General features: G+C 40.2%; 2 protein-coding genes across 10 annotated transcripts; one reads left to right on the top strand and one right to left on the bottom strand.

Annotated features, from left to right (window-relative positions):
• Positions 1-13,573: 13,573 nt before the first annotated feature.
• FAM126A (family with sequence similarity 126 member A) lies at positions 13,574-105,504 on the bottom strand. Of its 9 annotated transcripts, XM_043509188.1 has the most exons (14): positions 105,371-105,476; positions 102,117-104,606; positions 99,132-99,186; positions 64,956-65,043; positions 61,704-61,805; positions 55,497-55,676; positions 44,671-44,751; positions 44,127-44,242; positions 41,153-41,248; positions 31,943-32,059; positions 30,997-31,084; positions 30,278-30,437; positions 19,636-19,650; positions 13,574-18,463 (listed from the first exon to the last, which is right to left on the bottom strand). In XM_043509188.1, exons 4-14 carry the CDS (start codon positions 65,004-65,006, stop codon positions 17,901-17,903), a joined length of 1,569 nt encoding a protein of 522 aa, XP_043365123.1. In that variant the 5' UTR covers positions 65,007-65,043; positions 99,132-99,186; positions 102,117-104,606; positions 105,371-105,476; the 3' UTR covers positions 13,574-17,900. The 9 variants fall into 9 exon arrangements, with proteins under 9 accessions (XP_043365123.1, XP_043365121.1, XP_043365124.1 ...); XM_043509186.1 differs by lacking the exons at positions 99,132-99,186; positions 102,117-104,606 and having other exon boundaries at positions 55,497-55,697; positions 105,371-105,482; XM_043509189.1 differs by lacking the exons at positions 99,132-99,186; positions 102,117-104,606 and having other exon boundaries at positions 105,371-105,482.
• LOC119851074 (translocon-associated protein subunit delta-like) lies at positions 58,079-60,020 on the top strand. Its single transcript, XM_038390307.2, has one exon. The coding sequence runs from the start codon at positions 59,024-59,026 to the stop codon at positions 59,492-59,494; it is 471 nt and encodes a 156-aa protein (XP_038246235.1). The 5' UTR covers positions 58,079-59,023; the 3' UTR covers positions 59,495-60,020.
• Positions 105,505-123,870: the final 18,366 nt, after the last annotated feature.

Genomic DNA, 123,870 nt, shown 5'->3' with positions numbered 1-123,870 from the left:
TCACAAACATGAATGAAATCATCCTGACAACATCCCTTTTACAGGATTGTAATCCCCATTTTAACACATGGGCAACTTTAGTAGAGAGAAATTGAATGACTTACTCAAGATCCTAGAAAGTCTGTGGCAGAGCCAGGAATTGAATCCAGATCTGCTAAATCCAATCCAGTGTTTTAATCACAAGAGCATCCTTTCTTGGCTCTTCACGGATGTTAGACTAATGACAGGAGAATTTCTGAAAACATACAGAGTATTCAAGACCAGAGAACAGGGGCAGGAGCAGCACCCCTGTGCAATTTATCTAAAAACTCAGAGCACTCAGCCACTTATATTAGTGCCCCTACCATTCATAATGCTTGATTCCCCAACATTTTAAATCACTTTTATACATCAGCTACAGAACAGCAAAGTGCCTGGTTTTCCAAGGTATCAGCAAGTCTTGGATGTGAGGCAAAAATTGCAGCTTTGACCAAACAGAAGAGAAGGAAAAGGCAGAGGGAAGATTTTAAGCTTTGTTCCATCATGCACCATTTATTTGAAACAGAATTTCAAGAATAACTAGCTCAATTATTTTAGAGGTTCCTGAAACAGAAAAACTGTTAGAGCAGGATTGTGTTCATGCATATTTTGGGAACACCAGGAACCTAGATGCCTCACACAACTGTTTAATCTACCAAATTCCCACCAAAAAGAACCCCATCTCCACTATTCAGTTTCTGTTATTAAGGGTTTAACGTTAAATTAGACCCTCTCCCAAAACATAAACAAAACATTTAAAGAAATGTTGATTGGTGTTAAAGATGTTCAAAGAACAATTTTGGCTAAGAGTTATTATCTTGGTAGTGTTGCAAAGGTCCTTCCATTTGGTTCTGGTCATAAGTAATACTATTCTTGACACTAAGAGAAAGTCAAGAATATAGTCAATGGATAAATAAGGTTACAATAGACTTAGGCAGCTCACAGAAACCTTTTCTTTCCCAATTAATTTAGTTCTAGATAAGTATCATAATATCCATCACAAATGTACATCTCACAGTGTGTAGGCTGTTCCAATGCGTACAATGCACTCAACAGGGAAAAGAAACCCCGGCCTAAAGAGCTCACAATTTAAAGACATTAACAGGGACAATGTCACGAACAATATACATTGGTTTTACAGCTGGAATGTTTTGTGGAAAGGTGCCTTTTCAGTAGGAGGGAAGGTTTAAGCATTCATTGGAATACTGTTCAAATGTAAAGGTGGCATGAAAGAAGACAGAAAAGATATAATGAGCAAAGTAGAAAAAGAGAGCTGTCAAGAACGCAGTTTGGGCAGAGCGTAAGTTGCTGGAGGTTGTGTAAAAGGAGCTGACACTTTTTGTTGAACCTTGAAACAAACAAGTCTACACGGGGCCAAGCCCAACTGCAAAAGATGTCTTGTACTACTTGACCCATCAAGGACCACTCATGCCTCTGAGAACTGTCTGAGATAATCAGCCAGAATATTGCTCTCCCCTGCTAAATGCTCGGCTGCCAGATAGACCTTGTGAAGGATACATAGTACCATAGACTGGTTGCTTGAGCAGATAACTGGAAGAATGAGCAACCCCATCGTGTTTATTCATGTATTGTCCATTGCTGCCTGAAAAAACTTTCCCCTCTCTATGAGAGCATACCATACTTGTAGCAAGGAATGGCCAAGTCAAACAAATGACTCTCAACTCCAGCATATTTAGATGCAAGCTCTTTTCCTGAAAAGCCCAGTGACCTTGGATTGTAAAATGACCCAAATGTACTCCACATCTGTTATAATGACCAATGATGAAGGGGATTAAAAAGGACACTTCTGAGAACGTTTAATCTGTCCATCCACCGCCTCATATAGAGCTTCCTAAAGAAGTCTATTCTTCCTCTCTTTGCATGCTCTGAGTGTCCAGCAAATGGGATACCCAGAAATTGAATGACCTTCCTCCAGGCACCTAACACAGTTGTCTGATGCCAGGAAGACAGTTGGGCATGAAGCACATCTCTTAAATCCCAGCTTTTTCTTCAGTTCCACCATCCTACCAATTATATTAAACTATCTACACTAATCATTATGCTTAAACTATACTACACACTAAGAACTACAACAACTGAAACTATGAAAGGGACTGTCAATGGAAAACAAAACCTGGATCCAAAGGGACTGGAGTGGTTCACTTCCATATGTTGCAGCAGTTGGAATATATATAAACAAACCTTTTTGATGCCACTGAATAGAAGTGCCTGGTATATGATCTGGAAATAGGGGGAAATCTCACTGATTCCAAAAAGGCCATGAACAGCTGTAGGCTCTCAGTGACCTACTGGCCAACCACTCGATGGTACTTCTGTGACAGAATCCATGGAAGGGTGGAAACACCTAGAAGAGGTGTAGTGAGAGTTGCTCCAACGATGGTAAATTTACGACCCAACCTCTGATATAGAAGAAGCTGACTTTCCTTCTGCTGACCACAGAGGCGCAGTTCTAGAAGGTGCTGGAGATCAGTGCCAAAGTGGAGAGGCCTGCAGAGAAGAGAGCATCATGGGTTATCCCTTTGATGGTACTGAAGGGCATGCCTACGTGAGGCTGGCAAGATACCCAGCACTGTAGCAATTCTGCTGGTTCTCTTGTGTCTGCCGGCATCGATAGTGTCAACTCTTGCACCACCAACGATACCAGCACTGACAGAGTCAGGATGTCCCTGGCAGCTGCAAACGCCTCCAGTGGGGTTGGTACCGAGATAGAGTCATACTGTGTAGTGCTGTGGATGTGGAAGGAGTCCCTTGTGGCTCTAGACTTGACAGAACCTGCCTAGGCACAGGATTCAATGTCGCCATCTTCTGTGGTACCGAACAGACAGTACTGTACTCTTAACACCATGCTTAGCAAACTTTGGAGCCAGGGATTTCCTGCTTTGATCAGATTGCTTCTTGTGCCTCTTGTTAGGGACTGGGGATGGTGAATGCTGGCACTCAGGCATGGCAGGAGGCACACTCCTTACCAATCCTGAGGCACTCAGCGCCAAGTCTGACTGACCTGGCTCAGATGGAGGTCTCAAGGCTGCCTCCACAAGTAGAAATTTTAGGCTGGCTTCTACTCACAATCTTTCTTTGTGTGAGACTTAAAAATCATTGCAAATTTGGCTACACTCCTCTGTATGAGCTTCCCCAAGGCACTTCAAGCAACTTGAGTGTGGGTTGCTTATGGGCATAGCATTACTACAGGAAACACAGGGTCCTGAAGCCGGGTGACTGAGGCATCCCTCGGCACCAGGAATCAACCAAAACCCTCAAATGGTGTAAAAAGCTAACTAACTCAACAAACACTAAACTATTTACAATAAACTACAAGATTCTCAGGGGATTCTGAGAGCACCTGCAAAAGCAAGAGCTTCAGCAAGTCTCACAGGCAGTGAGGCCTTGTCTACACTACGGGGGGAGATCGATCTAAGTTACACAACTTCAGCTATGTTAATAACATAGCTGAAGTCAATGTACTTAGATCTACTTACCTTGGAGTCCACATTATGCTATGTCAATGGGAGACTCTCTCCCGTTGACACCCCTTGCGCTTCTCGTTCAGATGAGTACAGGAATCGACGGCAGAGCAATCTGCGGTCAATTTAGTGGGTCTTCACTAGACCCACTAACTCGACTGCCGATACATCAATTGCCACGTGTCGATCCCCTGGTAAATGTAGATAAGCCCTAAGAAGGCACTGAGGGGGCTCAGGGTCAGACAGGCCTATATATTGATGCCAGTAGCACACAGCAGCAGATAGCGCTTGAGCTGCCCTGATGGGTATCACTGAGGGAAAAATTTCCGCCAACTGTACACAAAGCACATCCACATGCAAGAATGGAATGCACATGTGCAATCACTCAAACAGGAAAACAATACAACATGTATGCAACACTAAAATTCAGGGCTGGCCTTACCATGAGGCGAACTGAGGCAGCTGCCTCAGGTGCCAAACTGGGGGGGAAAGACCAGGGGGCTGCCACTAGGACCCAGAGTGTAGAAAATTGTGTTTGCTGCTGGTGCATATGTATTCTCTCTGCTCTAGATGCACAGAGATGGTGGAGTGCTGTGCTGGAGGAAGGAGGGCACAAGAGACATGACAGGCAGGCAGGAGAAAAGGTGAATATGGGAATAAGAGGGAATAACAGAAAGCAGCAGGAGCTGCAGGGAGAGAGAGGAGGAGGAGCCTCTTATGTACCTTTCTAGCACCCCCAGGAGCCTGGAACGATTAACACCAGCTTCTCAGGGAGCTTTCTGTTTCCTGTTGCTTCCGTGAACCCACTTGAGGAGAACAGGCAGTCAACTGAAGTAGGAGCCAGTCAGGCCCTTAAGACACTGATATCTTCCCTCACTCAGGCCCTGCTACCAGCCTGCTTATTTGTCCTCTTCAACTGAGCGTTGAGAGCCACTATAGCTGGCACAGAATAGCGGTCATGAGTGAAAGAAGAAAATGCCCCTCTGGGGCAGCATTCAGAAAAAGAAAGAAAGCAAAGGAAGCTTTTCTATCTAAGCAGAAAGGAGCTCTCCTGAGATTCATAGATACAAATGTTCACAGTGAGTCTTCCCGCCCCAGTGAGGATGTGAGTGGTGAGGAGATGCCTGATTTATCAGTTAGTCAGAGTACAGGTGACCTGCCAGCTTCTGCAGCATCCATATCTCCATCGCAAATGGATGTAACCATGCATATTCCTGAAGAAAAGTATAGATCAGAGAAACTTGTGATGGAGGCACAAGAAACAGCTGCTGCTGAGTTTAGTTCCTTAAGTCTAGATGATCCAGGACTGTGGACCCACTTGAGCAGTAGCCTGAGGGACTTCCTTGTACTGCCTGGGCCACAGCAAGTGAAAAACTTCATGTTCCCCAAAGACCATGAAAATAGAAGTTTCCATCCAACACATTACTGGCGTGAAATCCCCAATGGTGACAAAATGGAGAGCCCATGGCTTATGTACTCAAAAACCCAGAATGCTGCATACTGTTTTTGTTGCAAACTCTTCCAGCCACATTGGGTTCTACAGGAACAAAGGACTGGAAAAATCTGGCTAGAAATCTGGCATGAGAAGGCAGCAAATCACCAGAGAGCATTCCAGAGGTGGAAAGAGCTTGAGATGAGGCTAAGGTTAAAGTCCACCACAGATGATCTACATCAAGAGAAGATTGCACCAGAGTCTCATTACTGGCAAAATGTTCTGAAAAGGATCATTGCCATTGTGAGAATGCTTGCTACCCAAAACCTAGCACTGTGTGGCACTTCAGATCAGCTATATGTACCGAACAATGGAAACTTCCTTAAAATTGTGGAGTTGATGGCTGAGTTTGATGCTGTACTCCAGGAGCATCTAAGAATCACCACTGAAGAAATTTACACACACCACTACCTTGGAAAAACAATTCAAAATGAGATGATACAGTTACTGGCAACAAAAGTCAAACAGAAGATTATGGCAGATCTGAAGTCACAAGATATTACTTTGTTATTCTGGACTGCACACCTGACATCAGTCATACGGAACAAATGACTTTAATGGTGCGTTTTGTAACAACAACAGAACCTAGTGAAAATGTCCCTGCAATGGTGACTGTCAGAGAGCATTTTCTAGAATTTATTGACATTGATGATACTATAGGAGCTGGTATGACAAATGTGCTTCTTAAAAAGCTGGAAGATATGGGAATTGCGATAACTGACATGAGAGTCAGGGCTATGATTATGGTTCCAACATGAGAGGAAAGAACAGAGGAGTGCAGCCACGGATCCAAGAGTTAAATCCTCGAGCTTTTTTTGGCCCATGCAGTTCTCATTCATTGAACTTGGTGGTCAGTGATGCATCATCAACTTCTAGTGAGGCTGCTGAATTTTTAAATGTAATTCAAAGCATCTATGTATTTTTCTCTGCATCAACTCATCGATGGCAAATTTTGAAGCAACATCTGGGAACATCCTCTCAGACACTGAAAACACTGAGTGCCACACGATGGGAAAGTCGAGTGGAGGTTATAAAGCCTATCAAACACCAAATTGGAAAGATAGATGATGCCATAGTTGCCATTATGGAGGATCATGCTATGACAGGAACTGTTTGTGGGAGAATAAAGGCAGAGGGAAATGGAATTACCAAAAACATACATAACTTCAAATTTCTGTGTGGCTTAGTGTTGTGGTATGACATACTGTTTGAAATAAATGTTGTAAGCAAGAGACTCCAAGGTGTTGACCTTGAAATATCTGGAGCAATGGAACACCTGGACAAAGCAAAGTCATACCTACAATCTTACCGGTCAGATGAGGGATTTCAAAACGTTCTGAAGAGTGCACAGAAGTTGGCACAGGAATTTCACACTGAAGCTATTTTCCCATCCATTCAAGAATACAAGAATCACCAAAGACGACAACATTTTGATTATGAGGCACGAGATAATTCCATAAGAGACCCCAAACAACAATTCAAAGTTGAATTCTTTAACCAGGTGCTAGATTGAGCAATACAGTCAGTTGAAGAATGTTTCATGTAGCCCAAGGAACACAGCAGTATATTTGGGATGTTGTATGATATTCCAAAACTCCTCACTATACCTGAAGAAGACCTACACCAGCAATGCATTGCACTAGAGACAGTGTTGACACATGATGACATGCGCGATATTGATGCGAGTGGTTTAGGTGATGAACTAAAAGCCTTTTCAAAATACATTTCAGCAGGATCAACTCCAAAGGCTGTTCTGAAATATATGTGCACAAATAAGATGACTACCCTCTTTCCAAATGCTTTTGTTGCTCTGGGCATAACTTCTAATACTTCTTGTAACAGTTGCCAGTGGAGAACGCAGCTTCTCCAAGCTGAAGTTAATAAAAACACAGCTACGATCCACAATGACACAGGAGAGGCTGGTCGGCCTTGCACCCATCTCAACAGAGCATGAGCTGGCCCAGACTGTGGACATTCAGCAGTTCAAATCTTTGCAACCAAGAAGACACGGAAAGCATCACTTTGATTATTCAAACAGATAAAAATGCCAGTCTTTACTATGCAGACAAGAAAAGTTACATTTGCTGTTCAGGCATTTGAAAGTTAAGTGTTACTTAAAATTTTTGAACGAGGCATTTTAAGTTGTTAGTTCTTTTTTATTGGGGTAGGTAGCAGAGCAGTACCATGAGAGTAGAACAGGAAGAAGGCAGAATCGAGACCTTTCAATGTTTTGGCCCAAGCGAGGTGGCATGGGGGCGTCATTTGAGCTCCCTGCCCCGGGTGCCAAAATGTTGTGGGCCGGCCCTGCTCAAATTGCATTGAATTGCTCCTTTGCTTAAAGGCCTTATCTATCTACAGCATGAGCAAGATCTGGAAGCAGCTCAGAAAGTTTCTGTTGTAGTGAAGCAGCCTCCAACAAGCTGAGGCTACCTTGAAAATGCAGCAAGTTAAGCAGCTGCAGATTGTGAAAACTCTTGGGAGCTATTTAATCCAAGATCTATTCATAGATTTAATTATGAAAATCAGAGGTTTCTGTCATGTGTGTATACATGAGTAACAGATTGTAATGTAAAAGTATGAATCTGGACTTTAGAAAAGAGCAGTGTGGCTGAATAAATTCACTACATCATAGTAAAGAAGTGAAGGTAACAAAATATTATATGGAATTATTTGTGTTGCAGCAGCACCTAAAGATTCCTCTCAGGATTAGGGCCCTATTGGGATAGGTGCTGTCCATATATGCAGGAAGCCACATCACACAGTCCAACTACACAAAAGACAAACTGTGGCTGGAGGAAAGGGATAAGAATATATAAGGAAAGTGATTGTGGGGGGAATGATAGATATGTGTTTTTGTTTGTCTTTGTTAAAAAACAGCCTAACGTAGGCCAACCACTGCTTGTGTTTGAAGCACAGTATCTTCTAATGCTGCTCAACGCAGAGCTTACCACCAAACCAGCTTATGCTAAAATGTTTAAGAAATATAAGAAAGGATGAACTTAACTAGAAATTCTGTGTGTGATGGTTCTGCTAAGCAGCAGACAACAACTCCCATCAGCCCCCTCCCCACTGCACATCCCCTTCATACAGATCAACATTTTCAAATTAATTTCTACGAGCATCCTGCTCCACCAACATGCCCACTGCTAGCCCCACCTCCCTCCAGCCCCATCAACACTGCCATGCCCTTGACTCCCCCACTAATGCCCCCGTTCAGCCTCCACCTTCACCCCTACCCAGTGCCTTACACACCATAGAACACACAGTGAGGTGAGCAGAGTTGTCGTCCCCTCCCGCCGTGCAGGGCCCCGTCCCAGCAGGGCTATACACTTGGCTATAGGTGGTATTTGGGAAGGGAGGCAGGCAGGGCTGCTGTTACACCTGGGGAAGCAGAGACAATTGCTCTCAGGAGAATGCGTGTAGCAGAAAAGAACCAACCCTGCCCCCTCTATGCTGTAGCAAGTCCCAGGAGAGGAAGGGGCATTATCCCCTCTCCAATCACCCTCCCACTACACCCAAAGATTTTGGGAGAAAAGGGCATGAACCCTTTGCCTGATCCCCAAACCCCCATACTACACTGAGTTCTAGGGTGAGTGGGGCTGTTTTCCCCTCCCTGAACATCCATTCCTCCCCTGCTGCAGCCAAGGCCTGGGCAAGAATAGGGCATGACTCCCCCCAAGCTTTCCCGCACCTGCCCCTCCCCACCCCCTTCCACCTCGTGCTGTGCACCACCATTGCAGCCCCAAACTTCAAATCTACCCTCCTCCACCTGCCATTGGCCACTGAGCCCAGCCAACTATGCCCCTTCTGCACTGGAAGAATCAGCAAAAACAGAGCAGAGATCAACTACATTACCCAGAATCTTGTACCTCTGCCACACGAGTCTCTCTTTATATTCAAAGAGAAGGAAGGGGGCTGATGCACTTGTGTGACTGACATACAATTCTGGGTAATTTAGTTTTTATGCAGGAGATAACATTATTAAATCAGGAGCTGGGAATTTTCTGGTTGCAAATGGGAGTCTCCTTAACATACTCGGAGACTTGGTCAGTCTGATTCCACTTGTGTAGGCCAAAACACTAATGGGAAGAAATTGTCTCAAGTAAAATTGTACTCCATTTTGCTTATTTTACCTTATACTCCATTTTGCTAGCTTTGAATTAGTAAGAAGAAATTGTTCTGAGTTTATTTTTTTCTGATTGTGTTTACATTTGTTCTTCGAAGAAGTTTTATGGCTGTAATTGCCTTATTTACTATTTGATGTGAGTGAAGACTGTATGGTAATTAACTGAGAAAGGACAACTGGGCCAGGTGGTCAAGAAGGGAATGGAAGAGTCAAGAGGCACCAACTTAATTATCAATCACCCAGATGGTAGATTGATGACCCTAAAGCAAAGGCATACACCCCAAGGACGAGATAAGGAGTTGAGCCAAAGAGATGAGATAAGAAACAGCTGCGGATCCTCCTGGTAACAACTCAAAATAATGCTAAGTCAGAGGAACCTTGAATACCTCGTGATTGACAGCTCTGGTGTGATACAGCAAGGTCACATGTATGGGAACTTATCACTTTAAAAGAAGGGTGTATTGCCGTGTGTGTGTGTGTGTGTGTATATGTGTGTGTGTGTGAGAGAGAGAGAGAGAAAGAGAGCGAGTGAGTGTGAGTGAGAGAGAATGGAAGCATATGCTGATTTTAATGCTTCAATTGTACTCTCAATAAACACGGCTTACTGCCTTATCCCCCTTAAAAAGATTCCATTTGCTTCTTATAAGCATAACACTTGCTCCTGGCCAGGTAGGAGCAAGGATGCTGGCCCAGGAAATTACCAGGAACTTTTGGGCAAGGGACTACATTCCCCATCAGACCCCTCCCCACTATGCTTCCTTTTCCCCTGGCCAAGAAGGAGGAAGGACCTTGACTGGGAAGTGACTGGGTGGGAAGCAGCAGCTGTGTGGCTGGGTAGCTCAAGATAAGCTGAATGCTGCTGCAGAGGAATCCCCAGGAACTGTATGCATGTGGAACAGGCTGTGACTGCTGGACATTATAGCTAGGTGCAGGTCACTGGGGGAGCAGTTGTGACTGGGCAGGGAGCCAATGCTGAGGGGTCTCTTTGAGAGAGACACTACTAAAGCCTGGTCTACAGTAGAAAATTAGGTCCTTATAACTACATTGCTCAGGGCTGTGAAGAATCCACACCCTTGAGCCAACTTAATGCTCTGTCTGGACAGCACCACGTCAATGGAAGAATTCTACCGCCAACCAGAATCCCTCCTGTAGACATAGGTAACGTGTACACTGAAGTGCTACATTCCCCTGTAGCATTTTAAGTATAGACAATGTTAGCCTGGCCTGGAAACCGGCAAGCTCCTATTTGCCTGAAATAGAGACTGGACTGGCGAAGCAGCCTAGGCACTAGGTCTGATGAGTCCTAATTTTCAGTTGAACTGCCTCAGGAACTCATAGAACCACTGCTGCTCACTTTGAACTATAACTGTTTAAGCCTCTGTACTGTGGGTATCTGCAACCTTTTCCTGACAATGCTACTAATATAATGTTTCCCTTAGGACTTTGTCTGAGTGGTTATTGGGACCCACCAGCACTAGTGCCTATAAGGCCTAGCTACGGAAGGACCTACAGTACTTGCCTGAGTCACAGTACACCTGGCAAGCTATTGGCATCTTTGAGGTTTGGTTTATTCCAGCACTGAACAGCTAGAATAATGACATATGTTTAATCAGCAAATAGTACCATTGATTCTGGCAAGAAGAAAAGTTACTAAGCCAATTAAAAGTAGCTCCCTTTTTCTCATTTTGTCTTAAAAAAAAAATCACAAAATCCAAGTAGCATGGGGGGGGGGGGGAGTCATGCCTCTACTCTTGATTATGCAGAGGGAAATACAGATACTCTTAGAAGTAGATTACAAACTGGATCTGAAACCAAGAACATCTGGTTTCAAGCTCTTTGCTTTGGGTAATCATCTGCAACTAAGAGAACTAAAGGAATAAGAAGCCACTTACCCCCAGAAAAGAGCATTCCAGCCTGTCTTCATTCACCTACTTGCTTTTTCCAGCACATAATCCTCTCCTTTCAAAAGACAATCTAAGGTCACTTGCTCTCTCACACATGGGTATTCTTTGCTTCAATCACCTTTTGATAACATGTTATATTTTAAACGTTTGCATGAAGCAAATGTCCTACCAGACCACCTCCTCCCCTCACTGTCTTCTGCTTTCCTAATTTGTTCTATTTTGGAACTCCTTATTAGAGTGAAAAGAGGTATCACATTTTTATTTTCCAATTCCTTTTATAAAAGAGAAAACTGCTAGGCCACCCCAAAATTTCCCCTCTTAACAGCAAGCCATACTCTTTTCCTATACAAGTTTATATGTTCAGATATTGTCTGTCTATTGCTCTCTGTTACATCTTCTCATAAAGCAATAATGACCAAGGCAATGTATCTGGACATTGAACGGTTGGTTATTCATTATTTACCATCTTGTTTTGCAGTGTTAAATATGCACATGTATTTATATGTGTAAAATGACATCCTAGAGCATATTAATGAAATAAGACAGTTTTGCGTGCTTGCACAGGATGCATAAACATGGTAAAAGGAACAGGACTTATCTGATCATACAATTTTCCATTTGCCAAATACAAAGTCCATATAAAAAGGTGATGGGCATACTATTAGCTTTGTTCTTTAAAGGCCGTGTGCTTTAAAAGCCATGTGGTTGAGGCATTGTCCAGAACTACTGGTAGCTGTAAGGAATCCCATGTTCCAGTTTCTAGAGTGTCAATGGCACTGCCCACATCTCTGCCCCAACTTTCCCATTTGTGAAATACAAAAACTTAGCCACATTTGAGATCTTTGGGGAAAAAGTGTTCTGTAACAATGCACAGTATATTACAACCCACTAATGACAAATTATTAAAGAGAATCAAGCTTACTTGCTTCTGAAGATTTCAGATTGGTTAAATCCTGCAATCTATGTACATGTTGCATTTAGATAGTTCGTGGTCAGCACTTTTTAGGCACATTTAGGTATCAGTCCATAAAGATTCATAGACTCATAGAATAGGGACCTCAGGAGATCATCTTGTCCAACCCCCTGCTCAAAGCAGGACCTAATCCCCAACTAAATCATCCCAGCCAGGGCTTTGTCAAGCCTAACCTTAAAAACCTTTAAGGAAAGAGATTCCATCACCTCCCTAGGTAATGCATTCTAGTGCTTCACCACCGTCGTAGTGAAAAAGTTTTTCCTAATATCCAACCTAAACCTGTCCTTGTTCTGTCATCTGCTACCACTGAGAACAGTCTAGAGCCATCCTCTTTGGAACCACCTTTCAGGTAGTTTAAAGGACCTATCAAATCCCCCCTCATTCTTTTCTTCTGCAGACTAAATAATCCCTGTTCCCTCAGCCTCTCCTCATAAATCATGTGCTCCAGCCCCCTAATCATTTTTGTTGCCCTCCGCTAGACTCTTTCCAATTTTTCCACATCCTTCTTGTAATGTGGGGTCCAAAACTGGACACACTACTCCAGGTGAGGCCTCACCAATGCCGAATAGAGGGGAATGATCACGTCCCTCCATCTGCTGGCAATGCTCCTACTTATACAACCCAAAATGCCATTAGGTGTCCTGGCAACAAGGGCACACCGTTGACTTCTATCCAGCTTCTCGTCCACCATAACCCCTAGGTCCCTTTCTGCAGAACTGCTGCCTAGCCACTCGGTCCCTAGTCTGTAGCAGTACATGGGAGTCTTCCTTCCTAAGTGCAGGACTCTGCACTTGTCCTTGTTGAACCTCATCAGATTTCTTTTGGCCCAATCCTAATTTGTCTAGGTCCCTCTGTATCCTATCCCTACCCTCCAGCATATCTAACACTCCTCCCAGTTTAGTGTCATCTGCAAACTTGCTGAGGGTGCAATCCACGCCATCCTCCAGATCATTAAGTTTGGTTATAGTATATTATTTACTGTATCGTGAACCAGAGTTGGGAATTATTAACTCAGGACTAAAACTGAACAATTACTGCAAAAAAAGTGCTTACTATGAGCATTCCCTTGAATTTAAAAATGAATGGCTATCAGTTCTGGCAAAATAAGGACCCAAAATTCAGCACGGTTGCAGCTCTACCAGTTGTGACTGTTCTGTAGACAGGACTGATATTTTCGCACATGTTGCCATCAGTGGAGCTGCACTGCTAGTGAAAAATAAAATCTAATTTTCCTAGTGTAGGCCAAGCTTACAAATCTTTGACACTGTTCACATCCTTACAGACATTTGTTGTCCAGCATATTTATTTGCAGTGTAGATGGACAACATGGCCACAGTATATACCATATGTAGAGCCCAGGGTATGCATGTATATACCCCAAGCTACCCCATCGTAGTAGTGTGATCAGTCCTATTGCAATTTTAGATTCTTTGTTTACATACAAACCTGAACAAGTGTTTTGAGAAGTATAATCTCACCACTCAAGATTTATTTCAACAAAACCTGTCAATGAGGGAAAACTCTGCTATGAAAAGTGTGGAGTACTAAAGTACTTATAAATGTATACAACTTGAAAAACAAAATTCCAGTTTGTTTATTCCAATGGCCAAAAATATTAAAGACAAAACAATATAAATTCATGGTTTATACTTTAGACATATTAACTCTAGAGTACAATTTAAAACATATTTTACTATATAGAAAGTGAAACACTACATTACCAAAATAGAAGACAGAAAAATAATCACACAAACTATGCAAAACATGAAAAATATGAGAAAGTGTGGCACTTTCATTTAAACTTAAGCTTCAAGTTAAGACTGAGAACACCTGTGAACTGATGCAGTTATTTCATAGACCCGAGTTACTAAAAATATACATCTAGTCCATTGTTGCAGTCTTTTAGAAATGGAGTTACACAGATACAAAATCCAATATGTTACACATCTATATACACCATTTTAAATCTCAAAAATTAAACTTTGACTAAAGAAATATTTGCCATAATTAATAAACTAAAAACTTGCTTAATCCTTATGCTAATCAAAAGGAGCCTGGTTATCTCTAGAAAGTTTTTTTTTAAGTATTACTTTTTCTAGCAATAGGAACTCCAATAACCTTTCATGAATGTCAACAATTTCTCAACAAAAAAAATTACTACAGAACATAGCTACACAAAGTGGTTAAAATGTCTACAATCTTTGCACAAAAGTGTCCTAGTTTTAGACAACAGGAAATAGTAGTTCACTGTTAATCTTTAGGTAATCAAATACTTTGATGTTAGATTTTGCTGTGTTACTGCAGCACTGGAAACATTTCCATTTGATATAATGAAATGGAGTTCAAACCTAAGTGTAAGCATTAGCTACTTTTTTCTTTAGTACCACTTATTTGAGTTTTTTGTTTTTAAATGAGATCTCTTTTTTACTTCTGCAGAATATTATATTAAATGGTGGTAACTCCTGAAATGTATTCATTCAAAATGAACTACTATTGTACAATATAGATGTAATTTCTTAAGACTACAATAACATTTACTTTAAAAAAAGAAAACTTTTATATTCTCAATGCAAATTTGATTAGTATAAAATTTAAGTTTAAAAACTCTCGAGATTCACTAATTAACACTGTCTCCAAGTAGAAGTCTTGGTGGGTATTTGGACAGTCTCAGACACGAAGCTAAACATACTTATTTGTAAAACTTTCCTGCAGTTGTTTAAATAATACAGTTATAAGTTTAAATACTTATGGTTATAAAAAGGTTGTTAGAGTAAAATTTCAATATTGCCAGGACCTGTGGCAGTTACACAAAATCTACTCAATGAATAAACCATATAGATAGGCTTATAAAGACTTATGTACATAAAGCTGCATGTGTAAGTAGAAGCAGTAGCCCTTTAGCATTAAGAAATCTTCCCTTTAAATCACATTTACTTGAAAACCATAAAACCTCATATAAATTCTATTGTACAAGAGGAATGTGGGTTTTATCATTTTGTTTTAACATTTATTTAAGCCTAGGAAGAAAAAAAAACCCAACAGCCAAAGTTAGAATGATTAAATGTGCAAGATAAAACCAGTTTACCCTTTTAAAAAAAATACCATCTGATCTGTAGTTTGGAGAACAGTCAAGTGACAGCTTTGTAAACATTAAAGTTACTCATTTGTATCCCTGGCATTTCAAATACACTTCTAAAAAAGACAGTTATTTCGGTAACTCTGTCGCTTCAAACTTAAATGGCTGGATCTTCCAGTATAGAAAAATCTTTTCTACCACTATTGAATCAAAAAGGGGTTTAAATACTATGAAGACAATTTTTTTAAAAAAAATCACAATTTCTCTAGATAAGAAACTACTTAAAATATGAATTTGTTCTTAAAACTAATCCATGCTTAATACTGTCATGATAAAAAGTTTACTGGAATTACAGTTTAAATCAATAAGTTATAAGTGGACTTAAAGGTATAGTTCAAGTTAAATTTTAAAATTGTATTACTCTACAGCTAGGAAATCAGAGGAAGGCTGTGTGTTCTGCTTAGTGAGAGCTAGGAAAGGATCTTGTCCAAAACTCTAGTGGACATCCCTTCTTGGTCTCCCAGGAGGAATTTCAAGTTATGTTAAATGCAGAATGTCTATTATGTAGATATTTCCTAGTAATACCTCTTACCAGCTCCCCAATACTCTTCCACTACCTGTGATTTGGATGCTATAAATATGCAATGGCTGGAAATTAACAAAATTTAACACAACATTGTCACCCCACTCTAAAAGGTGCTTAAGAGGCTGCAGACAGTGTACAATGAGAGCTTATTGAAATGTATTTGTGCTTTAGTTTTCAGTCAAATCAAGAATGGATCTCAGGGCAAAACTCAACTAGGGGAAGTCTAAAAAAGCTTTAGTCCTTGCTCTGTGTCATGAGGCCCTTTGACATTTTTGGCCTATAAAGGAACCTCGCCAAAGAAATCTGAATACTCATGCATGGATATACATTAGACCTCCCTTTTATTTTCTCCACTTCCCCTGAGAAAAGACCACATAGTTATACAATGTAAAACACTCACTCACTTTTCGAGGAGTGGTTATTGCCAGCTTCTCTTCTCCCCATTTGTGTGTAGCTTGCAATCAATAAGAATTGTTAAAGCATTGTTAAAGTTATAATCTCAGCTAATAAGATTTTTTTAAAACACTACTATAGTAACCTTAAAGCATGTTGATATTTTGTAGTTTCAAACTAGCAAAATAATGGTGACATGAGTTACATGTTACAACATAAATGAAAGTTACAACATTAAATTACAACATAAATGAAATTAGGCATAAATCAATTACAATTACAGTATCATTTCCATTTGTGCTTGAAAGATTCTTAATTTGTACATGTCCTTTTGTAATATTCTCCTAGTCTCATTCAAGAACAAGCCTGCTCTTTAAACACATTATTCCATTAAAATGATGTGCTTGATTCAATGCAACAGGTGTCAAAATCAGCATAAACATGCTGATATTGTAATTATGAACATTTCCCACAGAGTGATGAAAAATGCTGATAATGTCTTTCTAATTAGTAGCTTTGTGCCTACTCCTGATGACTTAGATAAGAAACCAAAGTCATTGCATGTTCTGACAGAACACAGTGGCTCAGAGTGGGCAGGAGGGAAGTTTGGGAGGACGACTTGCTCCTTTGTAATTCTGCATCCCACCACACCACAGAAGAAATGGAAAGAAAAATCTGTTTACAGTCTTTCTCAGCAGCCTGACTATCCTGGATCTTCAAACATGGTTATGGGTAAAAAATGTGACTAAACAGACTGGTATTGCAGTCAATGCAGCTAGGGGAAACAGCAGGAAGCTCTTCTAGCTCACTCATCAGAATTGATCACAGAGTTCCAGTTGAATAATATCTGTTGCCAGTGAAACTTTGAGCCAGAAATAATAAAAAAAAAAAAAACGTTCCCTCCTAGACTCCACTTTAAGTTAACGGGACTGGTGGGATTTTATTTATTTAGTTTATTTTATTTTTGGCGCTTTTGAACTGAGCACATTTGGTAACTCAGAATCAAACGTGGAACCCACCCAGTGCCATTTTTAGTCACTTTTCTGAGTATTATGGCATTTTCATCACAGAAAACTCCTGTCCCCAGCAAAAGTTTGATCTGCCATTGTATGACTTTAGGAGCCAGGTTTTCAACCAAGTGTTTACAGAGACGTATCATACACAAAACTCAGTTTGCATATACCCATATACTTACAGGAATATGCAACTCAAGTAGTGTGCAAACACATTGGAGTTTGTGAATTAAGTCAGGCACATGCAAAGATCTGGCCCACTGTTATGAAAGTTTCCATTTAACATGGAACACTGAACTGGTGCTTCTAGCTGTAGGCCTATAACAAAGTACATCTCTCACATTAGCACATTTTCTCTGGCATGGTCTGTGATGCTTGATTTTATTGTATGGACCTATTCCAATGTTATCCCAAATTTCATTCCTGAATCACAAACCCCCTGTTAACAGAAAACTTCAGTCACTGATGCAATGTAGTTACTTAACAGCTACATCCTGAGAAAGAGCATCCCTTTGCTCTGCAGTCTATATTTTACAACACACAGACACTCTATACCAGCATGGCTAAACAGAGCCTGCCAATGTTTGTTAAGAATTGGGGGACGTAAATAATAGGAAGTGTAAGCATAAAAAAATGCTGTAGGCTATTAATAACATTTGAAACAATGCAAAATAGTATAAAATTGTAATCTAGACACACTTCAAATGCAAGCCAAGCTCTAACAATATCAAGAATTTGGAGGGTTAGATTTTAAAAGGGGAAGATGGGGAGCACAATGTATAACACTATCAATGGAATCTCCAGATTTCTTTTTCATACTAAGTAATTTGTCAGACATCAATCTGTTGACAGTGTTATGCTGATGCTAGGAGGTCGTTGCTGATTTGACTGTTTGTTTGAAATGGGAAGATCTGTTCTTTCTGCTCCATATATCAATTTTTCCTCTTGAAGACTACATGCTGAAAACCTATTTGCTTCAGTACCATTTCCACCACTACGGTTGTTTGGAACTGTGATACCACTGACCTGCTCAAAGGATTTACTAAAAACAGTAGTGGTAGTTCTAGCCAAACTATGACTACCAGGCTTAGGCAGGGATTGGCTAGTAGTTAATGTCAGTCTCTTTAAAGACAGAAGATCTAAATTCTCACTCGTGGCTCTTTGAGTTTGTTTTCGAGAAATATCTTCTTTGCAGGATTCCCCAGAAGCGTCTTTTTCTTTCCCCCCAGCTTTGTTTCCTCCAGACCTTCGTTGGCTCTTCCCTAAAAGGATCTTGCTGCTGGTGTTGTTGCTGTTTGATAAGGCAGACTGGCTTGTGCTAGAAGTAGCTCTAGAGTAAAACCCTTCATCAACCTCAGATACTTCTATCAGTTCTTCTGGAATTGCTAGATCAGTATTATCTATGCAAAGGAACAAGAAAAGTGTTAATTAAAAGGTGTTATTCATATTGTGATTAATTCAAATATATACAGTTAGACTTTGGCATTTTCAAAAACAAAGCAATTAAGCAATACGGTATGGAGCAAAGTAGAAAAACATAAAACACTTACCTATTACATTAAATTGTAGAAAATGATTCATTATGATTTAAAATTGCATCAAATTGCGTTTACTAAACCACAAGGCATGCCTGTATAATCTCATTTTGTAGTGATTTTGAAAAAAAAAAGCACTATTATTCATGCAAAAGATTAGGAACAGATCAGAAAGATACCACACGGTATAAATCCTATTATGTGCAATTGCTTCTACATACTATTTGCAAAGCAAATTAATCATGAAGGTAGATCAATGCCGCAAAATACTCATTATGGCTCCTGAAAGTTTAGAAAACCCAACAGCGTTTCAGTTTTATGACTGAAAGGTCACCTTCTGCATTATCTGTTTGCTAGTATAACTAGGTTGGAAATTTAACACTGGAGTATGAATGTCTCAACATCATGAAGGTGTTTCAAATAGTATAATGGGGGGGGGGAACCGTAAAGCATACTGAAATGCTTTTTCCATAAGTTTGAAATAGTCCACTTTGTTTCCTTGATAACTTAATTTGTAAATCCAACAAATATGCAAAATAAGCTCAGTGAAAAATGGGAAAGTATTTTTTGTCAGTGTTGAGTTTCACAGTGTGGTTTCCCCAAGTTATGTCATCATTGTATGTGGCACAGACACAACAAGAAATTGTGTGTGCAGTGCATGCATTTGTGTTTTTATTAAATGACAACATGCAAACACAGTAACTGCATACTGCAACTCTCCAAACATGCAGCAGTGACTCTTTCCATCAGTGGTACCTTAGAGTGCAGCTACAAAGTGCTCTGTTAAAACTGCACTCTGCCAGATGAGTTTATTCCATCCTCCATCATTTTTCTTACAGATTTTTGCCTCCTGATTTCTGGCATGCCTTTGCTGTCAGTTCTAGGATCTGTAGCTGTTTCCTGCACACCCTGTATATGCTGAGAATCATTCTCTGTTAGTGCTCTGCTTTTTTCCCCATTCCCGATTCTCTCTCCAGCCACATTTGTGACACTAATCTCAGGTATGACAAAGTTTCCCAATTCAGGAGCATCATTACCATTCTCTGGTTGTTCTAGAAATGAAGATGGATAAGAAAGAAAGAAAGAAAAAAAAAAAGATGTCTGAAACAAAATCATGAAACAACAAAACACAGAATTGGATGGCTGAAGCGTTATGAATTAAGCCAGATCTTTGCATATTAACTTTTTGTTAATGAGCAGTATTCATGAGGATGGGATAGAATTAGTCCATTTTTTTAAAAAAATGGACTTTCTCCCATGCTGTGCTATGCTCCCCTCCAATCTCCTTTGTCTTTCAGTATTAAAGACTTGAAAAATGCTCTTGAAATGTGTTCTTGAAAATTCAAAAATTTCATGTTATTTTAGACATCAAAATTGAGTAACTTTTTTCCCCTCAATTCACTTCTATGGCCAGATCTATAGAACAGACCTATATTGGCATAACTACATCACTCAGAGGTGTGAAAAATTCACACTCTTGAGTGACATGGTTATACCAACTTAACCCCTCTCCCCCGTGTAGACAGCACTATGTCGACAGGAAAGCTCTCCAGGAAAATAAGCCCTATGACAGTATTGTATCAGCTGTACTAAGATGTAAAGAAAACCTTTGTTTTTAAAATTACCTTTATAATTATCTCTATGTTAACTTGAAGTATTACCACATAAGAGCAGAGTTTATACCTTCAGTATGCACTGATATAGTACTATCTCTTGAATGTGGTTGAACTGAAACTCCTACATCTGGAGAGCCAGATCAGCTAAAGTGGCAATCTAATTGTATCTGATCTCTGTGCTCTTTTTAAAGTTATTTTCAACTGGAACAGGTCTGCATACTTAGGAAAACTTTCAAGTACATCAACTTAAAATTCCCTTAACCTTTATATAAAATCTGCAAAGTAACACCTGCCAAAAGCTATGTAGGTGTAACATTGGAATATTTATTCTATAGAACTTCGCATATCACATCCATCTCCATAGCATCTGAGCACTTTCCAGTAGCAATAAACATGTTGACCTCAGCCCTTTTTCTGCTCTTATTTGAGCTTACAGTGAAGCTTGATTTATAGTATCCTTATCACTTCCATGTCAGACTGATCTCAAGTATTAGCCAATTACCTCACTGCAGCATCAAACAGGAGAAGATGGGCTATAAGGGAGAAACCATTTGTTGCAATGTTGGAGAATGATGGAAACAAGTTGAGGCACAAGTGATGATCTTAGCTTCAAAGTACTATAACTTGACTGATGGATGAGGAGGGGAAGAGAGCAAACAATACTAAACCCACAGCAAAAGAAGAGGGAGCCATTTAAAAAGTAGTATGAGCATACTTTGACATTCCTGGATATTTAAAGTAATGGTGGCAAAAATCAGTGATTGCTGCAGTTCTTGATACTATACACATGAATAAAAATAGTACCATTGAACTGGAAAAGTGGTATTTTCCTATAGTAAAAAGGGACAGGAAGATCTTCAAAACCTAAAGTGCAATCGTGCATAAGTAGAGCTGGTCAAGAATTTTGACAAAACAATTTTTCATCAGAAAATGACAATTTGTTAAAACCTAAATTTTTCATAGGAACTCATCACTTTCTGTGTCCATTCATCAGCAAAGGTTTCTTGGGTCCAGGATGGAATTTTTAGGGGGCTTGGGAGGAGGGGAAAGAGAAAGAAACCCTCCCTAGAACAGCCAACAGCCCAGTGGTTAGGGAACTCACCTAGGATGAGGACAGTCCCTGCCTGATTCAGAGCAGGGACTTGAACTTTCATCTTTCACATTCAAGGTGAGTGTCCTAAACAGGCTCACCCTTCCAGTTTTTTGTACAAAATTTTAAAAGGTATTGGTTTCACCTGAATGCAAATATTTTGCAATTATGAAAATTTTTGCAGAATGGAAAAACTATTTCCCACCCACCCTATGCACAAGGTACTTACAGACAAATTCCTTCCCTGAAAAGTTTACTATCTAAAGTTAGATTCCGATAAATGAAGACCCATCAAGAGAGGTTAAGGGTAGAAAGGGAGAGAAATGTGAATGGGGGAGGGGGGGAAGGAGGAAGAGAAAAAAATAAACTTTCAAACTTTACAATATATAATGTAACAAACTACACTCCCAGCAACCTACCAGCATTATAAAAACCTTTAAAGAATTAGACCACAGATTTCCAAACTTTAAGACAATAAAAACATTCAGGAGTCAAATGGCTTTTCATCACTAGATCTACTATGAACTGGATTCTGTGATGGGGGAAGCTACCAGGTCTAAGCAGTCATTGGGTATCCATCATGAAAGTTGATATCATCAGATTTATACCATACAAAAGCAAGCACAGGAAGAGAGAAGAATCACACAAAAGAATACTATTTATGTACATTGAGAGCATATAGTAACAAACTTGACAAGAATGAAAAAAATCCAATGAAAGCATAGCAATAGCCAGAAATGATAGCTCATCCTTACTCTGAAGTGCTTAATTTATTAGTGAAACAGTTCTTTCAAAATCCTCAGGACTAAGTAAAGAATATCAAGATTAAGAGTATTTGAGTTTTTAGAACTGCAGACAACAATTGTCTGTGGTGTAAGTTACTTTCAAACTTGTTGATATGAAGTTTACATATGAATATTGAAGGAACACTAATTTAGGATAAATATCTGAGTAAACACTGAAGTTGAAGGGGCATGACACCTGGCAAACATTCAGCTACTACACAGTCTACTTGACCACCAGAGTCATGCTATCTGCTGGACGGAATGGTTTGAAGGTAAATTAAGTACCTGACAATTTACTATAATGGTGAAATGTTTTCAAGAACAACTTAATTGCAAAAGGCCCCCCCATGCATTGCATGAGCAAACATCCAAAGACCCTTTCTAATGGTTTAGGTTAGGGGTTTTCCTGTATGTCAATGGCCAAAACAAAAACTTTTCCCATACCGCTTAGCACAATTTTCATCAGCTGGCAGGCTGCCACTCTCTAAGTGAAGTGGCTTTAGCACAGTACTGTCGTTTGTGAAGTGTTTTGGAATTCTCAAGGATGCAAGTGTGTGTGGTTTATACTTTTTAGTATCTATATAGATATATATGCATGCCTATTGTTAAAATTTCAGCAGTGAAGACAAGTGTGATTTCAACATTTGTGGAAGGGATTAAGTCAGAAAACTTACTTTTAGGTTTTTAGGAGTCTGAGTGGAGGCACAAAGGTTACCTCCAAAGGGTGTCTATTTGTATTGTGTCTATTTCAGTTAACAGGAACTTTTTTGATTAGAGCTAGTAATAATAAGAGTAGGGAAGAAAGGTAACAAATGAACACTAGCTGGTACTAACTAATAAAGTGAACCAACTGCATTTCAACATGGCTACATACCTCTGTACTTATGTAAAGCAGCAGAGAAGTCAGTTTTTTTGCAGTGGCAATACCTATTTTGGCCACAAAGCTCTTCCATATCCCATCTTTTATAGCTAAAAACACCTTTAACTGTCTCTAATGGACATAAGGAACCTTAAAATTTTGTTTAAAATTGTCTGCATACACATGCCTACGTGTGTAGCCATTATGACAATGCACTGGAAACGCCAATCTCAAAAGTGTTACTAAGTTACATTTAAACACAGCTAGAATTCATTGATTGGTATTTTCATTTATAGCTTCACATTTTTCAGATTTCAGCTGTGATTTAACAACTTGTTTCCTCTCTCCCACCCTGCCCCCAAAAGCCAATTTTTACAGTTTTGTTCAAATGACACTATTTAGGTCTACTCATTTGATGCCAAAGGAATTAATACATCTAATTGCCAAGAACATGGGATGAGACAGAAAAAAACAAAACAAAACAAAAAAACACCCAACTCTGAAGGGTCACTGTAGTTTTTGGCATGCTAGATACCAATTAATATTTGTGAAGTGTTTTGGAATTCTTGAGGATGAAAGGTATGTGTGGGGTTTATATTTTTTAGTATCTATATAGATATATATGCTTGCCTTTTGTCAAAATTTCAGCAGTGAAGACAAAACAAAAATGTTATAAAAACAAATCTGAACAAAAATGTATTTAAAGCTACTATAAATTTGTTATTCTGCATCTAAGACTTTAAGATGCACTAGACAAGTGCTGTCGGAGCTTTTATCCCATTTGCTTTCAATTTTCTTTTCCTTTCTTCCTTAAATAATACATTCCTGTTTAAATAACTTTAAAACCTTATACAAGACATGCAATTTTCCTACATATTTTTCTATTTATGGTTGGAGACAGAACAGCCCCTACATACCTATTTTTAAATAGAACTATAAGGACTGATAATGCAAGAAATTATTTTGCCTTTAGGCTGATTATTTACAGGAAAACCAAGTCAATAGCAACAATAATAAAAAGCCAGCCACAATTTGATAAATAGATGGTGGACTATTTCAGATAAAGATCAAGATATCTGTCTCCCAGAGGAGAGACTGATTAAGAGAGCTTTAAGCTAGGTATTCAGGGAAGATGGTTGGGAGATATAATCTCCATGCCTCATTCTAATATTGAGCTAAAGGAAAATCATGTAAAAGACAATGAACAACAATGGAAGAAAGAACAGAGGGTGGAAGAATAGATAACAAGAAGAAAGATCGTGCCAATACCAGTCAGATAGGCAACAGTGGCAGTAAAATGACTAATCAGGTGAGGAATCTGGGTGAAGGCAAAAAGGAATAACTGAGATGGCTGTACACCACTGCAAGGAAATGGAGGAACTAGAACTAATGGTGCAGGAAGTGAGACCACATATTATAGGGATAATGGAAACAGTGGAATAGTAATAATGACTGGAATACAGGTATTAAAGAGCATTTACTATTCAGGAAAGACAGCTAAGAACAATGATATTTTTCTTCAGTAGAAGTTACATATAAATGTGACAATCGTATTGAAGATTATTCACTAGATTTTCAGTGTCAATCGAGAGATTGGGGTAATATTTCTAAGACTGTTAAACAATATGCAGATCTTTCTCAAAAGACAGATTTTATTTATAGCATAGCAATAAGTTATATTTTACAATGAACTTGGTGTAGACAGGCTTACTTCAATGCAAATTTTCCACATTAGGTAACAATGCATTTTATCAAGAGATTGATTACTCCTGAAAAGCAAATTTTAAAATTAGACTAAAAGATTATAAATTGTAAGAGTCCAGACCATTGAGTTATGATAAAAGTCTAATATTAAATAAGTCCTTATTCTTTCTATCTATACTCTATACAACTGCCATTTACATATGCTTATTTTCTTCTAGTATTGGAAAATTATATTTTAATAATTTTAAAAAACTCTACTGAAACATTAATGATAAACAGTATATTATTTTGTATTTGAATGCATTTTTCTATCAAATCTACAGCCACTGCTCTAGGATGTCTCACTCAACTCCTCCGACCATGCTCCTGCTTTACAGTCTTCCATTTTGTGTGTGTATGATGACGAGGCGGGGACGATGGGTGGGCATACACGTCACAGTATTAGGAAATAAGTCAAATGTCAATACTCGGGTTGGTGGCTCAAATTTAACAATTCCATGTGAGATCAGTACATCAGCCTCATAAAAGGCAGTAACTAGCTGTTGTCAGAATTAACCAAAGAACTTTCCAGTCCTTTATGTCATGAAATCAGAATTTACACAGCAGTATCACCAGATCCATAGGGAGCATATCTAACCCTCAGCCAGTCCACAGATTTTAACTACTGAATAGGCTTTCTGCCATCAACAACCTCTCCAATTGCAAATACTTTCTAAAATTAAATAAGAACTTTTTTGAAATTTCATCCTGAGCCAGCTGAGTTATGTAGCATAATTATTTTAAACTACACAGCTTTTCAGATGCCCTTGTATATCTCCATATGGATTTCCCAGTTTTTGGGATTAAGTGGTTTAACATATTTTTCTCTGCTGTTTTTCTCATCTTAGTTTTGCAGTTGTGTCTAATTCCAGGTTTCAGAGTAGCAGCCGTGTTAGTCCATATCCGCAAAAAGAACAGGAGTACTTGTGGCACCTTAGAGGCTAACAAATTTATTGGGAGCACAAGCTTTCATGGGCTACTTATTCCAATAAGTCATTACATTAAAAAAATCAACCATCTGTTTTGTTTTTTTATCATAAGTCCACACTTCTCCAACTAAACTACTGTACTTGGATGCTCCCAAAAGTTAGTGAAGATTAGGCTGTACTAGAAGATATCATAATACTGTATTTCTGTTCTAAGAGTTCAAATTATTCCAAAATGTCTCCAGAGAACAGATCTTTCAGATTTTAACTGCATTTTCTTTTCAGCTTATATGTTGGCAAGTTTTCCCTTCATCTATTCCAAAAATTGAAAGTTTTCATAAGAGGCTGTTCTATCTCCAGGTACCTAACTATTGGTATTAGGAAGTTTGAGATGTCAGAAGTCACCCTGTTTTCAAAGAATCAAAGCCTGTGCTTTTCTGTGTAAAGTGTTTATTGTGTAATGCATGTGACATCAGCAGCTAATAGCTGTAAATATCAGGAAATCCCCATCCTCTTGGATTTCTGCATAGAGGAAATTTTACTGGATAGTCAAAGCCATTTTCCTCAAACAAATATAAAAGTATTTCACTGAAGCTCTTAGAACTATTTATCAGAATCTATATGTTGCAGCCATCAGCACGAACAAGATTTGGGGTAAATAGCACATTTTTATTAACTTAGTCCACACACCCTGCCCATAAATGGTCTATAGCAAAGAAAGAATTTTCTTGAGATAGCAGTTTGTCAGAGTGTGTGATTTGTATTCCAAATATTTTTATACTGTGCAGTCCATTTAAATCCCCATTTTCTGCACCAAGACATCTAGCTTGTCAGTGTTTCTACTAAACAATAAACTAATCTCAAAACTCCTTTAGTTTTTAAAAACTGATATCAAGTTTCAACTGAGACTAACTTTGTATTCATGTCATGAGCAGGGATTCTCTGCATATCCTAGTAAGAGCCCCCAGACTATTAAACAAGAGATGATGAATTCTAACAATACAGTCAGTAGAGTAGCCATCACAAGCCCTCCCGCTTCTTGCCACCAACTTGGATCTGCAAGTAATTCATAAAACAGCAACCACCGCCTGCTACTCCCATGAGTGGGGCAGGTGGCTGCCTCCTCACATGTTGCTTCCATGGCTGAATATTCCAGGGGCAGTTGGCAGAGTGAGAGAGAGCTGGTAGACAGATGGATAGGCAGTCTCAAAGCAGCTGCTATCCATCCTCCAATCCCCCGCACCACAAGAGAGACACACTTCATGATAACAGGTTTCAGAGTAGCAGCCGTGTTAGTCTGTATTTGCAAAAAGAAAAGGAGTACTTGTGGCACCTTAGAGACTAACAAATTTATTAGAGCATAAGCTTTCGTGAGCTACAGCTCACTTCCTCGGATGCCCGATGAAGTGAGCTGTAGCTCACGAAAGCTTATGCTCTAATAAATTTGTTAGTCTCTAAGGTGCCACAAGTACTCCTTTTCTTTTTACACTTCATGATAGTAAAGGATAAGAGGTAGTAAGTTAGGAGATATAGCACATCCAATCCCTGGCTGCTGTTCTTGTTCTTACCTTCTACCCACAGGCCAGGAAAAAGTGAGGCAGCCCTTAGAGCCCCACTATTTCAAGTGTGATGGCAATATCTTTTTCAGGATTCTCTGGTCTATGAGTGCCTAATCACTGCAGGAGCTGTTGGTTCAAGATTTATGTCCAAAACCCAAATCTTATCCAGCTCCTCAGAAGAAATTCATCAGGAATTAATAGGTTAGTTCCCACTGCAACACAAGAGTTACTTCACAGTATTTTGATCTTTATAATGAATTTGTCTATATCAAATTTGGAGAACGGTTCAAGCAAGTCTTTCCTCCACCCAGAAAAGTATACCCTGATCCCTCAGAAAAAGCAGCAGCTGTAACGTTTGAGGGTCCTTCCCCCCCCAGTCTAAAGATTACATTTAATGGCCTGTTAAGAAAGCCTGTCTGGCCTGGATTTATGATTCAGGAAGAAATTCCTGCTGTCCAATAGTCAGGGTTTTTGCTAGAATTTTTATAAACAACATTTTGGAAGTGAAGTAAACCGAAATTGCTATAATACACAGAGCCTTTTCCATTTATAACCCCCCAAAAGCCTTGTCAGTCATTGAACAGATATTGCAGATTCACTTTTGGCATATTGGAGATGTCTAGTGACAGGATATTAGGGACATCCAATCATTTTTGGCTGAAAAGTTTTGGTTACACAAGTTTATTCCAGGAGTGCAATTTTTCCCGTTAAACCATTTGGTGCCACCATCCAAAGTCTTAGATTGTAGTGTCCTCCCTGAATCAAATGGAACCTTGGCAAGAACTTATTTTTTTGTAAAAGAGCCCTTATTTTTTTCCCAAAGATTACCATCATTCCTTGCTTGGGTCACACTAGTTGCTTAGAATGAGATTCATATTATGCTTCTCTCTATTAACTGTCACACCATCTCTCTTCATAAGTGAATAGCTTTTTCTATGTTTCATGGGAGTTTGTTTCTCTACTAACACTATCAAACCTCTTGCCTTACTGTTATCTGCTGCAGCAAATACTTGTCCCACCCAATGTCTCTTGAACTTCGCCATCTGCATGAAGCATGATCCCTGCAAGAAGGCAATATCAAAGCATGATTTTTGTAAAGACTGCACGACCTTTATCTTTGCTGGATAGTCAGCACCTTTAAAATGCATGAAACAAGACTTGTTAGTATTGGCCCATTATAATCCATGTTTTTATTCTGTATTATCAAAAGCAATAAGTAGAAGACACCAGGAGAGAGTTAAATTTGCCTTCAATTTCTCTCAGAAAGAGGCAACAACAGATCCACTGTCTTTGTTCTATGCTTTCCTGTATCAATGAGTTTGAATTAGCAACACCAAAGTCACACAGGTTTCAGAGTAGCAGCCGTGTTAGTCTGTATTCGCAAAAAGAAAAGGAGTACTTGTGGCACCTTAGAGACTAACAAATTTATCTGAGTACAAATAAAGTCACACAGAAGAGCAAGATTAAAGACAGAGTGACAACTGGCTAAATCATGTGCAGAGATGGTTTCTTGATTAAAACGCTGCACAAACATTTGCTTGAGAGTTGCTGGCCCCTTACTGATTTCAAGGAGATTCTGACAAGTCTAAGGCAGCAGCAGATCCTGCCTTACTTTCTTCCGCTAATTAGAAAGGGCCAGTAGCCATTTCGCACACTGTAGGCTGATATACTTCCTTGCACTCCTATGATTTCAGTTAGTAATAACTATTGGAACTTATCTAAGCACTTGTTTCCTCCAGCACTGGCTCTGACCCATAAATAGCCATCCCTTAGGACCACTGCACTCAGCCTGTTTTCATTGATACTTTTAAATTTTTCATGAAGAGATTGACGTAAATACTACCACAGTGGGCATTATTGTATGTCAAGGTAAATAAGCAAGAGTTTTGTAGATTTAATCTTGCTTTAAAAACATAAACACACCTACAAATTTGGATATTATAATTTTTTAAAAAAATCAGCACTTATCCAAAATCACTAGGTCATATACCATTTTTTAAACAGTCTTGTAGTAATTTAGTTATTATACTGCCTATATAATAATGATGCCTATCATAGTAATACCAACACTGAGCCCATCCCAAAACAGTCAAAACATAAATTAAAGATAAAGAATGACCATATTATATAAGAGCCAATATTAATGATCTTCACTGGCTTTCAACCCAAGGTGGTAGTACAAGGCCTTAGGCACAGCAAGTGATCAAGAGCACTGATCTGTGCTGGATTTGCTCTTCCTTCTCAGACTGGAAAAGTGGAGTGCAGATAATGGACTACTGCAAAAACAGAAGCCTTAACGTGCTGTTTTCTGCCAGCCCAGACTGGGCCTGATTAAAGACCTCTGAATACGTTTTTTTAAGCTTCTGTTCTTTCATAATGATAATAATTATTAATACCATTGTAACATGACCATCTTCTCCCACTCTACACCCTGCCCAGCTTTCTTTGAACATTTTGCACGAAGGTTCTATGGGGAGAACATTACCTGCTTTAAATTAGTTTGGTTATTACAACTAATAATTGATTCATTCTGGACACAAATCTGGGATACACTAACAGATATTTAATATACTAATGCTTCCAGTTAAATAAATGGTATGTGTAATTTCTTTAGCTACAGATTCAAGAATTTTGTACAGTCCTACATTTTAAAATAAAACCAAAAATTTTGAAGAACTGAATAGCTTGAGGAGAGAAACAGAAAATGTTCACTCAGAGCTACGGCAAGGAAATCTGTATTCCCCGGTTAGAAAAAAGGAATCTGTTACTGGCAATTATGTCTCAGTATATAATAGCTAGGAATAAGCTAACTCAATAGCACAATGGCTCAAACATTCAACTGGGCAATACTCAATACCTAGTCAAATTCACAATACAGAACCAAGTGAGCTGCTAAGACTGCTCTGTTCATACTCTTCAAAGATCCATGATATTGGATTTTTAAAGAGAGACTAGTATATAGCAGCTTTCACTCACTAACCAGAGACATTTTGGTTAAGATTAAAATTAAATAGAAGATTACTCTAAGAATTTCAACTTTTTTTTAAAAATAGCTCTAATAAAAAAAGCATAACATTTGATGTGTGCAGTGTGTTTCTTACCATGTCTCTTCCATCTATGCCCCCGGATAGACATGCTAGTCACAGCATTTCTCGATATTCTAGATGAAGTGGGCGTAATTTCAACCTGAATACATCTTGTACCTTCTTTACTAGATTTCATGGCACCTTGAGGCAGTGAGGCCTTTATTGCATTAGCAACCTAGAGAGGAAAAATGTGGGTGAAGTTCTTATCGAGATTTGAATTCTAACAGAAGTACTATTTACAGTAATTAGAATATTTTTACAACTCTGGAAAAAATGTAATACCACATGCAATTTGAGATCAGCTATGATCATATGGTTCAAAGTAATTATCAAAGATTAGACTAAAATCTGTTTGCAATTATGCCTTTATTTCCTGTTGGTTTGGAGTCTTAAATCAAGCAACCAGCACAATGCTTTAAACAGCTGCTTTGATGGTAGTCCCCATTTAAAACAATGACGACTTACCACATCCTTCATGATGCTTTTGTGCCTCCCCCAAGGCTTTAAATTCTACTTTTCCATTGTTTGAGTGCATAAAGTAAAAATACTTTTTGGGGGGGGGCGAAGGGGGAGGAGGATTAAAAATGCATGCTTCCAAACATCTTTAGCATAGGTAGGACACAGATGATTCCTTGTGGGCCTATGGTTCATTATAATGCTGCATCACCAGCATGATTTACAGTTTAGTTACTTTGTATCTAGATTTGTATAAAAAATCCCAACATAATACCTACCAGCAGTGGTTCTGGATACAACTCCAGCTGAGCTCTATATAAAATGTCATCCATTGCTTTACGAGCTAGATCCCATTCTCCATTATAACTAGAAAAAATATAATTAAGTATGATTACCAAGTTTTATAAACTGCACCCTCATTTTTATCTTAAGTAATAGCCGAGTCACATTACCTTCAAACATTAACAATAACCTTATTCAGAAATCAGTTCTGTCATTAAACTTACTATTAATAAGAACAAAACGTACAGGGAGACAATTCTCTTATAAACAGATAGTTTTTACTTTTTAATTAAAGAAAAAGAAATGCAAGTTTAAAAGAAGATTTTTTATAATCAATAACTTACACTCCTGAGTGGTTTAATTTTAGGTAAACGTTCAATAATTTATTGCATTTTAATCATGGAATTTCAATAGAAGTTGCATAGCTAGTATGCTGTCTACTGTTCCACATTTTGAATATTTACTAATGTTGTGAATAAGTCTATGGGATCAGTTATTTCAGTTAATACAACAACATCAAAATTTAGTTAGTTTTATCTGTGAACATTAGTGGATGATAAGAGTGTTGAAGACAAGAGAAGCAATAATGTGGATGTGGCAAGAAAAATTTAAGATTGAAATAAATTTTCCAAAACTTGACCCACATGTGTCACTTCTAAGCATGAACACTTATGTGAGCAAGAATGGATATGGGATGAATAGATACACTAGTTGCAAATGGTTATTAAAAATATTCTGATATTAGTTAAATTTACCAAGTGGAATTTTCCTTCTCAAATTGCATGCTTTCTTGCAGCTTACAGAATTATTTTATTAGGAGAATATTAGGAGAGCATACTCCTAAACAGAATTCTGCCAATCATGAATTAACAGGTACAAAAGAACATCTGTGCTAGAGAGAATTATACAAGTTAAGCTGTCATATGTATACGGTAAACTTACAAGGCATAGTAAATCCCAGTTAGCATTTGCACCATAAATTCAGAAGAAACTGGAATCCTGCTATTTACTCCTTTGTATTTTCTTACTTGTTGCCGAGGATATCCACAGACACAGATTCTAGAGAAACCATGCATTTGGCATTAGTACAGCTGTTAATTTAGATGACTTCTTTTCTAAAATATTACAAAGCTAAGAAGAGTTTACTATATGCCACAGCTAGAAGTGGAAACCACAAAGCGAACCCATCCAGCAATAAATTTTTCTGAACCAGATCACTCTTATGTATCCATTTTGAAAAATATGGGTCAAATAAGTGTTCAAAATGCCCTCTACTGGTAGAGTACGAGTCCTCCATACTTCATTTACACACAAAAGAAATTTAAGTCACTCATCCTACAAGCATATAGCAAACGAAATACAAAAGTATCAGATTACTCGTACTATACTTCTCAAACACGCACACAATAGTGAATCTACCATATGTTGCTCCTCATAAAATGAAAATTACCTTTGCCAGTATTACAGCATATTACATGCTCTACATTTACAAAGTTAATCTAAAAATGGTAAACATCTTTTCTGCTTTGATGCAAGTTTTCAATTAGATTCCATCACAGAATGTAACGTATGTGGCTTCTGTAGATCAAAAATGACAAACTTGACACACATAGTAAATCACCAAATATACACGAATAGACTTTTTTCAAAGACTAAAAAAACATAATGTAATTTAATTGCAGTATTTTAATCAAGTTTTATTATGATGTCTTCCTCAAGGTGGAGACTGGAAGATATTAAAGATCAGAAACTAATTTTGAACTGTTATAATGAAATACTCTCTTAGCAGATACTTTATCCTTGTAACACTCCCCTGGTTTCTGTTTGCAGTTTACAGTAACTACTACATGCATCTGACTTCTTCTGCCATAAACATAAGAAATTAATCTGAGACTGAGTCCAAAGATGTTCTATTGAACAGTGCCTTCAGGTGCCAATAGTTCTTCATAGTTAGGAGGTCCCATGTTTTAATCCTGGTTCTGCCATTGACTTGCTGTGCATTCTTGGACATATCACTTCATCTCTCTGTGCCTCATTCTGCCACCCAGTCTTTGTCATGCCTATTTAAAATTGTAAATTCTTTAGATGAAGAACTTCTCTCTCTGTATGTGTTTGGGTTTCGAGACACTACTGTCATACAACTTTTGACTGAATGTTTCCTCTCAATCCTTTGAATCTTTTTGCTACACCTCCATAATTTCTATCTTATTCTTGTAATGCCATTCCTTCTTTACAAATCTCTATTCCTCAGACATCAATATTTTCCTCCTGTTATAATTTTTTCCATATTTAAATAAAAATAATTCTAGCACCAGCCTCCCAAACATGGTCCATGGATATCTGCTTTATCTGCAGATATCCACAGATTTGCAGGACTCTAGGTATAAAATTTGGATCCACATTCATCCACGATCCACAAACATGGTCCGTGGATATCCACAGATTTGCGGGGCTCTGATTATGTGGTAGGAGTGATGGCATGCTGCATGAATTTTTATAGGCCTCCTACATGTCTGAAGAGGATTTTTGATGGTCTTGTTGGGGAATGAAGCTAATTTTACATTTAGTATCCTTAAATATGTGGTCTCATACCCCAAGTCTGTCTTGACAATGGTGATTACGAGCATTCATTTTGATGTATAAGTGATCTGAGCAGCATCTGGATCCACAGAGTTTATATTTGGATTTTATGTGATTTAACAGATAGTCAATGAAGAGAAACATTCAGAATGTGAACCCATAAAATAAACTGCATTTCTGAGTTCAGCAAATATTCATAAATTTTATTTCATGCTTCACAAAATAACAGAGTCTTCTCATTTAAAGGGTATGTTAGAGAAGATTAGATCCAACTGGCTGTGTTTTTCTGCACATCTTCATCACTAGTAAACTTGACCCACCCAAGGTCCATAATCCAATTACAATTAAACTAGTACACTGTAATACACATACATTGGGTCAACCTTACTGGTGATGATGCTAAGTAGCAAAGCACGCAACTTAGCCTTTAGATTCCAGGTGATTTAGCAAATAGAAAAAAAAACACACAAATATTTTTCCTTAAAGTGCTCAGCCATGGTGAAAAACAGTGCCAGGTTTAGCTATGCAGTTTACTCTTATACATTCTACTTTTGGACAAATGCTGACTAGAAAAATTCCAACAGGTAGTAATACAAATGTTGTTAAAAAGTGTTAATGGATTTCAGAAAAAAATCCCACTTTTATAGTCCTTTCTATTTCCATCTTTGCAAGGCATAAACTAGAGTATTTTTCTGGTAACGAAAAAGTTTTCTTAACCAAGAAAGTCTTGCCTCTGATACTGAACATCTAGATAGATGGCAATAAGGATAAGAGATGTGCAATTAGGAAAACTGAACTTTTCTTGTATATTTAAGGGTGTTTTCCTAGTCTCTATAGTTTATGAAATGGAAGAGGTTGTAGGCTATAAGATAATTGGGGAGTGGAGAAAAGGATTATGGAGTTGTTTTGTGGACTAAGTTATACGAGTATGCTAGCTAGATTTTCCACATTAGCGCTTTCAGTCACTACAGCAGAGGCATTTGTCATTTCTTCTGGATCCATTTTCCATCTCCTCTTTTTTTTCCAGAAACTGAGTTTCCTTGGTTTAAAGAATAGCAGCCGTGTTAGTCTGTATCCGCAAAAAGAAAAGGAGGAATTGTGGCACCTTAGAGACTAACAAATTTATTTGAGCATAAGCTTTTGTGAGCTACAGCTCACTTCGTAGCTCATGAAAGCTTACGCTCAAATAAATTTGTTAGTCTCTAAGGTGCCACAAGTCCTCCTTTTCTTTTTGCGTTTTCTTGGTAACCATGCTTGCTGTATTCTGGATCAGGCACTTCCCCGCATCACTCACTCTGGCTTTCCATGTTCTTTTAAGGTTGCAAAGTCAAGCACTCAGAAGTTAGGAAATGACTGAATTTAGGCTGCCCTGAAACTTGAATTTGGTCCCTCATGTGTATAGATTAAAAACAGTCTAATTACATGATCCTGCTTTATTCAGTGCACAGGGAATGAAGCAACTGTTCAACATTTTTGCCATCATCCAGTCAATGGCCTCCTTCTTACTGCACGCCTGCAAAAGCCTGCAAAGAATGGTGAATACTTGGGAAGATGGGCTACGGAGATCATATGCTGGGCCTGGGAGAGGGGTTTGTCAGAAGAGCCTTACCCAGCTTCTCTCCGCTCCTGCTCCTGGAGTTCCATATGCAATGTGTTTTGCAGCTGCAGGAGAGACATGGGCCTACCCTTAGATGAGAACCTGTTACAAAATTTTGGCACTATGCCAAAATAACTGAACCACAACAAGTGACAGAAAGGGGAAATGAAACCTGAAAGGAATGAAATGGGACAAAGCAGCAGCACTTCCCTGGTCTTGGTTTATCCCTGCCCAATTTCAAAGGCTTGCAGCAAACAATGGTATTTGAGCTTCTCAAACAAATGATGCAACCACTTATGACAGAAAAAGTTAGATACCACCTGGGGGTGGTGCTCCCCCTATAATTAAGGGTCTGATTAAAGTAGCCTTGAGCTGTCAACTCTTGTTTGTTCAACTTATATAAAAATTAGTTCCCAGAGAACTAGATCCTGGTGATGGGTTAAAAAATAACTGCACCACAGAGCACTGCAAAAGCTGTGGAATGTGCTTTAATTAAACTAGCACTCAAACCCAAAGCCAGGAATTCCAGAATGTCTGGAACTCCAGACTGAGAGAGGTCTATTTTCACTCTCTTGCATAAAGAGGAATAAGATCTCTAAATCCTTGAGTAGGTTAGAGAGATAGGTTGTTTTCAGGAGAGTACCCACAATCTGACAGCTCCCTCTTTCTTAAAGTTTGATTGCCTCATGCCCAGAGAAAAGCCTAAAGCAAGAGGGACTCTAAGGAAATCCTCTGACTCACTGTCTGTTCAGTCCATGGTTTAATCATGGACAGCTTTATTAGATATGGGCACAATGGCCTTAGATCAGTCTGGAGCTAGGAGGATTAACTTCCATGCAAACATGGCAATGTTCTGCTAGACTGCCTAGAAAAAACCCACATCAAGTCATCTGTTTGCCCTAGACTTCTTAAACCTTCCTAAACTACCTCCTTGCTTTTATATTTGTTTTGGAGGTCCATACACAGTCAACGTTGTCTCATTTTCTGTATATCTCCTTGTCTACCACAAGATTTCACATTTCCCCAGGCTCACCAGCAAGATACTTTAATCAAACCACTGTACTTTTGATGCTTCCTGATATCCAATCTGTCAGTAAGTAATTCGCAGAAGTTGTTTATTGCTGCCCCTTTATCTAAGCCCACAATGGTTTCACTGTTGAAAAGATTTGGACAATGCAACAAATAAAGTTAGTTAAAAATGAAATCCTCTATCAGATACTTGACTGCCACAGCATACAACCCCCAGTGGTCTACTGCTATAGAGGCTCATGCATAAAATAGATTTAAATGTTCTGCTTCTGACTGCATTCTGTGAATGGTCTGGATCTTCATGTCAACCTTTCTTTGAACAAAAAGTTATTCTAGTCAAGTCTGCTTCTTCTGTTGAGCTCCAATTTTGGTATCTCTGCCTTGTCAACAAGCTCTAGTATTTTTGGATGTTCCTATGTATTGGAATTTGAGGTATATTGAATGTCTCACCCATGAGGAGGATCTTTTTAATCAGTGACAAACTTTTTAAAAGCCAAATACATTTTCTTGAAATGAGAGAGCTGACAGCTTGGTTTTGAAGGACAGTTCTGTGGAATTCTGATTTAGTTGGAAGGGAGGAACAGTGGACACACCTACCTTTCCCCTCCCGTTCACTGATACCATGCTCATCATTATAGCATCTCAATGCTTAATTCACACCCTCTCCTTCTAGCAGAGGCTAATGAGGCTATAGAACATTAAGACATACTGGTAATATTTTACACGGTATCACAGAAGAGGCAGACTAACAAGACAGATTTGCCTAAGATCTTGCTCAAACTACTTGTTTCTGTTGCTGCAGAAACCAAACTAATCTCTGGCTCCCAAATGAAGTCGGCAGAAAAAGCCCCAAAGACTAACATTTATTTCAGAGGAAAAAAAAGTCTCCGTTTTTCTGTGCTAGGGGACTTTCAGTGTTGCCAAAGCTTCTGAGGCATGATAGCTTCATTTCTTTGTTATCTTCCCATAATCTTGCATCTCTGTCAAAAGAACACATCAGGACACTGGCAAGTACTAATTTTCCACCATGACCCACTAACTGCTCAACTCCATGTCTTCTGTATGTTGGTACAGGGACTGGGCTAACACATGTGAGTGAGTGCTGAAGAACCACTAGTCCTTATGATCAGTTTTTACTTCTGAGGAGGATATAGTGGCCCAGTGAAGACACATGAGAGCACCAGAGTGGTATTTTAGGGTCCCTGATGATGCTTTTCTGCAGGGACATGCATAACAGCCGGAGTGGTGCTGGTGCTTCTTGCTGCTGCAGAGGTCCCACTTCAAGGTAATGTGTGGGGAAAGGCAATGCCTTTACATCAGGCTGTATGCATTATGGGCACTATGTAGAAGCAAGAGAAATATGGCTGATTGATTGCTTTACTCAATCAGTCTCCTTATCTGAAGGTACAATCTTTTGGTGGTGGATTTTTTTCTCCCCCACAATCCCTCTTTTCCATCAAAATACATTGGCACCTGTTCCTCCCTTTATAGTTCAGGTAGCAAACACCTTTAATATTTGGCTGCATTAAACACTGGTTGCAGGGGCAAATACAGGCCTGGAGCTCTTGCAGGTGTCAGCCCTGTGATATACCTGGAGAGGCTAGACAGTCGCACATGAGATCGTCAGTCCACAGGCTGGGATTTCAAGAGATGCCGCCAACACTCTGAGGCCCAAGACCTATTTCATCTTTGCTCAGGACTCTCTCTGCCATAAGATATTCCATTTAAAGAGATAGAGTTGAGAGCCAGCAAGTCCCTTATATATAAAGATTATGTCACAAGACTTATACTCTATCTGATCTGGAAACTTATGCTTGTTTGCTTTCCTTCAGTGCTTTTCCTAGATCAAGGTCTAGGGACTTAAGACACACTTTAGCATTCAACTAAAACCCATATTGTCCAATAAATGGTTTTAGGGCACATGTGACTAGGGTCCAGGGCTGTGAAATTAGATCATACTCTCTTTAGGGCAGGAACCACATCCAATTTTATTTATACAGCAGACAAAATGAGGTCATAATCCCACAGGGGCCTCTAAACACCACAGTAGCCTCAGTGTGCATTCTGTAGCCTACCCATAACTAATTTTTTAGTGGATAGATGGTGGATAGATGGTGAGAAAACCACACCAAGACTGATATCCATGGAGAGGACAAAGATGGAAACAATCTCCTGTTCTGAAGCAAACCTATAGGATTGAGGTATATTAGCAGGTTATTGTGGGAAAGTCTGTATTGTCACCATCCATCTTTCACATTTTTCTTGATCTAAAAAAGGCATATTTTGGAGACAAATATAAATGTACAATAACTGCAATGGTTATCACTTGCACTCTGCCTGAAACTTTGCATGTTGATTTCAGTATGCATCCAACAAGAAAGAAACCCAAAAGATTTTATCTTTGGATCATCAGAGCAAAAGACAAAAAAAGAGTCATGCTGAGACTCATGTACTCCTACTTGAACCAGCATCTGAGACAGGGAGTAGAGATTATGAAATAAGCTTCAGTGAACAATATGCTTATCTACCACTCAATAGCAGATGGCTGCTTGATAAGTCTAGTAGCAGTGTGAGTCTAGGCATATAGAAAGCTAACCATCTATGGTTAAAAGCAGAGGTATTTGGCTATAATGATTGGGATCATTAGCTTTATTCCAACATCAACTACTTATATGTTTTAATGGGCACAGCTTCCTTAGTATGCATACATCTATTTTATGGAATGATTACTGGTAATACATGAGTAAGCATAAGGCCCTGCTTATAACCGGAAAATAACCAGAAATTTGTTCTGATTTTCAGCTACACTTATTTTTTTTAAAAGGTGTATTAGATTGAAAATAGAAATCTGTGATGTATTGTAATTGCCAAAATCATGAAAGGCTTCCCAATCTAGCCACCCATCTGATGCCAATGTCACTCAGAACTCTAAATAGGTACCCTAGGCCAAGTTATTTTCTACAAACAAAAATCAGCTAAAATGAAAAGAGGGGAGCGGCACTCCTCTGCTACCCCGTACCAAAGTAGGATAAAGATAATGAAAACAGAGGCATTCCACCAGTATTACTAAAGGTATCTAAACAGAGAATTCTGTATATCTAATAATATCAAAGATTAGGTAAATTCACATAATTGATGTGCTGCCAATATTATCTCTAATCTTGAGTTTGACCTTTGTAAACTGATATTGTTAAAGGTTTGTCATGATGAATAGCAACAGCGTTACATTTCCAAATTTCTGATAAAAATAATTAACCTTTCTAGAAAGGCTGTTCAGTGTAACTCAGACTTTTACCTTTATATGGGCAGATCCTTCATCAGAACCATATGAAACGGAAACCCCCAAGATATCCTGCTGATTCACTTAAAATGAGGCGAAAGGGAAAATTCTTTAGAGGGAATCCTACTACCTGTTCCACAGATCCTCCTCAGACCTAACTCATCACCAGATCCACATCTACAGACTTAAACACACTGAAACATATCCTGGACCTCTTGTGCAAACCTCTTCCATTCCCCTGGTTCCCTAAATTGCTTTCAGCCAGGAGATCTTAGGCAAGACTTACAGACTTGGAAGGCAGACTGTATGAGGGACTAAGGGAATTTACGAAGTTCATCTTTATAGTTTTATAAGCATCAAAATGGACCATCATTCAGTACCCAAACTCATAGTGTTTACTCAAATGAACTTCAGTTTGCACCTCGCAGCTGCAGCCACTCTATTTGGTTAACCTCAAGATAACTATCAAAACTTAATGAAGCAGGAATCAATGCCTCACTTTCCTATGCAACCCTTAACTGCTACACGTTTCTGAAACCTCCTCCTAAGGTCTCCAAGATACCATTACCAAGATGTCAGGTACGCTTCTCCGAGTATAAAGGGATTCTTTATGGTACTTACAAAAAAGAAAAAAGCATCCTACTACTAATCTTATTCCCTCAGGATAAAAACAAAACAAAAAACACACACAAACCCAAACCTGACAGCAATAGCTGCCCTTCTGAAGTTTGTGTGATGGTGCTTGAGATCTTTAAGTTAGTGACTAGTGGAAAGCTGTTGTGTGTTATTGTTTATAGAATTTCAGGATTCTGGGTTCTTGTTTTTATCTGCATAAGAGTGTCATCCCATCCTTAACACCATCTCACTTCAAAGTTAGCCACAAGACACATTTGCAGGATTTGTGACAAGATGTTTGGATTTTAGGAGAGTCATGTTCTTCACTGAATCTTCTTCACTGGGTTTTATATTTCTTGTGGAAAAAATGCAGGGCATTTTTTACACTTGAGCAAATATGTCTGAGTTTTCAGGTGAATGACTGATTTAAGGTAAATATAAGAGTAACAATATATGAAGCAGGTTATCATTAAGCTTAAAAGTAAGATATACTACAAACATTCATAAAATGAGAAACAAGAAATAAAAAATTTCAAAGAACTAATACACATTTGTCACATGTATTGCCACTTTCAATATCATGACAATTATAAGTTTTTTAGACTTCTCAAATCTTAGTAAAATATTAAGTCAGTCAAGTTCCCAGCTGTATAGCAACAAAACTGTAAAGCATCACAACTCAGTTTAACAAACTTTGCAATGGGATACTAGTATTAAAGGAATATCAAAAAATAAATCACTTCTGACAATTTTTACTCAGTGCTTCAACAAAAAGTTACTACTATAACTAAGATTAGAAAAAAAAATTCTACATTGTTTCCCCTACTGATGAGTCTCATACAGTAAGAAGGGAAAGAAAAGCCATTTTAAAGTATAGAAAATGTGACTGTAAACCAAAACAATTTACAGGATGTTTCAGGGACTACAGGTGTTCTACATAACGGTAGTATTTTCAGGTATACTACATTACTGTTTTAACCTCTTGTTTAAAACTGTCTGGACTTCATGTTGCCTGTGTCCCTTTAATATAGTCAGCCTAAAGAAAGTTTACCTTGAGCAAATTTGACACAATGATTGAAGAGAAACTGCAGGCATGTAGCTTAAGGCAGCATTATAACACAGCAGGAGGAATGTCAGCACTTCAAACCTAAAGAAAATTTTTTTCAAAATGATCAAAAATGTAAGTTTAAAATATCAACATATTTTTAGTACTTTTCCCTTTTTAAAAGTGAATATAGAGAATAAGTTAACAAATGATGCCATGCAAAGGAACCATATAAGAGATTCTACTATTAAGTAACACAAATTTACAGCATCGTAGAATCACAGAAACATAAGGTTAGAAGGGACATAAAGAAGTCATCTAGTAGAGCCCCCTGGGCTAAGGCAGAATCAAGTAAAGATAGCGCAATCCTGACAGGTGTTTGTCCAACCTGTTATTAAAAACCTCCAGTGATGGGGATTGCACAACTCCCTTGGAAGCCTGTTCCAGAGCCTCACTATCCTTATAGTTTGACAGTTTTTCCTAATATCTAATTTAAATCTTCCTTGCTGCAGTTTCCATTACTACTTATCTATCTTCAGTGGACATGGAGAACAACTGATCACTGTCCTCTTTATACCAGCCCTAAATATATTTAAAGACTTATCAGGTCCTGCTCCCGTCTTCTATTCTCAAGACTAAACATGACCTTTTTTTTTTAATCTTTCCTCATAGGTCAGGTTTTCTAAACATGTTATAATTTTTGTTGCTCTCCTCCGGACTCTCTCCAGTTTGCCCATATTTTTCCCAAAGGGTGGCACTCAGAATTGGACACTATATTCCAGCTGAGGCCTCACCAGTGCCTCCTGTTTCTTACATACAACACTCCTGTTAATACACCTCAGAATATTAGACTTTTTCACAACTACAACATATGGTTGATTCATTGAATTTGGAACGTACTATAACCCCCAAATCCTTCTCAGCAGTACTATCAGCTAGCCAGTTATTTCCCATTTTGTAGATGTGCATTTGATTTTTCTTTAAGTGCAGTACTTTGCACTTCTATTAACTGAATTTCATCTTGTTAAATTCAGACTACAGTAGAATCTCAGAGTTACAGACACCTTGGGAATGGAGCTTGTCCATAACTCCGAAATGTTTGCAACTCTGAACAAAGCGCAGTTCGGTTTCCAGATCCAGCAGCTGACACTCCAGGCCAGGCTTCAGCAGCAGCTGAGCTCCCTACTCAGTGCCGACAGGAGTTTGCAAGCTTGTCCCTCTCCTCACCGGGTATGTGTGTGAAAACAGTGCATCCCACCCCCAACCAGGGGAGGGAAGTAAAAACAGCACATCCCCTTCCCAGCTGGGGGAGGGGGAATGGGAGAAAACGGCGCAGACCACAGCGCTGCTCCTGCTTTGCTGGCTCCAGCTGCATTTGGCTGGCAACCTATGTCTTGCAGTAAGTGGCTGCCCCGCACATGGGGGTGGGTGTGGGGTGAGGACAGGCAGCCTAGACGTGCTTATCTTTAAGATGCCACACAGACACAATACAGTATTTGTTCCCCTTCCTGCTGCCTAATTGGTTACTTCCGGTTTCACACGGTGTCCAGTTGACCAGTCAGTCCATAACTCTGGTGTTTGTTCTTTGAGGTTCTACTGTAATTCTCCAATTAGTCAAGGTCTTTCTGAATCCTGTTCTCCAAGTGTTTGCAACCCCTCCTTGCTTGGCATCATCTACACGTTTTAGAAACCTACTCACCCCTCCAATATTCAAGTTATTAACAAAAATATTGGGTAGTACCAGACCCAGGACTGACCCTGAAGGACCTCACTAGATACGTCCTTCCAGTTTGAAAGCAAACCACTGATAACTACTCTGAGTACAGTCTTTCAACCATTTATGCACCTACCTATGGTAATTTAATCTAGACCACATTGCTCTAGTTTTCTTATGAGAATGTCATGTTGGACTGTCAAAAGCTTTACTAAAAATCAAAATACATTTTGCTGCTTCCCCCCCCCCCCCATCCATTAGGCCAGGAACCCTGTTAAAGAAGGAAATTAGATTGGTTTGGCATGACTTGTTCATGACAAATCCATGCTGATTCTTTATAACCCTATTATTTCTCCAGGTGGTTACTACCTGGATTTCTTAATAATTTGTTCCAGTATCTTTCCAGGTATCAAAGTCAGGGTGACTGGCCTATAATTCCCTAAGTCCTCTTTACTCCCCTTGTTAAAGATAGGTACTATGTTTGCCCTTCTCTAGACCTCTGGAACCTCACCTGTCCTCCATGAATTTGCAAAGTAATTCTTAACAATTCCGAGATTGCTTCAGCTAGTTTCTTAAGTACCCTAGAAAGAATTTCATCAGGCCCTGCCAACTTGAATACTTCTAATTCATCTAAATATTCTTTAACACGTTCTTTCCCTATTTTGTTTGCGTTCCTTCCTCCTTGTTAATATTAAGTTTTGACTATCTGTTCACCATTAACCTTTTTAGTGAAGACGGAAGCAAAATAAATATCTCAGCTTCTTGATGTGATCAGTTATTAGCTCTCTTTCCCACTAAGTTGAGGACCTAAACTTTACTTCATCTTTCTCCTAAAGTATTTAAAGAATCTCTTCTTATTGCCTTTTTATGTTCCTTGCTAGGTGTAACTCATTTTGTGCCTTACTCTTTTTGATTTTCTCACATAGTGACTTAGTAACCTATATCATTAAAGCTGTAGACAGAAGCAGTTAAATGGTTTAAATCTGCAAGTCAAAGTTCTCTTCATGTAGTGAAATACAACACAAGTAGTTATTTGCAAATCTAGATTAAGATGTAATTTTAAAAATATGTCTCATGAAAGTATTTTTAAAAACACATGTCTAGCAACTAATTCCTAAGATTCTAAATTACCAAGATACCTACGTACAACTGTAAACTTAGAAAATATTAGATGAAAAAGATAGCAGGATAACACACAATCAAAAATAATGAAGCTACTTTAACCATTTTTATGGATTTTTATGCAAGATCTTACTACAGTTTTACCTGTTTTGTGCTGTTAACATCTCTCTTTGAGGATGAGGTCCACTGTACACCACCCTGGACAAACCATGCTGGGATAAAGCTCCCTCTGTAAGAGCCATGGAACCAATGCTGGAAGGCTAAAGTAAACAGGTATTTGAATAAAGGATTCCAAACATTTGTCCTCATAAAGTCTCATTACAAAGTGGAGTAAAAAAAACAATAAAAAAGATGGAAAAGTTGTACCTGTGCATACATTTTGAACCTACATAAATCTATTTGGCTGCTTTCTTATGTAATATAGCAACTGCCCTAAGATTAAGAGAAAAAGTTAGGAAACAAAGCGATGAAAAAGTTGGCACTTAAAATTGTTTTAAAAACAAGTCAAGCTTAAATGGCTTCATTAGAAGACAACAGCCACAAAAGGTATTGTTTGAAAAGTCAAGTGTGTCATTACATGATCATGTATAACAAAATGTTCACATTGCCTTCTTTAACTGGCCTCAACATAAAAGGAAGTTACACAGTCCATCTGGTAACAACCATGCATTTAAGTAATTTCACTCACTTCATGATACACTGAAGGTTTGGACAAGGATGGAATTGTGAAACTCAGCACTTTACTATGCCCCTGTTTGTCAACTATTTCCTGTAAAACACAAAAGACATCAAGGGTTACGATGTTAAAATTTTTATTGTGAAAATCAGAAGAGTTAAGTTAACATGCAAAAAATGTTATATTCTAGGGGAAAACTCTGAATTAGTTAAATATCATTATCTGCTCTAGAATGCAAATAGTCGGCTAGAAGCTTAACATAGCCTTGATAAAAAGAAAAGGAGTACTTGTGGCACCTTAGAGACTAACAAATTTATTAGAGCATAAGCTTTCGTGAGCTACAGCTCACTTCATCGGATGCATTTGGTGGAAAAAACAGAGGAGAGATTTATATACACACACACAGAGAACATGAAACAATGGGTTTATCATACACACTGTAAGGAGAGTGATCATTTAAGATAAGCCATCACCAGCAGCAGGGGGGGAAAAGGAGGAAAACCTTTCATGGTGACAAGCAAGGTAGGCTAATTCCAGCAGTTAACAAGAATATCAGAGGAACAGTGGGGGGTGGGGTGGGAGGGAAAAATACCATGGGGAAATAGTTTTACTTTGTGTAATGACTCATCCATTCCCAGTCTCTATTCAAGCCTAAGTTAATTGTATCCAGTTTGCAAATTAATTCCAATTCAGCAGTCTCTCGTTGGAGTCTGTTTCTGAAGCTTTTTTGTTGAAGGATAGCCACTCTTAGGTCTGTGATCGAGTGACCAGAGAGATTGAAGTGTTCTCCAACTGGTTTTTGAATGTTTTAATTCTTGATGTCTGATTTGTGTCCATTCATTCTTTTACGTAGAGACTGTCCAGTTTGGCCAATGTACATGGCAGAGGGGCATTGCTGGCACATGATGGCATATATCACATTGGTAGATGCGCAGGTGAACGAGCCTCTGATAGTGTGGCTGATGTGATTAGGCCCTATGATGGTATCCCCTGAATAGATACGTGGACAGAGTTGGCAACGGGCTTTGTTGCAAGGATAGGTTCCTGGGTTAGTGGTTCTGTTGTGTGGTTGCTGGTGAGTATTTGCTTCAGATTGGGGGGCTGTCTGTAAGCAAGGACTGGTCTGTCTCCCAAGATCTGTGAGAGTGATGGGTTGTCCTTCAGGATAGGTTGTAGATCCTTGATGATGCGTTGGAGAGGTTTTAGTTGGGGGCTGAAGGTGATGGCTAGTGGCGTTCTGTTGTTTTCTTTGTTGGGCCTGTCCTGCAGTAGGTGACTTCTGGGTACTCTTCTGGCTCTGTCAATCTGTTTCTTCACTTCAGCAGGTGGGTATTGTAGTTGTAGGAATGCATGATAGAGATCTTGTAGGTGTTTGTCTCTGTCTGAGGGGTTGGAGCAAATGCGGTTATATCGTAGCACTTGGCTGTAGACAATGGATCGAGTGGTATGATCTGGATGAAAGCTAGAGGCATGTAGGTAGGAATAGCGGTCAGTAGGTTTCCGATATAGGGTGGTGTTTATGTGACCATCGCTTATTAGCACCGTAGTGTCCAGGAAGTGGATCTCTTGTGTGGACTGGTCCAGGCTGAGGTTGATGGTGGGATAGAAATTGTTGAAATCATGGTGGAATTCCTCAAGAGCTTCTTTTCCATGGGTCCAGATGATGAAGATGTCATCAATGTAGCGCAAGTAGAGTAGGGGCATTAGGAGACGAGAGCTGAGGAAGCGTTGTTCTAAGTCAGCCATAAAAATGTTGGCATACTGTGGGGCCATGCGGGTACCCATCGCAGTGCCGCTGATTTGAAGGTATACATTGTCCCCAAATGTGAAATAGTTATGGGTCAGGACAAAGTCACAAAGTTCAGCCACCGGGTTAGCTGTGACAGTATCGGGGATACTGTTCCTGACAGCTTGTAGTCCATCTTTGTGTGGAATGTTGGTGTAGAGGGCTTCTACATCCATAGTGGCTAGGATGGTGTTTTTAGGAAGATCACCAATGGACTGTTGTTTCCTCAGGAAGTCAGTGGTGTCTCGAAGATAGCTGGGAGTGCTGGTAACGAAGGGCCTGAGGAGGGAGTCTACATAGCCAGACAATCCTGCTGTCAGGGTGCCAATGCCTGAGATGATGGGGCGTCCAGGATTTCCAGGTTTATGGATCTTGGGTAGCAGATAGAATACCCCAGGTCGGGGCTCCAGGGGTGTGTCTGTGCGGATTTGTTCTTGTGCTTTTTCAGGGAGTTTCTTGAGCAAATGCTGTAGTTTCTTTTGGTAACTCTCAGTGGGATCAGAGGGTAATGGCTTGTAGAAAGTGGTGTTGGAGAGCTGCCTAGTAGCCTCTTGTTCATACTCCGACCTATTCATGATGACGACAGCACCTCCTTTGTCAGCCTTTTTGATTATGATGTCAGAGTTGTTTCTGAGGCTGTGGATGGCACTGTGTTCTGCATGGCTGAGGTTATGGGGTAAGCGATGCTGCTTTTCCACAATTTCAGCTCGTGCACGTCGGCGGAAGCAGTCTATGTAGAAATCCAGGCTGCTGTTTCGACCTTCAGGAGGAGTCCACCTAGAATCCTTCTTTTTGTAGTGTTGGCAGGAAGGTCTCTGTGGGTTAATATGTTGGTCAGAGGTGTGTTGGAAATATTCCTTGAGTCTGAGACGTCGAAAATAGGATTCTAGGTCACCACAGAACTGTATCATGTTCGTGGGGGTGGAGGGGCAAAAGGAGAGGCCCCGAGATAGGACAGATTCTTCTGCTGGGCTAAGAGTATAGTTGGATAGATTAACAATATTGCTGGGTGGGTTACGGGAACCATTGTTGTGGCCCCTTGTGGCATATAGTAGTTTAGATAGCTTAGTGTCCTTTTTCTTTTGTAGAGAAGCAAAGTGTGTTTTGTAAATGGCTTGTCTAGTTTTTGTAAAGTCCAGCCATGAGGAAGTTTGTGTGGAAGGTTGGTTCTTTATGAGAGTATCCAGTTTTGAGAGCTCATTCTTAATCTTTCCCTGTTTGCTGTAGAGGATGTTGATCAGGTGGTTCCGCAGTTTCTTTGAGAGTGTGTGGCACAAGCTGTCAGCATAGTCTGTGTGGTATGTAGATTGTAATGGATTTTTTACCTTCAGTCCTTTCGGTATGATGTCCATCTGTTTGCATTTGGAGAGGAAGATGATGTCTGTCTGTATCTGTGCGAGTTTTTTCATGAAGTTGACAGATTTCCACTCTATACGGCTAAATTCAGTGCCTTGCATAATCACAGGTTTCAGAGTAGCAGCCGTGTTAGTCTGTATTCGCAAAAAGAAAAGGAGTACTTGTGGCACCTTAGAGACTAACAAATTTATTAGAGCATAAGCTTTCGTGAGCTACAGCTCACTTCATCGGATGCATTTGGTGGAAAAAACAGAGGAGAGATTTATATACACACACACACACAGAGAACATGGAACAATGGGTTTATCATACACACGGCTAACCTGGTGGCTGAACTTTGTGACTTTGTCCTGACCCATAACTATTTCACATTTGGGGACAATGTATACCTTCAAATCAGCGGCACTGCGATGGGTACCCGCATGGCCCCACAGTATGCCAACATTTTTATGGCTGACTTAGAACAACGCTTCCTCAGCTCTCGTCCCCTAATGCCCCTACTCTACTTGCGCTACATTGATGACATCTTCATCATCTGGACCCATGGAAAAGAAGCTCTTGAGGAATTCCACCATGATTTCAACAATTTCCATCCCACCATCAACCTCAGCCTGGACCAGTCCACACAAGAGATCCACTTCCTGGACACTACGGTGCTAATAAGCGATGGTCACATAAACACCACCCTATATCGGAAACCTACTGACCGCTATTCCTACCTACATGCCTCTAGCTTTCATCCAGATCATACCACTCGATCCATTGTCTACACCCAAGCGCTACGATATAACCGCATTTGCTCCAACCCCTCAGACAGAGACAAACACCTATAAGATCTCTATCATGCATTCCTACAACTACAATACCCACCTGCTGAAGTGAAGAAACAGATTGACAGAGCCAGAAGAGTACCCAGAAGTCCCCTACTACAGGACAGGCCCAACAAAGAAAACAACAGAACGCCACTAGCCATCACCTTCAGCCCCCAACTAAAACCTATCCAACGCATCATCAAGGATCTACAACCTATCCTGAAGGACGACCCATCACTCTCACAGATCTTGGGAGACAGGCCAGTCCTTGCTTACAGACAGCCCCCCAATCTGAAGCAAATACTCACCAGCAACCACACACCACACAACAGAACCACTAACCCAGGAACCTATCCTTGCAACAAAGCCCGTTGCCAACTCTGTCCACGTATCTATTCAGGGGATACCATCATAGGGCCTAATCACATCAGCCACACTATCAGAGGCTCGTTCACCTGCGCATCTACCAATGTGATATATGCCATCATGTGCCAGCAATGCCCCTCTGCCATGTACATTGGCCAAACTGGACAGTCTCTACGTAAAAGAATGAATGGACACAAATCAGACATCAAGAATTAAAACATTCAAAAACCAGTTGGAGAACACTTCAATCTCTCAGGTCACTCGATCACAGACCTAAGAGTGGCTATCCTTCAACAAAAAAGCTTCAGAAACAGACTCCAACGAGAGACTGCTGAATTGGAATTAATTTGCAAACTGGATACAATTAACTTAGGCTTGAATAGAGACTGGGAATGGATGAGTCATTACACAAAGTAAAACTATTTCCCCATGGTATTTCTCCCTCCCACCCCACCCCCCACTGTTCCTCTGATATTCTTGTTAACTGCTGGAATTAGCCTACCTTGCTTGTCACCATGAAAGGTTTTCCTCCTTTCCCCCCCCTGCTGCTGGTGATGGCTTATCTTAAGTGATCACTCTCCTTACAGTGTGTATGATAAACCCATTGTTTCATGTTCTCTGTGTGTGTGTGTATATAAATCTCTCCTCTGTTTTTTCCACCAAATGCATCCGATGAAGTGAGCTGTAGCTCACGAAAGCTTATGCTCCAATAAATTTGTTAGTCTCTAAGGTGCCACAAGTACTCCTTTTCTTTTTGCGAATACAGACTAACACGGCTGCTACTCTGAAACCTGTGATAGCCTTGATACTTTCCCCGAAACTAAGTGTTGTCGGCTATTTTTGAATTCACTTAAATAAAGACATTTGTTGGTATTTGTTAATTGTTACATACTGGACATTGTTAATAGTGTACAAAAGAAATATACATTTCTATAGAATCTGTTGCAAAATATTTGTCTTGCAATAGATATACAATTATTTGATTTAACAGTATTATCCATTAATTTTAAAAGCTATACTGTACCTATTCTTTACTACTACTGAGGAGTAAAGGCTGAAGGTGTCTAAACCTGGTAAGAAAACCTGCTTCTCAATAGCCTAATAATGGCTAACTGGATATTTAAAAAAAACCAAAAACCACAACACTTTTAATTAAAAGTTTTAAATCCAATTCCAGCCTAACACTATGATCTAACACTAAATTATATCTCAGAACATTTGCACAAGAAACCCAAAGTTTATTAGTACATATCTACACATGTGTGAGGGGGAAGGACCCTAATGAAACTATATTCCTGGCTGCAAGGGTTCAAAGAAAGGGAATTACTTTCCTGCAAGATGAGACCTTCAGAGTAACGGGCATTTTATCCCTGCATCTTAGTGCATGATTAACAGAATGATCAAAGAAGATATGCTAACAATACCACAGAAGAGCACTGGTCCACAGCATTTCAAAGCAAAGACTTCAGAAATGGGAAACTGAATCAAACCTGAATGGAAGAGTGGGGGCAGAATCAACAAATGATACCCAATTGTGCTGTTGAAATCCACAGGAAAGAGGGAGCAACAGAGAATGTAGCACAGCCAATATGATCATGAAGGACCCAGGACATTCAGGATATAACATGAATACTCAGCAAGCAGTCATCTGGGACTGCCAGTCAGAGGCAGGCCTGGCTTACATTCTACCCCAACTACTGCTCTCCTTAAGGGTCAAACACATCTAAGAGCTAGGGGATTTCAGTCTCATGTTAAGGTCCTAACATCCAGGAGTTAAAATTTTGCATAGATGGTATACTAAGAAAAAAAAATTTCAGTTATGAATAATTTACCCCATCTTTAGCTTTATATCTATGGATTCAGTCAATAACATGGAATTCAGGACACAGAAGGCTGTGTACTCTAAATATTTGTTGTTTAAAGCATGGAACATTTTCTAGATAATTGAACCCTTCAGCATCAGAATTTATATCTCCAAAGATAGGAGCAGAGAAAAAGTTTAAGGAGAATTGGATTTTAAGATGGACTCTATGATAATATCATCACTATGTTGGAAAGCCAAAAGTATTAAGGTGGAGTGAAGGAGTGGCAAAGCAGGACAGATGGTTAGATTGGAGCAGATGAAACCTCACAGGTACCCTGTTCTTTGGCCAGAACATAGCTACAAGCCCCCATCATTCTCCACGTCACCATGGATCCTTCAGCTGTTGGCATTCCCTCGTTCCCTAGCCAGGAGGAAGGAGTAATTGACTAGGAGTCTGGTCTCCACAAGCTTCCAATGAACCCATAATCTCCAGAAAGAGGCAGTTGATTACGGCGCCCATAATCAAACTGGCCCAAAGATGGAGGAGGGGAGGAAGTCTCTGTGGCCAGAATAAGTAAAGCACCTCCTGACAGACAGGCATCACCAGAATTGTATTTTCCAAGTACCATACTTGGGCCTGTCTGGGAAAGAGATAAGAAAAGAGAACATACAAAAGAAGAACAGACTCTTTGGGGGAATGCCTAGTACTTTACTGTTCTCTCTCTGTCTGTAGAGCATTACAAGACCAAACTGCTTATGCGAAAAGCAGAATTCCGATTGCAGTGTAATGCCTGGCTATGATTACAGGAGCCTTTGGGTGCTAAAACTGTTCTAGTGAGCCGTTTCCATGAGTGCTGGTAGACATGGTTATCCAGTTGTCCACTTCTAGACTGACACTTCTGGTCTGAGAAAAAGTTACCAGAGCCACTGAGATACTCCACTGAAGCATTCATTCCCTCCTTGTTGCTCCAGAGATACAGAACAGATAGACAAAGCCAGAAAGGAATAACCATGAATAGATGCAGTTTGACTATGGGAGCAGCAAAGAATTCATATGAGCCTTCCACAGTAGCAGCTGCTAAATCAGACACCACTGAACTATTCATGACCATGAATCACTTTTATAAACCCAGGGTGCCTCTACTCAACTCCAGTACCTAGCATCTCACATTGAGAAGAACTATCAGTTTCTTTCTCAACTAAAATCACCTACATTTAAGACAATATTTCAGGATACCAAGCACCATACAGACCCTATCTGAACTGGGCCCATTCAAACCAGAAATAGGCCCAGAAGCACAGCAGGAAAACTGAACAATGAACTAAAACTCTGATCTATGCTCTTCGTAACAAAATGAGGCAAGTGCACTAGCTCTTTTAGGGCAGAAATTACTTTCTCTCAACTTCTAAGGCATGCAAGCAGTTGGCCAGGACTTAAACCACTGTTCAGTATAACAGATGGTGCACTTGCCCCTACACAACCAAAACCCTTATCTGTAGAAGTCCCACAGGGATCCATCATCTCCCCACATCCCAGTCCATATATATGAAGCCTTGAGGAGGGATTGTGAAACAGCTTGGTCTAAAATGTCTGCAAAATGCAGATCTTACCCACTTGCAATTCAGAAGCAAACAGCACCATTCTCCAGCTGTCAAAAGGCTTGGCTGAGATCAGCCCCTGAAGGAGGAACAGCTAGATTAAGCTAATTTTGGAAAGACTGAGGTGATTTGGGATAGAGAAACATTTTGAAGAATTTGTTCTCTCTCACATATAACCCTCAGTTTAAGACATTTGTCTGCAGAGTGTTAAACAGTCAACACCTGTTTTGTTCTCTCAGACAATAGGAATTGTAATATGTTGCCCATGGTCTTGCGTGACAGAGGCTAGTATCAAGCACTTTGGAGGAAGGTATATGAAATCCTGGACAATTACAGGGTAACATTTCTATATGGGAAAATTCATCCTACTCCCTGCCCCATCAGTTAGTGGTGGGTTTATGCTCTAAAGCATGAGGGATTATCCCCCAGTTTATTTTATCTAGACGTATACAGATGTTCTCATCCACATAAACATAAAATCTTTCAAACATCTTCCAAGTTTTTGTCTCAATGATATCTTGTGGCAATAAGTTCCACAGGTTCATTATGTATTATGTAAAAATGAATGCCTCCCTTTCTAGAATTTTACGTTTGTTGCCTTTCAATTTCACTAAAAGACTACTTTTCTTTATAATAAAAGGAGTGAATGGATTTCTCTCTTCTCTATACCATTTATCATACCTTCATGTCTTCACTCTAAATTAAAACAGTCCCAGTTTTTTCTAGTCTGAGCCACATGGAAGTCTTTTTATAACTCTCATTTTTGTCATCAGTAGACCCCTTTTATTTCTACTTTATTTGAGATAGGTCAGCCTGACCTCTATAAGGGTATAAAAAGGGATGACAGTTTCAGTATTTTCTATCCTATCCTTTGCACATGTTAAAAATAAGGTTTTTTTGGACTACCACTATATGCATGAGTGGATGTTTCCATTTAAATGACCACATGGATGTCCACATCTCATTCTTGAGTAGTTGCAGCAAGTTTAGAACCCAACATCATGTATGAGTAATTCAAGTAATTCCTTCCAGCATGCATTACCTTTCATTTGTCAACACTTTTATCTGACATTCTGCCATGCATTCACCTAGCTGTTCGGTCTCTATGTTTTGGTTACAGGTATCCAAATGGTCTAGTTATATGAATTTTAATGAAAATGATTCCTCGTATTACAGATAATTCTGTAAATTAAATATAAAACTAAGTTGGAAACCAATAAGAATGGCTCATCTGAGGGGACTGAAATCACTGCTCCTTTGGTGAGGAAATTTTCAAGTGTTTTCAAAAGGCTCATTCCCCCAACCCCAAGAAATGAGAGCATTCAGTACATAGGGATCATCACTGTTTGCATTAGCCTACATGTCTTTTTTGCTAGTATTTTTTGAGAGCTTAAAAAATTAGCTGAAAGGACGAAACAAGTGTCTAACAGCTCATTTCAATTATCTTTTGGACCACAGAATGCAGAGAAATATCCTGTTTGTTTTTAAAACACTACACAGTACTTATGGCTACATGAGTAACTGTGTGGGAGAGGGAGGAATAAGAGGTCAGCATTAGTAGGTTAGTGTTATTTCAGAACGTCTTGGAAAAATATTAGGCAGAGACTCTCTTGGAGATGCAAGTCTACCTTAACCAAATCCTTATTGCACCAAGCAGCTGGAAGATAGATGGAAACAGCAGACAAGGTTATATTAATAATTGAGAAACCTCTCTTAACTAACTATTCTAAAGAGAGAAGGTTGTGGGTACAGCTTCAGGTTTTTCTTTCTGAAATGCAAGTGAGTGACTTTATCCTAACAGGAGAACACAAGGGGTTATCTAGCTATACTCTGACCACCCTGGATACCTGTGTTATCAGGGAATGCTAGTTCAAAATGAATCACAATTCCAGGCATAAACCCAGTGCAAGAGTCAACGGTCCTGTCTGTGCAGGAGATTGTCTAGGAATGCTATCCTCTTTTCAGCTGCAGTTAAATCTGTGGAGAAGCATGCATGCATGGTTGGAGGTATGAATTTAGCCTATTAGAGAGAAAACAAAACTGTTTTGAAGTTTGCATGAAAAAAACTCGAGCTGAACTTGTTTCACTACTTTGCCACAAAATAGGCACATCTATTCTTTCTATTCACCTCTCCTAATTTCTCAGAATTTTAAACAAGCCCCGTTTCACAAAGTTGACCTCTCCCTCATTGCCCTGGTCTCTCTCCTAGAAAGTACAAGGAATTAAATTAGAGAAAATCCTGAAAGAGAAAACACTATGCTTAGACTACACACTCAGTACAAGGCAGAGAAAGACTGGAAATAACAGGATGGGGAAGCAACCAGTGCCTATGCTCCAAGTTTTGGGTGTGATGCAAGCAAACAAACAAACAAACAAAAAATCCATTAGATATAGATGGGAACTGTTCAATGAAAAATAAATTACTATTCTCATATTAGATATGAATAAGATCTTCATGGAAAATTTTACAGCATGAAAGGAGATCAATTTAAGTCCCCAAGTCTCAACAATTTAACAAGTTCCTGGTCCTTTATTTTTAAAAGCAACAGCACATCTCCCCAAAGTAATCCGACAATCCTTAGAAACAAAAAACTGTGTCAAATGCAGTGCCTCTGCTAAAAAGATTTGGCTAAACATGTTCTTTATTTGAACGTAAGAAAATTGGTTCTTTTAGCTTATCCCAACAATGATAGTTTAAAGTGTGAAGAGGAGACTGCTGGCAATTCCAAGACAGATCTTTCCAAAAAAGAGAGAGAGAGAGAAAACTGAAGACAACGATGTGATGACAAAAGGAGAGTTGATATGGAGCAGATTAAACAAGGCATCTTCAGCATGGATTTCAGGCAGACAGCCTTTGCCCTAGGATGTCAAATGGAGAGAGTGCAGCTTATATAATTATAGGACTGGATTTGCTGATAATATATAAAGTTGCATTTTCAGCTGCATATAAGCAACATATATAGGATTCCTAGAATAGAAACACACAGGCTCTTCATTTTTGTCTTGAAAGAAACCTTAGATTATTTACTCTCCACTCCAATAGGAGAGTTTATCTGCTACCAAAAAAAGCCCACTAACATTTTAGGTATTTGAAAAATTATATGCATATACGAACCAAGTTGTAAACTCCTAGGAGAAGAGCCTCTATGCAGCCACTGCTTTGCAGATCTCTGCTGGCTGAGACTGCCAGGTAACACCACATCAATTCTGGCAGAAACTGCAGGGTGAATCGTAGTAGTCGTTCCTCTCCACTGCGATAAAACTCAAAAAGTTGGTGGCAAACTGGCTCTAGCAGCTGGAATAATATAAGACGTGACTGTCAATGGAATAAAACCTGATCACAGGATATTGTCTCCTTCTGCTCAGTAAATATGGAGGCCAAAATGTTAAAAGTTCAGTTACTTCTGCTTTGAAAATTAACAAATTATACATTAATTTCATGCGTTATGAAGTGACAGAGAGGCTTGCTGAATCTCCCCTATACCTGCCTTCACCCTCCAATCTGGCCCAGTGGATAGGACAGAAGATTACACTTTTACCTGCAGAAGAATTCCCGTGGCTCTTTTCCTTCCTCCTTTGTCCCTCTCCAATCCCATAAAGGGGTTGGATGAAGGAGGATCTTGGTGAATATTTCCTATTCATAAGTGAGTAGTAGTAGTAGCAGCAGCACAACGGGTAAAAACTTCCAAAACAATAGAAACCTAAGTATGAATACAGTACAGTATTCTCACTGAGTCAGCATATACAGGTTTACTGCACAATCTAAGGAAAAAGACTACAAAGAACTTCCTCCCCGACCCCAAAATGAATAAAGTTAGCACCATATGAAACAGGCAGGGACTAAATTTTAAGAGGGCTGAGTCCTACACACAAAAAGTACAAGATTCTGAATCTCTTATCTATAAGTAATGAGAGGAGAGGCACTTATCCTGGCTATAAAATAAAGATGTATGTCCATCCTAAGGAAACTGATTAGAAAATAGGTCCTTGATGCACCAAAATTAGCAGGCTTTGCACTACTGAAACTCTCCATGCAATTTATAACTTATTTTAACCAATTCCAGTTAGTACTTATAACTAAACCATGACAATTGCTATGATCACATTTTAGCAAGTTACACATTCCTTAACTCTTGTAGGACAGAACAACCCCTGAGCAAATACTGCTGAGTTACTGAGCACCCACATACTTGGAGGATTAGTGTTTTCCTGGTCTCATCGGACCTTACCTTTGATGTATCTTACTGCAACAGAATGCACAATTCTATATTGTATATAAAACTATACTACACATGCACAATCCAACAGTATAGGATTTAGATAGCCATGTGTTAGGGAAGAGTAGAGCTCAAGTTGTAACATGTTGTAGTCCTCCTTGCCCCGGTGATGCAAATTCTGTCTGTAAATTATTTGACAACTTTTTACTGCATATGATACTATTCCAAGTTCTATCTTCAGAATGTGGTTTCACGTGGAAAGGTTATCTCCCACAGAAAGGAGATTTTTTCACAGTTACTTCCATGGGCTAAGACCAGAACAAAAGTAGCGAGTGTTAATTAGTTGCATTTTTCCTATATCACTATTCCATTCAGTGTTGAACCTGTTAGCCATATCAAGCACTACTTCTGCAATCTTCAACATTTAAATCAAATATATGTTTCCATATCCAGCAGCTGGCAATTATTGCAGGTTTCATTTTTCAGTAAATACATAACACAATATGCAAGCTTCACAGCAGGATCAATTCCTTTAGTGGCAAAGAATTTCAAATCCTCTATTTTTAGAGAGAGACTCACTGCAGAGCACAAAACAACTACTGAAGATGAAAGAATTAATTTACTCAAATCATGCAATGCAAAAAAATTGCAACATACCGCAGTTTTGTTTTACAGGATGAGATTTCCAAAAGCTTAAGGAAGTTAGGCCTCCATTTCCCACTGAAAGTCAATAGAAGCTAAGTACCTAATTCCCGTGGGTGATTTTGAAAACCTCACTACCCATAATAGTTTGACTGATTAACTCCAATGCACAAAGATGGAAGTTTATTGGGATTTCTATTGGAACCAAGCAATCCCACTGCTGATAACAACCAGGTAATTAGGCCATATAATATTCTGAAATGATGACTAATATGCTGGACTCTTGCTCAGTCACCTTTTGGAACCATAAACTGTAACTCATTTGTGTATATAAGTTGCCTGCTTTAACCTGTAAATAACTCTCTTATTTCTTCTTCCTAGTTAATAAATCCTTAGTTTACTATAGGATTGGCTACAAGCATTGTCTTTGGTGTGAGATCTGAAGTACAAATTGACCTGGGGTAAGTGACTGGTCTCTTTGGACTGGAAGCAACCTGAATATTTTGTGATTTGGGGAGTACAGCAACCCTTTATCACCAAGTCCAGACTGCCTGGGTTGCAATATAGACTGGACTGACTGTGACTCCATGGTAAAATGGTCAGAGTGCTTCAGGAGTTCATGTTTGTTACGTTCTATAATTAGATTTCACCAACTCAGTACCACCAGTTTGTGGTGTCTGCCCTGCTTTTTGACAATCTGCCCTGAGGTTGGGTCTCAACATTGCGAATCACTCTAGACAGCTTTCAGAGTAGCAGCTGTGTTAGTCTGTATTTGCAAAAAGAAAAGGAGTATTTGTGGCACCTTAGAGACTAACAAATAAATTTGTTAATCTCTAAGGTGCCACAACTACTCTAGACAGCGTGACAGAGATCTTCTATTAATATTGTTGCACACAACTCAGAACTGAAAATGTTCATCTGACTGACTCTCAGAAACGGATTCCAAGTCATCTAATTTCTGATTCTATACCATATTTGGCCACTACTGCAGCTTTGCTGGCATTCATTCACACACAAAATCCAAAAGTTATAATCCTAGAAAATGATGGGACCAAAATAATGCTGGATATGAGAGAGGGTGGTACTAAATTTCTATTGAGAAAGTAAATTCAGAAGTAAAGTCACCACTGCATTACCCACAAAGTAAGTTTTATAAATTCAAGGAGCTGACTTATGAGGAGACAAAGTATTATTGAACATTTTTTAACTCTCTCAAATACTGTGATGGAGATTCAGGGTTACTGTAACTGTAATTATGATGTGTAAACTGTGTACAGTCAATTGAAAATTATTTCTGATTGCACCACTTAATTCCCATGTGATCTTCCTAATTTATAACTTCAGTTATAAGGGAGTGTGCTTGTAGAAGAGACTGTTGAGGAACCAGGAAGTATTTCTCCCCAATTTAGCTATAACCAAGGAAGGAGATGACACCACTGGACAAGGAATACAAATCACCTCTGGTACAGATGATTTGTCAGAATCTAGAGTAGGGTGAGCACCATCAGATACTAGAAAATGAGGCCAAATTTCCAATCAATTTGGAAGCAGAATATTTATCTGAAGCTCCTGGGAACCTTGTCTTCCTCTCCAGCACATTAGTCCTTGGTAAACCCCATTGTGTTAGGTGAATAATGGAGGGGGAAAGAACTTATCTTACAGTAACTGTCGTTCAAGATGTTCTGCAACACCTGGATCCCTCTCTGTGCACATTCACCCTATGCACAGGAGATCAGAGTTTATTTAGCCAGCAGTATCTGTTAGCGGTGGGTATGCTCCCTGCATGACCTCATGCTACCCCTCCCAAGACCCAGAGCCCATCATCGTCCCGTCCTATTACACCACAGCCGACGCCGTCATCTCCTCCGAAAGCATCTTCATGGTGGAGATTGCACTCCCCTGTCGCAATGGGGCGCAGAATGTGGCCCTGTATGCTGATGTCAATGGCAAACAGTTCTCCGTCACCCGGGGGCAGGACGTGGGGTGCTACCAGGTCTCATGGAGCATGGAGCACAGGAATGCCTGGTCGGGCACCTATGAAGTGAAGTTCTTCAACGAGGAGTCGTACAGCGTCCTGCGCAAGGCCAAGCACAACAACAAGGACGAATCGGCGATCCGAGCCCTATTCACAGTCAGCGTGGATCACCAGGGCACCTGGAGCAGACCCTGGGTCTCCATGAAGGTGCTGGCCATCACCATCAGGCTCCTCGTCTACTACCTGGCCCTGAGCGCCAAGGGGAGCATCCAGACCTGAGGGGGAAGCTGGAGTCTCCCTGTGGGGCCGAACCCTGCCCCGCTGTGTCCCCCACTGGTCCCCAATAAACACTGTCCCCACCCAAAAAACCTGTAAGTCATTTCCTTTGCTGCCCAGAATCCCAATAAGATTCAAGAGCTGCAGGAAAACATAGTAGATATGGAATCCATGCACAGAACAAAGAAGAATCACAGTTATTGCAATGTAAGTAACAGTTCTCTGAGTATCTGTACATGTGGATCCCATCTTGGTGATTACCGAACAATTAACTCCTCCAGGAGGTGGAAGCTAGGCGCTCATATAAAACAATGACAGGCATACTAGAACTACTGAACTACTTAACAATCAAGAGACAATACATCTAAGAAAACACTGAGGTTTTTCCATTTCACTGCCACAGGCAGTAAGAAGGAACTCAGTGACAATTGAGGACGCTTCACTCTTTATGCCTTCAGGAGGGATAGCATGATGGTATGCAGAGATGTTTGACTGGGTCAAAGCACCACAGAGTGCTAAAATTTTAATGTTACATTGTTCTGGGCCAAGGTGCTCGAAGCACCACAGGCCTAGCAGGAATACTCTGAAAAAACGAGGCTTACACACAGCTGTGGGTTATTGGCTTTACTGAAGGTTAGTGACACACCCGCAATGGGGACTCCAAGAGTTGCAGTCACGGAGGCAGGAAACCCAGCACACTGGAGCTCTGTCTGGGACGGAGTCCGACAGAGGGGCAGACGACCAGCATTAATAAGCACTACACAAAAACAGCTCATGAATATAGAATTAGATACTTTCCAAAAGGGGTTTTCCACTACCTGGCAAAGGGCCATGCGAAGCAGTTGTGACCGGCTGACGGCTGGTTCTAGCTGGGTTTCTATGTCCTACAATAACCTATCAGCGCGAGATGATACTATTTGTATCACAAAGTGAGAAAGCGGAATTTCCCTAGCTAGGCCATAACAAAGTCTTCCACAGTCCCCTACATACCTGAACCACAAAGATGTTTGTGTTTCATAGCACAGACCCAAGATATTGACATATTGGTATGCAAGTTGCATGGAAGCCCATGTACACCTAAACACACGGAAGCACAGACTCTCTTGCCTCAAGGAACTGCTTTGCATTAGAGCAGCCCTAAAGATACCAGTTGCAAGCTGGACTAAAATGCAAGTTCAACAACCAGAAAAAAAGGGTCCAAGTGAGTTGATCCCGCATTCTTTCAAATTATATCCAGGGACATGGCTAATGACCCCTCCAACTCCCAGGGAGGTGTCTGTGAATTTGTCTTTGCTTGTGCCACTATCAGCTACAAGCATGTTACTTTTTAGGACTCAGGACTCCTAATGCCCTCAGGCCATTAGTTTCTTTCCAGAAGTCCAATGAGGAGCTTCCATCTGAATTACAAGCTGCTTGAGATCTTCACTCCTATTGGAGTGTCCTTTCCTTTTGCCCCACACCTACTGAGTACCACATATTAATCAACTTTTATAGTAACATGATAAATTAGAATTTTAGAGATTGCTATGCACTTAAATGCATAGCAGTTAGATATATGTCAAGCTCAATATTCAAAAACTCTGGTAACTGAAACTTAAGGTCATAGTTAAAAAAGTGAATCAACCAGAAGGAAGCTACACAATCCTGAATGTAAATAAACATTTTGTTTCTTTTCCAAACACTTCCAATACACATTTTTATTTTTTGTTTAAGTCAATCACTGATGTTCTCACCTAAATTAAAAACTATAAGCAAAGTAATAAAACATTTATAGCAAAAACTGCAAGAGGAAACACTGACCAGGGTCTCCTCTCATGGAACCACCTCAACCAGACACAGGCTTCAATATTCAATTGGCCTTGAATCATAATGTCAGACTCTGAGATTATACAATTGGCCAATTCACTTTTTAATCCTACGCCTGAGTCCTGAAGCACAGGAATGTGAACTATAAGGACTATATATGGTTTGTGAGTAGTGAGACTGAAAAACTAATTGCGTGATATTAAATCACTGCCGAAGAATGGAACATATCCATATCTTAACATTTTGTTATGAGAGAATAGAGTCCTACTCAGAGTCTAATAGTAACTATTTGTATCATAAATAGTATTTGAATTACAAATGTGGCCCTTTTTTTTTTTTTTGTTCATCCATGCATTCATGGTCTGCTGCCACATCAAACGAAAACCTTAGAGATATGTGCACTTACCTCACTCTGTGGCTCCCGGATAACTTTGTATAAAGATGAAACCAGAGAACTCTTGTCTTTCAAATTTGTAGCATAGTTAGAGATAGAAGCTTCTGGAAGGGTCTGAAATCAAACAAAAATATTTTTTTCCTTTTATGTCATTAGTGCAATATTTTATTGTCTGTGCATTGAAAGAAGGCCATTTTATTGTGTCAGCTGGCTTTTCTTACAACATCCTTTTAACTGCAGTAGTATCCATTTCCTGGTGTTTACTCTAGGAGACAATATGTTCCATGTAGAGAAACAACATTTCTATTCATCTTTACAGTTTAATAAAATCCCAGTATTTAAGACAAACTGCTGGAAGGCAAGTTATTAAAACTTACATTTTACCATTCCAGAGTTTTGTACAGAATTTAATTAAATTGGGTGGAAAATACAGCTAAAGGGCAACAATTTCACCATGCGTTTACCCATCCTGAACAATGTGTAAAGAGAATAATCAGTTTAAAAGAGCAACAGGAACTGCAACTTTGAGATTAGGATAAGCATACAATCAGGCGTGCTTTTTTGTTTTTGTTTTTTTGTCTGCAAGCAGCTATGGGTCCTCTGTTCCAGATGATCTGAATATCATATGGAAGCTACAGGGTTCTTGCTACATACATACATGGGACACCAAATATGGGTCATTTGAGCATGCATTTCACCCCCTTTCCAGCACCAACCAGAGTTCTGACTGGCAATGCTTACAGAGGTCAAACTATTAGGTTTTCAATAGTTTACAAACTTTTTCAGATACAGCTGTTACACTTAAACTCATGTTCCTAGCTCTCATAGTACTTTTCATCCACAAAGCTCAAAGTGCTTCACGAAGAATGCAATCATAATCCTCATTTTACAGATGTGAAAACAGGCACAGAAATGATGTGATTTGTCCAAGGTTACCTAGCAGGCAATGGAAAGAACCAGGAATAGAACCCAAATCTACCAAGTTCTAGTCTATTTATCTGCCCACTAGGCAACACTGCCTCTCTATACTCCAAAATAATGAGTGTTGTTTTAGAAAAAGAGACATTACAAATGAGACCAAAATTACTAATCTCTATATCTGAAACCATTTCCGGAAAAATACAGAAAAGCCAAGATTTTCAAAAATAGGAGTCTAAAGCTGCTTTTTAAGAGCCATATTTAGGCACCTAAATGAATGGCCTGATTTTCCAAATGCAATGGAACACCCAGAATCTTACATTTGACGCTCAGTACTTTTCAAAAATAAGGCCACTTATTTAGGTGCCTAAATTTGGCTTTTAGGAGACTAGCTTTAGATTCTTGAAGATCTTGTAGTTGGACTATTACAAATTATACAATATATGGACTGTTGAGAAGATTCAAGCAAGATATTTCATTTATGTACATGGCACCAATTCTCCAGAAGTGGTGTGTTCAAGGCAAGTGAATCTACATCACCCATAAAAATAAGTCTGCAAACCAGGTTTCTTTCCTCCACTTCTCCTTTCAATGGAAAATTGCAACAACAATCTTGGTTTGAGGCAATTTTCTAGGAATTACTAGAAAGTAGCATTTAACAATCAAAGATGTTGTGTATTTACTACCTTGGATTTATTGGATACAAAATCTCAACAAAATGAGGCCTGAATACTACTCTATGTTGCTCCACATTGGAGTAAAACATAACATTTCTGAACTTGCATTTTCTCCATGATACATAATATATACATAGTGTCATGGCAGATGGTGGGAATAGTTGTGAATTTTCTGGACTACATCTGGGAATGAGATTCTCCAGGCCATGACTTCACCCATATCAAAAGATCAGATTTGGTCTAGTCTGAAAAGATAGGTAGATGCCAACTGTAGGATTTGGTTTTGATAGATTTGTATAACAAAGGCCACCATAAAAATTTCAACAACTATTTCCTGATCCCCCTTTTCTTTGGGCTCTCCACGAGGCTAGGGTCCTCAGAGTACCTCTTAACATGGTGATGCCATTCAGTTACCCCACTGAAGCTGCAACTTTTGTGGTAATTGTGACATTGGTCATGGTGCACCACCTCATCAGAATAATTGTACTCATTTACTACTTTCAGTTTATCATGTGGTTCACTGTGTCTATATACCACCTGAAACTTAACAGCAATCCTTTACAGCCCAGTGGCATGCTATAAGGGGTTTGCCCTGAAGTTCTGACTACAGGAATTCTGATGTCTTCCCTGATGTATGCACACAGCTTACCCATTTTTGCTGGAGTACCAGCTGAACAACGGTCTGCATGTGGTGCTCTCAGATAGGAGTGGTAAAATGGCAGCTCTCTGGTTAGCCATTGAAGCTGCTTTTATGATGGCTGGAGGCAAAGCTGATGAGGAAATAGTTGGCTTTAAGGGTATCCCATGACTGCCTTTGTTCCCTTCAAAGGCATATTCTCCATCGTAAGATCAGGAAAATATGTGTAGGGAAAAAACTTTCAGAAAAACAGCACAAGAGGAAATTGCTGCTCCCCTCAAATACAGCACTGGGTCTGACTCAGGACACCGCAATGTGCCAACAGGTAGAGCAGGAAACAGCAAAGAGATGGAGAGAAGTTAACAGCTGCCTCTAAATCACTGATTTGAACAAAAAAATCCTGAAGGTCACCCCAGAATAAGACCACAAATTTGAGAAGATAGATAATACTTGTTAAGTAAGGTTATCTTCCTAACACACAGCATTAAAATCTACAGATAAAACTTCAAGTCAATCTTTGGGAGTTACTTTACGTTCCAAACAGTAAGCGCTGTTGGTACATTCAAGAAGAAGGGTAAATGAAAATAAAATGCCAGATATGGTAAGAACTTGATTTAAAAAAATACCATTTTGGTGTAACATGAAAGCCTAGAGCTCTTCAGCTAAGAGTATTTAGTTGGTACATTAACATTTAAAGGATTTGTTTTTAAATCAGATTTTATCTATTTTATTTTATCTTACTGCATTGAAAGTTTATTCCTTTTTCCAAGCATGAATTTTATTGGGCCGTCATGTGTCAAACATAGATACAGTCCTGCATATGGCAAGATAGGAAATTCAAGTCATATACTTGACAATGTATTTCATCTTTTCACCTCTCAGATTGAAATTCAACTGTCTTAAATTTATCTTGGGGTTTTTTATAGCACCCATCTCAGCAACAAGCAAAAGCTGATCAGATACTACCTCTGTTACTGAATAATATAATGCTTAAAAATTAAGTTTATTTCTAATGATCACACAATATATTACCTTGAACTCTGATAACCACTCCTCCACAACTCCTGTGTCCACAGCCAACATCTTCCCACATCTGATCTGAACCTTCAACCTTAAATACCTGAAGAAGAGACACATTTGTTAAAAAGTGACAATTTATGCATAGCGTATATCATTAAGAAGTTACTGCATTATAGAGCATTTACTCAGCTACCATACTTTTATAAATGTTAATCTATTATCTTGCTTTTTTAGCTCACTAACCTATCATACGTCAGCTCCAAATTTTTTTACTTTGTCTCACAGATGCCAGCTGTTGAAAACAAAATGGGAATATTCACTAGCAGCAGTTTACTAGATTCCAAAAGATTATGCACTGATACAGGAAGTTTACTGAATAATGACCATGATCGATAAAATAATTTTAAAAATGGATTTTGGATTTAAATCAGATATTTATTGCTTAAAGATGATATACTCCATTCTTTGGACCAGTGTAAATAGATATGAAATGAGAATTTAAAATTTTTAAAGTATAAAACTGTTTTCCTAATAACATTTAGGTTTACAGAAAAAAAAAAGAGGAGATTGGTTTAAACTTGTATATTATTCTTGTTTTGGATTTGTTCAAAGTCAGGACCTACACTAAGAACAATCTTTTCAAGGTTGTCTGGTTGACAGAGGTCCAAAGTAATTTACTCTTCAAGATGATAATTACTACACAAAGAAAATTTATTCAGCAAGGCTCTTTCTATAGGATCTGGGGTGAGAAAACAAAAAAGGTTTTGCAAAGATCTGTAGAATTACATTCTATTTACACAATTATATGCAAATAAACAGATGTGAGAAGGCTGGTGCCAGATCTCTTAAATTAATAACCCAAAGGACAGAAAACCATTATCTTTAGGTAACTAAGACTTGATCCTAATGGAGGCCACCCATGAGAAAATGAAGATTTGATAGACATTTGAAGCCAATTTTGGCAAAGGCCTGCAAAACAGTGTGAACAAGTTTTCTAAAATCTTAGGAACCATCATAATCAGAGTACATGAGACAAATAGGAATTAGTTGAATTTCTAAGAGCATTCATGTTGTTTCAGGTTCAGACTCTAGTTTCAGGCTATAAACCCAATCTGTGACTAAAAGTCATCAGGAATAATGCAGATTGTTGAAAAATTGGAACCTCCAGGCCTTGCAGTCTACTGTTTTAATCCTAGAAAATAGTTGTCTGTGAAGCCTATATGGCATGACAGCATTACAGATGTTCTGTCTAGTCTTATTTTCTGAACTATTTTAGAAAATAGAGGAAACTAAATAAATCACATTAGTACAGTGATCCGTCTTCCACAGTCAGAGATGCTATTGTTGAGAGTGAAATACTTTTACCTTCCAGTTCTAAATTATAAATTTAATGAAAGAAAGTCATCTGGTGGACAGATGATCATCCCATTTGTCTGCTGCCTGCACATGACAACTGAACCAGCTGATTTATGCCTTGAACCCAGTACATTTTTCCCCGATAGACAAGTCCTACTTCTCCATGATGAAAAGATTCTGAAGGCCTCGTTGCTCATATTCATGTTCTTTGTTACTCCCTGGTAGTTTATGTACATTTTTGTTGTCCACATGTCACTATCATTGTTCAAGATAAGACGCATTGAATTCAACCATATGGAGAGTTTTGTGAAGCAGTGTTTCAATGCCATTACTGACTGCTTTGGAGTCTTAAGAATCTCAAGTTATCACCAATTGTTCAGGATGAAGAGCTATGGAGTGCTACATGTCTCATTAGATCAATATATGCATACCACCAATAGAGTAGTGTGGACAATAAATATTTGAAGGAGACCACCTGAGAGACAAAAAAGGATTAAAACTAGAATTTTAGGAATTACTTAATCTGGTAATTCTCCCATTGTTCTATCCAAAATGAGCTCCAAGATGGACAATACCAAGGATTTGTTCAGTAAATTAATAAAGTGCTGATGCAGTTACTGGACTCTATAGAAAGAGAAATATTTTTAGAAGACAGTCATCAGAAGGGCATCCAACTAAAGAAAAGTAAATGTAAAAGCCCAGATGAAGAAAGAGAGCAATCAACGTTATATCACCTTGGACAAAACTATAGGAAGTGATGTGCAAAACAACATATGAATAGACAATGTTTCCCATTAATTGCAGGGCAATTTCCCTTATAAGAAGATTTCTGACTCCCATTAAGGGTGGCACGAGTTTGGGAGAGAAGCCAATGTTCCCAGACTCAGAGGCTGTTAGGTTATGACAGCAATCATCTTCTAGGTCCACATCAGGTTACAACATTCTGACAGGGTATTACCTCAGGATTCCTACGGCTTTGAAGGAGCAGAGTGTTAGAAAAATCCTTTTCTACAGCTACTCTTTGAAGAGACAGAGGGCTGCTCTGGCCCACATGAAACACCTGAGAGGAGAAAACCTTTTTCCCTACAGATGCTAGCTATGTAGAATGTCTGCTGGCACAGGGAGGCTGACAGTCTGCTGTGCTCTAAAGATAGCTGACAGAATGTGGTAGAGTGGTAAGCTAAGGCAGGCCTCTCTGATGGGTGCACAGATCCAGCACACAGATTTCACAAGTTGCCCTGATGGGAAGATCAACAGGTTCTAGTTATTAATAAGCCAATTCATCTGAAGTTTCCAGGAGATATAGAGTGAGAATTTCTTCTTACAAAGCTCTCTGTTGGATGTATAAACTTCACTAGCTAACATAAAACAACAAAGCTTGGGACTAAATTACAATGTTCCTTTAATATGTTTATTGAAAGTCATTTATGGTTCTGGTAAATTTACATGTCTATTTCTTCTGTGGCTACAGTCACCTGGATACAACTGCAGGATATGAGCTATAGTAAATAATGAAGTTCTAAATGCCTTATAAGCAAATGAAATATTAAGTGGATAATAAATTATGTACTACATTAAAAGTAATTTATCAAACTGAGTAAATTCTTAGCTATGAAAGTTGGTTTAAAAGCAATTATTCAGAACTGTATGTATATCTTGAGTAATATGGCAGAGCACTAGAAAGCATTCCAGAAGAAAAGGATGATTTCAAGTTCAGCATGCTCCTTGTTATCAATATTCAGGAGCTATAGGAGTCTGGAACTTATTAACATAGCCTTCCAAGAGAAAGAAGTTTGAGAACTGTCTTGAGAATTCAGTATAAGCTATGTGCTCTGCTCAGTTAAAGCTTCAGAAGTCAAACCTCACTTTGATTAGAATCCTTTCAAGGAGAGTGCATGGGGGTGGGGGTTAAGGAGGAGAGGCATTTCTTTATGCCAGATCTATTTTAGTTAAAGAGATAAGGTGGGTGAGGTAATATCTTTTATTGGACCAGCTTGGTGACAGAGACACACTTTTGAGCTTACACAGAACTCTTCTTCAGGTCTGGGAAACTTACCTCAGAATGACAGGTTTCAGTGCAGCAGCCGTGTTAGTCTGTATTCGCAAAAAGAAAAGGAGTACTTGTGGCACCTTAGAGACTAACAAATTTATTTGAGCATAAGCTTTCGTGAGCTACAGCTCACTTCATTGGATGCATCTGTATTTTCCACCAAATGCATCCGATGAAGTGAGCTGTAGCTCACAAAAGCTTATGCTCAAATAAATTTGTTAGTCTCTAAGGTGCCACAAGTACTCCTTTTCTTTTTACCTCAGAATGTCACAGCTAAATACAAGCTGGAACAGATTGTCTGGCATAAGTAGTTAACACATTTCAAGGGATCATTCAAGGTGAAGTAACCTTTTAATACCCCTCCAGCCATAGGGAGAAAAAGAGTGGGGGGAAGCAGCTGGGAAAGGAGATTGTTAGTGGGTTATAGATTGTCGTAATAAGCCATAAATTCAGTGTCTCTACTCAGTCCATGATTTTCAGTGTCTAGCAAAGTTATGAATTTAAATTTCCCATCCTCGTCTTTTGAAAGTGTTGAGTGGGTTTCCTTTGAGAATGAGGACTGATAAGTCAGATACAGAGTGATAACTTTGTGAAAAGTGTTCACCCACAGGTGATGTGGTGTTTTTGTCTCATCATTTTTCTGTCCAAGTTAATTCATGAGCGTAGCATCTATCTGGTTTCACCCACATAGTTGCTATTGGGGCATTTAGTACACTGGATGAGGTACACCACATGTTGTGATAGGTATGTGTAGAACCCTTGTATCTTGAAAGGTGTGTTGAGGGGGATGTTGGTCATTGTAGTTAGGGGTGGATTGATGCACAGGCCCAAGGGGCCCATGCCAACTTTGGGGCCCCCTCAGGAGCACCAGACCCTAAGTAGAAGTGGGGGGGCCACCAGTGCCGGAACTGTGGTCCTACCTCTGGATCCTCTTCTTCCTCCCAGGGCCTTGCCCCCTAGCCAGGCCAGAAGCCAGACAACAGTAAGAGCCACCCAGGAAGTGTTGGGCAGGGTCCAGGGTGCCCAAGAGGAGCCCCCAGCCTGTGTCCCCACCCTGCGGTACAGGCCACTGCCAGTGGGACCCAGGGGCAGGGGCTCTGGTCCAGCCTCCTGCCTCCTCCCCGGGGCCTGCAGACACACTCTTCAGGGAGAAAAGGCCCTGCCCTGGCTGACAGCCAGTGGGGAACCCCGGGAAGGTCAAAGGCAGTAGGAGCCGGGCAGAAGGGCTTCTCCTGCAAAGCCTCAGTTGCTATTGGCCCAGACTCAGCACCCATCACACTGCTCGGGCTCGCCCAGTTCCTGAGCCCAGTTCCTGCTGCCAGGCTCTCCCCACTGGGTCCCATTGTTGCTTGGCTGCCCCCGCCACATCCCTCCTACTCCCAGTGACAGACTGCCCCCACTGCTGCCTAGGCTTTGTGCCCAAGGCAGCAATCCCGTGTGGCACTGCTCCTCCTGTCACCTCTGGCCAGAGGCTTGCAGTTTGTGGGGGGAGGCAATGCCCCATCTCTCCCCCAAACTATGTCCATGCTGCCACTGTTACACACCTGCCTGAGGCCACCACACCCATGTTAAAAAGTGGGCAGTCATGCCGCCCCCACCCTCGGCTCTGGGGTGCCAAGGCCCCCAGAGTGTGGGGCACCAAAATGTTCTTTGTGCCCATGGCCCCAATAAATATTAATCTGCCTCTGATTGTAGTATATGTTGGCAGGTTTTGCATCTATTGTTCTGACAGGGTCTGTTTACTGTTTAAGTTTACTAGGAGAAAAGCAAGAACTACACCAACTCTTCAAAATTCTTTGAGATTTTTAATATTATATGTAGTTGTAATTCTTAAATTTTTCATCCTGATCCTTGGCTCCCATCAAGAAGCACATTTTCACAGATGAGGAGGAGCTTTCAGCCAGCCTTGCACACCCTCAATCCTGGGGTCACTCTGTACCAGTCCCCAGACTGTTCTAGCTTTTGGTGGCTGTCAACAACACCAATGGACCAACCCAGTTATGGCACTTGCAAGGACGGGTGTTGCACTCCATATGATTTTATGAAAATATGCTAATGAGTGTGAATATAATGTAACTGGAATATGCTTTGTCGGAGAAAAAAAAAACAGTTCTCACCTCTTCAGGTTGGGTGCAGAAAGTCAGATACACTTTATTTTCTCAAGCAATTGCACAGAGGGAGAGAGTGCACTAGGACACAGGGTTTCCCCCACCTAGGCAGGTCTCTCTAAAGATAAACAATTAGAGCAAGCATTTATACCTTTATTAAAGACAATAATGAGCAACAGCTGCATATTGTTTATACATATTCCTTCATGATACCTTATTTTTCCTCACCAATTTCTCCTATAGTCTACATTCTATTCTTATCTAATACAAGGTCACAACAGCCTCTCTCACAGTTCTTTTCCCACTTGCTTCGCACAATCCCCTCTTCTACAAATCTCACATTATTAAAGCTAGAGTTAGCCTGACTCCTGCTCATTTCAGAGGCCTGCATCCAAATTCCCTGTATCTACTTCCACAGCTTCATGCAAAAGGTCTCTTGTATGGTATCATTACAAAGCTACTGAGTGTGGTCATCCTATTTGTATAAATGTATCATTCTTGTATCTGAAACTAGAAATATGAAATATAACTCTGAGGTCCTATTGTAATTTGCAACGTGTCAGCCATTAATGGTGGTTTTGAATCTTGATGGCTCCCATTAACCAGGACAACTGACTGTAGATGGCTCTGTTTACTTGCAAGCCTTTCTGTGTGTCAAGCCAGGAAGAATGAAGGCTTGGGGTCTCACAGGACATGTGACCATGTCACCTGGTGCTTTTCCATTTAGAAGGAGGGGTAGGGACCCAGAGAGACTAAAGATTACCGCCCTGTGCCTAAGCTATAAAAGGGGGTGGAACAGAACAAAGGGGGCAGCAGTCATGAGAAATCCCCTAGCTACCACCTGAGCTAACAAGAACTGACCTGGAGGAAAGGATTAGGCCCAGATTAGGAAGAAATCCAATCTGTGAAAAAAGCTTATTGGAACATCTCTGAGGGTGACATTTTATCTGTATTCAGTTTCCTACTGAATTAGGCTTAGACTTGCGTGTTTTGTTTTATTTTGCTTGGTAACTTGGTAAGAGGTTTATTGCAGGGGTGGGTGAGTTGGATTATGTGGCCCGCATTGTGCAGGGGGTCAGACTAAATGATCATGATGATCCCTTCTGACCTTGATATCTATGAATCTATTAAACTTACTTTGTTAGGTCTGTTATTACTTGGAACCACTTAAATCCTATTTTTATATTTAATAAAATCACTTTTGCGTATTAATTGACACAGGGTAAGTAATTAATTCCTGAGGGCGCAAAAAGCTGTGCATCTCTCTCTATCAGTTTTAGAGGGCGGACAATTTATGAGTTTACCCTGTATAAGCTTTATACAAAGTAAAACGGATTTATTTTGGGTTTGGATCCCATCGGGAACTGGGTATCTGCGTGCTAGAGACAGGAGCACTTTCTAAGCTGTTTTCAGTTAAGTCTTCAGTTTTTGGTTCAGATTCTGGGTCTGTGTTGGAGCAGACTGGCGTATCTGGCTCAACAAGGCAGGGTTCTGAAGTCCCGAGCTGCCAGGGAAAACTGGCTCAGAGGTAGTCTCAGCACATCAGGGAGCAGTCCCAAGGGGGTCTCTGTGACCCAATCCGTCACAACAGGGAAAGCAACAGACCCATATAATGGCTTCTCCACCATCTGAGGACTCCTACTCATACTTGTTTGGCTAGTAAACCAGTCTTGCATTGTTAGAGCAGCACAAGACTGCCCTAAAGCAGGGAGAATCTGGCCCTCAAGGCCCCAGTGGGAGTAAAGGTATTACAATAATAGTTTTGAATGATAACTCAGTATTTGCCCTCACAATCCATTTGTAAATATAGTCTCACTTTACCTTTTATCACCCTGTCTTTGCTGCTTTTTCTTGTTCTGTAAGTGGAACCATGATATCAGTGGCTACAAGCTCAGTTAGAGCTCGCTACCTACAATTCCACTTAGCCTGATCATATCCCACAGATCAACAGCCTCTATCTCAGATGCCTTACTCCATTCCAAATGTGCTGAGCCATTCCAGTTGCAATAAGTCTTATAGTTTTTAAGATGTACAATGCAGTGAAAATGTTTGAGTATTGCACATACCAGGCTATAAGAGGAAACAGCTATTTTAATGCTTCAAACGTTGTTTGTTTTTTGTGGCTCATTAGCTTCCGTATGCTTCATTCTATATATACCCACACCAACTTAACAAAAGAAAGTTTCTTTTATGCTTGTTGTTCCTTCAAACTTTAAAAAAAAAAAAAAAAGGCAGGGGAGGGAACGACTAATCTATTTACAAATATTGATCAACGCTGTGTATGTTGGCTAGTCCTTTTAAGAAATGATGTATATAAATGCCAGAAGTAAACAACAAACCTCTAGATAAACACTTTATTTTTAACAGCATTAAGAGATGATTACTCAAAGTGCTGAAGTTGCCAACTGAAGGGACACTTCTCTGGTCTCTGGCTCTTTGACTTTCATTCCAAGGCATGTGGACTCAAAGTAACTTGTTCCATAAAGCTGCTCTTATGAGCCAGTGCTCTTATGAGAGCTGTGGTTAAAAACTGTGTCCATTTTGCATGTACTAGCTCTCCTCTTGGCTGAAATCTGTCTAGAGCTGCCAACCACATCCCCATGTGACTCATCTAAAAGTACTCTTAACCCTTTTTTCATATAAGGGAACTTGTACCACTGGATCTGCAGAAGTTTAGCAATCTGGAGCCCGTATGGTTTCAAGCATATTTCTATTCTTTGAGATACTTTAAGGAATTTATATTAGTTATCATATTCTGTAATTCCTCTTGGCACCAAAGGTACGGTATTTGGTAATGTGATCATGGAGTTCCACCCAAAGCCAAACCAAATTCAAATGAATTCTAAATTTGTATGAGCGTAAGTATGAATAAATAAGGTGAGAGAAAGGATACTGTTCTAAACAACAATTACTTTGAAACCCAGGCTGTAAAAAGCTTGAATTACCAACTGAAGGCCCTTTTAAGAGCAAAAACTAGTACTTTTGCTGTAGTACTGTGAATTCTAGTTCTTTATAGTGCCTCCCCCAGCATCTCAATACCACTGAAAAGGTAGAATTACCAACCGCTGTTCAGACAGAAACTTGTTATTTAACCTAATTGTTGGTGAGTTAGTCTCACCTGTGGTAAGGCTAATTTTTTTAAAGACAGGTTCTCCTGTTTGATTGAATTAGTTTGATGACGGTTAAAGAAATTTAATAATCGTCTTATCACCAGATTTGGCCTGCCACAACCTTCAACGACCTATCCCAAAAAAAAGAAAGTGTAAATAGATCAGTAAGTAGCAAAGTTAGCAGGGTCAAGAGTGCTTCTTAAGCAGAGGCTGCACAATAGCTTCAAGATCAGCTGACAGTCTCCTGTAAGGGGAGGCAATACAGTGGAACAGACAGTATTTCTCCACTGGCCTTCACCAACCAAGGATGCATGTCAGAGGTCTCAACACATCCCATCACCATAGTAAGCAACACTGAGAAGCCGTTTCTTTGGGTATGTCTATACAGCATTTTGGAATGTGCCTCCCGGCCCAGGACAATCGACTGAGGTTAGCGAGGTTCACACTAGTGCTCTAATAATAGCCATATAGACAGTGCTTTGAAGATGCAGCTTGCACTGAAGCTCAGGCTCTGAAGCCTAGATGCCCACCCATCTTCTATTTTTAGTACACTCGTGCAAGCCCCGCTAGCTCGAGTCTGTCGACCTGGACTGGGAGGTTTATTCCAAAATGTTGAGTAGACATATAAATGTTTATTGCTCAGGAGACTTGATACCATGTAAATAGTCAGCTCAGTAACAAAATTCTTGCAGTAAGAAAAACACTTAACTAACCAAACACGACAATGTGGTTTAACTAGCCTGTCCACCACCCAAACAGTTCTGCTGGTAAGACTTTAAGGATACCACAGTGCAGCTAAAAAAAAAACCAAAATCTCCCACACAGCCAAAATGACAAGATTTCAAATCTCAGACTGCAGATTTCTACTGCCATTCTAATCATCTCACTTCTTACTTCATATGTAAAGCAGCACAGCCGACAAGGATAAAGCTAGCAGAAAAGGCATTTGGGGCCACTATCATTACTGAATGACAAAAGTTATATAGTCAGATGGAACAGCTGTATCCTCCTTCAGAACCTGCCACAACCAAACCTCTGCCACCTATTGAATTCTGCAGAATTTGTTGCCACTTCAGTTCCCATCCCTAGACAATTGGTCACTTAAGTGTCCTACCAGAAATATTTTCTAGCCACACACACACACACACACACACACACACACACACACACACACACAGACTTCTCAGAAACACATATTAAACATTTTTATGTAATTTATTGAACACAATTATTGATATCAAGGACAATTTAAAAATCCTACCCTTCACTCCCAAATACAGTTTAAAAAAAAAAAACCTCACTAACTGGAGATGCACATTAAAGGCATCAGATAGTGACAAGTTTTTGTACATCTGCAAATATGAACTTTTGGTTCTGAAGCAATTCTGCCCATTCTACTACTTGAGCCTTCTAAGTGTAACCCCTACCCCCATTACCATAAAGTGGGCTGTGAATCTTACCAGAGCCCAGCAAGGGCCAAAGATTGCACTCTAGGAGCATTGCTGCCTCCTTGCCAGGCAACCCTCCCTTGTGCAGAGAGGAGGCTAGAGGGCGGGAACTAAAGCAGCAGCCGCAGATGTCCCAAAAAGGAGAGCTCTGATTAGTTCTTTACCCAGAGACCAGATGCCTAGGAGAAAGGAGGTAGTTCCTCCCTTCAGAGTGACAGTTGAGAAAGGACCTGAAGAAGAGCTCTGTGTAGCTCAAAAGTGTGTCTTTCACCAAAAGCAGCTGGTCCAAAAAAAGATATTACTTCACTCACCTGGTCTATATACTTGAGAAAGAGTCAGGGGTGGTAGCTCCCTCCTGAGTAACAGCTGAAAGTGGGGGTGGGTGGGAGGGAAGCACGCAGCGGAGAGAGCCAGAGAGCATCAAGCTCCTCAGGCACAGTGACAGGGTTTTTTTTCCCCAATTTTTAAAGTCTCAGTTAGGAAACTCTGTCAGGTTAGCCCCTATGGGAACCTACCATATCATCGTAAAGGAAGTGACTCCCCAGTTGAATGGTTCAGCTGGCTACCTCAGACTACAGCCTGATCATTGATAATGACCTCAGCCAGGAGGAAAAGCAGAAAGCTCATATCTAAGCTCCTTCCCCCTCAGACCACCCCCTGGAACTGAAAAGGGATCTGAGACTCTGACTGCTCTGCAGATCATCTGGCCCCTCAGACAACATACATTGGACCAGAATGCATGCAACATCTTTCCATTTATTTTTTTAAATGATTTAAGAAGCGTTAACAAGTTTACTAATCCTTGCCATGTAAATATCAGAAACAAAATCATTAGAACAGTTAACTTTTGTTTAAAGAGACATTATAAAGGAATAAAGTCATCAGATCTTTCTATTTAACAAGGTGGGGAGACACCACCAGTCATTTCTACTGATTTTATAAAATTGAATTAAATAACTATACGCACATTTAACAGATCAGGAATATCTATCAAATGTTCATATTCAAACAACTGGACAGGTGTGCTGGGTTGTTTTTTTTTAAACAGATGAATGTATTTTGAGTATTAAATAAAAGGTAAATAACTTGGATATTTGGTTATCTGTCCTCTATTTTGCTGGGTACATAACCGGTGTGAATTTTTTCATAACCACAACCTCCAATTCTTTAACCATTCTTCAACAGCTAGGCTATTTTTCTTTTTTCCAATCATGGGCTATCAACAGCTGAGCAGTTACTAGCAGATGAGAGATTAATTCTTCATTTCCTTTTGTGTGACCATTCCCAGTAGGAGGCTTCAGGATTATCAAAGGATCATTTGGTAATAAATATCCAACAGTTTGTGATATTTGGTTACAAATTGCATCCCAAAACTCTCTAATGATTATATTTATTTTAACCTGACTGGTGTGAGATACCATTGAAACAGTATCTTAAAGAAATTTTCTTTTATTGTGCTACAGACTGACATTGCCGGTCCTCTTTTCCAGATCAAACCCCACTCCTCTGGGATAATTGTCTATCCACATCCTTTTCCCAGCATGTCACTGATGGACACTTTTTTGTTAGGAAAGCTGTCTGTAAAGATTGATATACATTAGTTATAATTTTGTTTCTTAATTGACCAGATGCCATTGCTTTTATTAAAAAAAAGTTAGCTTTCTGTATAAAAGAGGTTTTCTAGAAAGTTTAGAAAAAGTGCCTGACTTGAAAGTATTGGTATCAGGGGAGACTGGGCCAGTTAAGGTTTGTTTTGATCTCTAAACAAGTTAGAAAAGTTTCTTTACTGAATAGTTCACCAACCGTGTATATTCCATGGCTCCCCCAATCTTTGAAGCTCTCTGGTTTGTGATTTGGGTTAAAATATTTGCAATGGCTGTCAGTGGTGAGGGAAAAGAACTGAACTTATCTCTAGATCTATCCCAAACTCATAGAGCAGCCTTGCTAAAAGATGTGCATAAATTTCTACTGAGTGTGTTTTTTTTAAATTAATCCATAGTAGCTGAACAATGTTTACATTGCCACAATTTTCGTGTTCAAGAAAGACCCAGTTAGAGCATCCTGAATCCACTACTACTTTGAGCTAGCTGGCTTGACAGTACCACAGAATATTTGGAATGGCTAGTCCACCATGTTTAATGGCTCTCTACAAAGTATCTGATCTCACTTTTGGTCTTTTCTTATTCCATATAAATTCTAACAAATATCCTCTCTAATTCTGTTATGGTTTTATCTGGGATGATCACAGAAAGAAAGATAGATATCCTTGGAAGAATATTCATTTTCACTGTGGCTATTCTTCCCAATAAAGAAATTACAGACTTCCCTCAACACTCAAGGCTTTTTTAAATTTTTTTTTTTTTTGCTGAAGTAGTGGTTTTGACATTTAAATCACAGAGCTCTTCTAAGTTGTTTGAGATTTTACAGAATTTGTTGCCCATTTGTACCCAAATGTTTTCTGGAGGAGCAGTTTTTGTGAGTCTGTCAAGTTTGTAGATAACATTAGATCTGGAATAATTTATTTTAAATCCAGACGCTTTCCCCAAATCCTGGATTACTTTAGAAATTAATTTTAGGGAAATACTTGGTTTAGATAAAAATATTACATCATATGCAGATGATGCTATTTTCTGATGTGTTCCTGCAAGTTTTATTCCTGTGATGGATCTATTGTTCCTTATCCATCCTCTGTGCAAAAGGCTCCACAGCCAGTGCAAAAAGTCAAGAATACAATGGACATCCCTGCCTAATCCCTCTGTGTAATTCACAAAGGGCAGGATTTAACCCCATTAATGCACAGCTGCTTTTGGATGGTGTCCTTATCCATTTAAGGAACTGGGAGACAAACTCCATATGGGACAGGACTTGAAACAGAAAGTTCCATTCTATTCCATCAAAGGCTTTCTCTGAGTCTAGTGATAAGAGAAATAGATCTTTTTTCCATCTGATATTATGGATTATTCCAAGTACTCAGAATATTGTCTGACATTTGTCTACCCCTAATGAATTCAGTTTGATCTGGATCAATATAAGATGAGAGCACAGACTGTACTTTTGCTAGCATTATACTAGTTAGTATTTTTGCTAAAATCTTTATGCCATAATTCAACAGCAATATAAGCCTATAGGAACAACATGAGGTAAAATCCTTTCCATCTTTAGAGAGAGAACCACTGTAGCTTCTTTCATAGGTTGTGTAAGTTCCTCCTGTAACAGTGTGATACTCAAGGTAACTCTCAAGGAACACACTAATACCTCCTTAAATACCTTGTAAAATTCAGCTGGAAAGCCATCAGGTCCTGGAGTTTTACCGCTTTTCATACTTGCTATTGCCTCTAGCATTTCTTCTGTTATTTCTTTATCTAAAGTTTCATTTTGCTTCTCTTTGGCAAGCCTGCTACTTTGGTATTATTGAGTAACTTCAGAGCTTGGAGTATCTGAGGTATCGAGATTCTTATAATAAGCAGCAAAAGTAGCACATATTTCATTAGGGTGTGTAACTATCTTTTGCTGATTGTTCTTAACTGGAGGAATAACATGCTGCTCTTGAATCCCTTTAAATTTTTGAGCCAATACATTATCACTGTTAGTTCCTTTATCATAAAACTTCTGCTTCATATACCTATTAGCTTTTTCAGTGGCATCTCTCATCAACATATTCAACTTTCTCCTAATATTAGTTAATTGATTTTTTTATGAACCTGTTTTTTTATGAATGTCTTGTAATGCATCTCCAGTTATGGTTCTATTTTTTTCTTGAGTTTTCATTTTAAAATTGAGAGGCTCTGCTCATCAACTGACACCCTAAATCCTGCTTTACCTGCCTCCCAGGGAAAGACTCTTTTTATATTGTCCATATCATTTATTTAGAAGTATTGAATAATGTCCTCTTTAATTGCTGCAAACCAATCTTTGGAGAATCAAGCAGTTCACTTTCCAATATAGTTGTCTTTGGGACCCAACACAGTTATCAAATATTACTGTCATTGGTTCATGATTTGACCATAATGTTGCCAATTTCTGCAGATCTTATCTGCTTCATTAAGGATTTAGTCATTAACATTAAATCTATTTTAATATATAACTGATGAAGGTGCAAATAAAACAGGTTTCAGAGTAGCACCCGTGTTAGTCTGTATTCGCAAAAAGAAAAGGAGGACTTGTGGCACCTTAGAGACTAACAAATTTATTTGAGCATAAGCTTTTGTGAGCTACAGCTCACTTAATCGGATGCAAATAAAACACAATTTCTTTCAACTGTGTACAATTCTCTCTCACAATCTGAAAGACCTGGCAAAGAGACGTCAGTGCTGTACCTGATTCCCTATCTCCGAAGGTCTTTTTTAACAGATCTGTCCCAGTATGGAATAGGTGTGCAACTGAAGTCTCCTCCAAGTATAATTCCCCTTTCCCAAAATGTTGCAGTGTTTAAAGAAGATCTTTTAAAAAAAAAAAGTGTTTTGCTTTGGTTTGGGAGCATGTATTGCTATTGTTATTAATAACCCCGTGATTGTGACCTTCAAAAGTATAAATCATTCCACCTTAACCTTAAATTGATCTGTAATCTGAAAAGGTACATGTTTAGCAAATACTATATTCATTCTTCTCTTCTTTAGAAAGCAAAATGTGTCTGTCAAAATCAGTTACCTTTCATACTCATAATTTGCCCCTACTGAAAATGAGTTGCTTGAAATAGAATAATTTGAGTAGGGAGTTAAGTTCTGCCAGGGCTTTTTTCCTTTTAATGACATTATTTAGCCTTTTGACATTCAAAAATGCTACTTTAAAAAGAAAGAGACATTGAGAGTAACTATTTATCTTACTGAAAAATTTGAAATTGTGTTGTTTTTTTTAAACTGCGTGGTGACATGAATCTTTCTGTTGCCAATGTCTCTTTTGTTTTTAATTATAAGGGTATGTCTACACTACGAAATTAGGTCAGATTTATAGAAGTCTATTTTTTAGGAAGTGATTTTATACAGTCGATTGTGCGTGTCCCCACTAAGCACATTAAGTCGGCAGAGTGCGTCCACAGTACCGTGGCTAGCATCGACTTATGGAGCAGTGCACTGTGGGTAGCTATCCCACAGTTCCCGCTGCCCATTGGAATTCTGGGTTAAGCTCCCAATGCCTGATGGGGCAAAAAACATTGTCACGGGTGGTTTTGGGTACGTCGTCAGTCACCACTCCCTCCGTGAAAGCAATGGCAATCATTTTGTACTTTTTTCCCATGCAGACTCCATACTGCTTTCAGCAGACGGTGCAGTAGGACTGCTAACCATAGTCATCGAACTGCTTCTGCTGCAACTCTGCTCTCCTGCTCTTGTCTCGATAGCAAATTTCTCCATGTTGGCCGTCATGGGCTCCCGCTTCAACTCTGCTCTCGCAGGTCGTCAGCCACCGCTTCCGCTGCAACTCTGCTTTCCTACAGACACCATACCACGGCAAGCATGCAGCCTCAACAGCTCAGCTCACCGACACAGCCGCTGTTGTGTCTTTGTGTTGCTGGAAGCAGACTGTGTAGTAGGCCTGCTAACCATCGTCATCCACCGCTTCTGCTGCAACTCTGCTCTCTTGCAGATGCCATACCACAGCAAGCAGGGAGCCCACTCAGATCACCGCAGCAGTTATGAGCATTGTAAACACCTTGCGCATTATCATGCGGTATGTTCAGAACCAGAACCTGCAAAACCAGGCAAGGAGGCGGAGGCAGTGCGGTGATGAGATTGATGAGTACATGGACACAGACTTCTCTCAAAGTATGGGCCCCAGCAGTTTGGGCATCCTGGTGGCAATGGGGCAGATTCATGTAGTGGAATGCCGATTCTGGGCCCGGAGAAATAAGCACAGACTGGTTGGACCGCATAGTGTTGTGGGTCTGGAACAATTCCCAGTGGCTACGAAATTTTTGCATGCTTAAGGGCACTTTCATGGAACTTTGTGACTTGCTTTTCCCTGCCCTGAAGCGCAAGAATACCAAGATGAGAGTAGCCCTCACAGTTCACAAGTGAGTGGCGATAGCCCTCTGGAAACTTGCAACACCAGACAGCTACCGGTCAGTCGGGAATCAATTTGGAGTGGACAAATCTACTGTGGTGACTGCTGTGATGCAAGTAGCCAACGCAATCACTGAGCTGCTGCTATCAAGGGTAGTGACTCTGGGAAATGTGCAGGTCATAGTGAATGGCTTTGCTGCAATGGGGTTCCCTAACTGTGGTGGGGCCATAGACAGAACCCATATCCCTATCTTGGCACCAGAGCACCAAGCCAGAGAGTACATAAACCGCAAGGGGTACTTTTCAATAGTGCTGCAAGCACTGGTGGATCACAAGGGACGTTTCACCAACATCAACGTGGGTGGCCAGGAAAGGTACATGATGCTCGCATCTTCAGAAACTCTGGTCTGTATGAACAGCTGCAGGGAGGGACTTACTTTCCAGACCAGAAAATAACCATTGGGGATGTTGAAATATCTATAGTTATCCTTGGGGACCCAGCCTACCCCTTAATGCCATGGCTCATGAAGCCATACACAGACACCCTGGACAGTAGACAGGAGCTGTTCAACTATAGGCTGAGCAAGTGCAGAATGGTGGTACAATGTGCATTTAGATGTTTAAAAGCATGCTGGTGCAGTTTACTGACTTCGTTAGACCTAGGCAAAACCACTATTCCCATTGTTATTACTACTTGCTGTGTGCTCCACAATATCTGTGAGAGTAAGGGGGAAGATGTTTATGGCAGGGTGGGAGGTTGAGGCAAATCGCCTGGCAGCTGATTACGTGCAGCCAGACACCAGGGCGGTTAGAAGAGCACACCAGGACACACTGCGCATCAGAGAAGCTTTGAAAACTAGTTTCATGACTGGCCAAGCTATGGTGTGACAGTTCTGTTCGTTTCTCCTTGATGAAAGCCCGCCCCCTTGGTTCACTCTACTTCCCTATAAGCCAACCGACCTTCCCCCTTCGATCACCGCTTGCAGAGGCAATAAAGTCATTGTTGTTTCAAATTCATGCATTCTTTATTAATTCATCACACAAATAGGGAGATAACTACCAAGGTAGCCCAGGAGGAGTGGGGGAGGAGGGAAGGACAAGGCCCCATGCACTTCAAAACTTATTGAATGACAGCCTTGGGCAGTCCTCTGGGGTGGAGTGGTTGCTTGGGCAGTCCTCTGGGGTGGAGTGGTTGCTTGGGTGCCCGGAGCGCCACCCTCCCCTCCACGTTCTTGGGTGTCTGGGTGAGGAGGCTATGGAACTTGGGGAGGAGAGCAGGCAGTTACACAGAGGCTTCAGCGGCGGTCTGTGCTCATGCTGCCTTTCCTGCAGCTCAACCATACGCCAGAGCATATCAGTTTGATCCTCCAGTAGCCTCAGCGTTGCCTCCTGCCTCCTCTCATCATGCTGCCGCAACCTAACATCTTGCTCCCAACACCTCTCCTCGCGTTAATTTTCTGCTTTCCTGGACTCTGCAATTCTCTGCCTCCATGCATTCCGCTGAGCTCTTTCAGTGTGGGAGGACTGCATGAGCTCAGAGAACATTTCATCGCGAGTGCGTTTCTTTTGCCTGCTTATCTGCGCTAGTCTCTGGGGCGGAGATGATAGGGGGAGCGTTGAAACATTTGCAGCTGTGGAAGAGAGAGTAGTATTTAAAAAGACATTTTAGAGAACAATGGGTAGACTCTTTTACGGTGAGTGGTTTGGAACAGCAGCGCCCTCCTTTCCCATACCAAGCACCCATTGGGTTGGCCATTTAAAAGGAGGGGCTGCGGTTTTCGGGTTAAAGTGCAGCACTAACCCCACTAAAGTTCTCTGGGATGATCGCTCCTCCCACCGCGTGACTAGTATCAGGAAGATCCCTGCCAGCCAAACACGAACAGCTCAGCATGAATGGGCCCCCCCTCCACCGCGTTGCTAAAAGAGGGGATGATTTCTTTTCAGTCACAGGCAAACAGCCCATCAGGAATGGACTCTGAATGTCCCCTTAATAAAATTCCCCCATTTCAACCAGGTGACCATGAATGATATCACTCCCCTGAGGATAACACAGAGAGATAAAGAACAGATGTTGCTCGAATGCCAGCAAACACCAGGACCACACGCTGCCATGCTTTGTTATGCAATGATTCCAGACTATGTGCTACTGGCCTGGCATCGTAAAGCATCCTACCATGGAGGACGGAATAAGGCCACCCTCCCCAGAAACCTTTTGCAAAAGCTTTGCTAGTACCTCCAGGAGAGCTTCATTGAGATGTCCCTGGAGGATTTCCGCTCCATCCCCAGAAATGTTAACAGACTTTTCCAGTAGCATCCCAAGTCTTCAGGGAAAATCAATCATTAAACACACTTGCTTTTAAACCATGTATTATATTTACAAAGGTACACTCACCAGAGGTGCCTTCTCCGCCTTCAAGGTGCGGGAGCCCGCCTTGGGAGGGTATTGGCTCCAGACTGATAAACAGTTCCTGACTGTCGGGGAGAACTGTTTCCTTCTCCTCATCTTCCTCATCTCCAAAATCCTCATCCCTGTTGCGTGAGACTCCCCGCTTGCAGGAGTCCACGTACGGGGTGGGGTAGTGGTAGGGGCACCACCTAGAATTGCATGCAGCTCATCACAGAAGCGGCATTTCTGGGGTTCTGACCTGGAGCAGCCATTTGCCTGTTTGTTTTTTTGCCTGAGCTCCTTAATTTTCATGTGGCACTACTGTGAGTCCCTATTATAGCCTCTGTCCTTCATACCCTTGGAGATTTTTCTCATATATTTTGGCATTTCGTCTTTTGGAACGGAGTTCTGATAGCACTCCCCATACAGCGATCAGATCCAGTACCTCCCATTCAGTCCATGCTGGAGCTCTTTTGTGTTTCTGGGACTGAATGGTCACCTCTGCTGATGAGCTCTGCATGGTCACACCACACTGGCCAAACAGGAATGAAATTCAAAAGTTCCCGGTGCTTTTCCTGTGTACTTGGCTAGTGCATCTGAGTTGAAAGTGCTGTCCAGAGCAGTCACAATGGAGCACTCTGGGATAGCTCCCAGAGGCCAATATCGTCAAATTGCGTCCACACTACCCCAAATTCGACCCGGCGATGTCGATTTGAGCGCTAATCCCCTTATCGAGGAGTACAGAAATCGATTTTAAGAGCCCTTTAAGTTGACAAAAATGGCTTTGTGTGGACAGGTGCAGGGTTAAATTGATCTAATGCTGCTAAATTTGACCTAAACTCATAGCGTAGACCAGGGCTAAGTTGCATTCACTATTGCATGCCTGAATATGGCTTAGGTTCTGTTTGGAAACTTCCATATCCATGTTTTGTATTAAATTCCCCCGCCTTCTCTGTTCCCTCTCCTTTTTTGCATTCCCCTTACTCTAAATCCACAAACAAAATATCAACATAACACATAAAACAGTCCTCAAAAAACTGCTTTGCTGAACCTGGAACCCCTGTACTTTCCCCCATCAGCAATTGGGCTGCTCCTCTTGCAATCCAAAGGAGGTACATTCTCCATCTGTGGGACCTTGACCCTCACCTGTAGGAATAGATTACCATCTGACATCTGAGTTATGTTGAGGATTTAAACAAAACCTCTAATGGCTCCTTCCCGTCCCCTCTCATCCCCCCCCCCCCCCATCTTCTCCAACCTTGAAATCCCTTCCCCACTCCCTTCTTATTGTCCTTTACTTCCTCTACATTTTAAAATTCAAAAACACAAAGCTATTACTGACCACTCCAATTAAAAAGTGAATTTTGTACTATTTTCTTTATAATATTAACTGAGTTACTGTTCGGCTGTTCATTCCTGGTGATTCCCAAGAAGTCCATTCAGATTAGGGTTTTCGATTACTACTCAGGTATCTGAGTTCTCTTGTTCAACTTCACTTCTTCCATTTCCAGAATAGTCTCCAGAGTCTTTTGTCTTTTCTTTTCCAGTCTTCTTTTTCCTGTGTTTCACCATTTTCTAAGAATGTTTAGTAGCTTATCTAAAGTTACTTCCTCTGGAAAGTCTTCTTGTACATCTGAAATTTGGATTTCTATCCCAACTGACTAGAGTGTATTTTTCCTTGTTTACAGTCTCTTATTGTATTACACAGATTTTGAATGACAATTTAAATAGCAATCTGTATCAGATATCTGTCCTCCTGAGTGCTGCTCTATTTCCCCCAGCACTCTCTCTCTCTCTCTTTTTTTTTAAGTTAGGGCAGAGAGGTCATGAAAAAGGCACTCAAATTTGCAACTTGTGAGGAGCGCTGAATGCACTGTGCCTTTTTTCATAATTAAATTTTTCTGCTGATAATCATGATGTTTCACAATTAGCCATCTGGGTTTATTAGTTATTATTACGAAGTCCAGATCAGACGAGTAGCTCTCCATGTCTTCTTTCCACTTTTACCTCTTCCAGAGAACAAAGATGTAATATCTCCCACAATTAAAAAGTTTTTACATACTAGATTATGTTTCCTCGTTACACTTTTTCAGGCAGTCCCTTAATTTTGATGATGTTCCTTGTTGATTTGTTTTCTATATCATCCAATTGAAGCTGCATCTTTTTCTCTTTGCTTCATCACTAAATGAAGCTCTGTTTCTCTCTAACCTGCTACTTTCAAGTCAGCAGGTTTAAAACAAACAAAAGGAAATATTTTTTCCCACAACGCACAGTCAACCGGTGGAACTCTTTGCCAGAGGATGCTGTGAAGGCCAAGACTATAACAGGATTCCAAAAAGAACTAGATAAATTCATGGAGGATAGGTCCATCAATGGCTATTAGCCAGGGTGGACAGGATGCGCCCCTAGCGTCTGTTTGCCAGAAGGTGGAAATGGGCAATAGGGGATGGATCACTTGATTACCTGTTCATTCCCTCTGGGGCACCTGGCATTGGCTACTGTCAGAAGATAGGATATTGGGCTAGATGGACCTTTGGTCTGCCTAGTTTGTCCATTCTTATGTTCTTAGTCTCTAGCACTGGGTGTGTCCACACTGCAAGTAAAAACCCACAGCTGAGCCATGCCAGCCCAGCTAGCTCGGGCTAAGGGGCTCAGGCTAAAGGCTGTTTAACTGTAATGCAGATGTTCAGGCTCAAGCTGGAGCCCAGGCTCAAGGACCCTGCAAGGTGGGAGAGTTTCAGACAACAGGCTGCATCACAAGCTCGAACATCTACACCACAATTAAACAGCCCCTTAGGCTTGTGGGGCTCAGGCTGAGTCAGCTGGCACAGGTCAGCTGTGGGCATCTAACTCATATGTAGGCACACACAGACACTTTCTCCCAAGTTAGCAACTTCTTTCTTACTTCGAGAAGCTTGATTGTCAGATCATCTCTAATGGCCCTAATAAACTCAGAGAGAATCTGCAGAATGTAGTCTTTGGTAGACATTTGATGATCTTCATCTCTGGCATTTCTGCCTCATTTGGCTGCCAACTGTTCACTTGGAGAGAGAGGGTTCTCCATGCTGTCAGCCAGAAACATTCTTCTTAGTGAGATCTTTTTAAACTTTCAGATTTTCTTGGAGAATCCATCCTTTGCTACTCTGGACTCTGGTTTTTGGGAGGGGAATTTAGTAGATTTTGTGGGTTGACAAAGGAATTTTGCTTTACTATTCACTCAGACTTCAAGCAGCCATGTTATCCTGGCCCCCTGTTGGTCCCTGTGCCTGCAACACCTACAAGTGCACCTACCAACAGGTACCTGGACTGGGGACTGACATGTCAGAGGGCAGACTTAACCACTAGAGTCAGGGAAACTGAGTGTCTATGTTAAGTGATCAAAAAAAGAAGTTTATGGCATCCTCTATCGATGTTTGTGTATATATAAGGGCTGCTGATTAATCACAGTTAACTCATGCGATTAACTCAAAAAAATTAATGGTGATTGATCACTGTTTTAATTGCACTGTTAAGCAATAGAATACCAAGTGAAATTTATTAAATATTTTTGGATGTTTTTCTACATTTTCAAATATATTGATTTTAAATAACAGAATAAAAAGTGTACAGTGCTCACTTTATATTTTTTATTATTAATATTTGCACTCTAAAGATCATAAACAAAAGAAATAGTATTTGTCAATTCATCTCATACAAGTATTGTTGTGCAATCTGTCATAGAAGTGCAATTTACAAATGTAGATTTTTGTGTTACATAACTTGCACTCAAAAACAAAACAATGTGAAACTTCAGAGCCTACAAATCCACTCAATACTACTTCTTGTTCAGCCAATCACTAAGACAAACATGCTTGTTTACATTTACAGGAGATAATGCTGACCTCTTCTTATCTGCAATGTCACCAGAAAGTAATAGGTATTGGCATTGCAAGGTATTTACGTGCTAGATATGCTAGACATTCGTATGCCCCTTCATGCTTCAGCCACCATTCCAGAGGACATGCTTCCACACTGATGACACTCATTAAAAAAAAAAAATATTGTGTTAATTAAATTTGTGAATGAACTCCTTGGGGGACAATAGTATGTCCCCTGCTCTGTTTTATCCGCATTCTGCCCTATATTTCATGTTATAGCAGTTTTGGATGATGACCCAGCATGTGTTCGTTTTAAGAACACTTTCACAGCAGATTTGACAACACACAAAGAAGGTATCAATGTGAGATTTCTAAAGATAGCTATGGCACTCAACCCAAGGTTTAAGAATCTGAAGTGCCTTCCAAAATCTGAGAGGGACAAGGTGTGGAGCATGCTTTCAGAAGTCTTAAAAGAGCAACACTCCAATGTGGAAACTACAGAATCCAAACCACCAAAAAAGAAAATCAACCTTCTGCTGGTGGCATCTGCCTCAGATGATTAAAACGAACATGCGTCAGTCTGCACTGCTTTGGATTGTTATCGAGCAGAAGCTATCAGCAGCACGGATGCGTGTCCTCTGGAATGGTGGTTGAAGAATGAAGGGACATATGAATCTTTAGTGCATTTGGCACATAAATATCTTGTGACACTGGCTACAACAATGCCATGTGAATGCCTGTTCTCACTTTCAGGGGACATTGTAAACAAGAAGCCGGCAGCATTATGTAAACAATGCATAATGTACTATGTAAACAAACTTGTATGTCTGAGCGATTGGTTGACTAAGAAGAATGACTGAGTAGACTTATAGGCTCTAAAGTTTTATATGGCTTTATTTTTGAGTGCAGGGTGGTTTTTTGGGGGGGGGGGGTTTAACATAATTCTACATTCGTAAATTCAACATTCATGAGATAAAGAGATTGCACTACAGTATTTGCAATGAGGGAATTGAAAAATACCATTTCTTTTGTTTTTTACCGTGTAAATATTTGTAATAAAAAAATATAAACTGAGCACTATACACTTTGTATTCTGTGTTGTACTTGAAATCAATTTGAAAAATGTAGAAAACATTCAAAAATATTTAAATAAATTGTACTCTATTATTGATTCATCATGCGACAACCCTAATATGCATGCACACACACACTTTAAATACAGCCATATTCATATATATTTATTTATAACTGGTTCTTTGCATTTTTTGTTTATATAAAATAGAAATTATGAAGTTTGACTTGTTTGGTAATTTGAGAATTATGTACTTATTTATGAAGAGAGTACAGTTTCCACTGTTAGGATGAATTACCCATTTTTTCCCAGGAGGCACTACCATTAGAGTAGCAGTTCAAGCAATCCAGATCACCAGTGGAAGGTGTCTTGAGTTCAGCAGAGAGATTCACATTGGCAGAAGAACCCAGTACCTCAGGAGGCAAAGCACACTACAGACCTCCTGATTTTGAGCCCTCAGAGGCACCAGGAGGGTTAGAAAAGCAACCAACTTTTGTTAACCTGAAACGAGCATCATCGACATGAGATTGTGCCAGGAATACAACTAAAGTCTCATCTATACTTAAAATGCTACAGCGGTACAACTGCACCGCTGCAGTACTTCGGTGTAGACACTACCTATGCCGATGGAAGGGATTCTCCTGTCAGCATAGGTAATAATCCACCTTCCCGAGAAGTGGTAGCTAGGTCAATGGAAGAATTCTTCAGTTCTGTCAGCCCAGAGCGGTCTACACTTAACTATGCTGCTCTGGAATGTGGATTTTTCTAGTGTAGACCAGGCCTTAGTCATTAGGATGTCACTATAATTAGTATGCTGCAAAAATAAATATCAAGCAGCAATTAACACTGGTAGTACTGCATAAATAAAGCAGTGGATCCAGTTTTAGAACTAGTGGGAAAAGTTGTAGTTCTGGATTAATAAAATGAAGGGAAGGAGACTGAGAATGATCAAGGAAAAGAGAAGACACATTAGATTACATGTGAATCCAAATTACTCTAATTAGTTCTTGTCAGATAGGTCATTACTGTTTTGCCTAGGCTCACTTTTCCCCCTAGAACTCAGGCACATTAGTCCTTTTCCCAATCAATTTTTGGCAATGATTTTCATTTTGACCCTTCTTTTGCCACAGCCATATTTCATATTTATAAAATGAACATTCTGCCAACTCCATATCACCAAATGTCATCTGCTTATTCACAGAATTGTTCTCCTTGAATAATTTTATACATGAGCAATGCAGTCTTTCCATTCCAGCACTTCTCCGAAAGCATATGTGAAGAGGGCAGGGATAAGGGAAATGTTCCCAATACGAGTATTCTACTGCTTTTTCCAATCTAGAATTGTGAGAAAGTTTTGATGTGATCTACCACACAGTCTGTGTTTTGGTAGCCCAGTAAAATGACATACCAAAGTCAACTTCTACATTAGACAGAGATAAGGTTTGTCAACATAGGGGGACAGCTATATTAAAAAACATTCAGTTGGGGAATCCTTAAATTTCACAGTATTTCCTTTTGCACTTTGCACTAAGTTGACAGAACTTACCATTAGCCTCTCAAAGCGAAGGGGGAGAGGAGGAGATAAGCACTGCCATGTACCTACTGGTACATAAATAATGACAGATTTTCCTCAAAAAAATGGTTAAACAACCCCCTTATTGCTTTCATGATGCCTTTCTAATAGATACTTCACAAGTTTAGAAACTGAGGCCTGGTCTATACTACGAAGTTAGTTTGAATTTAGCTGCGTTACGTCAATTTTATAAGGAATGCGTCTACACAACCAACCCCGTTCCGCCAACCTAAAGGGCTCTTAAAATTGACTACTGTACTCCTCCCCGAGGAGGGAAGGAGCACTAAAAATCAACCTTCCTGGGTCAAAGTTGGGGTACTGTAGACGCAGCGCTGTGAAATTTGATGCCATTGGCCTCCGGGAGCTATCCCAAAGTGCTCCAATGTGACCACTCTGGACAGCACTTTCAACTCTGATGCACTAGCCAGGTACACAGGAAAAGCCCTGGGAACTTTTGAATTTCATTTCCTGTTTGGTCAGTGTGGCGAGCTCAGCAGAACAGGTGACCATGCAGTCCCAGAATCGCAAATGAGCTTCAGCATGGAGCAAATGGGACACTGGATCTGAATGCTATATGCGGAGAGCTCTCTCTCGCTGGCACAGAGTGGCTACATGAGCGATCTTACAGTGGCACAGCTGAATCAGGTCAGCTGTGCCACTGTAAATTCACCAGTGTAGACAGGTCCTTACTGATACTGAATAGTACCTTAATCATATTGATTTCAGTGTAACTCCTTAAAAAGAGTTAAGAGTGGCAAAATCTGATACTTACTAGTGTTATCACCTAATTAACATCTTGTTCATATTCCCCAGTTTGATTCAGAGGCTAGCTTGACTGCTAAAGATAGACAATAGAAATTATTGGTTTCTAAGAGCAGAAATAAAATTCAACCAAAGGGTATAAAAATAGCTAGTGTTAGTACTTTGTGAGGTAGAAGCTAAATTCTACCTCTACTTCAGATGCAGGCTAAGGGAAACAGCAAGATAGCAATAAGAATTGATCTAGTTTCATTTCAATACTCCCTCCCCGCCCCCCATGTCTGAATTTAACATTTACACATTTATTTCACCATACCACTAAAAAAGGTTAAATATGCACTCCATTTTACCTTCCGTGGTTCCTTCTTCATATGAAAACCAAGAGGTATCTGAATCCTGTGCTGCTTCTAAGTTGATACACCATTTTTGTTACCACATTCAGGAGGAACTACAATGGTTCAATTAAGTGAAGGGGAGACAAGCATAAATTTCTCTACTTAACTTCCTTGGACATAGCTTCATGAACACAGATGACTGTGAATACTGTCCAAACCTCTGTCAATACAAGACAAGCTCTAGACCTGTCTTTGATTTATAAATACTGTTAGTGCTGTATAAAAAATATTTATGTATCAATACATTAGTAGGCTTGAGTTAAACATATTTTAAACTAAAATAGCTAAGAAAATACTCTATTGACATAGAAGAACTAAGTTGCAGGAAAACGACAGTCCCTGAATAGTTGATAAATGCTGCTCCCCGTGTGCTTTAAAGCGGTACTTTTATCTGTTGCATACAGAAGAAACAGCACCTTGAACTCAGACCTTGGCACACAAAAATCTTTTCAGTTTTTTAAAGTTGTCTTAACAACCTTTGAATGGCACTGGATATAGCAGTAGTGTTCCCATATTAAAAAAACATTGGCAATATTTTTACAAGATAGTTATTTCCTTTTTTGTATAGGCCACAAAGAAACATGAGTCACCAAAAATTTCTCTGTACTTCAGACAGTGCAAGCTATGTTCCACAATATTATTAAATAATTTGGTAAAAAAAATAAAATAAATAACTAAATAAGAGTTAATTGTATTTACAATGACACTGAAAGGACATTTTAGGAATAAAATTCCTTCTCAAACTTGTACAGTCTGTAAGGTATGTTATCTGTACATAAATGACTACTCCAAGAAGATAGCAGGTGGCATATCTTATAATGACCTTTGCTATTATCAGAGGAAACTACTCAGTCAAAAAATGAGCTGCTACACCTAAATGGTGAAGCAGATTCTAAATTATCTCATCACTAGTGTGTACTCCCAAACTACTGCAAGGACTGGTGAAGTGCCCAACTTTCAGTCTTGTGCTTAAGTAGTAAGAACGGAAGGATGACCCATTATCTATTTCTCAACCTCACATCCTCTCTCCCACTCCACACCTCTCAAATCCCAAATCCCAACTCAGAATGATTGATGTTGCAACCTAATCATATGACCCATTTTCTGCCTTGATGTCTACTGTATTGTGACTTTCTGTTAAATTACCACTAAGAAGGAAGTGTTTCAAAGAAGTAGTTACTTGAAAAGTTCTCATGTGTATACAAAAAACCCAACAAAACAAAAACTACTTTAACAAGAGACACTTCCACATCCCAAGATCTATATTAATAAAGCATAACCATTGTGCCTTCTGAGATTCACTGATGTTTGAAAATATCTATAGCTCTTCAATAATTCAAATCTCCTTTCCTCTCCACATGTCCAGAAGAGATAATTTGCATATTAAAATAGAATTAAAATCTGAAATGCTCCAACAGTTTCCTTATATTGGAAGTATTTCAAAACCATGGTTTTATTAGGTCAGTTTAAAACTGAAAAGCTAAGCTAACTTTTAAAGTTTTGAATGCCAAATACTCCTCTACCAGTACTTTTTTGAAACTGAAAACAGAAGTCATCAAAATGAAGAAAGTGGGGTTTTTTGGCATTACTCTGACATCAGAATTAGAAAAGGAGTACTTGTGGCACCTTAGAGACTAACAAATTTATTAGAGCATAAGCTTTCGTGAGCTACAGCTCACTTCATCAGATGTTTTTTCCACCAAATGCATCCGATGAAGTGAGCTGTAGCTCACGAAAGCTTATGCTCTAATAAATTTGTTAGTCTCTAAGGTGCCACAAGTACTCCTTTTCTTTTTGCGAATACAGACTAACACGGCTGCTACTCTGAAACCTATCAGAATTAGAGTTTCATTTAATTCTATACTGTGTGTGTTACTCAAAATGGTTTTAAGTTATTTTAATAGTGCAAATTTTTGAAATAAATTAATTACAGAATACTTGTTAGGTTTAATTACTGTAAGCGAAATTCTCCAATAGGGAGATTATAGTTTCTACATTCCATATTTTGAAATAAAAGAAAAGTAATTATGTGGTTTTGTGTTAAAATGGGACTTTTAGCAAGATTCCCTAAAGGCTTCCTGTTTTGTGTAATAATCCTAAGTGCCACTATTAATTTTTTACAAGGTGAATCTGTTTTTTATGCACAATCCATCATCAGGATGAAGTTAATGCCTTGGTGAAGCACAAACATTTATCCAGTGCAAACAGGAAGCCATAAGAGACAGCATGGTTTTAGCGTTGAAGTGAATTAATTAGTATTGTGCAGTGCTTCAAACCATACTGTGCTGTTTTAATTAAAAGGTTAACTTCTAACTTTAAAGAAAAAAAAAGCCACCTTACCTCTTATACAGAATGAATGTATGTCCATAAAAAACAAAGGAAGCTAGTAAGCATATACAAAAATGCCTTCACTAGCGTAGCTGTTTAGCCAATATTACTTTTATTTTAATTTCTCTGCCATGCTTTCCATGCAGTATTTTTTCAGGGGGTCAAATAGGGAGGAAAATGTCTTCTTGAGAGATAAGCAACTTTCAATCTTCCTCTCGCTAGGTCATATCCTCCACAACAGTGGCCATTTAGTTTCCTCTCTTTGTAGTACCTATTTGTGCCTTCACTCACCGTCTCAATCCATAAAATGTAATAGGATTAAGAGATTGTCTACTTTTCACATGCTATTTTAGGGGCTCCACCTTTGATAGACTGTTACTATGAGTAAGGCTGAGAGTCTGTCACTGAGGTCACGGATTCTGTGACTGTCCATGACCTCTGACTTCTGCAGCTGCCGGTGCTGGGCTCAGGGTTAGGGTGGTGTTTACCTCGAGGTGGGGGGGTCCCCGGCTCCCACTGGCATCTCCCTGCAACTCTGAGGCAGAGGGGTCAGGGGGCTCCATGTGCTGTGATTCCCGGCCAATGGGAGCTGCACAGCCAGCACTTGGGGCGGGAGCAGCACACAGAGCCCCCAGCACCTCTGCTGCCTAGAAGATGCAGGGACATGCAGAGGTGAGTAGGGAGCCTACCAGCCCTTCCCACCCGTCCACCCCCCAGCACCAGCAGGGGTCCCAGCCCTTCCTGCCACCCTCCTGCACCCGTGGCCCCCCCACCTAGAGTTTTAGTTAGGGCTATATAGTAAAAGTCATGGACAGGTCATTAACTTGACAAACAACCCAATTCTACTCCCGGTAATCTTATAGTCACAAAATACCTGCACAGAAAGTCACTGAAACAGAATCCATCATTAGGAATAGTGAAGTATATGAACAGGAATTCACCTATTCCTTGTCACTACTATGATGACTACAACAGGCTGTGTCCCAGATGTTAACACTTGCTTCCTTGTAATATTCATTTGCAATCCAAGACACACTGTTTTTGGTCACTCTTTCCAGGTGTAATGTCTCAGGCAATCAAGTGCTCACTAGTTAACATGGTGACGAATGCGAAGAAATACCTGTCAAAGACCAAAACTAATTACAGAAACTTTACCAGACTTTAAGACTGCCTACTATTTCTATGCCTTTGGTTTTGACTGCAATTCACATTAGGGCAGATACTGCACAATAGATTTAAAAAAAATGCAAGAAAAAAATTCAGTTCTAGTAGAGCAGCATCCAGGATATTAACATGACATGAATTGAAAGTTTACCATAATTAACAGAGTACACCCAGAATATTTCACTGGTTTTTAATGTTGCGCACTAGACGCAGTAGTTTTTTTGTTGTTGTTGTTAAGTCACACACAACCAGGCCAATTAGGCATAGCAATTCTCCAAAAAGGGTCATATTTCTGGAGTGTAATATGCACACCTTAACATATACCCACATCATATCATTTGAGAGTTTATTTTATATACGTTTTGATCAGGTCTGATATGGAGCTGTCAAGTGGTGCTATAAGCCTGTAGTTGAGGTGAAACAATGGTACCCAAAATGAGAGTGTCTTTTTTTTTTTGCACAGTTCCAGAAATACTGCAACATGGCTATGACTGTAGTTCTTACTGTTTAAGTTAATTTCAACACCTTCATGTGTCATTTATGAGTCAAAGCTACCAAAATGACAATGTGTTAAGATTTTTATTGGTTTTGCACGGGCAGGTATTTTTTCCAGAAATTATTAAGCTGTTTAGCACGTGGCAAAAATGGCAATTTTTGTGATACACTAATATGAAGTGTTTTACATCACATATTCTTAATTGTCCAAGTATCTCATGAAACGATAATAATTGTCTATATTTTCAGTTGAAATTTGCTGACCAGATCAGTCTCATGCTGAAGGTTGTTCAACAGTAGTAGAGACGGTGTGCCCATAATTTGTTCTACATAATGGGTAGTTACAAATGTATACGAATTCTTAATGTAATGCTCTTCCATTAATAAGTTGTTGTACATACAAATGTAGCATCTAGTCTGCCTGGTAGAACATTTTAATTTGTAATTGCCTATGCCTGCAGTATTAGTCTTTGAAATATTCTAAAATTAGGTTTTTAATTCAGTGACTCTTGTGCACTGGTCAGTATTAGTGTCCAAGATAACACTACACAGCTTCATATTATGAATATTCAAAAGCTATGAAAGAAAGAAATGTCCCAAGAAGTAATGAAGATAAAGTCCACAAACAAGTCCTTGCCTCTGCACAGAAGAGGCATGAAGTGCATGTTACTGCTCTTACCAACCACATCAACAATATGCCAAATTCCCCTCACCCTGAGTTACATCCAGAGGGTCTTATCAACATATTTACTGGACGGCATGTGACATCAGATGTACAAGAGTCTCAACTGAAAATAGCAGATGATGGTAAAAAACAAAATGGAGAGATTTGTGAGAGGTGCACTTGATTCTGATGGGGGACACAGCTTCCTCAGTCGTCAAGAAATCTGACATTAAAACATCTGCTGACACAGCCAAGACGATTTCACAGAAGACAACAACAAGAAGCTATCAGTCCAGAAATTGCAAGATGCAGAAAAGATGCTTCAAAGGCAACTATTCTTAGTTACCCAATAGGATTTGTGTCTATGTCCCTCTTCCGTGCCGATGGATCAATAAGAATAGACAAGGCTGAATTAGGGTATTAGCTGGAAGCTCAAGCTGAAATAATCCATGAGTTACCAGCATGCAACAAAGAAACCACAGTGTACATCAGAGATACCATAGCAGTCATACAAATGATGACTGGAGACTTAATTCCTCACCTTTGAGGAGTTGGCTGCCGAGTACTTGAGGCAGCCAAGGATTTGACAAAGCTAATTCCATAATCAAAGTTTTATTGTTGTCATATCTATCAAACTCTGAAAACTGCAAGACAGCGCCAGGCAGCTCTAAGGCTGAATGTAAGATACGCCAGATGACTGGTGAACACCAGTGCCTGTGTCTCCATAGCAAATGTTGCTAAAGGTAGCATCTAACAAGCACTTACTTGTATAATTCACTTGTTGGAGATTTTTCTAGTGTCAAAATAGCAAAGTCCATTGCCAGTAGAGGTTTTGAAGAAGCTTAAGACTTGTACAATACTCAAGAGGAAGTAGACACAAAGAAACTTCTGCATGTTATCTGTGCCAATATGTTTTTGGCCCTCTTGCGTCAAAGGAACCATAGTAGTTAGATCACCCGGTACAGATGTTTTGCTCCTGGCTGTTCACTACTTTCCAAAAATGGAACACACAGATAACATGTGCATTGAAACAGGCACCATTCCCAGCTCAACTGACAAGCGTCACCTGAGACATGCCACAGGATTTCTGCAAAGTGCTTCCAGCTGTATGCGCATTAACAGAATGCAACTGTCATCTCTATTTGGTATTGGAAAAACAATATTTAATGCTGTCAAAGAGAACTTACCACTCAGAAATTTTGCCAAATTGGTAGAAACTGATGGAAAAGCTGTAATTTCTACAGCAAAGATCCACCCTTACACAATAAACTTTCATTATGGTTGCCTTCCCTAGTCCAAATTGGATAATCCCCTTTTTCCTAGGGCCCACTGCCCAAGCCTTCTGCTCATCAAGCATCCCCAGCCTTGATGAGTACCCACCAAAAACTTTGTTCTAGTTCCCTCTACTGGGTCTCCTGAAGTTCAGTCCTAGGGAACACCTTTCTTGCTGCTTCCTGTCTCGGAGTCTCAGGCAGCTCTCCCCTGCACCTCACATACCTGACCCCAACTTCCCAGGTCTCAGACAACTCTGACATTCTAATCTTCCTCTCTCAAGGTCCAAGTGCCTTCCTTTAAGCCAGGGGTGGGCAATCTACAGCTCAGGGGCCACATCCAGCCCTTCAGACGTTTTAAACCAGCCCTCGAGCTCCCACCAGGGAGCGGGGTCCGGGGCTTGCCCCGCTCAGCTCCGGGAAGCAGGGGCATGTCCCACTCCGGCTCCTAAGCATATGGGCAACCAGGGGGCTCTGCATACTGCCCCCGCCCCAAGTGCCGCACCCGCAGCTCCCATTGGTTGGGAACCGCAGCCAACAAGAGCTGCAAGGGCAGTGCCTGCAGACGGGGCAGTGCACAGAGCTGCCTGGCCATGCCTCCATGTACGAGCTGGAGGGGGGACATGCCGCTGCTTCTGGGAGCTGCTTGAAGTAATCACCACCCGGAGTCTGCGCCCCAACCCCCTGCCGTAGCCCTGATCCCCCTCCTGCCCTCTGAGCCCCTCGGTCCCAGCCCAGAGCACCCTTCTGCACCCTCAACCCCTCATCCCCAGCCCCACCCCATAGCCCACATGTCCAGATGGAGCCCTCACCCCCCCCAACCCCAACCCCCTGCCCCAGTCTGGAGTCCCCTCCCACACTCTGAACTCCTCATTTCTGGCCCCACCCCAGAACCCTCCCCCCCCACATCCCAACCCCCAATTTTGTGAGCATTCATGGCCTGCCATACGATTTTCATACCCAGATGTGGCCCTTGGGCCAAAAAGTTAGCCCACCCCTGCTTTAAGCCTAACAAGGGGTCTTCCGACCAGTCACAAGTACACAGATCTCTTCCCTCTTAAAGGGCTAGTGTCACCTTGTGACCAGGTATCAGCCAGCAGCTAGTTCTAGCTTGATACTAGTGAAACTCCATCAGATGGGGCAGAGCTTCAGCTGGTGTAAGTTGTCATAGTTCTATTGACATCAGTGAAGCTATGACACTTGATACCAGTTAAGATTTGCCCTTATGTGTTTATATTCTGCAATTTTTAATCATACCTTGGCTTGTCAACAAAGACATCAAATGGAATAATGTAAGAGATATCCATAAAGTTGCTTACAGCACCTTTACAAGTGCCTACACAATGAAGACTAACTTCCATAAATAAGTCCCATTTAATAAAGTCACCAATAAACTGATCACATTTAATAAAGTCACCATCAAATGGGAAAAATGTATCTTATGCCCTCTCACTTGTTTATTATGTCTAAAGGAAGCCTAAAGAGGTGGGGGACGATGCTCCACCACTTACTTTCATTTTTAATTAGAAATTTAAATCTTGTTCAGATTGTAAGGCTATGGTCAACTGGAGCATTAGCCAAATAACGATATCACAAGAAATTGAAGCACTTGAGAAGCAAGGAATTGTTAATTAGACAGTTAAAAAATGCTATATGGGGATAGTTTGTCAAGGTCTCTTTAGTTCCAATACCTAATACCTGTTAAAAGAAGGTTTGTTTTTGTTTTTAAATGAATCAGCATTCCACTCCTTCAATTCAGGTGACAGTTCAAAATAAACTTCCATAAGAGCCTTTCGCAGAGGGGCTCTCACACCAGCAAAACTAGGAAAGACCAGAGATGACATCCCTAATATTTCTAAAGTAAAACAGTCTACACACAAAAGTTGCACCAATTTCACTAAATCAGTTTAGAAACATCCTTTGAAGGCCACCAAGGAAAAGACAGACTCCAATCACCCGTACAAGAGAACACTATGCATGCACATATATTATACAGAAACAAAGTTGCATTAAAAGAAAATTCCATACAAAGACCTTGGGGGAAAAAAAAAGCAGGTAAAATACAGAGCTTAAATTTTAATGTCACTGAAGTCCAGACTAAATCATTATACTGATAAACATTTAAGTTAGTTTCCCCACAAACAGCCAGTGCATACCTGTTACCCTTTACTGAAGTCTTAAAAATGGCTTTACACGTCTCCACATCCTTGCCTAGGGAAAAAAAGGATGTAAACTTTAAAAAGAATCTTTTTGATATTATATAAATTAAGGTAGAAACAATGGATTATGAGGTTTAAAAAACAGATGACTACCCAATCACTGTCATTCTACAATGCTGATCTAGAGTCACCAGTTACATCTTGATTATTTTGGCAGTCCCTGCTTAAAACAGTTCATAGTCTTTTACACATGGTTATAAATCACTGAGCACGAGGGAGCCCTGATTTTAATTATGGCCTCTGGAAACCACTAGAATACTACTAATAAATAAGTGCAATGGCATTAACAAGTCAAAACCCACAATTTAGCTGAGCAGTTAGAGATAGTATCAGATTACAATATGCTAAGAAATAATTTTCCAGTACACAGCACGAGGAGAATCAAGTCACATTTGCTTTTCACCCACATCTTCATCATGTATTGGAAATAGTCTTTTACATAATATCACTTACATCATGGTAAATTACTTTATGCTCATTGGTTGAGCCAGTTTTCCAAATTTAAAGGGTAAAAACAGAAGAGATTATAATTTGGACCCTGCCTTCTAGATTCCAAGAAAATGTTAGAAGCAGCATGTACAGTATAAAGATTTATATGATTGTATAATGGTACTTCATATTGATACAATTTGACAGTATCTTGTTTAAACTTTATGCATATTACTCCTGGAAGATAGAATGCTTGACAACTAATGCCAGTCTTTGAATTATACTCCCTCCAGAGCACAGTGATTCACACGTTACCTGCATAAACTCCCATGGCACATAAACAACATATTTTGGGCACAATTTCCTGAGACTGACAAAATTCCACATTGACTCCAGTGGGTGTTACCTTGTATAAAGACTTTGGGATCAATCCACTAATGATTGTCAGCTGATCAGTTAATTTAAATTGTCCAGAACAAGAGCAGTGTCTTTGCAAGAGCATGTTTTTCCTAGAGTATCTAGTGTAATCCTGATAGGTGTCTGAGTTCTAGTGTACTTAATACATCCAGCAATTTTAACATTCAAGTTTCAATTAAAAATGTAGATTTCATTTTAAAAGCTCGAGTATCAAGTGTGCTCCCAATACCTTTTCTTTAAAAGTTAAGTTCTGCTTTAAAATTATTGGTTTTCCTGTTATAATTCATGCAAATTCCTCAAAACTAGGCATCTGCTATTATGGGAGGCATAATTAGTAAACATATTCTATACATTTAGGCCTTATCTTAACTAGGAAAAAGGGTGCATTTTTACCATGGGTTAACCACCATGTCATACAGTTGCATAGCTACAGTGCTCTAATGTAGATGCTTCCTGCAAGTGATGGTGTTTTTCCCATTGACATAGGTAATCCATCTCTCTGAGAGGCAGTAGCTAGGTTGATGGAAGAAATCACCTAAGTTTTAGGGGTAGATCAGGCCTAGTACAAAAGTAAAATCATAATGCAGACAATGTTGTTGTAGCCATGTCAGTCCCAGGATATTAGAGAGACAACAAGATGGATGAAGTAACATCTTTTATTGGACCAACTTCTGGTGGTGAGACTCATGGACTCATAGGACTTTAAGGCCAAAAGAGACCATCATGCATCCAGTCTGAGCCCCTGCATATTGCAGGCCACAGAATCTCATCCACCCACTCGTGTAATAGACCAATAACTTCTGGCTGAGTTATTCAAATCCTCAAATCATGATTTAAAAACTTCAAGTTACACTAGTTTAAACCTGCAAGTGACCCTGGCAGCAAAGGAAAGTTAAAAACTCCCAGGGTCTCTGCCAAACTATAACAAGACTATAACAGGGTTCCAAAAAGAACTAGATAAATTCATGGAGGATAGGTCCATCAAAGGCTATTAGCCAGGATGGGCAGGGATGGTGTCCCTAGTCTCTGTTTGCCAGAAGCTGGGAATGGGCAACAGGGGATGGATCACTTGATGATTATGTGTTCTGTTCTTTCCGTCTGGGGCACCTGGCATTGGCCACTGTCAGAAGACAGGATACTGGGCTAGATAGACCTTTGGTCTGATCCAGTATGGTTGTTCTTACATATGTAATCTGACTCAGGGGAAATTCCTTCCCGAGCCCAAATATGGTGATCAGTTATACGGTGACCTCATGAGCAAGACCCAGCAACCAGACACCTGGGGAAAATTGTCTTAGTAACTCAAATCCCTCTCTATTTATTGTTCCATCACTGGCCACTGGAGATATTTGCTACTAGCAGTTGCAGATCAGTTACATGCCATTGTAGGGAGTCTGATTATACGATCCCCTCCTTAAACTTATCAAGGTCAGTCTTGAAACCAGTTACGTTTTTTGCCCCCACCTCCTCTCTCTAATAGTGTGTACAACACAGCTAAAATTTTAACATGTGCTAGCAGGTCAAACAAAACACTAAGCTCTCTCCTAACCCATTAGCCAGCATTGTAAAAATGCTTCCCAGGGTTGTGAGGCACCTCACTACCAAATGCACTTAGCATGAGAAAGCTTTGTGCCTTCCGTGGGTCGTTTCCCCAAATCCAATGGCCACAGGCAACACAAGCACTTCTCTCTAGGCCTCACAAGCCCTACTATTATTCTACGGGTAAGAAGTATGCACATCCAACCCTCAAAGGAGATGCTCGAAGGGCTCAGTGTCCAGCCTGTGTTCCACTGAACACTCACAGTATTAACCAATTCGCTACTTCTAAAGAAACAGTACGCCCCAATTTACCAGTTCCACCTCAGATTCTCTCTTCACTTAACACACGGAACTTAGATACATTTATATTGAAATCAAGTATAAGTTTATTTAACAAAGCATAAAGATTCAAGTAATAGCAAGTAGTAGCATTGAAAACAAATGTTTACATATAAAATAAAGTCCTAACACACATTCTAGAACCTAGACTTAATTAACTAGATACTTTCGTGTCTTGTAGAGTAGAGTAATGCTCACCCAAAGGTCTTGCAGCATTATACAGACATGCTAGGCTGTGATTCTCCTTTCACAAGGCAGGCATGCTGTCAGCTTATCTCCCAATGTATACAAATCCCATCCTTTGACTTCATTCATAAGCAGGCTGTCACCCCCCACCCATCTATTGTTTGTTTCTTCCTGTAGATTCTCTTGCAGATTTTGCAACCTTTTGACTGGCACCTGGCTCAGTATCCAAATAACCTTTCGTTGTGAAGCAGACAACACAAAAATGACCAGACAGAGACATAAGCATCTGTTACCACTTGCCTGAAAGGAACATGTCCAAGGCATGCACATATCACAACAATACTGTTCAATTTTGTACACAAAGAAAACAGTTCTATTATTAATAATTTGTATTGCAGTACCATGAGGGGGCCACCGCAGTCATGGGTTCTGGCCAGTCCCATTGTGCTAAGCACTGTACAAACAAGACGCTGGCATAAGTCCCTGATGTTACAACAACTTAAGCACATGCGCTGCTTAGCTTTATACTCTGTTAGTAAAGTTAAGCACGTGTTTAAAAGTCTTTACAAGATTGGGGCTTAAGGAAGTAAATATCCAGCTGTTCCTGCTTATTTGTCAATCTTGCTGTGGCACAATCTCTTGATAAAAACAAATGAAATGGGGGAGGGGCGCCAACAGGCAGACCAGAAATATATCACCACCACCAGTGAAAGCATAATACAGGAAAAAAAGATATTCCTTTAATAATTTTATCTATTAAAATGCACCTCAATACTAAAAATCAAAAGAACTACTACACTTAGAAATACAGCTAACAAAACACTATAGTTCAAAATTGCCATGAGCTTTGTTAAAAACTTGTTATCTTGTGACTTGTATTTTTGGTACCACACACAAAATAAAATCTTCATTTTGGAAGAAAGATTTATGCTACGTTTTCTTACAATGAAGGAAAGTATGCCAAAGAAATTAAGACAAAGAAATTGTGTTCCTCAAATTACACTTAAAGTATTTTACTCTTAATAAAATTTCATCTTAGGAATTAAAACACTCTGGAAATTAAACCAAGCGTTATAGTGTTGTTCCCTACCGCCAAAGCAACAAAATTGAAGAAAGATTTCACTTGCAAAACAACAATAGAGAACTAAACCTGATATGTTAGAGGAAAGATATTCTAAGAGCGGACTAAAGCAGTGCTTCTCAACCCACGGCCCACTTGCAGCCCAATTGGCACACAGCTTTGGCCCGTGTGACACCCTCGGTTCCATACAGGTAGTATATATATATTGTATGGATGTGACGCACATAACACAAAGAGCTGCATATACAGCCCACAATGGTAAATAGATTGAGAACCACTGGACTAAAGCATATTCCAAATGTATGTATTCACTTGTTAAAATCAGCTTGTACCCAAAAAAATAGACCACTAATCTGTAAAAAGTAAAACCTTCAAAAGGGGTCAGTTTCCACCATCCTGTTGTATAATAGCAATGTTTGTAAGATCTCACTAAAGTAACTACCAATGTTACAACACAGTCTGCTTCACAAATATTCTTTGATATACCATTTGTTTGTACCTATTTTGAAGTCTGAACTTGCAGCCATCGAGACTACTCATTAAACAGGCACCTGCATCTTTTACTCATCCATTTCCTTCTTCTCAAAGGACTAACTTCCAAAACATTTCACTGTGAACAATCTAAATTGCCAAAGTTAGTATCAAATCAGAGAAGTCACACAAACCCTCCAAATATGTGAAAATATAGCAGTCAGCCATCTGACACTTCTGAATGGAAAATCCTTCCAAAGGCTTTTCAAGGCAGAGATACAATTAAATGAGAAGAGGGATAAGTTCAATGGTTTCCAGGGTTAGAGACTTTTTTTAAAGTCTACAGACATTGATCTCTGCTTTTCAAAAAAGGTTAAGTACACAGCACAAAATTTAAGTTACTTGAATTTAATGTGCAAACAACTGGATAAGGAAATCTGCATAGCGGCAAACCTAGCCACCAACTACAGCTCTTTCTGCTACCTTCACATCCCGTGCCTGACTGGATTGAAATCAATGCAGAAAAGGAAATGTGGTGGAGAGATTAATGAAAGCAGATTAATTTTCACTAATGTAACCAGCACAGCACTAAATTTAAATCTTTCCATAAAAAGTTATAATTACAGATGCTTAAACAAAAACACAAACAGAAGTGACAGAGGAAGCAGAGACTAATAACTGAGCATAAGAAGCAGAAATTCTACAAGTAACAGCACATCACAGGCGACATTTGAAAACAGAAGAGAGAAATAGCAGCAGCGTCTTTGACTTGTCTGTACCAGACTGCAAGCCCTCCAAGGCACAAGCTGTCTTTTCTACGTTTTGTGAAGCAAGATGGATATGTACAGCTATTTATGAATAAGCAGCCTCAGCAAGACCATCCCCTTATCTCTCCGGTCTTCCCCATGACCCCATCTCTGTGTGAAAGGAGACCACAGGGGACTCTCAATCTGTGCAGATGTGAACAAGAGATCAGAGAGTCACCAGTGCTGATAACCAAAGTGCCACAAGGCAACACACACACACACACACACACACACACACTCCACAAGCCCTCTCCTAAAGCGAAACATGCGCAGGCCGCTGCGCCAGACTCCTTGGTCGTGAGACGACGGGCAAGTGGCTTAGGCTGCCTGTGCCTCCGCTTTACCATCTGTCCGGGAGGGGTCCCTAGCTGCCTGTCGGGGCGCTGGGCGGGCACCTCGCGGGGGCGGCGCTCCCAGACCCGCCAGCCCCAGGCGCTGCCCAGGCGCGCAGCAAACGCCTTGGGGCAGAGACCCTCTTCTCTTCCCGCTGCGAGGGCGCCGGGAACACGCGGCCCCAAGCCCGGCACAGCGATCAGGTCAGTCCTCGCCGCTGGGATGACCCAGGCCAGGCGGGGTGGGCAGGCTCCGCAGACCGACCCCTGCTGCCGGCTTCGAGCCGGGGGACCGTCCCCGCCGCCTCGCGTCAGGGCACCGTGCCGGGGCAGCGGCAGCACCAGGCATCCGCACTCTGAAGCCCGTCGGGCAGTGACAGCTCAGCCCCAGGCGCGGCGGCGGGGGAGAGAGGGGAACTGCGCCGCAGGGAGCGCCTGACAGCTCTCGGACGCGGGACTGGAGGGAGCCGGGAGGCCGTCGGTACCTCCCCAAGCTGCCGTCATCCAACAGTCCCAACGGCCAAAGTCTGCCAGCCCCGCCAAGAAAAGTTCCCTCAGCCCGAACGTCAGACTCACCCCGCCCGCCCAGCGGCGCCGCCGCTCCGGGGCCCGCCGCTCCCTCGCCCCGAGACGCCACCTCTCCTCCGCTCACTGACTTACTAGCCTCGGGGACTGCCTGGCGGCGAGGGGCCAACCCCGCCCAGCCTGTCCCTGCCTGGCTGCGGCGTCAGCCAATCCTGAGGCGACGAGCAGTCACGCTAGCCTATGGGATGGCACAGAGGGTGGGATTTAGAACGGGCTCCTCCCTCCTGTTTCCACGGGGTGGAGCTGTCCCGTTCGAGCGGGTGGGGGGAGAAGAGGGAGGAGGCGGAGTGTGTGGGCGGGGATACAGGCGGTGGGCGTGGTTTCCAGACTTCTTTCGACATCTGATTGATAGCAGAGGGTCCAGTCAGCCCCCAGTGTTCTGGTGTCTGGGGCGGTGAGAGTGTCCTTCCCGTCCTTCTGCTGGTGCAGCTGCTCTCTTCTCTCAGGGCCCGCGTGCCTTGACTGTGACACGGGAACGTGATCCTGTGAGATGCTGACTGCCTGGCCGGCTGCTGCAGAGCAGGGGAGTGGAGGGGCTCAGCATCTTGCAGCAGTGGTTCAGCACTTCACATGATGGAGCCCATAAACATTAGAGGCTGTGACAACGTTACGGCGTGGATTACAGGGAAACTAATGGAAGCAAATCCATTAACTTAGCCTCACTCTTAAACAGAGATAGGCCCAAACCACAGGATGGGATCCAAACCGCCGAGGATCCTGCTCTGAACTGCCAGGCTCTATCTGTACAATCCTCCTTTAATAACCCTTCTTAAAGCTAGCTAGTCTATGTAGTATAGCAACTGTAGTGGTCACACACCCAATCCTGTATGTTCTGTTTTGCCTAGTTCTCTTACTTTTGGTTGTGCATTTAAATCAGGTACACTAGCTAACAAATAATGTGAACCATGTACACTTAAATTGTAACATACATTATTAATGATAACCAATTAGCTCTTCACTCCCTGATTTCATTCACCATAGCTTCAAGAAACATTTCTTACTCAGACAAAATATTATCGTAATGAAATTTCAGGAAGAAATTAGTATCCTGAAAGAGCTTGATCCACTTTAAGGACTGATGCTTTCATTTTAGGATACAACGTGGCAAAAACAAAATCTGAACTCAAGATAAAAAAAAATTGTCTCAGATTTGGAGCTCAAAAACGGATGGAAAATTTCCATGAATTAAAAACCCCACTAAGGACCAATAGGCCTGAAATGTGTCAATTTAAACTTTAAGTCAGTGTTCAGGCACATTGGTGGGGTAGCATGAACAGCCACATATACTTGTTTTACTGTTCTCTATATCTCAAACAATTTTGATAATTGTTCAGAAATAAAAATAGGGTTGACAATGTAAGCAAATTATTACCTAAAGTGATCTGAAGTATGAGTTACACAGCCCTGACAAATAGATGCTTATAATGGAAATGCTGACAGACCCTTATGTGGTGTATTCAGAAGTCTTAATGAGAACATCTCGCCTTTAATCTCTTCCATTTATAAAGAATAAATGTTAAATGTTGATCAGCGTTGCCAACTTTTTTATGTGCATGTGTAGTGTCTTCTTACCAACCCCCTGGAAATGAAACAACTGTGTTGGATGATTTCAACTTTGCATCAATCATAAATAAGTTTTTCTTCTATTACGGGTTTCAAAGTAGCAGCCGTGTTAGTTTGTATTCGCAAAAAAGAAAAGGAATATTGTGGCATCTTAGAGACTAACAATTTATTTGAGCATAAGCTTTCGTGAGCTACAGCTCGCTTCATCGGATGCATTCGGTAGAAAATACAGTGGGGAGATTTATACACACACACACACACACACACACACAGAACATGAAACAATGGGTTTTATCATACACGCTGTAAGGAGAGCGATCACTTAAGATGAGCTATTACCAGTAGGAAGGAGGGGGGGGAGGAGGAAAACCTTTTGTGGTAATAATCAAGATGGGCCATTTCCAGCAGTTAACAAGAACGTCTGAGGAACAGTGGGGGATGGGGTGGGGGGAGAAATAACATGGGGAAATAGTTTTACTTTATGTAATGACCCATCCACTCCCAAGCTTAAGTTAATTGTATCCAGTTTGCAAATTAATTCCAATTCAGCAGTCTCTCATTGGAGTCTGTTTTTGAAGTTTTTTTGTTGAAGGATAGCCACTCTCAGGTCTGTAATCGTGTGACCGGAGAGATTGAAGTGTTCTCCAACTGGTTTTTGAATGTTATAATTCTTGACATCTGATTTGTGTCCATTTATTCTTTTACGTAGAGACTGTCCAGTTTGACCAATGTACATGGCAGAGGGGCATTGCTGGCACATGATGGCATATATCACATTGGTAGATGCGCAGGTGAACGAGCCTCTGATAGTGTGGCTGATGTGATTAGGCCCTATGATGGTGTCCCCTGAATAGATATGTGGACAGAGTTGGCAATGGGCTTTGTTGCAAGGATAGGTGCCTGGGTTAGTGGTTCTGTTGTGTGGTGTGTGGTTGCTGGTGAGTATTTGCTTCAGGTTGGGGGCTCTCTGTAAGCAAGGACTGGCCTGTCTCCCAAGATCTGTGAGAGTGATGGGTCGTCCTTCAGGATAGGTTGTAGATCCTTGATGATGCGTTGGAGAGGTTTTAGTTGGGGGCTGAAGGTGATGGCTAGTGGCGTTCTGTTCTTTTCTTTGTTGGGCCTGTCCTGTAGTAGGTGACTTCTGGGTACTCTTCTGGCTCTGTCAATCTGTTTCTTCACTTCAGCAGGTGGGTATTGTAGTTGTAAGAATGCTTGATAGAGATCTTGTTGGTGTTTGTCTCTGTCTGAAGGTTTGGAGCAAATGCGGTTATATCGTATAGCTTGGCTGTAGACAATGGATCGAGTGGTATGATCTGGATGAAAGCTAGAGGCATGTAGGTAGGAATAGCAGTCAGTAGGTTTCCGATGGTGTGTTTATGTGACCATCGCTTATTAGCACCGTAGTGTCCAGGAAGTGGATCTCTTGTGTGGACTGGTCCAGGCTGAGGTTGATGGTAGGATGGAAATTGTTGAAATCATGGTGGAATTCCTCAAGGGCTTCTTTTCTATGAGTTCAGATGATGAAGATGTCATCAATGTAGCGCAAGTAGAGTAGGGGCATTAGGGGACAAGAGCTGAGGAAGCGTTGTTCTAAGTCAGCCATAAAAATGTTGGCATACTGTGGGACCATGTGGGTACCCATTGCAGTGCCGTTGATTTGAAGAAAGAAAAGGAGTACTTGTGGCACCTTAGAGACTAACAAATTTATTTGAGCATAAGCTTTCGTGAGATGCATCCGATGAAGTGACCTGTAGCTCACGAAAGCTTATGCTCAAATAAAGTTGTTAGTCTCTAAGGTGCCATAAGTACTCCTTTTCTTTTTGCGAATACATGGCTGCTACTCTGAAAGCTGATTTGAAGATATACATTGTCCCCAAATGTGAAATAGTTAGGTTGAGGACAAAGTCACAAAGTTCAGTCACCAGGTTAGCCGTGACATTATCGGGGATACTGCTCCTGATGTCTTTTGGTCCATCTTTGTGTGGAATGTTGGTGTAGAGGGCTTCTACAGCCATAGTGGCTAGGATGGTGTTTTTAGGAAGATCACCGATGGATTGTAGTTTCCTCAGGAAGTCAGTGGTGTCTCAAAGATAGCTGGGAGTGCTGGTAGCGTAGGGCCTGAGGAGGGAGTCTATTTAGCCAACAATCCTGCTGTCAGGGTGCCAATGCCTGAGATGATGGGGCGTCCAGGATTTCCAGGTTTATGGATCTTGGGTAGCAGATCGAATACCCCAGGTCGGGGTTCCAGGGGTGTGTCTGTGCGGATTTGTTCTTGTGCTTTTTCAGGGAGTTTCTTGAGCAAATGCTGTAGTTTCTTTTGGTAACCCTCAGTGGGATCAGAGGGTAATGGCTTGTAGAAAGTGGTGTTGGAGAGCTGCCTAGTAGCCTCTTGTTCATATTCCGACCTATTCATGATGACGACAGGCCAGTCCTTGCTTACAGACAGCCCCCCAACCTGAAGCAAAAACTCCCCAGCAACCATACACCACACAACAGAACCACTAACCCAGGAACCTATCCTTGCAACAAAGCCCGTTGCCAACTCTGTCCACATATCTATTCAGGGGACACCATCATAGGGCCTAATCACATCAACCACACTATCAGAGGCTCATTCACCTGCGCATCTACCAATGTGATATATGCCATCATGTGCCAGCAATGCCCCTCTGCTATGTACATTGGTCAAACTGGACAGTCTCTACGTAAAAGAATAAATGGACACAAATCAGACGTCAAGAATTATAACATTCAAAAACCAGTTGGAGAACACTTCAATCTCTCCGGTCACACGATTACAGACTTGAGAGTGGCTATCCTTCAACAAAAAAACTTCAAAAACAGACTCCAACGAGAGACTGCTGAATTGGAATTAATTTGCAAACTGGATACAATTAACTTAGGCTTGAATAGAGACTGAGAGTGGATGGGTCATTACATAAAGTAAAACTATTTCCCCATGTTATTTCTCCCCCCACCCCATCCCCCACTGTTCCTCAGAGGTTCTTGTTAACTGCTGGAAATGGCCCATCTTGATTATCACCACAAAAGGTTTTCCTCCTTTCCCCCCCTCCTTCCTACTGGTAATAGCTCATCTTAAGTGATCACTCTCCTTACAGTTTCAGAGTAGCAGCCGTGTTAGTCTGTATTCGCAAAAAGAAAAGGAGTACTTGTGGCACCTTAGAGACTAACAAATTTATTAGAGCATAAGCTTTCGTGAGCTACAGCTCACTTCATCGGATGCATTTGGTGGAAAAAACAGAGGAGAGATTTATATACACACACACAGAGAACATGAAACAATGGGTTTATCATACACACTGTAAGGAGAGTGATCACTTAAGATAAGCCATCACCCACAGCAGGGGGGGGAAAGGAGGAAAACCTTCCATGGTGACAAGCAGGTAGGCTAATTTGTTCCTCTGATATTCTTGTTAACTGCTGGAATTAGCCTACCTGCTTGTCACCATGGAAGGTTTTCCTCCTTTCCCCCCCCTGCTGTGGGTGATGGCTTATCTTAAGTGATCACTCTCCTTACAGTGTGTATGATAAACCCATTGTTTCATGTTCTCTGTGTGTGTGTATATAAATCTCTCCTCTGTTTTTTCCACCAAATGCATCCGATGAAGTGAGCTGTAGCTCACGAAAGCTTATGCTCTAATAAATTTGTTAGTCTCTAAGGTGCCACAAGTACTCCTTTTCTCCTTACAGTGTATATGATAAAACCCATTGTTTCATGTTCTCTGTGTGTGTATATAAATCTCCCCACTGTGTTTTCCACCGAATGCATCCGATGAAGTGAGCTGTAGCTCACGAAAGCTTATGCTCAAATACATTTGTTAGTCTCTACAGTGCCACAAGTACTCCTTTTCTTCTATTACAGACACTCTGTAATTCCAAAACCTACACTGTAAAAAGAAAAGTTGCCTCACTTTTAAAGAGGAAAAATCAAGTGATAAGGTCAAATTTATGCTGTTACGGTGGTGAGAAAGAAGACAAAATTAATTTTTTTCTCAGTCATTTATTTTTATGAGTAACCATTTGGTTGATCATGAAGAATTAATTTAAAATAAAATTGAAGGCACTTTATCATTTGTAAAAGTGCTATGAAGATTATGTATTAATCATGAAAATATATCTACACAGTAATTTCAAGGTTTAATAAGGATTAAATGAGTCACTGTTATTAGTGCAATTTTACACATGGTAATACTAATGCATAGAGCTTTTTGACTTGCCAAAAGTTAAATGATAATCAGTGTCAGACCCAGCACTGGAATTCAGGATTGGGCCCTTTGACACTTACTCTATAATGCTTTTTTCTCAAACAATTATTCATTTCAAAGCCCTGCCCTTATATATCATATGGACAATATTAACAGGTGAAGTACACTCTATGGTCCTGCATTAGTAGATACCTATGCTCATACAAAACTCTGTTGACTTCAACTAGGGCGACCAGACAGCAAATGTGAAAAATCGGGACGAGAGTGGGGGGTAATAGGAACCTATATAAGAAAAAGACCCAAAAATTGGGACTGTCCCTATAAAATCAGGACATCTGGTCACCCTAACTTCAACATATGTCTGTGTGATGTGTGGATCTTGTTGCAGAACTGGGGCCTTAGCCAGGTCTCTGTATTTACCTATTCATATCTTACTTGCTGAACTGGATGTATACTTGGATGTTTTGACATTGATACATGTAGAAGCATATAATCCAATGTGTATATCAGATTATTTTGTTTCCAATCAAATCTATGATTACTTTTAAAGACCTGCCCATTTATAATTACGTATGCCTCCATTGCTCAGTTATTCATCTCTGCCACACTCCTAGTGTGTTACTACTGAAAAGTCTGAATTTAATAGGGTAGTAGTTTTTGTGACATGGGATAACAATGCAGTGATTTTCCTTACTCAGGCTGGCAGCCGGAAGAGGTGGGTCTTATCAACCCCAACAGTCCATGGTAAAGAGGAACGGGGACTGTTAGAGAGAATAGTTTTATGAATAACCAAGTGGTTGTTTATGTTTAGTAAAGCTAAAAATAAAGGCTAATCTTAGGAAGAGGATAAATTTGAATAACTCCAACAGGGCGTGAGTCTTCTAATTTAGTCATATGTAAGTGAGAGGAGATTCAGCTGCAGTGTGTGTACTGGGCTAGGAATATGGTGGGTACTTCACCTGCATACAGTTTGTTAGTCTCTAAGGTGCCACAAGTACTCCTTTTCTTTTTTCAGGTAAGAAAGAGAATTTTGATTTATTTTTAATTCTATAGCTTGAAAGTGACTTAGAAGCAGCAACCATCCTGATTGCACCTATTAATTGCAAAAGTGGTATAGCATGATCATAATCCTAAATGCTGCTAATCAATTATGAGTTTTATTGTCACTGAAGAGTTATGATTGTAATAGTTAACACAAGTAATGGTGTTATGAATCCCATAAAGTGATAGGAAGGTAAACACCTCACACTGACAATGCTGAGATTTTAGGTCATATTATCAAAATAAATTAGTTTTCCTTGTATTATCTTAACGGGTTTTAATATTGTTTAAACTATTTTGGTGCCTCAAGCATTTTAAATGGCTTTTTTAGCTATAGTGGTTTTGTAATGTTATTAATGGTCCACATACTTTCCCAGGAGTATGTGAATTCTTATTTCAGTAATCATATTTTTATTGTTGTGTGCACATGTGACCTGAATTTATGACCTTTTTATTCATTGCAGCTCTCTTATCGCTAGCAAAGGGCCATTTCAAATTACCCAGCAAGAGTTCCTTTCAGGTTGATAAGGACTACAAAGAATAAAAACTTCAGTTGCACTTCGGGTGACCAGATACCAAGTGTGAAAAATCAGGACAGAGGATGGGGGGTTATAGGAGCCTATATAAGAAAAAGGCCCAAATATCGGGACTGTCCCTATAAAATTGGGACATCTGGTCACCCTAGTTGCACTTCCACTGACAATTGGTGATACTCAGTGCTGCCTTTAAAATAAGTGTTCCAGAAAGTTGTTTCATTGTAGGTTTCAGAAAATATTTTTGTTCCCCAGGAAAATAATTTCTAATCTTCACTTGTTTTGTTAGCAGTTCATTCTGCACTAAGGTTTTAATTTTAATTTCATATATTTAGATTGCAAACTACTATGCATTTGTAAGCTTCTTTAAAAAGCAGAAATCCTTGATAACTAATACTTAACTGTAATCTGGGGTCATATGATTAGGTACCCAGAGCTCAATTCAACTAGTAACACATTATTAAAATAACAAATCTGAGTCTTTGGTATGAAAAAATCTGAAGTTACTTCTGGTTATATTATCTTATATCAAATCTATAGCATATGAGACATTATGGAGGACACTGTTTAGAGAGGGGTACTGAAACTGGGACTCTTAAGACTTCTTGTTCCTGGGTCACAGTTCAAATCTTGGTCAGATCAATTGCAACTGGAAGTCATTATCATCTGATGACCATTGGTGGCCTGTGTGAATGGAGTAGTCATTCTTCAGTTCCCAGCAGAAACTTATCCACATCTCAGAACCACATTCGAGGTGGACACTCATTGGAACCTTGGTTAGCAATCTCAAAGAGATCAAGGACTGAAGTCCCAATCATACAGACACTTAAACCTGTAAGTAGTTCCATTAAATAGAATATTCATGTGTGAAGTTACTTTCATACAAAGCAGTTGACTGAAGGACCACTGAAGTCAATAGACTGACTTCCATTGAATTCAATTAACTTTGGATTGGGACCCTAAAAGTCTGCCAGGCTAGTGCCGGAAAGAACTATACTCTGACCCTCAAATTTGTTCTTCTAGAATAGGGTGAGGCATGGTAGTGGAAGATTGTGTGAAAGCTTGCAATATCCTTACCCGTGCTGTATTCCCTTGTAGCTATATAGAAGACTTCAGTCTTCAGGACTATATGTCTGACATCTTTCACAAGGAATAAACTCAAGAACAAAAAGTGAGATCTTATCAGAAAAAAGCCACCAGAAAGTAGAGCTTGTTGGGAAACAGGATGTCCATTTCACAGAATATTCTGACATTTCAAAATTTCCTTTTGTCCTGAATTGGAACCAAAAGTCAAAATTCCCCACCAAATGAATATTCCTAAATATTTCATTTGGGGAACACTGAAACCAAATTATCAAAACAAAACATTTAGATCAGCTCAAAACATTTTGTTTCAGCCTTATCATTTTGAAATTTAATATAATTAATATAATTAATTAATATCAATAGTTTAACAATGAATTAAATTATTTGATAATTTCCCATCACATTTTTTTGATAAAATCAATATGGTCCCACAAAACATTTCAGTGTCACCGAATCAGCATTTTCTGACTGAATACTGTTCTGGAAAATGTTTGACCACCTTTGCCAGAGAGCTGGAGACTATATCTTTATAGTAAATGCTTGGCTATCAAACTAAAAGATCAAAGATCACAGAATACTAGTTCTATTTTTTATAGTCTCATAAAACATTTTAAATTACAAAAGCAGAACAACGAAAGGAGTTACAAAAGTTTTATTGATCAACTGACTGTACTTATGGTCCTCGTAAAGGATCATTGTCAGCTTTAAAATCAAATATTGGTACAGCAATTTTAAAAATAATTTCCTGAACTTTATAACAAATAATGTGTTATATTATCAAATCTGAAATAATTTTTCAAACAATGTAATTTTATTTTTAACACATGTTTCTTGTCTTCTTTGTGCAGTTCACTTGCACTGGACCTGGACAATGGAAATACACAAATCTATTTTGCATTTGTCTCTACTCAGTTTCTCTTTCCAGGTCTCATGTGCTTTCATAATGCTGCAATATCTTAGTTGCAAATTCCTTCAGAGGAATATGTACTTACTGTATTTAAAAAAACACTCCAATAGAATTTAAAACAAAATAATGGAAGCTTTTCTGCTGGGCTTAGGTTTTCAAATACTAATTTTCACAAAACCCAGATTTAGGGTCAAATTGGAGCTGATGATGTATCTTTAAAGGCCAGTTCTCTAAACAAGATGCTCAATGCCAGAGTCTCACATAAATATGATTAACGGCTACTGTTCATAACCTTGGAGAACAGGAAGCAATAACTCTGATTTTGATTAAATACTGCAGGGAAGTATCTGCAAGGTATCTGATAACATCAAAAAGCTATTAATTCCACTGCCACAAATGTTACTCCTATTATACTGTATGACAAGATAAAAAAAAGTGCAGCAACCAAATCATAACAAATGCAAACCAAGAATAATATGTTCTTACCTTAAAAGGGCTAGAAAGTCCTTTGCTACCTCTTTCTCAGACTTTTTAGAGAACACATTGGGTTGTGGTTAGGATGGGTAATAGAGCCAGCGTGAGGTTAAAAATGAATTCTTACTTTTGCAGGGATAGGTCCACAAAGTGAATGATTTGTGAGTAGCATCTACCATGCAATTGGATGTATATAGGCCTGAATCTTGTCCTGTGATGAACAGATGCACTGGGGGGAAAGTGATGGACAGGAATGTATAAAGACATTTCTTCCAAAAGAGTGTGTCTACGCAGCAATGGGACAGAATGTATAGCACTCAAGAGTGCACCACAGAGTAAGGCTGGATTAAGGCAATCTGAGGCCCTAGAATACCATGACACAAGGCCCCTTGTGATTCCCATCCCTGCACTATGGCTCTGCCCACCATTTGGGGCACCAAGAGCAGAGCTATCATGCATCATGCATTGTGTAACACGCCTGCATTTGTCAGCCCTGTCATGTCTGCCTTAGTCGAAATTTCACGCATCCAGGTAAATTGTAGCAGGGGCTGCAGTTCCTCCTGATGGACTCTATTGTTATGGAGTATGGCAGCAGCAGAACAACAGCAAGCAGAGAGAGGTGGGGGCTGGATGGGGAGCAGAGAAGACATGAGTGAAGAATGGAAAAAGCTGATTTGGGGAAGGGAAAAACAGGGAAGCTGTGCCAGGTCCCAAAACCTCAAGGATCCTTGGGCTCCCATTGCATGAAGCTTGTCTTTCTGCTGAGTGGAGAAAAACAGTGGACTTAATTTAGTAAGGGATGTCAAACAGGATAACAACTTCACTCGTCCTATGTCCACACATTTTTAGGGTGCCAATTAATGTGCCAATTAATTTCAAATATGCAACTTATCTCATTAAATGTCATCCATGGAGCTGCACAAAACTTGGCAACTATGTGAGAGCACCTTGCCATCTCAGGGAAGTGGGGGCTGTAGTATGGGGCTCCCTTTTTCTCAGCCCCAGGAGCACTAGCTCAGGGGTGGCTCTGCAGTACTTATACCAGCATACTTTGCCTCAGTCTTTAATAAGGCTAATGAGGATGTTGGGGATAATGGTAGCATGACAAATGGGAATGAGGATATGGAAGTAAATATTACCATATCTGAGGTAGAAGCAAAACTCCAACAGCTTAATGGGACTAAATCGAGGGGCCCAGATAATCTTCATCCAAGAATACTAAGGGAATTGGCACTTGAAATTGCAAGCCCATTAGCAAGAATTGTTAATGAATCTGTAAACTTAGGAGCTGTACCATATGATTTGAGAATTTGCTAACATAGTTCCTATTTTTAAGAAAGGGAAAAAAAGTGATCTGGGTAACTACAGGCCTGTTAGTTTGACATCTGTAGTATGCAAGGTCTTGGAAAAATTTTTGAAGGAGAAAGTAGGACATTGAGGTCAATGATAACTGGGACAAAATACAAACATGGTTTTACAAAAGGTAGATCGTGCCAAACCAACCTGATTTCCTTCTTTGAGAAAGTAACAGATTTTTTATTCAAAGGAAACGCAGTGGATCTAATTTACCTAGATTTCAGTAAGGTGTTTGATACCGTGCCACATGGGGAATTATTAGTTAAATTGAAAAAGATGGGGATCAATATGAAAATTGAAAGGTGGATAAGGAATTGGTTAACAGGGAGACTACAGCGGGTCATAGTCATTAAAAGGTGAAAGGTGAACTGTCAGGCTGGAGGGAGGTTACTAGTGGAGTTCCTCAGGGATCAGTTTTGGGACAAATCTTATTTAATCTTTTTATTACTGACCTCGGCACAAAAAGTGGGAGTGTGCTAATAAAGTTTGCAAATGATACAAAGCTAAATTGGTATTGCCAATTTAGAGAGAGACCGGGATATCATACAGGAAGATCTGGATGACCTTATAAATTGGAGTAATATTAATAGGATGAAATTTAATAGTCAGAAGTGTAAGGTCATGCATTTAGGGATTAATAACAAGAATTTTAGTTATAAGCTGGGGACGCATCAATTAGAAGTACGGAGGAGGAGAAGGACCTTGAAGTATTGGTTGATCAAAGGATGACTATGAGCTGCCAATGTGATAGCCGTGAAAAAAGTTAATGCAGTCTTGGGATGCATCAGGTGAGGTATTTCCAGTAGAGATAAGGAGGTTTTAGTACCGTTATACAAGGCACTGGTGAGACCTCACCTGGAATACCATGTACAGTTCTGGTCTCCCATCTTTAAGAAGGATGAATTCAAACTGGAACAGGTACAGAGAAGGGCTACTAGGATGATCCGATGAATGGAAAACCTGTCTTATGAAAGGAGACTCAAGGAGCTTGGCTTGTTTAGCCTAACCAAAAGAAGGTTGAGGGGAGATATGATTGCTCTCTATAAATATATCAGAGGGATAAATACCGGAGAGGGAGAGGAATTATTTAAGCTTAGTACCAATGTGGACACAAGAACAAATGGATATAAACTGGTCATCGGGAAGTTTAGACTTGAAATTAGATGAAGGTTTCTAACCATCAGAGGAGTGAAGTTTTGAAATAGCCTTCCAAGGGAAGCAGTGGGGGAAAATGATCTATCTGGCTTTAAGATTAAGCCAGATAAGTTTATGGAGGAGATGGTATAATGGGATAACATGATTTTAGCTATTAATTGATCTTTAAATATTCATGGTAAATAGGCCCAATGGCCTGTGATGGGATGTTAGATGAGGTGGGATCTGAGTTACTACAGAAAATTTTTTCCTGGGTATCAGGCTGGTGAATCTTGCCCATATGCTCAGGGTTCAGCTGATCACCATATTTGGGGTCGGGAAGGAATTTTCTTCCAGGGCAGATTAGAAGAGGCCCTGAAGGTTTTTCGCCTTCCTCTGTAGCATGGGGCACGGGTCACTTGCTGGAGGATTCTCTGCTCCTTGAAGTCTTTAAACCATGATTTGAGGACTTCAATAAGCACAGACATCGGTGAGAGGTTTATTGCAGAAATGGGTGGGTGAGATTCTGTGGCCTGCATTGTGCAGGAAATCAGACTAGATTATCATAATGGTCCTTCTGACCTTAATTTCTATGGATATGGGATTTATATGATTGGATGGGTGGACCAGGTCTTGTGCACTCTTCTCCTCCTTTGGTGAAGAACAAAGGTTAACAGATTTCAGAGTAGCAGCCGTGTTAGTCTGTATCCGCAAAAAGAAAAAGAGTACTTGTGGCACCTTAGAGACTAATAAATTTATTTGAGCATAAGCGTTCATGAGCTACAGCTCAGATGGAGTGAGCTGTAGCTCATGAAAGCTTATGCTCAAATAAATGTGTTAGTCTCTAAGGAGCCACAAGTACTCCTTTTCTTTTTAAAGGTTTACAGAGTACACTAGTGAGTGTTGGAATTCACACCTCTCAGAGCTATTGTTTCAGGCTCTCTGTTGACTCATACAGACATCTCTGCATCTAGAAAAGGAGATCTTATGCTCAAATAAATTTGTTAGTCTCTAAGGTGCCACAAGTACTCCTTTTCTTTTTGCGAATACAGACTAACACGGCTGCTACTCTGAAAACTGATCTCTGCATCTGTTACACTTGGGTCACATTTTCAAGCTTTTACTTGCAATCATACTTGTTAGAAAAATCTTAGCATTTAAACACAAAAAAAGTAAATTATTGTAGTGACATGACTCCAGGAGCCAAGACACTAGAGACACCTATAGTACCTATGCCTTAATTTGTTCCAAATAGGAGGAGGTACCAGCTAGTGTACTTTCTAATACACCTTGACTCCAATTGCGTGTGTCTAGGCCCCAAGGTGGCTAACATATATGCTGCAGTTGGCTCCACATTCTAATCAGAGTGGAAGCTACTTCAAAAAGAAGCAGCAGTAAGATGCACCCAGAAGTGCCTTTCCACCTGTCCTGAGCCACTCCCCAATCTCACTAATAGCATTGATACCATCATACAGGGGCTAGCACTGGTCCACAGCCCCCTCCATCTGTGCAACTCCCATCAGTCCTTACTGGGGTCCTTACCATGGGCTTACTCATATTGTTAATAAAGTTTGTGTCATTTGTGATGGATAGTGGTTGATTTTTCTGGGCAGTGATTGGTCACATTTGTTCTTTTATCATAAAATAAATGGTAACCTTTTTTCACAACACGTATAATGTGTTAAGGTTTGAATATTTTTAAGACTAAGTAAAACCAAAAGTGCAGTATCAAATTACTGTATAATGGAATGCTTTTAGGATAATTAAGGAAACAATCTGAATGGGTTTATAGGTATTCTGAAATGGGATTGCTGTTTCTTATAAGAAAATAGATGCACAACATTAAAATATGCACACTTGAAACAAAACGCAAAATTGATACTTGAGGCAGTCAGTTAATCTTGTTACCTTTTCTGGCAGATTATTACCAAGTTTATGTCACTTGCCTTTATAATATTTGAGTTGTATCTTTAAAGGCCAGTTCTCTAAATAAGATGCTCAATGTCTGAAAAGCACTCTGCGTTTTTCTAGCTCTTATAATATGTTACTAATGATATGTACTATAGGTGCCGACTTCCCCTCTTCCCCCCCCCACCCCTGGCCCCGCTCCTGCACTGCCCTCACCCCACCCCCATTCCACCCCTTTCCCAAAGTTCCCGCCCCCATTCCACCCCCTTCCCCCAAGTCCCCGCCCCTGCCCCGCCTCTTCCCCACCTCTTCCTCTGAGCACACAGCGTCCCCGCTCCTCCCCCTCCCTCCCGGAAAGTCCTAACCACTGCCAAACAGCTGTTAGGCGGCGGGGCAGCAGGAAGCAGTAGGAGGGGAGGTGAGGAGTGGGGATGCGGTGTCCTGGGGGGGCGGGGAGAAGGTGATGAGGAGGGGGGAGCTTGGCTGCTGGTGGGTGCAGAGCACCCACTAATTTTTCCCCCTGGGTGCTCCAGCCCCTGAGCACGCATGGAGTCAGCGCCTATGATACGTACTACATTATGTCTTATTTTTTTGAAATTATTAACTGTTTTAATCCATTTTAAAATTGCCATGGATGCAGAAACACTTTTTCTTGTTATGTAGGTCTTGGATACTTTGAGAGAATTCAACTAAGTAACAAGTGAGTGTCTTTGACCCACCCCCATTCATATCTCCATCTCCATATAATTAAATAGATGCTTATGTGGCTATAGTAGAAGAATAAATCCGTCCAGATCTGAGATGGATTAACTGATCCAGAGCACTCTGACAGTCAGTCAGGTGTCTGTTCCTCCTCTATCAGGAGCACTGGCTGCTTTGTTTTGATTAAATACTTGTTTTCATTCCAGAAGAAGCTCTTTTCCATTTGGTCAAGGACAAACCCTGAGCCAACAATTTTTTATATTGTTTTTATATTGTTTATACTTTATAAAAGACTTGCCTTTAAGTTTTCCTCTTGGTGAAGAAGGCCATGGAGCTGATATAATCACTTGGCCATTTTCCACACAGTCCATCTTTTTGAGCATAGGGATTGGTTTCAGTCTCCAACACCATGGGAAGGAGAAAAAGATTCTTATATTAATCAGGACAGCTGCCTTCTCTGCTTTCCCTTCCCCCAAAGCCTGACATTTTAAAGAAGAGAGCCTTATTATTCACAGGGCTGTAATCTACAAAATAGAAAACATTCAAATTATGGATTTATTGTTTGATAGCAGTGGACATCCTGTTGATTTTACAAAAAGCCACTTACATGGAGCTCAGCAGCTTACTTGCCTTACACAGCTTACTTTAGATTACATTGCATCTGATTGTATGCTATCTTGATTCATTCTGTCATGAAGAACATATATGTGGCAGTGGATGAAAATTAAAGGAGATAATCCCCAGACTAACTATTAATATTAGTATCAAGTATCGAATCAGAAGTTTTGGAAGATCAGTGGGAGGAAAAAGTTTGGGATTCTCACTCGCTCTCAGGAATTGCTCTCCACTTGATACATTAAAGTTATTACTACACATTTTTATAGGGCTGTGAATTTACAAACAATTTAATAACCAGAGGAAGACACTTTCCCTATTTTTAACAGTTTATATTCTAAGATTAACAAGATATATGACAACAGTTCAAGTGAGGAGGATGCAGAGGGGTTATGATGAAAAAAAAGTCAGAGGATTTCCTGAAATTAATTTTAAAGATGAATTTGAAGGAGAGAGAAGGTGTTTTATAGACAGAAAGTATAAGACTGTTCCAAACAAAGTATAGGAGGTCACATGAATGAAGGTGCACAACTGAGAAGGTAAGAAGGTTACAAAGGAAATATACACATGCATTTATATGCACACACATACATATATAACAATAAGTATTATACATATTTATAGAAACGCACTCACATAATGCAAAAATTCCATTGCTAGTGTCTATTGTAACCTCTTAATATTCACCTTAATTAGTTAATGTTTTTAAGGTGTGAAAATAGAAAGCTCTATATAAATGCTAAGCATTGTTATAACTACCTTGCTTGAATAAAAGCCATGCATATTGTGAGAAAGAACATTCTTTTTTGTTTGCTAGGCAAGTGATATTTCTAGAATCTTGCATAATGACAGGTTTCAGAGTAGCAGCCGTGTTAGTCTGTATTCGCAAAAAGAAAAGGAGTACTTGTGGCACCTTAGAGACTAACAAATTTATTAGAGCATAAGCTTTCGTGAGCTACAGCTCACTCCGATGAAGTGAGCTGTAGCTCACGAAAGCTTATGCTCTAATAAATTTGTTAGTCTCTAAGGTGCCACAAGTACTCCTTTTCTTTTTGCGAATACAGACTAACACGGCTGCTACAAAGAATATCAGAGGAACAGTGGGGGGTGGGGTGGGGTGGGAGGGAGAAATACCATGGGGAAATAGGAGTACTTGTGGCACCTTAGAGACTAACAAATTTATTAGAGCATAAGCTTTCGTGAGCTACAGCTCACTTCATCGGATGCATTTGGTGGAAAAAACAGAGGAGAGATTTATATACACACACACAGAGAACATGAAACAATGGGTTTATCATACACACTGTAAGGAGAGTGATCACTTAAGATAAGCCATCACCAACAGCAGGGGGGGGAAGGAGGAAAACCTTTCATGGTGACAAGCAGGTAGGCTAATTCCAGCAGTTAACAAGAATATCAGAGGAACAGTGGGGGGTGGGGTGGGAGGGAGAAATACCATGGGGAAATAGTTTTACTTTGTGTAATGACTCATCCATTCCCAGTCTCTATTCAAGCCTAAGTTAATTGTATCCAGTTTGCAAATTAATTCCAATTCAGCAGTCTCTCGTTGGAGTCTGTTTTTGAAGCTTTTTTGTTGAAGTATAGCCACTCTTAGGTCTGTGATCGAGTGACCAGAGAGATTGAAGTGTTCTCCAACTGGTTTTTGAATGTTATAATTCTTGACGTCTGATTTGTGTCCATTCATTCTTTTACGTAGAGACTGTCCAGTTTGGCCAATGTACATGGCAGAGGGGCATTGCTGGCACATGATGGCATATATCACATTGGTAGATGCGCAGGTGAAGGAGCCTCTGATAGTGTGGCTGATGTGATTAGGCCCTATGATGGTATCCCCTGAATAGATATGTGGACAGAGTTGGCAACGGGCTTTGTTGCAAGGATAGGTTCCTGGGTTAGTGGTTCTGTTGTGAGGTGTGTGGTTGCTGGTGAGTATTTGCTTCAGATTGGGGGGCTGTCTGTAAGCAAGGACTGGTCTGTCTCCCAAGATCTGAGAGAGCGATGGCTCGTCCTTCAGGATAGGTTGTAGATCCTTGATGATGCGTTGGAGGGGTTTTAGTTGGGGGCTGAAGGTGATGGCTAGTGGCGTTCTGTTGTTTTCTTTGTTGTGCCTGTCCTGTAGTAGGTTTCAGAGTAGCAGCCGAGCTCACGAAAGCTTATGCTCTAATAAATTTGTTAGTCTCTAAGGTGCCACAAGTACTCCTTTTCTTTTTGTCCTGTAGTAGGTGACTTCTGGGTACTCTTCTGGCTCTGTCAATCTGTTTCTTCACGCCACTAGCCATCACCTTCAGCCCCCAACTAAAACCCCTCCAACGCATCATCAAGGATCTACAACCTATCCTGAAGGACGAGCCATCGCTCTCTCAGATCTTGGGAGACAGACCAGTCCTTGCTTACAGACAGCCCCCCAATCTGAAGCAAATACTCACCAGCAACCACACACCACACAACAGAACCACTAACCCAGGAACCTATCCTTGCAACAAAGCCCGTTGCCAACTCTGTCCACATATCTATTCAGGGGATACCATCATAGGGCCTAATCACATCAGCCACACTATCAGAGGCTCCTTCACCTGCGCATCTACCAATGTGATATATGCCATCATGTGCCAGCAATGCCCCTCTGCCATGTACATTGGCCAAACTGGACAGTCTCTACGTAAAAGAATGAATGGACACAAATCAGACGTCAAGAATTATAACATTCAAAAACCAGTTGGAGAACACTTCAATCTCTCTGGTCACTCGATCACAGACCTAAGAGTGGCTATACTTCAACAAAAAAGCTTCAAAAACAGACTCCAACGAGAGACTGCTGAATTGGAATTAATTTGCAAACTGGATACAATTAACTTAGGCTTGAATAGAGACTGGGAATGGATGAGTCATTACACAAAGTAAAACTATTTCCCCATGGTATTTCTC

The sequence above is a fragment of the Dermochelys coriacea genome, chromosome 2 (assembly GCF_009764565.3).
Source record: "Dermochelys coriacea isolate rDerCor1 chromosome 2, rDerCor1.pri.v4, whole genome shotgun sequence".
NCBI classification, from domain to species: Eukaryota; Metazoa; Chordata; order Testudines; family Dermochelyidae; genus Dermochelys; species Dermochelys coriacea.
This window is presented reverse-complemented; position numbering and strand designations above follow the sequence as displayed.

Coding starts and splice junctions, on each gene's coding strand:
- LOC119851074 (XM_038390307.2), top strand. CDS start 59,024: ATGACCTCATGCTACCCCTCCCAAGACCCAGAGCCCATCATCGTCCCG.
- FAM126A (XM_043509186.1), bottom strand. CDS start 65,006: ATGTTGGCTGTGGACACAGGAGTTGTGGAGGAGTGGTTATCAGAGTTC. Junction 44,752..55,496: donor TCCTAGGAGTTTACAACTTG/GTTCGTATATGC, acceptor TGTGTTTTACAG/GAAATAGTTGACAAACAGGG. Junction 31,085..31,942: donor ACTGGGATTTACTATGCCTT/GTAAGTTTACCG, acceptor TATTTTTTCTAG/TTATAATGGAGAATGGGATC.